General features: G+C 41.7%; 2 protein-coding genes and 1 pseudogene across 4 annotated transcripts; 2 read left to right on the top strand and 1 right to left on the bottom strand.

The window, feature by feature from the left end:
• Nucleotides 1-7,164: 7,164 nt before the first annotated feature.
• Nucleotides 7,165-58,087, top strand: STOX1 (storkhead box 1). Of its 3 annotated transcripts, none has more exons than XM_065894512.1 (4): nucleotides 7,165-7,486; nucleotides 51,105-51,257; nucleotides 53,038-55,396; nucleotides 57,940-58,087. In XM_065894512.1, exons 1-4 carry the CDS (start codon nucleotides 7,177-7,179, stop codon nucleotides 58,085-58,087), a joined length of 2,970 nt encoding a protein of 989 aa, XP_065750584.1. In that variant the 5' UTR covers nucleotides 7,165-7,176. The 3 variants fall into 3 exon arrangements, with proteins under 3 accessions (XP_065750584.1, XP_065750585.1, XP_065750586.1); XM_065894513.1 differs by having other exon boundaries at nucleotides 7,177-7,486; nucleotides 53,038-53,234; nucleotides 57,940-57,960; XM_065894514.1 differs by lacking the exon at nucleotides 53,038-55,396 and having other exon boundaries at nucleotides 7,177-7,486; nucleotides 57,940-57,986.
• Nucleotides 58,088-64,156: 6,069 nt separating this feature from the next.
• On the bottom strand, nucleotides 64,157-64,622 carry LOC136136521 (deoxyuridine 5'-triphosphate nucleotidohydrolase, mitochondrial-like; annotated as a pseudogene).
• A 1,121-nt stretch (nucleotides 64,623-65,743) lies between these two features.
• Nucleotides 65,744-98,314, top strand: DDX50 (DExD-box helicase 50). Its single transcript, XM_065894935.1, has 15 exons — nucleotides 65,744-65,950; nucleotides 69,388-69,684; nucleotides 72,237-72,312; nucleotides 72,800-72,978; nucleotides 75,096-75,213; nucleotides 75,318-75,503; nucleotides 75,997-76,142; nucleotides 79,952-80,101; nucleotides 89,153-89,314; nucleotides 90,741-90,860; nucleotides 91,618-91,691; nucleotides 91,915-92,074; nucleotides 93,767-93,901; nucleotides 94,998-95,042; nucleotides 97,833-98,314. The coding sequence occupies exons 1-15, from the start codon at nucleotides 65,861-65,863 to the stop codon at nucleotides 98,118-98,120; spliced, it is 2,226 nt and encodes a 741-aa protein (XP_065751007.1). The 5' UTR covers nucleotides 65,744-65,860; the 3' UTR covers nucleotides 98,121-98,314.
• Nucleotides 98,315-104,586: the final 6,272 nt, after the last annotated feature.

Raw genomic sequence — 104,586 nt, 5'->3', positions numbered from 1 at the left:
TATCTAGAAATAACTTTTGTTAACATAATCATAATTATTCCAGTTTTCTTCTCCCCAAACAAAAATGGGATTATGGGGTATTTTATTTTATATTACTTATTTATTTATTTTAAAATTTTATTTGTTTATTTTATTTTTGGCCTCATTGGGTCTTCGTTGCTGTGCAAGGGCTTTCTCTAGTTGCGTTGAGCGGGGGCTACTCTTTGTTGCTGTGCACGGGCTTCTCATTGCGGTGGCTTCTCTTGTTGTGGAGCACGGGCTCTAGGCGCACGGTCTTCAGTAGTTGTGGCACACGGGCTCAGTAGTTGTGGCTCATGGGCTCAGTAGTTGTGGCACACGGGCTTAGTTGTTCCACGACATGTGGGATCTTCCCGGACCAGGGCTCAAACCCGTGTCCCCTACACCGATAGGTGGATACTTAACCACTGCGCCACCAGGGAAGCCCTAAGGGGTGTTTTAAATGCTTTATGGATATTAATTCCTTTAACGACGTAGGGTGGGGCAGAGTGATGGGAAGTTTGTACTGGCTGCTTGACCAAACTATATAGTCAGCTTCTTACGAGACCTCTTTTTAAATTTTTATTTATTTGTATTATTTTTATTTATTTATTTTTATTGAGGTATAGTTGATTGACGATATTGTGTTAGTTTCAGGTGTACAGCGTAGTGATTCAGTTATATATATATTCTTTTCCATTATATGTTGTTACAAGACATTGAATAAGTTCCCTGTCCTATACAGTAGGTTTTTGTTTTTATTTTCTGAACCCTCTTTTTGACTAGGCCTCCACATTGGGCCTCATACTATCTTCTGCCTGCCCTGCCCAAGAATACTGCTAAATCAGTTTAGTGCATATCCTTAACCCTTGATAACTGATCTGCATCCCCCCACCCTTGATGTATAAATCCTTGAGGTGACTTTAGCAAGGACCCCCTTAGGTCAGTTTAGCAAGAATCCCCCTATCCTTGATGTCTCCTATCAGTAATTTTCTATCCACTGACTTCCTCACTCTGTTCTTGGCAAAAATCCCCGGCTTCTTTGCTGTCTTTGCTTTACAGCTATCTTTGCTGTCTAGACTTTGCAATAGTCTTGAACAAAATCATCGTTACCATTTTAACAAGTGTCAGAATTATTTTTAAAAAATTTTTATTGGAGTACAGCTGGTTTGCAATGTTGTGTTAGTTTCTGCTGTACAGAATAATTTTTTTATCACTTCTCACATCAGAATCATAGGGTTTCTTTTTTTTTTTTTTTTTACATCTTTATTGGGGTATAATTGCTTTACAATGTTGTGCTAGTTTCTGCTGTATAACAAAGTGAATCAGCTATACATATACATATATCCCCATATCTCCTTCCACTTGCATCTCCCTCCCACCTTCCCTATCCCACCCCTCTAGGTGGTCACAAAGCACCGAGCTGATCTCCCTATGCTATGCAGCTGCTTCCCACTAGCTATCTATTTTACATCTGGTAGTGTATATATGTCCATTACGCTCTCTCACTTTGTCCCAGCTTACCCTTCCCCCTCCGCGTGTCCTCAAGTCCATTCTCTACATCTGCGTATTTATTCCTGTCCTGCCCCTAGGTTCATCAGAACCGTTTCTAGTATTCTTAGCCTCTTAGTGTTCCAAGCTAAGGACTTTTTTTCTTCAATGTTTATTTTCTTTTTTGGCCCCTTACCATTGAGAAGATAAAGAAGTGAAATGTTTAAAGGCAAATCAGAATTAGCTTTGGGGATGTCTGGCTCTCAGCCTCTGATTTTGCATCTCTTAGGACCTCACTGGGCTCAATGATTACTGAAACTGCATTAGGGTTCCTACTGTTGGGAGTGAAGGTGGAGCTGTAGAATCATGAAGCTGGAAGGGACCCTAAGAAATCCTTCAGGTCAGCCAAGTATTTTTACTCCCATTTTACAGATTAAGATACTGTGGTCCAGAGTCTCGTCTAAGTTAAGCAGCTAGAATAAAGAAGGTAATGTTTTTTCTTTAAAAAGAAATGGCATTGTGACTTCCTTGGTGGTCCAGTGGTTAAGATTCCGTGCTCCCATTGCAGGTGGCACGGGTTTGATCCCTGATCCCTGGTCAGGGGACTAAGATCCCGCATGTCATGCGGCACGGCCAAAAGAAAAATAAAGTATGCTGCTGCTGATTTTAAAGAAAAAAAGAAAGAAAGAAAAAAGGAGTGGCATTAAATGTCCTTCACTTTTAAGAAGTGGCATTAAATGCTCCCACCTCCTTTTCTCTGTCCCTTGAGTCAACACAGTTGCTTAGGAAAGCCTCACATTTCTCTTTGATAAACAAAAACAAAAGTCTCTACAGTTTTTTTTTCCCCCCTGATAAAGGGAAGAAATGTGCTGTAGAAGCAGATATGGTCATAATAAAGAGAACCCAGATATAAAACGCTTTCTAAATCAGCCTTAAGTGTCAAGGCTTGATTTTCTGAGTTAAGGGGAAAGAACTTCAACCTGATGAATGTTGGTGTGGAAAAAATTTGGAGGTGGTTAATTCTGAGTATAACATGAGTCTGTAAACAGACTCCAGAGAAACCACTGAACTTCAGATACCTGGGTAGCTGAGGCCTGGGTGTGCCTGTTCCTTGAGGCTTTGCCCTGGGCATTGACTGTTGGACACCAAGGTCTTCCTGTGATTCACCCTCAAACCAAAAATGCTTTTGTGAATGGTGACACCAGGCTAGCAAGAAAGTAAGAAAAACAGGGTTATCGTGGATCAAGCACTAGTTAAATTAGATTTGATTCAGGTGGAACAAATCTATGGCCCAGGTACTGGGCTACATGCTGGGTCGCAGAGATGAATCGGACAGAAGCCTGGCGCTTAAGGAATCTCAGGTTGCCTATGAGACAGGGAACTAAATATTACAGCCTTTAACACACATGTGTTATAAGAGGGTTAATGAGGTGCTCCAATAACAGATTTAATCTTCCTGGATGTGTCACAAGTTTTACAAGCTGGCCTTTGTAGTATACCACCTGATGGAAAGGAGAAAGGCCTTCCGGGCAGAGGGAATAGGGTAAGCAAAGATGTGGGAGCATGTTTGGGAAGGTGTGTAATTTTGAGTAGCTGGAGCGTAAGATCCTTGGTGTGGATTGCAGGAGGAGGGAAAGCATGGAAATGGAGATGAGGCTGGAAAGACGGGCTGGAGAAAGTGTGTGAAGAGCGTTGAATGCTCGCTCTCCTTAGGACAGACACCAGGCAGACGCGAGCATCAAACGATCCAGTTCATCTTCTCTAACAATTATAGTGTAGCCAGAGTGAATTTGTTCCCCTTCAGGTCCAGTTTTCTAAACCAAATAAAATCAAACTCCAAGTTCCATTTGCCAGAGTTGGCCATGTCTTGGCATGTTTTGGGAAGTCCACTCCTTGGAATTGTCAAAAAAAACTTGGGGGTTTACATGATACCCAGAAAATGGGGAAAACGGGGGCCTGATCTTTTTCCTGGGGTGCTCATTATAGTTACCTTGGTACCTGCCGCCACACGGTACTGATGTCAAGGGCTGCTCCCCCACTTCCACTGACCACCGAGTTCCAAAGCTGTGTTGGCTCCGAGAGGCTCCTGCAATGGTCCTGACTGCCTTGCCTCAGACACCCTTTCACTGTGGTTCTCAAGGCTGATGCCTTGGAGTTTACTCTCCACAAGTATCAAGTGTCCCTCCATTCGGGGTGCTCTTGGGAAAGGCATCTCCCAGTAGCGTCACTCTCTCAATTCAGTCAAAGGCAGTAGCTTCCCTTTCCCTTCTCTCTAGGACAAGCCATCTTAATCTTCCTCAGTGGTCTTGAAGCCCAAAGCTCTTTACCAATCCTGTGTCCTCTCCCATGAAAGGCCACTGTATTTTTGAAGTCAACAGCAAATTGGATGAGCTAAATAAATCTTCACAAAAAGTGATAATGGGAGAAGCAATGCATGTGCCCTTAATGGTGACTTTGGAGACAGTCTTCTCTAAGGTGGGATTGTCTGAGCAGGAATTTCAGGTCTGATAAGGTGGCCAAGAGAGAGATCATCTGGAAATAGGAGAGGGGAAAAGTGAAGTCAGTTGTTGGCAATTATTTACTCTGGAAGGAATAAATTGGACAGTTGTTATCGTATTTCTCAAAATGACCAGAGCTAATCTCTTAATGTTCTGATATACGTTTTTGAGAGCATTTTTTGAACAAGTATTTGCACATGGTAAACATAGTAGAAGATAAGCCTCCCTTTTACCCTGTCCCCTGTTTCTTTCTCTGGAGGTAACCACTGTTATCACCAGCTTCTTATGTACGCTTCCAGAGATCTTCCAGCCACACATGAATATATGTGCCCTTTTTCCTTTTTCTTTCTTCTCTTTCTCTTTCTTTCCTCCTTTCTTTCATTTTTCTTTCTTCCTTTCTTAGTTTCTTAATTTCTTTCTTTTCTTTTTTTAAAAATCATACTAGACCTATTTAGTTTTCTTTTTTACTTAAAATATATATATGGGATATTGTCTTGTATCAGCATGTAAAGTTTTGTCTTATCCTTAATGACTGCATAGAATGCCATTTGGATTTGTATATAATGTTAGAATTACTTTGTCCTTTCTCAGGCATAGAGTCCACTGGGGGGCAAAAATCCTTCCATCTTGAGACTTTCTAGTTTTTAGTTTGACTATTCTGTGCCTCTTTAAGTGGACAATGATAACAAATCCATCTTCTAAAATGTTTGTGTCTGGTCTGCAGAGACCCCAAAGATGGAAGGCCCTTGAGAAGTTCCAGTTTCTCTAGTTTTGCCATGTAATACAGGCCATTCAGTTTGGAGGCCTACAGTTTTCCTCTTAACCTTGAAGACATGTTCCATTTTGTAGGAGTTTGGAAATATTTGGATGGTAGCTGATCCTTTGGGAAAACAAGTGACTATGTAGTTGACTGTAGTTTAAAAGTTTCCCCCTCACATTCTTTCTCCCTTCTTTTGTTAATTGGACTAGCTTAAATAAAATGATAGGACAAATTTCACACATCTGAACAAAAGTTTCCACAGTTTAAGGCAGCTCTACCTCATAATTTCAGGCCATGAAACCTCATAGCTGGGTCTACCTGCCAGTAGCCTTGCAGCTACAGGCCTTGCTAGTAAGGGCCTGATTGTCTCTGTTTATTTCCAGTTCAAATTCTTGGGACAGAGACTCAAGCTCAGGACAACTTTTCACAGCAGACCACAGGTCCAATGAGTCAGGGCGATGGTCTCCTGCTTCCCCTTCTAGCCAGCTGTGTGGGGAAGGAGACACTGGGATCTCTGCTTCACCACCAGCAGCTTTGTCCTCATGGGCAAGCTGCCTAAACTGTCTGTTTTTTGTGGAAGATGGGCCTCAATATTGCCCCTTTCAGAGGGTTAATTTTGAGGATAAAGTTAGATCACACATGTAAAACTGAGTACAGTTCTAGGCACAGAGCAAGCTGAGAGTAAATGGGAATTATCGCTATCATTATTATGGAAAAGACACTGTCGTAGATGCTAGAGATACAGAGATAAAAGTCATAATTCCCCAGGCTGGGGAACACAGGAAAGTCATCTTTATCATGACGGAGAGGGGAAGCTTGGCCCTCCCTGTGTAGGCTATACAGACATAGACATTTAGTTCATTTGGGCTCTCTGCTGTATTAACCCATCCATCCATCCAGCCACCCATCCATCCATCTACCCATCCATCCATCCATCTACCCATCCATCCATCCATCCATCCATCCAGAGTCAGACTTTCGATGTGAGATGGTTGTCTCAGGTTCGCATGCTAATTTGAACTGAAAATTGTGTCAGACTTATTTGTCATAGGGAACCCTGACTTGGTGGTTGTCTGACTCCATTTCTTACTGTGTGACTGGGAAATACTTCTTAATCCAACCTATCTTCGGTTACCTCATCCGTTAAAAAAAAAAAAAGAGAGATACTAATAGAAGCTAACACAGAGTTGTGAAATTAAGGCCCCCAGCATACAGTGTTCAATAAATGTTAGCAATGGTTATTAACATCACTTATCATTTACCGTGATAAGTGACTCACTAGGGGCAGAGAGCAGATTATCTCGAATTATTGTAGTTATTATTGATGATTGATAAGCTGAGGGAGTGGGAATCTGGAACGACTCCCAAGTCTCATCAAGTCCCTCTACTCCCTCTTATAGTACTGATTGTACTGAAAATGTCCTTCCTCTTCTTTTCCAGAGAAGCCCTCACCCAGTGCAACAATAAGGGTTCCAGCCTTTCTGTCCCTCAGCTTCTGAATTGTACCTCATGCTCCGAGGTGGTCGCTAGAGTCTGCTGTGACAGATCACAAGTCCCTCTCCCTTCACTCCTCGGGATTCTTTTCGGAATCCCCATCCCAACCCAGGCCTGAATCCCAGGGATCTCACCACTGCGCCTCGCCAGCCACTGGGGCTGGCACCTCTGGATCACTTTCCGTCCCTTACACTTTAACTCTGTTGGATAACCCAGGAGCGAGACCAGACCCCAGAACCTCAGAAGGTCATGAAAAAGGTCCTTAGAATTGAGTCCCAACTCCTCATTTTACAAGACAGTAAACTGAGGCCAGAGAGGGAAAGAAACTTATGCAAACTGATGAGCAGACGGAGACTCAAATCTGGGTCTCCTGCTCCCGACCCGAGCGAGTCTGCCCCTCGTGGCCTCTCTCCCTGGGGGCGATCCCAAAGCCAGGGCGACGGCGGCCATCCTGGTCCTCCCGGCTCTGAGGAACCCTGGCCGTACCGTTCGCGCCGCAGTTGGAGGCGGCTCGGCTCCCCGGTGACTGCAGGGCTACCCTAAGGCTTGGAAAAGCCCCAGTGAGCGTCCATCGGGGGAAGAGGAGCTCCGGACTGCCTGGGAGCAGAGAAGTGAAGGGAGTCGCCCGGGGTGGGAGTTCGGGGACTGGGCGGGCAGAGACCTGGCTGGGGTGTGGAGAATGACCTGGGAACTTGGCGCCTGGAAACCACTATTGGGCTCCTGCGGGGGGGGAGAGCGGTGGGCGTCCCAGCCTGCGAGTCCCGCCCCACCCCCGGCCTGGCGCGTACATCGGCCCCGCCCCCTGGAGTCCCGTTCTCCCGGCAGCCGGCGCTGAGCGCAGTAAGCTGAACCCTCCCGCCGGCCGCAGCCACCGGTACAGCGCGGTTGCCGAGCCCGGCGATGCGTTAGGCTACTGGGCCTGGCCGCCGAGGCAGCATGGCCCGGCCCGTGCAACTGACGCCGGGCTCCTTGGCGCTCGTGCTCTGCAGGCTGGAGGCGCAGGAGGCGGCGGGGGGCGCGGAGGAGCCGGGCGGGCGTGCGGTGTTTCGCGCCTTCTGCCGCGCCAACACACGCTGCTTCTGGAACTCGCGGCTGGCGCGCGCCGCCTCGCGGCTGGCCTTTCAGGGCTGGTTGCGGCGCGGGGTGCTGCTGGTGCACGCGCCTCCGGCCAGCCTGCAGGTGCTGCGCGACGCCTGGTGCCGTCGGGCGCTGCGCCCTCCGCGCGGCTTCCGCATCCGGGCGGTGGGTGAGTGTGGGGCTCAGAGGGGAGGGCGCTCCGCGCTAGCTGCGGGACCGAGCCCCAGCCACCGGGTTGCGTGCGCCCGAGGCTCAACGCTGAGGATCGGGAGGTGGCGGTGGAGGCCGAGAGGTTGGGAGGACAGACTGAGTGGCTGGAGGAGGGCCGTTCTCCTAAGACATTCCCTCTTCTGGCACACAGGAGCTTCGGCCTCTAAGATATGCCTGGGCGCTGCCCTGAGCCGACTCCAGTGTGACTCCATTCCTCAACTCTTTCAGCCAGTGGAGTGCACAGGTTCCTGGTCGAAGGAACTTTCTACTTGCAAAAGTGATGCTCTAGGCAGAGAGGTTTTGGGCCCGGGGAGCCAGAGTTGCGGTCAGGAGACAGGGGCCTCAGTCTCGGCTCCATGGGGGTGCTTAGGAAGGGTGCACCAGGGGCTGGCCAGATTTTACCGATTGTGAGCTGGCTTTTTAAAATAATTAATTAATTTTTGGCTGCGTTGGGTCTTCAGCCTGCGTGCAGGCTTTCTCTAGTTGTGGCGAGTGGGGGCCACGCTTCGTTGCGGTGCCCGGGTTTCCCATTGCGGTGGCTTCTCTTGTTGCAGAGCACAGGCTCTAGGCTCGCAGGGTTCAGTAGTTGTGGCTCACGGGCTTAGTTCCTCAGCAGCAGGTGGGATCTTCCCAGACCAGCCCGAACCCATGTCCCCTGCATTGGCAGGCAGATTCTCAACCACTGCACCACCAGGGAAGTCCATTTGTTTGTTTGTTTCAAATGACAGACTGGGAGCGGACTACAGGCTGTGGTTTTCATGCCCTGCTGTACTGGATGCTGTGGTGGTCTTGGATCAGGGCCTAGCGGAAGGGGTTGGGGTTGTTAACTGCTAGGGAAAAAGAAATAACAAATGGCGCTGTGGACACATCCCATCCCATTACCTAGATAGAGAGAGTTCCTCCTTTCCAGTCTTTTCAGAGAGCCCGTTTGTTAGGAGACAGCAGCTTTTTGCTTGGATAAAATAGCTTCTCATTTGAGAACTTAAACCACTGCACCGCCCAGTGGTCTCTGTTACCTACTGAACTCAGGTGGGTGTCAGCTCCTTGTCACAGGCTGGTTCTGTCTGCATTTAGTGGGGTTGTGAGGACCATTTGATGGTGTGCTGTTGACAAGTCACCAGTTGTTCCAGCCCAAAATTTTGACTCCTACCAAGCAACCCCTCTCTGTCTCAGCCCATAAATCATCCTAGGAGAGGGGGGAGGAGAAGAAGCAGCAAATAAAAAACATTTGTTTTAGTCCCCAGGTGTAAAGCAGCAGGGTAGCATGAGGCACTTGATGTTGTGTATCATCTAGTCAGAGATGACGTCTCCACATCCCAGGCCAGTGAGGTTACACCTTGCCCTCTCACCTCCATGCATCCAGTTCTGTGTGGTACCTCTACCCCTGACCCCCACCTTTCTTCCCTTAAGCACAAAAAAGAGCTCAGTTGCAAAGCCACATACACACATTTCACTTCCTTTTATTTGCAGGAGTGAGTGAAGAAAATAGGTTTCTGGCTGACAGCGGTGAGCCAAGTAGCCAAGCCAAAATTCTTAAAGGGGAAGGGGTCTTTCAGACAGACTGGATGAAAAACTCTTTTCACTTCTGTGGCCTCGGGTTTTTCTGGTTTGAATTAGTGGTTGCATTCTCTGGTTCCCCCACCCCCTTTCAAAGGGTGAGCATAGAGTACATTGCAGAGAGGGAGTGGGTGGGGTTGGGGTCTGGACCTGAGGGTGAAATAGAGAGGGCCTGTGCTAAGCCAGAGGCAGCCGTGATGCCGCCACCTGGGGTTCAGCCAGCAGTGGTGAATGCTGGTTCCTGGGTTGGCCCTGTGTTCTGCCATCTGAAAGATGCAGTGGACAAAGTGAATGTATTATCGAGTACTCTGATTCTCCACCCACTAGGTAGTGCTGCCTCATTGCACAATTCAGGATGTGACGGGCACTAGTCTGTGGAGTGTACAGTACAGTGGTCTGTACACTGGGTCATCTCCCCTGATGTGGGGCTCTTGGCAGGAATGATTTTGAGGTTTTTAACAGAGTCGTGATAAGAATTTGGACATTTAGCTGTAATTTGTACAAAACCAGCTCTTAGGACATTTTGAGGAGCAAAACGGGGAAAGATCTTATTTGATGCTAGTCGGTGGATGCACATGGGGAGGGAGGTTTGTTTTGAATAGAGTTGCTAATTACTACTCTCACTTGGGGGTCCTTGGGTCAGATCAAAGGAGAGGAGGCATCAAGGCAGCTCTTGGGCCATCTTAAGAGTCCCAGAAGGTGGCAGGAGGAGCTGACTTCTCCCAAAGAAACTGGAAGTTTCAGTCTGCTTGCTTTCCCAAATCTGGCATCATTGGCTTCCAGAGGCTAAAATGGGCTTCCAGGAAGGCAAGGAAGAGCAGCTGAGAACTATTGCAGGTTCTCATTCCACTCTTGCTGTTACTTTGTGGGAAAGAGCAAAATTCTAGAAAAAGACAAAAGAATCAATTTGGTCAGACCAGTTTGGTCTGTTTGCTATAGATTTTGTTGTTGTTTTGTTTTTTAAGGCTCACATACTCCTACATAAGAGCATTTGGGCATAGGGAGTGTTGCTTATCAGCTCAGAGAAAATGCAGGGAGGGGAGGTGGGGTGGTCATCAGCTTTATAAACCCACTGTGCTCCACGGGTCCTTTTCCTGGGCTTCTGGACCTGGGGCTCATGGAGGCCTCATAAGATATGAGGAAGGAGCGCTGTGGCCAAGCAGACAGGAGCATCCGGAGCCCCAGGGACAGACCTGAATTTAAGGTCTGCAGGACTTCATGTTTTCTCCATGTTTTGTGTCTCTTCTTTCCCTCTTCACTTTCTCTACCTCAGCTTTACTCTGATGAGAAAAATAGTTTCCAGGCTGACAGCATTTCCCTAAAAAGGGGACAAAGGATCTTTAGCAGGATAACCAGGAGCTAACTCTTCTTTTGTGCTCTAGTCCTCAAGTGTTTTCTGTTTCTCTTTTTTTTTTTTAATTAGCAAATGATCTTAACAAATGAAAGGGTTGAGCTCTGGAAGCTGGAGGGAGTCCTCTGCTTCCCAGGCTGAGCCACTGCAGGTGGTACGGGTGGGGGACACCTGTGTTTGTTTGGGTGAATCAGTTCTTGCTAGAGGACCATACCCACTGGGGAGTTGAAAGGTTAATGATGGCCTCCTGGGGTAAGGGAGGGATGGCTACTTGGCCAAAGTAGTTTGTTCCTCGAAATTTATAGCTGAGGTATCCCCACTCTTTTAGATGAAAGGCTCAATGTGGCCTTTCATCCTTTTTCATTGAAATAAGATAAAAATGCCCGTGGGGAGTTCCCTGATGGCCTAGTGGTTAGGATTCTGGGCTTTCACTGCCGTGGCCTGGGTTCAGTCCCGGGTCGAGGAACGGAGATCCTGCAAGCCGTATAGCGGGGCCAAAAAAAAACAGGAAAAAGCCTGTGGCTTCTTCAAAATACTTGCTTCATTAATGTATTCATATGCTAGGTACTGTTCTAGTTTTTTTTCTATGTTTTAATGTATCTTTCAATTAGAGTTGCACGTGTTCTCGGAGAAAACGGAGTCGGCCTGTTTATTTCATATTCAGTTCAAGAGGGGATAGTTGAGGGGCTTCCCTGGCCGTCCAGTCGTTAAGAGTCCGTGCTCTCACTGCATGGGGCACGGGTTTGATCCCTGGTCAGGGAACTAAGATCCCACATGCCACATGGTGCTGCAAAAAAAACCCCAAAAAACAAGTGCCCAGGAAGAGTAGAGGCCAATCACTCTTTTATACTAGGCATAAATTTCAGAATCTATTTTGGGATCTTGTTTGGGAGAAGAACAGCTCAAGGGTACCTGGTGCCTGATGGTACAAGAGTTGGGCAAAGGACTTATCCTTATCTGATTTGGGGAGTGTCCAAGGGGAGTGTGTAGAGATGCTGAGAAGAGGGGACGGTCCAATTCCTATTCTTGTTTCTGAAGTCCTATCATGAATTGGCAGTGGGCATTCTGTTGGATTTAGTAGCTAATGGAATTTTTAAAGTGAAATTTGCATTTATTGAAATGCACAAATCATAAGTGTAGCATTTTATGCATTTTTCAAGTAATATACATGAGTGTAACCCAAGTTTCCAGCAGGATTTAGCACATTACCATTACCCTAGAAAGTTCCCTCTTGCCCCTTCCCAGTCAGCTCTTCCCCCACCCTCAGAAGTAACCACTATTCTGATTTTTTAAACCGTAAATTAATTTTGCTTGTTCAAGAGCTTCAAGTAAATGGAATCATATACTATGTACTCTTTTGTGTGAGAATTCTTTCACTCAGCGTCCTGTTTCTGAGATTCATCTCTGTTGCATTACTAATTTGTTCCTTTTTATTGCTGAGTAGAATCCCATTTTATTAATATACCACCGTTTATTCATTTACCCCTAGATGAACTCCTGGGATGTTTCCAGTATGGCTCTTATGAAAAAACTTTTATGAATGTTTGTGTACACATTTTTTAAGCTTTTATTTCTTTTGGGTCCTTACTTAGGAGAGGAATTGCTGACTCATTGAGTAGGTTATGTTTAGTTTTAGGACACCTTTTTCCAAAGTGGTTGTACCATTTTACACTCCTACCCATGAAATGAGACCTTTTGGTTGCTCCACATCTTTGTCAACACTTGATGTTGTCAGTCTTTCTAATTTTGGCTATTCCGGGGGTATATAGTGGTATCTTGTAGTTTTAATTTGCATGTCCCAAAGATTTTCTTCTGTGTTTTCTTCTAGAAGTTTTATAGTTTTATGGTTCTGTATTTACATCTATGATCCATTCGAGTTATTTGTGTGAATGGTATGAATTGTAGTTTGAAGGTTTTGGGTTTTTTTTTTTTGTCATATGGGTGTCCAATTGTTCATGACAATTTGTTGAAAAGACTAGCCTTTCTCATTGAATTCCCTTTGTAATTTTGTTGAAAATCAGTTTACTATATATGTGAGGGTCTATTTCCATTCATCTTGAGTCTATCCTTTCACCCAATACCGTACTTACTGTAGTTTTTAGTAAGACTTGAAATCAGATATTGTGAGTCCTCCAACTTTGTTCTTCCTCCAAATTGTTTTGGCTACTCTAGGTTCTTTTTTTTTCCACATAAATTTTGGAATCAGCTTGTCAATTTCTAAAAAAAAAAACAGCTGAGATTTTAATTGGGATTGTATTGAAACAATAGATCAATTTGAAGTTAGATGAGAAATTCATCCTGGTTTTCCCCAAACTGCCCTGGTTTTAGAAATGATATTCTTGCATCTTGAGAACCCCCTCCATCCCAGGCAGACTGGGATGATTGTTCACCCTTATTTAGGGAGAATTGACATCTTAACAATTCATGAACATGGAATAACTCTGCTTGAGTGTTCTTAATTTCTCTTGGCAATGGTTTGTACTTTAAGTGTACAGGTCTTGAATATATTTTTAAATTTATGTTCCTAAGAATGTTTTTGGATGCTATTATATATAGAATTACTTTAAAATAAACTTTTTATTTTGGAATTATTCTATTCTATGCCACAAGGCATGTGAGATCTTAGTTTCCTGACCAGGGATCCAACCTGTGCCCCCTGCATTGGGAGCACAGAGTCTTAACCACTGGACTGCAAGGGAAGTCCCTGGAGTAATTTTATATTTACAGAAAAATTGCAAACATAGTACAGAGTTTTATATTCATCACCCAGTTTCCCATAATGTTTTTTACCTTACCTTTTAATTCACGTATAAAATTAACCATTTTAAGGTATACAATTCATTGGGTTTTAGTATATTCAGAATGTTGTGCAATCATCCCCATTATCTAATTCCAGAACGTTTTCATTACCCCCAAAAGAAACACTGTACCCACTAGCAATTTCTCCCCATTCACCCCTCGCCTGAGCCCCTGCCAGCCACGAATCTACCTTCTGTCTTTTTTTTTTTTTTTTTTTTTTTTGTGGAAAGCGGGCCTCCCACCGCTGTGGCCTCCCCCACTGCGGAGCACAGGCTCCAGACGCGCAGGCTCAGCGGCCATGGCTCACGGGCCCAGCAGCTCCACGGCATGTGGGATCCTCCCGGACCGGGGCACGAACCCATGTCCCCTGCATCGGCAGATGGACTCCCAACCACTGCGCCACCAGCGAAGCCCTACCTTCTGTCTTTATGAGTTTGCCTATTCTGGACATTTCATGTAAATGGAATCACACGTAAATGTGGTCTTTTGTATCTGGTATATTTCACTTAGCATAATGTTTTCAAGGTTCATTTGTGTTGTATCGTATGTACTTCATTCATTTTTATGGCTGAATAATATTAATTGTATGAATATAGCATGTTTTGCTTATCTGTTCATCCGTGGATGGCTATTTGGGTTGGTTTCACTTTTTGGCCACTATAAATAATGCTGCTATGAACATATGCTGCAAGTCTGTGTGTGGACATATATTTTTATTCTTGGGTAGATCCCATTTGGTTATTTTTTAATAATTTGTTTCTCTGATGAGATTTCCAATTTGTTCATTACAAGTATGTTTTCTTTTTAAAATCTTTCAGCATAGTTATACCAGCTTCTATAAAAATCCTTGTCATTCTAATATCTCAGTCATCTCAGGGTCAGTCTCATTGGCTGCCTTTTCTTTTGAATGGTTTGCATTTTCCTGTTTCTGTGTTGTTTAGTGCTGTGGATTGTATCTCTGACATTATGGGTGATATGTTTTACAGACTCTGGATTGTTATGTTCCTCTGTAGAGTTTGATTTTTCTGTTTATCAGGCACTTAATGTGGCTGGGCTCAAATCTCTGAACTCTGTTTCCCCTGTAGTAAATGGCAGCTAAAATCTCTTAAAGTAGGCTGGTTATGCCCTCTGCATGCATAGTTCATAGTTCAGCCATAGAGTCAGACTGAGTTTATACGCAGACTTTGCGGTTCCATCTCCTTGGCTCGGTCCTTTCCAGCATCACTTTCTGGCTGTTGTAGCTGCTCCAAAGTGGCCTTAGATTCTTTAAGCCGGTAAGACTGGTTTTTGGGTTTCTACCAAAGTTTTAGCCTCCTGGCCTGGCTCCTGATGGAGCCTGCCTTTAGGCGAAGAGCTATAAAAAGAAATGGAAAACTTATCCATTGCCATTTCCTTCCAAGAGGACCACCCCTCCGGTTTATGCCTGATTTTGTTTGCTTTTCAGTACCTTCAGGGAAAAGCTTTTCTATTTTGTCCAAAGGTTATGGTTATTTTCAAGAGGGTTAGTCTAGTAGCATCTTGTCCACCGTTATTAGAAACAAAACCTCATTAATGAATGTTTTTAGGTCCTGTCTTTTCCTCTTTTAAAATGTCATGACCCTGGGACTTCCCTGGTGGTGCAGTGGTTAAGAATCTGCCAGCCAGTGCAGGGGACACGGGTTCAATCCCTGGTCCGGGAAGATCCCACATGCTGTGGAGCAACTAAGCCCATGCGCCATCACTACTGAGCCTGCGCTCTAGAGCCCGCGAGCCACAACTGCTGAGCCCATGTGCCACAACTACTGAAGCCCGCACGCCTAGAGCCTGTGCTCCGCAACAAAAGAAGCCACCGCAGTGAGAAGCCCGTGCACCATAACTAAGAGTAGCCCCTGCTCGCCACAACTAAAGAAAGCCTGTGCACAGCAGTGAAGACCCAATGCGGCCAAAAATAAATAATAAAAAGTTAAAAAAAAAATGTCATGACCATAAAGAAACTAATGGTGATGACAAGATCGTTTAGCCAGTCACTAAAACAAATGCCTCTGTTCCATCTCTTCCTTCTCCCAGACAGACCTTGGTATTTTTCCAAGTCTTTTCTAGCTTGATTATCCCTTTTCTCCGGTTTGGTGGTAAGTGGAATAACTCTGCCCATTTTGCAGACAAGAAATGGAGTCAAAGCTGTAATGTGGGTGGTGTTGCTTGGGTTTCTTGTCTTCCTCTCTGTTCACCACCAGTTCTCCCAGGGTTCCTGTGGAAGCTCTGGTATTTTTCACCAGCCAGAGCTCCAGCACTCACTCTCTCCCTGAGGCTATCAGATTCCCACCAGGACTTTGGTCTACTCCACGGTCTGGGAAATGGCAGAAACAGCTGCTCTGACCATGCCCCTGCTCTCACCTCCCTCCTCTTACCCAGGATCTTTCCAGCCCGGTTTTTCTGGCTTTGTTCTGCCAGATGTTGCCTTTTACCTTATTCTGCACAGGGGCAGCTGAAGGATTCAGTCTAAAAGAGCCAAAGGGCTCACAACAGGGTGTCTTGTAGGCATATTCTTGTTATCAAGCTGGATGATCTGTATGTAGCATCTGGGTAGTTAGTGTCCTTGGCTTCATGTTTTGATTTGGCAGCTGGTGCACGAGAGACGACACCTCTAGTTGCTGCCATGTAGCGTTGAGGTCCAGCGGGATGAAAAGTGCCATCAACCTGAAAATCAGCTTGGAGTCCTCTTCCCTCTCCCTCATCCCCAGCCAGTAGGTCACCAAGTTCTACGAGGCTGAACTCTTCAGTTTCTCTCAAACTTACCCCTCTCTCTCCATTTCCACTGCTAGGCCTTTGTCCAACCAAGATCTCACCATTTCCTACCTGAATTATGGCTCCAGCTTCCTCCCTTTTTGTGGTGCCACCTCCTGTCTTGCCCTGTATACTCCGGTTCATTCACCATCCTACAGGGAGACAGACTCACAGCATCTAAAATGCAGATCTGATTCTGCTCTTCATCTGCTGGAATCCCTTCTGCTTCTCCCCTTATCTTTTCAGGAAAAGTCCAGAGCCTTTAACATGCACTGCAGGGCTTTCTAATCCAGGTCCAGCTTGAGCTTCCCCTTTATCCCCACCTTCTGAGACGTGCCTGTCTTCCTATATCAGTTAGGGATCAATCAGAGAAACAGAACCAGTGTGAGATATGTATTAAGAGATTTATTACAAGGAATTGGCTTTGCATGATTGTGAGGTCTGGCAAGGCAAGTCCCAAATCTGTAGGTCTGGCCATCAGGAGGGGCAGGCTGGAACTCACAGGTACAAGCCAAGGCCGCTGGGCATATGTGGAGTTTCTTCTTTCGGGGAGCCTCAGTTCTGCTCTTAAGCCCTTTCAACTGATGGAAGCCTAGATTATGTAGAATAATCTCTCTTATTTAGGTTAATTGATTATAACCTTTAATCACATCTATAAAGTAGCTTCACAGCAAAGCCTGGGTTAGCATTTGATTGAATAACGGGAGCTGTAGCTTAGCCAGGCTGACATATAAGACTGACCATCACACTTCCCTTCAGCCAGACCTGGGTGCTGTGTTCTGAACAAACTGGGCTCTCACATAGGCTGTCTTTGCATGCTGTTCCCTCTACTGGGTGCCTGAGATGGGTGCTCTTCGGTTTCTCCCATGTCTGCCATGAGTAGAGTCTCCAGCACTGGGTATATTTACATGTCTGTTGCTCTCCAAGGAAAAGCAAACTATTGAGTCATTCTTGAGTTTCAGACACTTCCGTTCTTACCTCTGCTGCTGGCTGAGGGATGAATGCCCAGAAAGTTTGATGGTCAGCTCCAGACAGTTTGTTTTAAAACACGGTCATCTTCCTTCTTTCATTGTACCATGCACTGAGCCTCTTAAATACCCCTGTGGATCTCACATGGATCACTACTGAAGAACACCAGCACAGAATCATCTTCAACTGCAGACAGCAAAACTGAGACTTGAAGAGTCACTGCAAGCTGTAGTTTAAAGTTTCCTGATCACGCAAAGCCACTTTGGTTAGTAGAGAAAACTCAGGTTCAAATTCCTGCCCTGCCACTTACTAGCTCTGGGACCTTGAGCTAAATACTTACCCCTCTCTGCTCTATTGTCTTCATAGGTACAAATCAGGATCTAATAGCTGCTTTGCAGGTTATTTTGAAGATAAGGTACCTGAGGCATTCAGCCTGCGCCTTGTCCAGAGTCAAAGTCAGGAAGGCAACAAATACATGGGAATCTTTAGCACGGAGGGAGAAGAAAATGTGTCTCTGGGTTCTCATTCTCTCGATAGCCTATCTCCGCTGGGACCTGTGCTGTTTATTGCTGGTCTGGTACATGTTTATGTTCAAGATCTCTGTCCTTTTGTCGTGTGCTTCCTGTCCTATGTAAGACCCTTGGTGCCAGTCAGGTCCACAGCCCTTTGAGCCTTACCTCAGATCCAAAGGGTGCCTAGTGCTGTAGAGAGAGCCCTGAACTGGGATTCCGATGCCTGAGTTTGGAACTAACCCTGCTGCTAAGTTTCAGGGAGGCTTCAGGTCAGTCACCTCATTTTTCAGGGCCACTGGGTCTTCAGCTGTGAACAGTCCACTGCTCATTTTGGCTTTGTTGACTGGCTCAGGTTTCCCAACCTCTGGCTGGGCACTAACGTCACCTGTGTCAGGAGACCCAGGGAAGAACAGGCAAAACCTCACATTGAAGTTGCTTAAGATAGTTTCCACAATCAGGGAAGTTGCACCTTCCCCTTATCCCTTCCCAGACATCTTGATTCTTTAATAGCATCCCGCTTTGCGAAGCATCTGAAGTCGCGAGGCTGTTGGAGCGCTCCATGCTGGGCCTCCGTGCTCGCACAGTCATTTGTTAGGTATGCGTTGAGCCTTTACTGTGTGCCTGGCCCTGTGCACACACGATTCAGAGGGACAAAAGGCTCATGCCCTGACCTCAAGGAGCTCATAGACTAGGAGTCAGATGGACAAGTAAGTGATACAGAATCATATGGAGCGATAGAAGGACAGCTGACCAAGAGTCCCATGCATGTGTGCACGCGTGCATATGTGTCCAGGAGAAGGTGATGCCTGAACTAAGATGGAAAGAATAAGTAGATGTTAGCTTGATGAGAAGCACATTTTTTTTTTTTTTTGCGGTACGCGGGCCTCTCACTGTTGTGGCCTCTCCCCTTGCGGAGCACAGGCTCCGGACATGCAGGCTCAGCGGCCATGGCTCACGGGCCCAGCTGCTCTGCGGCATGTGGGATCTTCCCGGACCGGGGCACGAACCCGTGTCCCCTGCATCGGCAGGCGTACTCTCAACCACTGCGCCACCAGGGAAGCCCAAGAAGCACATTCTAAGAAGAGGTGGGGAGAGGGCATGTGTCCCTGGGCATGGCGCACATGAGGAACCACAAGCAGCCGAGCACAGCCAGAGCATGGAATGGGAGGTAGGCAGTGGCATGAAGGGCCTGGAGAGGGGCTGGCCTGTGACAGGCCTTGACTGCTATACTGAGGAATAGGAATGTGGATTTAAGCCTGAGGCCGCTGAAGAGTATCAAGCAGTAGAGTACATGTATGTGTGTGTGTGATTACTTTCATAATCCTATTTAATATGATACAACGTAGATGTTTCCCAGCCTTATGTGTGTATCATCTTCCGTAGAGATTGTTGCCTGCACTGGCGGTGCCTTTGACGGGGTTACATAACCCCTGTGGTCCACTGCAGTTTATGCTGTTGGTGCTCATTAAGTGGTTACTCTGTCATCTGAGTAAGGCCATAGAAAGAGCCCAAAGGCCATGCAGGACACCCAAGATCTAACCCTCTGTCACTAACCTGATGAATAACCAGCTTCTCATCCAGTCCTCTTGGGGCCTCAGTTGCCTTGTCTGTTGGCAAGCCTTCTACCTGCCCTTCTACTTCACAGCATTGGCATCAGGCTCAAATGAGATACTATCGTGAAAACACTTTGTAAAGTACAAAGTACAAGCACCAAGCTATGTTTCCATTTATTTCTTATCTTTCATCAATGTTTTCAGTGTACAAGTCTCTCACATCCTTAGTTAAATTTTTTCCTAAGGATTTTATTCTTTTGATACTATTGCAAATGGAATTATTTTCTTACTATAATAATATAAAATTATTATTTTCTTTCTTCTCAGATAGTTCCTTGTTAGTAAATAGAAAGGCAACTAATTTTTGTATGTCGATTTTATATCCTGCACTTCGTTGATTCATTTTAACAGTTTTCATTTCATTTTAACAGTTTTTTTGTGGGATTTTTAGAGTTTCCTTCATATTTGATCATGTCATCTGCAAATAGATAATTTTACTTCTTCCTTTCCAATTTGGCTGACTTTTATTTCTTTTTCTTGCCTAATTGCTCTGGCAAGGAGTTCCAGGACTATGTTGAATAGAAGTGGTGAGAGTGGGCATCCTTGTCTTGTTTCTGATCTTAGAGGAAAAGCTTTCGGTTTTTTCCTATTGATTATGATATGAGCTGTGGGCTTCTCTTATATGGCCTTTATTATGTTAACTAAGACTAAGATAATGTTCATGGAATGGAGGACTTAATATTTTTTAAATGTCCATGCCACCCAAAGTGATCTACAGATTCAGTGTGTTCCCTATCAAGGTCTCAATGACAACCCTGAATAGCCAAGACAATCTTGAGAAAGAAGAACAAACTGGAGGTATCATGCTCCCCAATTTCAAACTATATTACAAAGTTACAGTAATCAAAATGGTATAGTACTGGCACAAAAACAGACACATAGATCAATGGAGCAGAATAGAGAGCCCAGGAATATGCTTATATGATCAATTAATCTGTGACAGAGGAGGCAAGAATATACAATGGGGAAAAGACAGTCTCTTCAATAAATGATGTTGAGAAAACTGGACAGCTACAGGCATGAGAATCAAACTAGACTACTTTCTCACACCATTTACAAAAATAAACTTGAGGGATTTCCCTGGTGGTCCAGTGGTTAAGACTCTGTGCTTTCACTGCAGGCGGCATGGGTTTGATCCCTGGTCTAGGAGCTAAGCTCCCACATGACGTGTGGTACAGCTAAAAAAAAGAAAGAAAGAAAGAAAGAAAAAGAAATGACAAAAATAAACTCAAAATGGGTTAAAGACTTAAATGTAAGACCTGAAACCATAAAACTCCTAGAAGAAAACATAGGCAGTACACTCTGATATCAGTCAAAGAGCATTATTTTTTTGAATATGTCTCCTTAGGCAAGGGAAACAAACTACATCAAACTACTAAGCTTTTACACAGCAAAGGAAACTATCAACAAAATAAAGAGGCAGCCTACTGAATGGGAGAATATACTTGCAAATGATATATCTGATGAAGGGTAATATCCAAAATATACAAAGAACTCATACAACTCAACATCAAAAAAAACCAACTCAATTAAAAAATGGACAAAGGACCTTAATAGACATTTTTCCAAAGACATACAGATGGCCAACAGACATATTCAAAGATGTTCAACATCACTAATCATCAAGGAAATGCAACCAAAACCACAGTGAGATATCACCTCACACCTGTCAGAATGGCTATTATCAAAAAGACAACAATGGGAATTCCCTGGTGGTCTGGTGGTTGGGACTCAGTGCTTTCACTGCTGGGGCCCGGGTTCGATCTCTGTCTGGTTGGGGAACTAAGATCCCACATGCCACGCGGTGTGGCCAAATTAAAAAAAGACAACAAAAAACAAGTGCTGAGGAGGATATGAAGAAAAGGGAACCTGGGCACTGTTGGTGAGAACATAAATTGATACAGCTACTATGAAAAACAATAGGGAGGTTCCTCAAAAAATTAAAAGTAGAACAACCGTACCCTCCAGCAATTCCACTTCTGGGTATTTATTCGAAGAAAACAAAGCACTAATTAAAAAAACACTAATGTTCATTGCAGCAGCATTTACAATAGCCAAGATATGGAAGCAAACCAAGTGTCCATCAATAAATGAATAAATGAATGAATAAAGAAGATTTTGTGTGTGTGTGTGTGTGTGTATACCCACACACACATATACACAATGGAATTTTACTCAGCCATAAAAAAGAATGAAATCTTGCCATTTGTGACAATATGGGTGGACCTAGGAGATATTATGCTAAGTGAAATAAGTCAGACAGAGAAAGACAAATACCGTATGATTTCACTTACATGTGGAATCTAAAAAACAAAAAAATTGGGAATTCCCTGGCGGTCCAGTGGTTAGTACTCTGTGCTTTCACTGCCGAGGGCACGAGTTCAATCCCTGGTCGGGGAACTAACATCCCACAAACTGTGCTGCATGGCAAAACAAAACAAAACAAAACAAAAAATTAACAAGTGTCACAAAATAGAAGTAGACTCATAGATACAGAAAACAAACAGATTGTTGCTAGAGGGCAGGGGGTTTGGGGGAATGAATGAAATAAGTGAGGGAGATTGAGGTACAAATTTCCAGTTACAAAATAAATGAGTCACAGGGATGAAATGTACAGCATAAGGAACATAGTCAATAATATTGTAATAACTTTTTTTTCTTAAAGGGAACTTTATTATTTATTTATTTATGGCTGCGTTGGGTCTTCGTTGCTACACGGGCTTTCTTTAGCTGCAGCGAGCGGGGGCTACTCTTCATTGCAGTGAGTGGGATTCTAATTGCTGTGGATTCTCTTGTTGCGGAGCACGGGCTCTAGGCACACGGGCTTCAGTAGTTATGGCACGAGGGCTCAGTAGTTGTGGCTCGTGGGCTCTAGAGCACAGGCACAGTAGTTGTGGCACATGGGCTTAGTTGCTCTGTGGCATGTGGGATCTTCCTGGACGAGGGCTCGAACCCGTGTCCCCTGCATTGGCAGGCGGATTCTTAACCACTGTGCCAATAGGGAAGCCCTAATATTGTAATAACTTTGGTGACAGATGGTAACTAGACTTTGGTGCTGATCATTCTGTAATGTACAGAAATATTGAATCACTATGGTGTGCACCTGGAACTAACACAGTGTTGTAGGTCAATTATACTTCAATAAAAATATAAATAAATTGGGATTTCCCTGGGGCTTCTACGGCAGGGGGTGCAGATTTGATCCCTGGTTGGGGAACTAAGATCCCACATGCCACGTGGCACGGCCAAAAAATTAAAAAAAATTTTTTTTAATAAATAAAATCTAAAAACTTAAAAGAATCTCAACAGCATTTTTTTTGTTGTTGGTTTTTTTTTGTGGTACGCGGGCCTCTCACTGTTGTGGCCTCTCCCGTTTCGGAGCACAGGTTCCGGACGCGCAGGCTCAGCAGCCATGGCTCACAGGGTCCAGCCACTCTGCGGCATGTGGGATCTTCCCAGACCGGGGCACGAACCCGTGTCCCCTGCATCGGCAGGCGGACTCGCAACCACTGTGCCACCAGGGAAGCCTGAGTTTACCTTTCTTGAGTTCACGGGTTTCCTGGATCAGAGGGCATTCAGTGGCCCCCTGGAGGTTCAGCTAAATTATGCTAGTCAGACTTTAAGCTTTTACAATGCAGAGAACTCTTTAGATCAGCTAAGTTTTTACAGATGAGGAAACAGAAACTGCTTGCCCAAGATCATTTGCAATATTAAGCTTGTTACATGATAACTGACTTCAAAAATTTATCTGTTGGGGAAAAAATGTGCAAAATGATCCCCTTCTTGTTGATATAAGGTACCTACCTTTCTAAGGCTCTGCACCATTTCTTTAACAGTTAATTAAGGATAGGAATTCCCTTGTGAGATTCTTTAAAAATCACAACAGCTCTTGTCCCCCCCCAAGTCTAAGACCATCAGTTTTAACTATTCATTTGATGGAAGGGTCTAGCTATACAGAATTTTCCATGGCTGATTAGTCTTGCATAAGTGCAGTTACTTATAAATTATATTTATTTATTTAAAATTATTTATTTATTGGCTGTGTTGGGTCTTTGTTGCTGTGTGAGGGCTTTCTCTAGTTGTGGAAAGTTGGGGCTACTCTTAGTTGTGGTGCACAGGCTTCTCATTGCAGTGGCTTCTCTTGTTGCGGAGCACGAGCTCTAGGTACTTGGGCTTAAGTAGTTGCAGCACACGGGCTCAGTAGTTGTGGCTCGCGGGCTCTAGAGCGCAGGCTCAGTAGTTGTGGCGCACGGGCTTAGTTGCTCTGCGGCATGTGGGATCTTCCAGGTACAGGGCTCGAACCCGTGTCCCCTGCATTGGCAGGCAGATTCTTAACCATTGCACCACCCGGGAAGCCCTATAAATTATATTTAAAAAATGAAATATTTGCCTTCTTTTCTGGGGATTTAGTGAGGTATAATTTACATACAGAAAAATGAATGTTTTTAGGTATACAGGTCTGAGTTTTGACAAATATAAACAGTTTGTAATCGCCACCACAATTAAGATATAGAATATTTCCATCACCACCCAGATTCCCCAATGACCCTTTGGAATCAATCCCATCTTTCTACCCCTGACCGTTGGCAACTGCTGATCTGATTTCTGTCTCTATAGTTTTGCCTTTTCTGGAATGTTACAAATGAATCATACAGTGTGTAGCCTTTGTGTCTGGCTTCTTGCACTTTGGATAATGCTTTTGAGATTCATCAGTGTGTGTATCGTTAATTCGTCCCTTTTTGTTGCTGAGTAGTATTCCATCACATAGATGTTCCACATGTTCATCCATTCACCTAGGTGATGGACATTTAGGTTTGCTTACAGATTTTAGTGATTATGAATAAAGCTGCAATAAACATTTGCTAACAGGTCTTGGTGTGGCTGTATGTTTTCATTTTTCTTGGGTAAGTACCTAGGCATGGGATTAGAGGGCTATTTTCCTAAGTGACTGTACCATTTTTTATTCTCAACAGCAACATATGAGTATTCCGTTTCAGCTTTGATATTGTATTTGATTTGGTTTGATTATTTTTGGCTATTCTAATAGGTGGATAGTGGTATTTCACTGTGTTTTTACTTTGTATTTCCCTAATGTATCTTTTCATGTGCTTATTTGCCATTTGTATCTTCGATGAAGTGTGTGTTAAAATCTTTTGCCCACTTAACAAAAAAAAGTTTGTTTTTTTCCCTTATTGAATTGTAGGAGTTCTTCATACATTTTGGATATGCCTTTTATCAGATATGTGTTTCGCAAATGTTTTCTCCCAGTCTGTGGCTTGTCTTATTATTATTTCTTTTTACCAGAGTCTTGGGAAGAACAGAAATTTTTAATAAAATCCTATTTATCAATTTTTAAAAATTGTGTTTGTTGTGACCTAAGAAATCTTCACCTAACTGAAATCACAAATATTTTTGTCCTATGTTTTCTTTTAGAAATTTTATACTTTTAGGTTTATATTTAGATCTATGGTTGCATATCATGTAAATTTTTGTTTACAGTGTGAGTTATGGGTCAAGGCTTATCTTTTTTTTTGCATATGTGTGTCCAGTTTTTCAAGAATCATTTATTGAAAAGGCTGTCCTTTCTCCATTGAATAACCTTGGCCCTTTGTCACATATCAGTTGACCACGTGTGTTGATCTATTTCTGGACTGTATTCTGTTCTTTTGATCTATAGGCTTATCCTTTCACTAATGCTACACTGTCTTGATTACTGTAGCTATGTAGTAAACTTGAAATCAGGTATTGTCAGACTTCCAACTTTGTTTCTTTTTGTTTTGGCTATTTTAGGTCCTTCCCCTTTTCCATATAAATTTTAGACTCATCTTGTCAATTTCTACAAAAAAAAAAATCCTCCTAGGATTTTTATTAGGATCGTGTTAAATCTATGGATCAATTTGAGGAGAATTCACATCTTAACAATACTGGGTCTTCTGCTGTATGGACACAGTATATCTCTTTATTAAATCTTCTTTGTGCCTGACTGTTACAAATGTCAATTTTGACCTTTGACTTATGGAGTCTTTGAAAGCCTTCTGTGAAACCAAATGGCTTCTAGATACCAAGGAGTAAGCAGTGCAGGTGCATGAGGTTCTGGAAACCCCAGAAGACCCATTTAAATTCTTGAGAGGCACAGAGGCACTGAGGATCAAAAAGGGACAAATCCCTTGGGAAGAATTAGAAAATTCATATCAACTGAGAGGAAAATTTTTTTTTTTTGCGGTACGCGGGCCTCTCACTGTTGTGGCCTCTCCCGTTGCGGGGCACAGGCTCCGGACGCGCAGGCTCAGCGGCCATGGCTCACAGGCCCAGCCACTCCACGGCATGTGGGATCTTCCCGGACCGGGGCATGAACCCGTGTCCCCGGCATCGGCAGGCGGACTCTCAACCACTGCGCCACCAGGGAAGCCCGAGGAAAAATATTTTGAAAGGCAACAAAAGATGACCCCAGTTTAACAGTTAAGAGCATTAGCAGATACATGTTTGTTGTGGTGGCTTGGGTTGTTGGGGAGTTTGTTGTGTCAGGTCTGGGGTGGGTTTGGGGATTGGAGGGTAGACATATTCTCAAGTCTTCTTTTCCTCTGCCTGTATCCTCCCTGGAATTGATCAAGACCTTTCCTTTAGTTGTTTATTAAGGACCATGCTAGGCCAGCTCTGACCTGGGTGCCAGGCAGGGCACAGTGAAGGGTGATGAGTCTCCTTGCCCCAGGAGCATAGGCTGAGCAGCATTTCCTGCACTGGAAAAGATATCTGTCATTTTTCTTTTTTTCTTTTCTTTTTTTTCTTTTTTTGAGATTTTATTTTGTTTTATCTATTCCTTGGTGGCGCAGTGGTTAAGACTTCATGCTCCCAATGCAGGGGGCCCGGGTTCAATCCCTGGTCAGGGAAATAGATCCCACATGCATGCCGCAACTAAGAGTTTGCATGCCACAACTAAGGAGCCCGCGAGCCACAACTAAGGAGCCCATCTGCTGCAACTAAAGACCCAGTGCAACCAAATTAAAAAAAAAAAAAAAGTTTAAAAACAACATTTTTGGCTGTGCAGCATGCAGGATCTGAGTTCCCTGACCAGTGATGAAACCTGCACCCCCTGCCTTTGAAGCGCAGAGTCTTAACCACTGGACCACCAGGGAAGTCCCGTCTGTCATTTTTCTACTCATATCTCCTGCAGGGCAGAGGCAAGGAGCCTGCCCCTAGTCCCTACTAATCGAGCATAACTGAAAGGTGCTAATTCCAGCCAGACTTCAGCCAGGTCAGGCGCAACCCAGCTTTACTGCCCCTTTCACCTAAGACCAAATAAAAGGATCAGACTGAAGAGAACCAGGGAACTCAGGGCATGTCCCCACCTTGTTTTTGGGTGTGTGAGGCCTGTCCCATCTGATTGGGCTGTACACAGAAACAGAAAGCTAATTAGGGTGGAAGCTTAGCAGGATGAGGTAGGTATGTTTGTCCCTAGAATTTGTTTCATGATTGTTTTTTCATCCCTCTTCTCCAGATTTTGATTCCTACTGGAGTACAGGTTGAAAAAAAATTACCAGCAAGCAGAAGTTTTGATGTTTGTTTGTTTGTTTGTTTGTTTTTGCGGTACGCTGACCTCTCACTGCTGTGGCCTCTCCCATTGCGGAGCACAGGCTCCGGACGCACAGGCTCAGCAGCCGTGGCTCACGGGCCTAGCTGCTCCGCGGCATGTGGGATCTTTCCGGACTGGGGCACGAACCCGTGTCCCCTGCATCGGCAGGCAGACTCTCAACCACCACGCCACCAGGGAAGCCCATTTGCTTTATTTTGTATGTTTGTTTTTTTATTTGTCACAGCCTTCGCCAGAATCTGTTTCTCTTAAACTTTCCGTCATCTGACTCTCCACAATGCTAAGAAAAGAGAATAAAGAAATGGTGTGCCCTTTCAGTGGTAATTGTGTGTCACATAAAATGGTCCATCTCTGGAGAGCAATAGCATTTGGTGATGGTGCTTTTCAGAAATCCCAGGGCTGTGTTTTGTCCTTAAAACTGAGCTTAATTGTCTAGCCCTGCGGTTGCCCATAGTTACATTAACTGGTTGAAAGCCCTGGTAATAAAAAGAACTTTTTTTTTTTAGTATTCTGTTATAACTGAATCAAAGCGCTGTAGAGATTAGCGGTTACTTGTGCCTTTATAAAGAAAGTTGAAAACAGCCTTTTTAGAAGGAAGCCTGGTTCTCGAACCCAGGGCACTTCATAGATGGTGCCTTCTGTTTCTGGTCTTACCCTTTCATCCCACACAGTGGATTAGGGCATTATTTTAGGGCACTGTTTTCCAAAGTGTGGCATGTATAGCACTGGTGGTGGTAACAGAATTTGATTTAGACATTTAAACATTAAGCAATTTTTTTAATGAACTAAGGCATACCTTCTACTTAACAAATGGCGCCGATTTTCTACTTAAAGTAGGAACATAAAGTTTCCCCAGTAATTATAGTAATACAGTTGATTTGGAGATAAATATATATGTGGATAGGTCCCAAATCTCAAAGGGGACCCAAATGATTTATCTTTAGGAAACAGTGGACACTAGGGCTTCTAAGACACTTAACTTTTCTTTTTTAAAATTAATTTTTAGCTGTTTTGGGTCTTCGTTGCTGCGCGTGGGCTTTCTCTAGCTGTGGCGAGTGGGGGCCACTCTTCATTGCCTTGTGGTGGCTTCTGTTGTTGCAGAGCATGGGCTCTAGGCGTGCAGGCTTCAGTAGTTGTGGCACACGAGCTCAGTAGTTGCGGCACGCGGGCTTAGTTGCTCCGCGGCATGTGGAATCCTCCCGGACCAGGGATCGACCCTGCGTCCCCTGCATTGGCAGGCGGATTCTTAACCACTGCACCACCAGGGAGGTCCCAACACTAACTTTTCAACTTCACTAAACTGTAGGGAAACCCCTTGTGGGTTTTGTGTTGCAAAAGTTCCCTTGGAGTTCAATTCTGTGCTACACACTCATTTTAAAGTTGACACTTTATCAGTAGCTGAGACTCCATGACATCTTGTTTATTTATACTTAAGACTTTTATGTTGTTTTTCCAGTTACACAGGTTGGAGGCATAGAGAATGAGGGGAAAGCAGGAAGGGTGAGAGGTGTTTTTTTCCTTCTGACACCTACTAATTCTCGGATTCTCTGCAGATGCCAACTGGGTGTTGTGCAATTAGCTCTGGGTAGTTACTGTCAGATTCCACAGGTTTCAGTGTTCAGTCCCACAAGACTGTCCCCACTTCAGATGCCAGTTGAAAGTATTAGGTCCCCAGGTTACCAGCATTTCTGTCCAACTTGGCTACAAAGTCAGGAGTTCCTACCAGCACCCTCCCCAGGTTCAATAATTTGCTAGAACAACTTAGAACTCAGGAAAGTGCTTTACTTACTGTTACCAGTTTATTATAAAGGACACAACTCAGGAACAGCCAAATGGAAGAGTTCCATAGGAGGTATAGGAGAGGGGTTCAGAGCTTCATGCCCTCTAGAGCACCCACCCAGAAGCTCTCTTAACTCTGTGGTGTAGGAGTTTTTATAGAGGTTTCATTACATAGATATGATTTGTTAAACTATTGGCCATTGGTGATCAATGCAGTCTCCAGCTCTTTACCCACCCCCAGAGGTTGGGGAGGGGGGCTGAAAGTTCCAGGCTTCTAATCAGGGCATGGTCTTCCTGTCAGCCAGCCTCCATCCTGAGGCTATCTAGGGGCCTGCCAATTACCTTTATCACTCAGGAAGTTCCACAGGTTTTAGGAGCTCTGTGCCAGGAACTGGGGACAAAGGCCAAATATCTTTCTGTGATATGATAAGGGGGAACAGGTTTCCACCCGAAGTCAGACGCAACTCCATCCTTGCAAAAAGGATGGAAGAGGGAGCCTCAACATTCTAGGACCTTTGACTGCGCCGTTAGTAAACTTAATTATGTGGGTCTTAACTCACTTTCTAATATAATTGTCTTCCAACTGTGGCAGTAAAAAGTCATTAAATTTTAAAATCTTTTGATTAGAGCATTGTTGGTTTTTTAATATCCATCTTTAATAATTTTATCCAGAATGCACACGTGGTATTCTGGGTCAAATACAGATTATTCTTTCATCACTTTAAATATGTTATCACACTGCTTTCTGGCCTATATTGTTTCTGGTAAGAAGTCAACTGTTAATCTATTTGGGGCTCTCTTGTATGTGATGGATTTTTTTTTTCTCGTTGCTTTCATGATTTTGTTTTTGTCTTTGGCTTTCAGTGTTTTCTTTCTGATGTGTCTATGTGTAGAATTATCCTACTTGAAGTTCTTTGAGCTTCTTGGATGTATAGATTATTTCTCGGCAAATTTGGGAAGATTTTACTACTATTCAAATATATTTTTTTTTGCCCCTTTCTTTTTCTCCTGTCCTTCTGGCATTCCTCCTTACACATAGACTGATGCCTTTAAAGGGGTCTTACATTTCTCTGAGGCTCTGTTCATTTTTCTTCATTTTGTTTTCTGTTTTAGGAATGTTTATGTAATCTCTATTGACCTAACCTCAGGTTCACTGATTCTTCTGCCAGTTCAAATCTACTATTGAGCTCCTCTAATGAATTTAAAATTTTGATTATTGCACTTTTAAAATTAATTAATTAATTTTTGGCTGCGTTGGGTCTTTGTTGCTGCGTGTGGGCTTTCTCTAGTTGTAGCGAGCAGGGGCTACTCTTTGTTGCTGTGCGCGGGCTTATTGCGGTGGCTTCTCTTGCTGCGGAGCATGGGCTCTAGGCGCATAGGCTTTGGTAGTTGCGGCACGAGGGCTCAGTAGTTGTGGCTCGCGGGCTCTAGTAGTTGCAGCACGTGGGCTTCAGTAGTTGTGGCTCATGGGCTCAAGAGCGCAGGCTCTGTAGTTGTGGCGCATGAGCTTAGTTCCTCCGCAACATGTGGGATCTTCCCTGACCAGGGCTCGAACTCGTGTCCCCTGCATTGGCAGGTGGATTCTTAACCACTGCACCACCAGGGAAGTCCCAATTATTGTACTTTTAAACTCCAGGATTTTCATTTAGTTTTTAGTTTCTCTTTATCAATCGTCTCTATTCAGCAAGACATTGTCTTCATACTTTATTTCTTTAAGCATGGTTTCCTTTAGTTCTTAGAACATATAATGGCTACTTTGACATCTTTAATTTGATCTCTGGTGGCTTTCATAGGCAGTTTCTGTTTCTACTTTTTCCTTGCATATGGGTCATGGGTTCCTGATTCTTGGCATGTCTTGTGATGTTGAAAATTGGACCTTTTAGGTAATATAGCAACTCAGGATACAGATTCCTCTTTCCCCTGTCCTGGACTTGTGTTTGCTTTTGTGACTTGACTAGGCTATATTAGCGATGTCTATTTCCCCTGCAGCATGAAGACTTTGATATTGCTTCTCAGAGTGCAGCCTTGGTCATGCACATAGTCACCCTGGGATGACAGTGGTTTTAGCAGGGCTCTGTTTGTCTTTTGTCCTGATCTCTTAGTTGTCTGCTTCAGTTGGTATTACACCACTCTTTTTTTTGGCTGTGCCATGTGGCATGTGGGATATTAGTTCCCTAACTAGGGATCAAACCGATACCCCCTGCAGTGCCAGTGTGGAGTCTTTTTTTTTTTTTAACATCATCTATTTATTTATTTATTTATTTATTTATGGCTGCACTGGATCTTCATTGCTGCACATGGGCTTTCTCTAGTTGTGGCGAGCGGGGGCTACTCTTCATTGCGGTGCACGGGCTTTTCATTGTGGTGGCTTCTCTTGCTGCAGAGCATGGGCTCTAGGTGCGTAGGCTTCAGTAGTTGTGGCCCGCAGGTTCAGTATTTGTGGCTCGCGGGCTCTAGAGCACAGGCTCAGTAGCTGTGGTGCATGGGCTTAGTTGTTCCGAGGCATGTGGGATCTTCCCGGCCCAGGGCTCGAACCCGTGTCCCCTGCATTGGCAGGTGGATTCTTAACCACTGCGCCACCAGGGAAGCCTTAGCTCATTATTATTGTTTTTTTTTATGTGTTTTTTTTTTAAATTTATCTATTTTTGGCTGTGTTGGGTCTTCGTTGCTGCACGTGGGCTTTCTCTAGTTGCGGCGATCGGGGGCTACTCTTTGTTGCGGTGCGCGGGTTTCTCATTGCGGTGGCTTCTCTTGTCACGGAGCACAGGCTCTAGGCATGTGGGCTTCAGTAGTTGTGGCACGTGGGCTCCGTAGTCGTGGCTCGTGGGCTCTAGAGCGCAGGCTCAGTAGTTGTGGTGCACGAGGTTAGTTGCTCCACGGCATGTGGTATCTTCCCGGCCCAGGGCTCGAACCCGTGTCCCCTGCATTGGCAGGTGAATTCTTAATCACTGCGCCACCAGGGAAGCCCCCTAGTTCATTATTCTTAAGAGGAAATGTCTTTAGGAGTGCCTTTAGGCTTGAACTTTCCTACACACTTTTCAAATAAGGTCCATTCCTTTGGGAAGTGCTTTGAAACTTTTTCTTATGGACTGCCTCTCCCCCCTGGACAATATGACCCACTGCTCTGGGTGCTGGGCACAAGGAGAAGAGCAGCTTGCTTTCCCAGGGTGGAACCTATGCCCTGTGAGTGAGCTGGGGTGAAGGTGTTTGGAGTCCCAGAATTCTTGGGCTGCTGTTCCTGGGATAGAGTCAGGACTGGGTGGGTACAGACTGGGTAGAGGAAGGGAACCCGAAATCTCTCAGCCACACTCACCAGGAATTTAAATTTAGCCTCTTTGGCTTGGAGTTGGAGGGGATGGAAAATGCTGGCAGCTTACCCCTTCCAGCGAGATGTAGTAAACCTTGACTGGGAGCTGAGGAGAGGGAGCCTTGACTTCTTGGCTGTATTTGCCTGAAGTGGGACTTTCATCAAACTGAGCTGGAGTGGGGGAGGGAGAAGGTGGTGGTCCAATTGCCACAGACTCTCAATTCTCTTACCAGGTTTTACTAGGTTTTCTTGAATGAATGTTTCCTTGTTTGGTGCATGCCCTTAGAAGAATTTCCAGAGACTTTGAGTAGTGTTTTATGGTTTCCACCAGCTTTGTTTTGCTAGGCAGTGGTCCATGGAGTTCTAAACACTGACATCCCCAAGTGGAACCAGGTTAATTATTACTTATATAGCAACTACATCAGTCCTGGGGCAGCTCTATGAGAAGCAGTTGGAAAAACCTCCCACACAAGTGGCTGCACATTCCATAGGTGTGGGAGTGAGAAAAATTGATTTTCCCTGCTTATACAAAGAAGTTAATTGCCCCTCCTTTCCTTTCTGAAAGGAGAAAAACCTTTGCTATTTGGAGACTGGATGGAAAGCACTCTGGGTTCTCTAACTTTTTGCAATGTAAACACATCTTTCCAGCAGTCAGATAAGCTCCAGTTTTTTGACTGGAGATGTCTCCAAGGTCCTGGGCCTCATTTTCCCTTGAAATATAAACACATACCTCCAGAGTTGGGTGAATCTGTGGAGTTCACTGTCTGTATAGTTGCAAATTAATTTTGTAAGACTTGCTCTTAGCCCAGCATCCCAAGTTTTCAGAAAATTTATTTAAAAAAACCCAACTCTGCAGAAACACAAAACTATTTTCTCTCTACCCCACGTTTCCACCTCTTGTGTTTCTCCATAGTTGGCTACTGGTAAATTGTCCCATAAAATGCCACTCCATTGGTCATTTTGTTTTAATCTGACCAGTGGGAGCTAGGACTAAATCCATTGGGTTTGTCTCATATAACTTTATTTTTGATTGTGTTGGGTCTTCGTTGCTGCACGCGGGCTTTCTCTAGTTGCAGTGAGCGGGGGCTATTCTTCATTGCAGTGCGCGGGCTTCTCATCGCGGTGGCTTCTCTTGTTGCAGAGCACAGGCTCTAGGTGCACAGGCTTCAGTAGTTGTGGCTCGTGGGCTCTAGAGCGCAGGCTCAGTAGTTGTGGCGCACAGGCTTAGTTGCTCCGCGGCACCTGGGATCTTCCCAGATCAGGGCTCGAACCCGTGTCTCTTGCATTGGCAGGCGGATTCTTAACCACTGCACCACCGGGGAAGTCCCTGGGTTTGTCTTAAACAGCACTTACCCAGCAGGACTCCCAAAGGCAGAATGAGGTCAGTCCCATTGTATTGGTCTTAGTCTCAGCCTCCAAGGCTCCTCCTGGTTTTAGTCAGTTGAATGCATCTCATTTACCATAAAGGTCTACCTTAGAATGTGTGGTGGCTTCCTCAGGTTCCTGTACTAATGTTCCCTACCTGGCCCGAGGCAGACCCCCAGGTAGAGCTGTATATATTAATGCTTTGCACAGACTTTGCCATGACCTGCAAGAAAGAAATCTGTGGCAAATTCTATCATTCATATAACTGGCCCCAGTGAGTTGCAGCTGCCCTGAATGCCTTTGAGGCTGAGGCAGGGTCATGAATCACATCAGCTAAAGTGAGGATAAATTTCATACCAGTTTTCTAATGGAACAACTCACATTGTAGGTAAGCTTCCCACGGAGTACATGTCTGAGGGCTACTTGGTCTACCTGCGGTATTTCCTTAAAGAGCATCTTTTTTTTTTTTTTTTTTTTTTTTTGACCACGTGGCATGTGGGATCTTAGTTCCGCCAACAGGGATCAAAACCACGCCCCCCTGCATTGGAAACGAGGAGTCTTAACCACTGGACCTCCAGGGAAGTCCCTGGGGTATTTCCTTAAACCCTTGAAAGTTTCTGATAACCATCTCCAAATGTAAGTCAGTGTTTTTACCAGAGGTAAGTTAATGCCTGCATTGCATGCATACAGCCCCAGAGGGCACACATGGCACCCCTGGAAGCAAAGAGTTTACAATTATTAGGGCCCCCAAGTGAGACTATACATCAGTTAGGCTGCACAAGTGGGCAGGATGCCTACCTCCGACCTCCCTCCAGTGGGTAAGTTTGGGCACTCTGCACTTCAGCCCAAATAATTCAGGTCAGTTCAGTTTTCAGTGCAGTTTCAAGCAGTCTTGCTTGCCCCTGCCACCAGTTCATCTGTCCCTGCGGTGCAGGTGACATCTGGAGGCGTTCTTCATGTAAGCACAGGAGCCGGGCCCGTCCCCTCCTGTCTGGTCAGTGTCAGGCAGCAGTCAGCTGGAATTTGGGAGTGTTCATAGCAGCAAGGAGGGTGGGTAGGAAAGGGGGCGCAGGGCAGCTGCTTGCGAGAGCAGCGAGGGGTGGCCTCCTTCTGGGAGGAGAGCTCCAGGAGCAGATTCTGAAAAACAGAGGTTGGTAATCCCTGCCCACCCCCGCATCCCGCCCCCCCCCCCGCCCCGGGTCTAAAGTTTTCCCTTCCCTTGCTTTTTTTTTTCCCCTTCCATTGTTACAAAATCAGTGTGTCTCATTACTGTAATTTCACAGGTTTCTTCCATCCTCCTCCTCTCACCCAGACCTTTCCTCCAGGAGGGTGGGTGCAAGAGAGACAGAAAGCCTCCTCACAGAACGTTTTCACACAATTCAAACAGACTTAATTATTAAATCTAAATCTACTAAGACCCTTTTCAGGCAAGCTGATCTGGAGTTATTGTTAGGGGACAGAGAGGAAGATACATTATGTCCAGAAGAATGGTCGGGGCAGAGTTTTGAATTAAAACATTTTTTTGAAATCGATCTATATGGCCCCTGCCCTTAGAGAGAGGATCAGCCCTCCCTGGTGAACCCTGAATTGAAGAGTCAAGCTGCCTTACTGAGGTGTAAGTTGAAAGGTGAGTCAGACAAACAGCTGATTGGTAGTGACCTCTGCCCGAACCAGAAAAGGCACAAATCACCCTGACAGCAAAAATCAGAAAGACCGAACCCAAAAAGCCAACAGCAGTGAGAGCTTCCCAAGGGGGTGGATGGGCCCCGCTTCTTGTGATTTGACCTTCCTCGTCTTGCAGCTTCCCTAGGAGTCCCACCAGGAAAGTCAGGCTTTCCTGATTGGCAGCGACCTCTTCAGAGGACAGGCCTTTCCATAGGCTTTTGCTATGCAGACAGGTCCACCAGCATTCATGGTCCATTTCCACAGCTCACAGCCCCAAAAGAGGGTGTCTTTCAACAGTTTCAGAGTCCGTTTCAGTTGTGCTCACGGAGCAGGGAGACCACACTTGTTTTCAGCTTAGCAGAGCTTGAAACCACAACAGGCTTCATTCAGTGAGCCTGGCCCAGGCAATTGAGGGAAACCTTGTGAATCCATGATTCCCCCTGACCCCCTCCCCAAACCAGCAGCTTTTCCTTGCTTGGGGCGGCAGAGGGAATAGCTGCCCCTTTCTTGTACAAAGCTAAAACGCTGCTTGGCTAGCAGGGCTTTTCTTGCAAGGACTTTTTTTTAAAGCTCCTTTCACCTGTCAGTCACAGAGTTGACCCACAACTTCATGATACACAAATGGGTGATCTGATTTCCTCAAGAGCTCATGAGCAAGCTTAAAAGCCACTTTTCAAAAAGGCATGTATCTAGGAACCATCAAGTGTACCTTAATCTGGAAACTGTCTCCCTTTGCCTACTCTCTTGGCCATACTACCTTTCCTAAAGCAAACGTCGTAGCCAAACTCCAGTACAGCGACTTGTTCTGTCTGCCATACCTAGAGTCCATTAAGCTTTCAGACCTCCAATTTGATGGTAAGAAGCCAGCAGTTTTCTCCTCATTGCCAGAACCTCTGGGTTAAGAGGCATCTGTTTCAGCTACAGGTGGCAAAAAAACAAGGGAATTCCATTACCACTTCTTTTTGCATCTTTCTCTGATTGAGAGGAGGTGATCCCTCTCAAGCACTTATGACAAGCATGTAACATCCAGATCAATTTCTGCCATACATTCAGATGCAGCAGCACAGAAACCAATGCAAAGCCATGTTTAAACTCTTTTTTTCCCCGCTGCCAAGTTTTGCACAAACTCCTAGCCGTTAAAGTCAGCATTTACAGGGATAAAAGTCACAGCTGCAGGGAGAAGCTGTTTCCTCACAGCTAGTGGGGAATGCGGAAGGGAGGCAAACTGCAGGCTGCAGGGTGGCATTTTATTTATTTATTTGGCTGCATGGGGTCTTAGTTACGGCACGCAGGCTCTTCGTTGCGGTGCGCGGGCTTCTCTCTAGCGCGTGGGCTCTCTAGTTGGCGCACGGGCTTAGTTGCTCTGTGGCATGTGGGATCTTAGTTCCCCGACCAGGGCTCGAACCCACGTCCCCTGCATTGGAAGGCAGATTCTTAACCACTGGACCACCAGGGAAGTCCCGGGGTGGCATTTTAGAACAGCGCCCTCCTTTTGCCCCCCTGACCTATGTGAGAAGGCTCCAGGACTTTTCTGCTCACTCACCGAGGTTTCACTCTGTATTCCTCAGTATCTCCTTTCATCCCGTGTCCCCTCCCCACATGGCTACATGGTGCTGGTATCCAATAGAGCTCTCAGTATTCCAGTCCCCCATCCACTCCCATTTCCCCCTTTGTGAAGGGACTCATGTAGTGCCTTCTGAAACAGGAAGATCAGCTGGGGTAGAAAAGGAGCTAAGGATCAGAGGGGAGCAGAGAAGTGTCTTCAGGATAGCAATCCAGATTCTGTCCCTGCGGTCCTGGGCAGCTTAGCTGTGTGGTCCTCCTAGACTTGCTCTGGCTGTGGAGCTAATTACCTCCCTCCTCTCCCCTGTGGGAGAGAGCAGCCTAAGCTTCTCTTGTCCCACCTAGAGTCCACCTTTAAGAATTTCAGGGTCCAGTCAGAGGAGAGAGCAAAATCCCAAAGTGCCATTAGGCTGCTGTGTTTCAAGCCTATCTCCTAACACCCAGCTAACAAACTTCCTAATCCTTTCAACAGACCTGCCTCTGGTTCCCATGGATCTTCTTCACATCCTGCTAACCAGCCTCAGGGCTCTCATCTGTCTCTCCCAGTAAACCATGAGACACACAGAATCCCATCATCCTTGCTACCAGAATTGTTGGGCCTTTACTATTCATCTTTATTAATTTCATTCTCAATGCACATAGATATTTTAGATCAGACAGGTTAGTTATTATTTATGCAATAATTTAAAAATAATAATATTATGTAAGTAATTATAACTGCATCAGTACCTCTTGCCCCAGTGCTTACCTGGGCGATGCGATGAAAGCCAGATGGGAAAATCTCCAGCAGGGGTGTCAGACACTCCATAGGTGAGGGGTGGAGAAAAGTGAATTTTCTTTGCTTATGTGCAGGAGAAAGAGGCACCTGCTTCCTTCTCTCCCAGAAAGAGGGAGAAAAACCTTTGTTGCATGGAGACAGGATGGAAGGATCCTGGGTTCTTCCTCTAACCTTCTAGAATATAAATACATATCTGCAGGAGCCAGAACAACCCTGGTGGCTCCAGTTTTTATGACTTAGAGCTGACTCCAAGGTCTTGGGCCTCATTTTCGCTTGAAATGTAAACACACCATCCGAGTTAGGTAAATCTCTCTAGAGTCATCTCACTATACAGTTGTAAGTTAACCTTGCTGAGGATCCCAAGTTTTCAGCATCCTTTATCCAGAAAACCCCAACTCTTCAAAGTCAGAGATTTAGCTTCTCTTGCTAACAGTTTGCTCCACTGGACCACGTTGGGAGCAGGGCGGAGGTACCACTCCCAAGACCCAGCGGTTTGTGCTGCCCCAGGTAAATCCATAAGAACTGGCTTTGCTCTCCTGCCATGTGAGCTTCAGCACCATGCCTTGGGCTGCCAGGCTAAAGCGTGAGGCGGCAGCGAGAAAAGGAGGAGGCAGCTTGAGCGAGAGGGTCGTTGAGTGAACAGGCGTTGAGGAAACCTTCCACATGTGGGTACTGGGAGTACTTTGTGTGCAGTGCTGGGGGAGAGGATATTTCTTGAGTAAACAGAGAACGTCAGTGTTAGATTCCTAAAAAGGAAGATGAGGGGGCTGGGGAAGCAATAAGCTAGGAAGCAAGTGTATTTAAAAGGTATATTGATAAAAGCCACTTCCTCTGGAGAGAGGAGGGGGGAAGAATCTGTTCCTTCCCGAGGCTGGGGAGGGAGGGGCCGGCCTGATGCCAGGAGCTACAAATACCATCCCCCAGGACCCCTCCCTCTCCCAGGGGCCCAGGGGGACCCGGGCTCGAGGTGGCATGTGCTACTGCTGGTAACGGGCTGAGCGCTGGCTGCCTCCTGTCCCCTCCTACCCTCAGTCTCCTCCCCCTCTGATCAGAAAGACCAAAGGGTCCAGAGGTCCTGAAAGTTGCCAGGAGCCTCCTGATTGCGGTCTTTGCTGGAGTGAGGTTCTGGATCCCTGGCCAATGGTTTGCTGAGGGGTGGGGCTTCCGGGGCTGGGGGCTGGGCACACACACACACACAAATAAATAAATAAAATAAAAAATAAAAGATATGGTGGAGCCCCTTTTCTGGGCTGAAACCCAAGAGAGCGAGGAAGAGGGAACATGTCCATTTGTTCTGCTTGGGGTTAGGGGGCCATGTCTGTATGGAAGGCAAAGCGGGGGTCAGGTAACTTCTGCAGATGGACCCTAGCGGCTTCTGCCTGGACAGCCTCACCACACGATGTGCACAAGGCCACACTCTTTTTCCCAGAACATAATCTGAGAAACCGTCTGGCTGCCTTGGGTCAAAGGTGCAGTAATGGATGGCTTAGTGAGAAGTAGGTGGTCAGCTCCTAGAAACAGTGACCAGATGACCCTCACATGTAAAGATCATAGTGATCAAGACCTACGGCCTCTTTTAAGATTTCTCAGGGTGGTGACCTTTACGTTTCATTCCTAAGGCCATGACCTTGTAGAAATATGCTAAAGTCCAGTCACATCTGCCCCGATGTAAGATGAAGCTTTCTGTGCTGAAGAAAAGGAACTTCACAATCTTAAAATCAAAAAGTTTATGTCTTTTAAAGTTTCTAACAGCCTAGAAGTGCTTCTTAGTAAAATACATTTATGTGAGTTGTATCCCCGGAGTGGCTTTTATCTTTTAAAAGTTAATATTTCAGGGGTCCAAAAGGTAGTCTGTAGTCAACTTGAAAGCAGGCGGAGCATAGCAGACAGTCTGGGAGAAGTGAAAGAGTGTTGATGCAGAAACTCAATGATGCTTTCCAGATTTGGTGGGAGAGAGGGTGGCTGACCCAGGCAGAGCAGCCTGCTGGGGGGCCTGGCGAAGCACCTGTGGACACTGATAAGCTTCTCTGGATTCTGGGCAGATCCTGTTCATTTATCTGAGTCACCCAACCCTCACCTCCTTCAGTAGGAGAGGAGCAGGTAAGGCTGTGATGTTTGTGATGCTTTTTTGTAAAGTGTGTGTGTGGGGTAAGAGGTAGCATTGTGTGTGTTTATCTCATGTTGCAAAGTAGAGCCCTGTCCCAGCTCCCTTCACACCACAGAACCCAGTCCTCTTTGGAGCGGGAGGCCTCTGCTGGGCTTAACCCACCACCACGCAGACCCAGCCGCAGAGACCTGGGACCTGGGTGGGTCCAGGCACTTTCAGGACCGAAGACAACTTTCTTCAGCAAATGACAGGGATTACTCACCCCTCAAATATAAGTGGGGGTTATTCATTATTTGCCTCTTTAAATCTTGAGTTAATCTTACATTGATGTTAACGGTGATATTGACTTACTGGCTCTTTTTCACAAGACTTCCTTTCAGGAGAGATTGAAAGGCATCCCGTTCCTAGGGCTGTGACTGTAGATACCCATTTTGAGATCGAGCTGTAACAGCTGTGACAGTTCTTATCTTCCTCTCTGTGATTTCTACATGCAATAAGGATATCCTTTCTCATCTAGAGGAGAGTGCCACTGTAACCTTTTTAGTACAGATTTCCCCAGTTAAAAATTAGCAAAACTAGCTAAAGCTTCTGCATCTCTTTCTTCTCATGGCATGTCCCCGACTTGACGTGATAAGGGAAAAGCAGCAGGGGCCCTGACACCTTTTCTGTAAATATCCATCAGTGTGACATTCTAGCTTCACAGCAGTTAAGCTGTTGACATAAAAGCATCCGGCTGGTATAAAATCCAGAAGTTTAATCAGGCCCTCGGCAAGACAAACATTTTGCACACAGCAGAAAATATGAGGAGGAGATGAATGTCTCTCTCAATACTTGACTAAGTCTATTGGTTAGACATGTGTTGCAGATTATAGAAAACCCTCTAGAAATGGCATGAACAAATACGGGGTAGATTTGCATCATCACAAGAAGTTTGGAGGTAGGCAGCCCCCGGGGGCCAGCACAGTCGCTCAGCAAGGCTGTCAGACACCAGGGCTCTTTCTTTCTTTCTGCTTTGACTTCCTTAGTGGGTGGTCTTTTGACATTGTGCTTGTCACCTCATGGTCACAAGGTGGCTGCAATCTCTTCAGGATCCAGGCTGGAAGAAAGAGTCAAGAATGAAAAGGGAAAATATGAGGGAAGGGCCTTTTCTTCGTGAGGCCTCTTCTGGCACTGGTAGCTGGCTGCCTGTATCTCGTTGACCACCATGAAGATGTCACATGCCCACTAGTTTTAAGTGAGGCTGGGAAATTAAGTAATATGCTTTCCTGCCTCTGCACTAGAGGAAGGCAAAGAAAAAGATGACTGGGAAGGTGGGTTGAATGTGCCAACGTACAATTTCTGCCACAAGGGGTCACAGTAAAGTACTACTGAATGGAAGAAAACAGGGCTAGCAGTAGGCCTTACCTACATAAATTGTTTTCTCCCAGGTTGGGAGTAGGTCATGGTCAGGACTGGTGTCCGACCAAATAGGCTATGGAAGTTGGGAAAAGAAGAGTCAGGATTGGCTAAGAAATCCATCCATGTGCAGAACTAGCGCCCTACAAGAAGCCCTCCACGTACTAATAATGATGGAACGAGGGACGATCAAGTTTAATATCCCTAATTTGGGAAGAGATGTTAAAGAGTGCTAATATCGGTAGGACTGATGTGTGTCAAATATTATTCCAGGTACTTATGGATGTTTTCCCACAGTAACGTTTGAACCAAATACTGTTGTTCATGTTGAACAGTCACTAATTAATACTCGAAGAGGGCACACAGTAAGTGGAAGTGGAGGATTTGAGCCCAGGCCTGCCCGACCAATTCCAGGACTCTCTTTCTTATCCCATGCGGCCTTAGGTACCCCGAGGCCCCACAGGGACAAGTCTGGTTCATCTTCCTTATGATGGTGGTGCCCAGGCATCCACGAACTTCTGAGTGGGACCAGGAATACTGAGTCCCAGTCCTACCAATTATAACCCTCATAGTGGGTTATGATTGCCTCCAACCACTGCTCTTCCTCTAGAACAGGAGCCCCCCTGAGGGCGAGGACTGTGTCATGTTCACTGTCGTATCCCAACCTAACTGGCATAGAGTAGGTGCTCAATAAATATTTGCTGGATAAGCAATGATTGAAGAACTGTGCTATTACAATATCTGTATTATGAGTGCCTGATGCTACACTGTGGTAGCCACTCGTTAAATTTTTCTTAAGTGGTCCATGTAGGAAGGAGACTGTATCTCCAACTGACAGGTTTAGAGAACAATTCATGGGAGAGTCAGTCAGCATTGAGCCTGTCTTTGTGACAGGAGTTTGAAACACTGAGGCTCGGGGAAGAGTGCTTTAGGTGGAGGAAGTGGGGACAAGGTCGTAGAGATGGGAAAGTACAGACTATTCAGGGAGAGGCCAACCTGAATGGAGAGAAGTCACAGCTGAAGGGTAATAGTAGGTATGGGAGAAAAGGGATTGTTGCCAAATATGATTGGGAAACATTGGGTTAAGTAAGCTAGGTTTTCTGTTACAATTCTCAGAGCCTTTAACAATGCTCCTGTGACTCCAAGCCTCATTTCTCAAACATTTGGCCTTTGGGGCCCTTTTCTTGCAGAGCATTTCATGGAATGAATTTTCCACAGAATGCATTTTGGGAAATGTTGATCTAGTTCAGCTCCACATTTATAGACAAGGAAACTGAGACCCGGAGAAGAGAGGTGGCTTATTCAGAGCCACAGAGCAGAACTTGGATTAGAACCCAGATCAGATCACTTGACCTCCAGTATAGTGCTCATTTGTAATGTGAAGACTATGTGTTTATAAAGGACAGCTTCTTCCTTACAGGGAACTTTTATTTATCTGTTATTCAGACAACAACCTTGGTGCTAAAATTTCCCCCAGTTTTGTACAGTGGTATTTTATATTCATCACCTTGATGCTGAGCAGAGATGAGAGCTGCTGTCATTGCCTGTGCAGCCTCCAGAATTTTGGGAAGAAGGTTTGTCTTAAATCAGCCCCATGTTTGCCTGGAGGGCAAAGAAAAGATGCTTTTTCTGTACAGCCATTTTTAAGGGGATACAGGGACTGCAGAAGTTTACAACTTGTGCTTCTCTCCTCAGCCTTTTCTTGTCCCCAGCCTGCTGTGGTAGGCAGAATGGGCCCCCAAAGATGTCCACATCCTAATCCCTGGAACATATGAATATGTTACCTAATATGGCAAAAGGGACTTTGCAGATGTAATTAGGTTATGGACTTTAGGGAGATTATCCTGGATTATGTGGGTAGACCCAGTCTAATCACATGAGCCCTTAAAAGCAGAGAACTTTCTCTGGGTGGAAGCAGAAGCAAAGCAACAGAAGAGCAAGTCAGAGAGAAATGAAGTATGAAAAAGACTCCATGCTGTCTTGAAGATGAAGGGGGCAACATGACAAGAAATGCCGGTGGCTTTAAGTTGCTGAGAGAGGCGCCATCAAAGGAACAGGGACCCCGGTCCTCAGTCCTACAACCACAAGGAACTGAATTCTGCCAAAAACATGAATAAGCATGGAAGCAGATTCTCCCCTCCAATCATAGCCTAGGCCCTGAGTCCCGGAGCAGAGGAACCAGTGGAGCCCATCAGACTTCTGACTTCTAGGCTGTGAGATAATAAATTTGTGTTGTTTTAAGCTGCTTGTTTATTTTGACAGCCTTAGGAAACTAACACACCTGAGTAAAGTCATTAACATATCCAAAGTGGAAGCTGTGAAGGGAATAGAGGTTAGGAAGGGGCACCACTGGGCTGAGGGCTTTGGGGCTGTGTGTGAATTAGTTTTTAGCATTTTTTAAAAAGATCAGTTGATTTGAGTCATTCACAGCCTTCCCTCCCAGCCAGGCATCCCTGTATCTCTATGGGGAAAGGCTGCTGGAGGCTCAGAGGGCTCCCTGACAGGGCCAACTACGTGTCTTTTCAAGCATATCTGTGCGCTGTGACAACCAGATTCTGAGGTCTCCTTCATAAATGGCCCAAGACCTTTGCAACTCAACTGCTGGCCAATATTAGTGGATATATCACTTGAAATAAAGGGGCCTCTCATTTACTAATCCTGACAGGTTGAAGTGCTGTTATTAAAGATAGCACTAAGGGCTCCTGCTGGTGAGCAGCCCAGGCTTCTCTGGGAAGCCTGTAGCTTTTCAACAGAGGGCATTTCCCAGAAGGGGAGCCGTTTGTCTGGGGCTCCAAAATAAACATCACCATGCCGGAGAAGGAATTTCAGCTTCCATGGTAGATAACCCGACTACCCTTAGATCTACAGCCAGTTTCTGAGTCTTGGTACTCTTTTGTTTCTAAACGTGGAGGAAGGTGTTTGCATTCTTTTATTTTAGTAAAATAAAAGGGAGACATGGAGAGGGGCTCGGCTTTGCTGGCCTGAAACCTTTCTTCTTTTTGTTCCCATTTTGTTTGATTTTCTGAACCTATTTAAGGTTTTAACACAACAGATCTAATTATTTAAAGTCATGGAAATTTTTGCACAGCGTCTAATCTCGGATGAGACACATTGTTACAGAGTACTTTTCATTTTTTAAAAGCTCAGGATTGATTTTAATGTTAAAGAAATTTGGAAATTCTGTACTGGATAAAAGTACAGTTTAAAATCAGGGAAGCTTCTTGGATTACTTAGGACAAAACATCCTTTTTTATCAAACTTGACTGTATCTGCAGGCTGTTTTATTCATGCTCTATTGTCATCTCTAAAGCACGTAGAAGATGCTTTTCCCACAGTGTGATTCAATACAGGCGCCCAAAAAGATGCTCTCGGATTTCATGTGTCTGGGTAATTAGCTGAGTTTGAGCGGCTCAGTTAAACCGTTTGAAGGTCAATAATGCATGAATTTCTGGCAGACTGCCTAGAAGAGCCCATAAACACACTTGTATAAGGACTAAACATGTTTATTTTGTGTTTTAAATATGAAATAACGTTAGGATTAGTTTTGCCTAGAATTTAATTTTATGGCAGATTCATGTTTTAGTGTGACACAGAATAGTTCTGATGTGAATCCTTTCCAAATTTCCAAAGAAATATTTCCTCTCTTTTGCATATTTGCTAGCACAGTTTCTTATGGACCTTAAAATCAAATTCAAGCACCCCAAATTAAAATGTCAGAGTTTAGATTCCATGAGGAGGCCCTCTTGGAATTTGTTTAGGTGCCTTAATTAAAAGCATAAGATAAATGTAAATACTGCATGGTAGTTAATTTTTTCCCCCTAAAGATAAAGTGTTTATGGAAAACTAATTTTGTCCCTAAAATTTAACTACAGCATTCAGATATCAAAATAAACACATTCAATTTTGATAAAGATGCTTTTACTTCAGAGATTTTTTTCAGTGAACAAAGCAAATGCAGGTTTGGGACCAGCAGCTTGTATCTTGATTTTGGTTCTGCCTTTCTCACTTGGAAAGTGCAATGTTTAGGCTTGTTTTAACTTTAGTAAAACTTCCAACTGATTATCTGTAACTGGCAGATTTAGGAGTCCTGTGTTCCTGGTTGAAGAGTTCTCCAGTACCATAGCTCCTGGGGAGGGTTTGCTTGTTCTACTCCAGCTGCCTTATCTGGGTCTGGTGAAAGGCAATCTTGCTGTGTCCATATTTGTCATGAATGTACCTCTTGCTATTTTTACACTGGGGCATGAGTATTCATGCCTCATGAATTGTCCAGGAAATAGCTCTTTCAGCCACTTCTCTTTGCTGTTAGAAAACAGCCAGGTTAGGGTATTCTAGAGGCCTTCAACCTGAGGCATATGGTGGAGGCCTTTGTGTCCTGACATAAAGAAACCACCTCCTTTTCCTCAGAATTTTGATGAGGTTTTTCATTGCAGTGGATTATTGCTGAGCTATTGTCACCAGCTCCGGGAACAAGCCACACTCCCAGGGTTCTGCTCCTAATGGCCAGGGGCTTTCTAGACCACTGTCATTAGGGACCAGGGAGCAGGAATTGATTGCCTGGGGTTATATGAATTTATGTCCATCACACAGGAAGCTGATTCTAGTCACAGTTTTAGGATCCCAAGCCATGAGGAGCCTGCTCCAGACTTTACTGGATGTCATCTGCTTATGATAGTGGAGAGCTCCATATTTTCATTTTATCTACATGCTACGTACATTTAATTTGCCTTGCATTTTTTTTCTTCCCTAAAAAAGTGGACTCTTAAAGAATAATTGTTTTCAAACTCATATAATGTGCCTCATTATTATAACTTGGAATTTAAAAAAAATTTATATACCAACTAAATCCTTTGGGAATACAATAAGGTAGCAATAAAAATGTCCTTTGCAGAAAAGGTAGCATTAAATGTAGCAGGTGCTAATCTGTATGGTTCTACTTTGTTGGGGTTTTTTTTGTGAAACCAGCCTTTTGGCTAAACACTTCTCCCATTTCCGTAGCACCCAAGAGTACAAGACTGTGTGAACTGAGAGAACATTGTTGTGAACTGTTTACTCTGGCCCACCATGCTCCAGCTCAAGGGTCAGAGGTCCACAGCAGGCCTGGACTTAAGGGTGTCTTCAGTTCCTCTGAGGTAGTTGAGGATAAAGCCAAAGGTCTGGCCTTCTCTTATTGTGAAATCTAATTACATTTATAAGAGGGGTCTTCTGCACAGGAAGTTAATTTTTGGTGGAAAACTCTGTAAGAGTCATTGCATTCCAGAAACCCAAGTGCAAGAGTAAGTGAAGCAAACTATGACTGCAGCTGGAAAATGATTCCTGCATCTGTCACCAATGTTCCTGTGTCAGGGTTCACTCTGCTTTCCTGCACAAAAAACTCTTGATGATTTATGCACCTGAAGACGTATCTTAGCAACGGCTGTGAAGGGGAAATGTACTGAGAAACTTTCTCTAGCCTTTGTCTAGAGGGAGCTCCAAAGCAGAGGTTACATGCTATTTAACATGTTCTCTACAAGGCAGTTGACATATAATTGTATTAGTTTTAAAAAGAAAAAGGCAGGGACTTCCCTGGTGGCGCAGTGGTTAAGAATCCACCTGCCAGTGCAGGGGACACGGGTTTGAACCCTGGTCCAAGAAGATCCCACATGCCGCAGAGCAGCTAAGCCCGTGCGCCACAGCTACTGAGCCTGCTACTAAGCTTAAGGATTGAACTAGAAAATGGGCTGTTTTAGGTCTGACCCAGAGGCATAGTGGAGACCCCTTACTGGACCCTAGTACATACAGCTTCCTTGTTTCCTTTGCACAGAAATGGGCAGCCACTGGCAGGGGGCACAGCAGGGACATCAGACATGTACTGACTTTCTAGCCACTCATCTCTTTATTTTAATGTCTCTGGTCCTCCCCCCTGCACTACACGCCAATCTCAAAGTTCAAAGTTCAAAGTGACTGGGTTTAGGCCACAGATGCAGTGAGGCTTGAGTGTGTATTGTGTGGTTGAGCAACTCCTTTTTAGGTTTTGCTCTCTACTTCTCCAGTACTCTAGCCTTTATCTTTCTAGGAGAGAAGAACTTTTCCCTCCTTTTTGAATTAAGGACTTCTAAGTCCATATGAAGTGGGGCAGGTAATCAATTTAAGATCACATACAAGAAAAGTCACTTAGACTGTCTTGGAAGATGGGGAAGAGAGTTATATAAGTTTGTTATAGATGAAGCACATAGAGTTATGTTTAAGAAGCATAAAAATATGTGAAATTGTACTTTAATTCTGTATTTTGTCAGGTTGAGGAGGGAGATGAAAGAGAAGAAAATAAATCTCAGATGTGGAGGGTAAAAAGAAAAGCAAAGGGAATGAAGATAGGGAGAAAGGCTTATTACCCTTAGCTCAGAGGTGGAGTTTCTAGGAGGATTTTGAGTTTTAGGTCAGTTAACGTTCCTCTTGGACATTAAGTTTCATAGCATCATCTCTTATCACCGCCCTTTGAAATGCTGATTGATTAGTCATTCATGCTAGTTTCTCAGAATGCCGTAGGTATCTTAGCATCACCCAGTGGGACAGCAGCAAGCAGGCCAAGAGGAGATCCTTCCCTTGGCTGACAAAGCAGACAGCAATTCTGCCCTGTGTTGTGACCGTCCAAGGTCAAAAATGCCCCAGCCTGCCAAATAGAGCAGCTTAGGTAAACAAGGGAACAGACCAATGTGATCTTTAACAGCAAACTGCTTATCACGTGCCTGATGGCAGTCCTTTATCTTTCATGAAGATACACGAAGTACTCTGAGCCACTTACCATCTTTGGCTACAACCCTTTACCCCTGGCCAGTCCTGTCACTTTCCTTCCTCTTTAACAACCAGTGCAATGTATTGGTTTCCTCACTGTCACTGGAGAGTCAAATGCAGGGTATAGCCAAGTTTTCTAAATTCTTTGGCTTGCCTCTGGCCACAGTTGACTCCCATGCAGCCCCAGGACCATATTTATTGTTCAGTGGTTAGCTACTTTAACACTGCTGTCATTAACACCCTAACGTCTCCAAAGAGCGGTCCTCAGACCTGCAGCATGAACATCAACTGGGAGGTTGTTAGAAATGGAGGATCATAGGCTCATTTTCAGATCTTCTGAGTCAGATTCTACACACTACCACAATCGCCCGATGATTCTCACATGCACATTAAAGTTTTAGCCCTGTTGGCCTCCCTGACTCCCATCTTTTCGATTCCAGATTGCTTCATCTGCCAGAAACCACACTTAAGTGACCTTGAGACTCAGGGCTCCTTCATAATCCTTGTGTTCATTTTAAAATTTCCTAGGGTACTCTGAGAATGACCCCTCAAACTCCCTTTCTCCTCTTCACCTCCTCATTCCCATTTTTTCTCCTCCCATTGCTATTTTCTTTCTCCCTAACTTTACAGAGATCAGATGACTTTGCTGTGCTAATATTTTTTTCCTTCTATGCCTCAATATATTTCTGGTCTTCTGCCACCCTCTATTTTCTCAAGTTTCAGATGAAGTAATATCCTTCTCATTTCTAACAATAGTTCTTTCACCATTGCCTTTTATTTATTTTTTAATTAATTTTTGGCTGAGTTGGGTCTTTGTTGCTGCACTCGGGCTTTCTCTAGTTGCGGCGAGTGGAGCAGGAGCTACTCTTTGTTGCAGTGCACAGGCATCTCATTGCGGTGGCTTCTCTTTTTTATTTTATTTTATTTTATTTTTTTTTTTTTGCGGTGGCTTCTCTTGTTGCGGAGCACGGGCTCTAGGCACGCGGGCTCAGTAGTTGTGGCGCACGGGCTTAGTTGCTCCGCAGCATGTGGGATCTTCCTGGCCCAGGGCTCGAACCCGTGTCCCCTGCGTTGGCAGGCAGATCCTTAACCAGTGCGCCACCAGGAAAGTCCCTACCTGTTCCTTTTATACACTTTCCTTTTCCCTTCCTTTAGGATCTTGCTGTCTTACTGGTCTTCTTTCTCACAGAATTATTTCCATCATCTCCACTAAACCCTTCCTTTTTGTATCCAAATATGCAAACATGTTCTTTTAAGAAAATCACAGCATACACATTTCACATTCACTTGATCCTACTTTTTTTCTGGTTTGTGTTCTGTTTCTCCTCTTTCACAATCAGATTTTTCCAACAAATGGTCTAGAACCATGGTTTACAGTTGGGGCAATTTTGACCCCCAGCCCCTTCCTTTCAGGGACATTTGGCAGTATCTGGAGACATTTTTGGTTGCTGCAGCTGTGGGAGGTGTTCCTGGCATCTGGAGGCCAAGGATGCTACTGAACATCGTGCAGTGCATAAGACAGCCCTCACAACAAATAATTCTCTGGCTATGGTGACCAACCATCCTGGTTTGCCTTCAGCTTTCTGGTTATAGCACTGAAAATCCTGTGTCCCAGGAAACCCCTCATTCCTGGGCATACTGGGATGGTTGGTCACCCTGTATCTGGCCCCAAATGTCCAAAGTGCCAAGGATGACAAACGCTGCTCTAGAAGGAAGACCCATTAACTTCACTTTCTTCTCACCAACTCCCTTCCCTTCACTCTTGTTTTTTTTTTTTTTTTTTGACTGCACACCATGTGGCTTGTTCCCCAACCAGGGATTGAACCCGCACCCTCGGCAGTGAAAGCACAGAGTCCTAACCACTGGACTGCCAGGGAATTCCCCAATCTGATATTTAATTTCTGTTCCTTTCCATGAAAACAGTTCTCTTGAAAGTCACCAATGGTCACCTTGTTCCAATCAAGTAATCCAATTGCCTCTTCTCCTCCCCTCAACCTTTTTGATCTCTTTCAAGCATTTGACACTGTAAATTTGCTCTTCATTTTTAAAAATATTTTTTATTATTTATTTGGCTGCGCTGGCTCCTAGTTGTGGCACGTGGGATCTTCGCTGCAGCGTGTGGGGTCTTTAGTTGTAGCATGCAAACTCTTTGCTGAGACATGCATGTGGGATCTAGTTCCCTGACCAGGGATCGAACCTGGGGCCCCTGCATTGGGACCACAGAGTCTTAACCACTGGACCACCAGGGAAATCCCTGCTATTCATTTTGAAGTCTTTTCCTCATAATCTTGCTTCTCTCCCTCCTACCCTCATCATCGTGCCTTCTCTCTTTTGTGTGTTCCTATTTCTACTACATCTTAAATGTAGGTAGTCTCTCAGTTAAGTGTTCCTTGGCTCTCTTCTTTACTCTTCTAATAAAAGAAGTAATTTCACTCCTTATCTTTTTTTATTTTTTGCCTGTGCTATGCAGCTTGTGATATTAGTTCTCCGACCAGGGATTGAACCTGGACCCTCGGCAGTGAGAGCACGGAGTCGTAACCACTGGACTACCATGGAATTACCTAATTTCACTCCTTATCTTCAGCTCTCATCTTTATTGGTTGATTCCCAAATCACTTTCCTGAGTCCTAGTCCTTCATTTCCAATTAATTGAGGGGTTCCCTTGGATACCCAGCAGAATCTAAAACTCAACCTGATTAATGGCAGGTTAAGAAGAACAATTTTATATGTTGGCAAAGAGGAAAGATAATACAGTCTGTCTTCTATTTCCAGTCTTATCTTCTATTTTGATCTGATATAATCCTTAAACTCTACCCAATCAGGATAACTCTCTCCATGCTCTTATATATCTTGTGATTCCCTCCTTCCATGATTTTGTTCCATGTATTCTTAAACGTAGTTTTTTTTGTTTGTTTTTTTGTTTTGTTTTGTGGTACGCGGGCCTCTCACCGCTGCGGCCTCTCCCGCTGTGGAGCACAGGCTCCAGACGCGCAGGCTCAGCGGCCATGGCTCACGGGCCCAGCCACTCCGCGGCATGCAGGATCCTCCCGGACCGGGGCACGAACCCGCGTCCCCTGCATCGGCAGGCGGACTCCCAACCACTGCACCACCAGGGAAGCCCCTGTTCCATGTATTCTTGAAAACTGTAAATCACTTCTGCCTTTTCCTTCTTCAGAACTTCCTAATCATTTCAATCAGGAAAGTGTGGAATGACAAAAATACTGGATTAGGAGTCAGAAGATCTATTTCTGTCACTTTACTTTCTTTTAGGATTGGGACAATTACTTGAACTTTCTATGGCTATATATATTTTAAATAAAGAAATAATAATCCTATCTGTGCCTATCTCAGGTAGCTAATATGAAAAAATGCTTTGAAAGATGTGAATTGCCATATAAGCATTGTCTGACTTGAACTCCAATAGCACTTTGAGCCTTTCATATAGAAACTTATTATCTCTTGCTTATAAAGTAGTGACAGTTAGACTTCTTAAAAGTAGAGATCATAAACTAAGCCTTTTTCTTCTGTAGTTTCTATCACTGTGCATATAATGTTAACAGATTGAGTAAAGACTGATGAAAGAAAAGCAATTCCACCTGATATTCAGTCTTTATTCTTGATTCACTAATTCCAAATATTTTATACTATATCAAATTTATCACCTTTTTTTTTTTTTTTTTTTCAAATCTCCAATTTAGGTGATGTCTTTCCAGTGCAAATGAATCCAATAGCTCAATCTCAGTTTATACCTTTGGCTGAAGTTCTTTGCTGTGCTGTATCTGATATGAATGCCGCTCAGATTGTAGTAACACAGGAATCACTATTGGAACATTTGGTGAAACATTACCCAGGTAGCGTAACAAGTTTTTATCTATTAGTTCATTGTATGTGTTTGGTTTCTATTTATAAATCATCTTAAACACATAAACTGGGCAATATCTAATTCTTTTTCTATTATAGAACCTTGTATTAGAGCCCCGGTGGAAAAAGGTCTGCATCAGCAAGTTTATGAGTATTTCTTTTATTTTCCAGATGAACTTTTTCAAAAATAATTGTTATGGTAATTATTAAGTCAGACTGTGTAGAAAAGAGTGCAAAGGAAAAAAATGAAGATTCAATTTCTCCCCTGCCTCCTTTTTTTTTTGACCGTTCCCCTCGGCATGTGGGATCTTAGCTCCCCAACAAGGGATTAAACCCGTGCCCCCTGCAGTGGAAGCGTGTGTGCGAGTCTTAACCACTGGACCACCAGGGAAGTCCCTGCCTCCTATTCTTTATTTCCTTTTTTTTTTTTTTTTTTTTGCGGTACGCGGGCCTCTCACTGTTGTGGCCTCTCCTGTTGCGGAGCACAGGCTCCAGACACGCAGGCTCAGCGGCCATGGCTCACGGGCCCAACCGCTCCGTGGCATGTGGGATCCTCCCAGACCGGGGCACGAACCCGTGTCCCCTGCATCGGCAGGCGGACTCTCAACCACTGCGCCACCAGGGAAGCCCGTGCCTCCTATTCTTTTTTTTTTTTTTTCATCTTTATTGGAGTATAATTGCTTTACAATGGTGTGTTATTTTCTGCCTTATAACAAAGTGAATCAGTTATACATATACATATGTTCCCATATCTCTTCCCTCTTGCATCTCCCTCCCTCCCACCCTCCCTATCCCACCCCTCCAGGCGGTCACAAAGCACCGAGCTGATCTCCCTGCGGTGCCTCCTATTCTTAAATTGCTACTTCCCAGATGTGACATCTTCTGTCATTTATAGTTTCTCATGGACACTTTCATAAGTTGTATTTGAATATATGTATCCTTTTAAAATAAGTTGGATCATTCTCTCTGCACCTTTCCTTTTTTTAACTTAAAGACGTGTTTTTGAGATCTTTCCATATAAGCATATATCGATCTATCTCATTCTTTTCATAGGTGCATGATATCCCAGTGCATGAATGAAGAAGAGTATTTTTTTATTTTTCCCATTATAAGATATGCTTATTGTAGAGAAATCCAGAAAATATAGAAAAGTAATCACTTATAGTACCACTACTCAAAGGAAACCAATATTAACATATTGATGTATTTTCTTTGTGTTACACATTTTTAACATTGTTTTCATAATATGAATATAATTTTTAACTCTGCTATTCAGAAAGGGAATTTCTTTTAAAATTGTTACCTTCTCAGTTTGAAAAACCACCATAATCCAGATGTTAGGTAGTTTGCCCTCACCCAAGCACAGACTGATTTTCATTTTCTCTTTAGATTCTTACTGAGGTTTAAGCTATGAGACTGGTTTTCAAAAACTTCCATGTTTGCTCTCAAGAAGGCTTTCCTTAGTCACAATTTAAATTTATAATGAGGTTGTATAACTTGGTGTTTGTGTTTGAGTGAACAGATTTTTTTCTTTGCTTAACCGGTAACCTAGCCGTATGTCTTTGTGTAGACGAAATTATATTTCTGTTACTCAGTTGAATTATGATTATTGTTAATGCTTCTTTGACATTTTAATTATACATATTAATTGTGTTACAGTTAGCTCTGGGTTCATCAAGCAAATGTGTGGTCATTTCTGAGTTACTGATTTCACTCATTAAAATGTTTCTCATTCAGAACGTATCAGTGTAAAGTGCTTATTTGTTTTAGGCATTGCAATTCCATCTCAAGATATTCTCTATACCACTCTGGGAACTCTCATTAAAGAAAGGAAGATTTATCACACTGGAGAAGGATACTTCATAGTTACTCCTCAGACTTACTTCATTACAAATACAACCCCCCAAGAGAATAAGAGAGTCCTATCAGATGAAAGTCCCCGGATGCCAACTTCCATTACATACCTGGTGAACGTGGAAAGCTGTGCAGACCTAGCCAAAGAAAATGCGGCCCCCATATCCCATTGTCATTCTTGCCAGTGTTTCCATGATATGTGCACTCAGTATGTACAGGAACCACCAGCTGCTGCAGAAGTGACTAGAAAATGCCGGAAAGGTCTTGGGGAATCCAAACCTTTGGTACAGAATCGAACAGTTTCAGTGTCTGAGGAGAATCACGTCTGTGACAGCGCCAAACCTTTACCATTCACAAAAGACAGAGAAAAAGCCAAGAAATTTGGCTTTAGCCTCTTCTGGCGCAGTATATCCAGAAAGGAGAAGTCCAGAACAGAGCACAGCAGTTTCTCTGCCCAGTTCCCACCAGAAGAATGGCCCGTCCGAGATGAAGATAACTTGGACAATATCCCTCGAGACATTGAACATGAGATAATCAAACGAATTAATCCCATTTTAACTGTTGACAACTTAATCAAACATACTGTCATAATGCAAAAATACGAAGAACAGAAAAAATATAATAGCCAGGGCACTTCCACTTATATGCTGACACTCAGGCATAAGTATCCTTCAAAAGTGGGAGTTAAGAAAAGTCAGGGCCGGTCTGTAAAGCCTCGAAGGCGGGGCCATTCCCATAGAGATAGAGACAAAGCCAGGAGTCAGGGAAGTGGGCCTCAGCCAGGAAGCATTAGGCTGGAGAAACACCCCAAGCTCCCTGCTACACAGCCCACCCCCGGAATTGAAAGCCCAAATGAAGTAGAACTTCAGAAACCACTTGGTGAGAATCCATCAGTGCTAGGTTCCCATTTGATTTACAAAAAGCGAATCAGTAATCCTTTCCAGGGTTTCTCTCACCGAAGGAGCCCAATAACCAAAGAGCACAACATGCAGAAGATCGGTGATCTGAAACCCAGTCAGATTGGACCAAAGGGAAAGCCTTTCCAAAGGGCAAGGTCTTTGGATTCCTCAAGAGTCTTTGAGAGTGAAGCCAAACAGTCATACGGTGAACAATGTAATGATAAACTGAGAGCAGAATCCATTTATGTGAATCACTCTACTGTCAAACCTATCAGTGATGACTTTAGAGATTACCTCTTCAATTACTCTCAATGTGGTGTTTTGCAAAATGATAGTAAATGCTGTTCCTTTAGGGAAAGCACGTTGAGATGTGATGTGTATGGTGGAGAAAATGAGGCAATCCCTGAAGTCTCGAGGAAAAGCTACTCTCATTTTGACACATTAGAAGAGACAAAAGAAACACAGCATGTCCTGCCATCACAAGGTTCCTCTTCTTTAGACCAAGCATCCTCTGCTCGTAGATCAGTTGATGAAACAATACACCAGTTCCAAAATCTTGGTCTTTTGGATTACCCAGTTGGTGCAAACCATTTGAGACAACCTGAGAGACAAGACAGAGACTCAGAGGAAACTCTGATGAGAAAGGCGTTTATCCAGGAAGCAGAGACTGTGAGTCTAGAAAATGAAGGACTTTCTGATGACGACCAGGCCTTGTATCAGAATGAAGCAGATGATGAGGATGGGGCCTGCAGTTCATTGTATCTAGATGAGGATGACTTTTCTGAGAATGACGACTTAATTCAAATGCTGCCTGGCCACATTCAAGTTTCCTTTCCAGGGGGAAACAAGTGGAATCACTTAGGAAAACGAAAGGTGACCGAAAGGTCTCTGACTGAGTACAATAGCAACATACAGAGGTTTGAGCCTCTGGTGCTTAAAGGAAATGAACATTACAAGCCCACTGGGTTGCTTACTAATCCCGGTGAAGGCCAAAAACCTAATCTGTCTGCTGAAAACTGTGTCCTCAATTTAGGGATCCAGTCTGGTTTTGACTATGAAAAGCAACCCAGCGTAGCTAAATGTGTACAGGCCTCAGCACCTGCTGATGGAAGTATATTTGATTACTACAACACAAGGAAAAGTGCTTCGGAGGCTGAAACCCTACAAGACCCTGTTGGTGACACAGGAAAGAAACCAGCCACCTGGAGTCAGAGTGCTCAGGATCAGGAAATGAGAAAACAGTTCACACACAAGTTAGAACTGTTCAACACTTCGCATATGCCAGTGTTGGCTCAGGACGTCCAACCTGAACATAGTCACTTGGAAGGAACAGAAAATCAGAGCATGGCAGGAGATAGTGGAATAGATTCTCCACGGTAAGTGCACATAGAAGTGATTGGCCACTATCCCACGGGAATTATTAAAATCAAGGGCATATTGAGTTACCTTGTGGCAGCCCCCTGAATAAATTTTTTATAATGATACAAGTCTACCAGCCTTTACTGAATAAATTGTATGAAGTTACAATGAAATCTCTTATATAATAGGATAGAGTTCATTTTTAATGTGAACCAAGATTTGACTGTTCCACTACTACTAAATCTTGAATTATTTCTAAAAATAGGAAGGGACTACCGTAAACCAAGCACTTCCTGAACTGAAGGTTGGAAAGTTTTCACTTATATTCCTGGTTCTACACAGGTTGAGATAGAGATGTGGCTACTTTCCACTAATATTTTCCATGCCAGTTTGTTTAAATAACATTGTTCAGCATATAAAAGTAATTTGGTCATAATAGAACATTTAAAGTACTGAAAAGTAGTTTTTTAAAAACATCTATAATCACCCTACCATCTAGATATTTTTAAAAATCTTTTTATATTTGGTGTATTTATACTTTGGTCTGAACATATTGAATCTATATATTTTGTCTGTTGAGCTCATACTGTAGTTACTATTTTGCATGTTGCTTTTTTCAATAGAATATAATGAACATTCCCCCATGTTATTAAATAGTTTTCTAAAAAGTCATCTTAAAATTTGGCATATATCTTCATTAGTTTTTTTATTATATAAAATTATTGTGTACCTCTTTTTTAAACAGTAATATAGAAATGTAAAAAGTAAAACTGGTAGTCTCCATTCCCTAGCCTTTTCCATTCCTATTCCGTAGAGGTGACCTAAATATTGTTAACAGTTTGGCGTATATTCTTTCAGACATTTTCCCTTGCATTTATAAATATAATTATTTTCTAACAACAGAGCATACAGAGCTGTGGCTTTCTTTTAATTTATCATGGATATCCTGCAATCAGTACATATATATCCTGCTTTTTGGGGGGCACTGCACTGTGCAGCTTGCAGGATCTTTGTTCCCCGACCAGGGAATGAACCTGGGTCCTCAGCGTGAAAGCTCAAGAGTCCTAACCACTGGACCATCAGGGAATTCCCTTCAGCTCATTGGTTTTTTTTTGTTTTTTTTTTTTTGCTGTGCCACGCAGCATGCATGTGGGATCTTAGTTCCCTGACCAGGGATCGAACCTGTGCCCCCTGCAGTGGAAGCATGGAGTCTTAACCACTGGACCGCCAGGGAAGTCCCTCATTTTTTGAAATGGCTGCTTAGTATTCCATTATGTGGACCCTATTATTTACATAACCATTATTTTCCTTCCTTTGACATTTAGATTATTCCCAGTTTTTTTGCTATAATAAATCAATCTGCAGTGAATTGTTATTACTAAATGTTTGTGGACATTCCTAATTATTTATAACTTAGGCTAAATTCCTGGAAGTTTGCATTTTTTTATTGGGGAACAAGATTTTTTTGCCTGAAACAATAGTTTAATTCATATTAAGTCATTGAAGTATCAAAACATGTTGTCTTTGAGGTAAACAACAGTATAAACCAATAAGCCATGGGTTCCCTTTTTTTCCTCTCTGGCAAAAACAAAAATAAAACCAAAAAGAAACCCAAAACAGATAAGAGAAATTGACATGAATTGAGAATTTAAATTTGAGAAATCTTGAGAAATTTAATTTTTAAAAATTGCTTATAATATGGTTTTCTTGAAAGATTTATAACTATAATCATTAAAGACATTTATAGGAAAAGGGAGGGGAGATAACATTTGGACATCAACTATGTGCCGTAATTGGATTAGGATTAGGGAGACAGAGATGAACAAGATGTTGTTGCTACCTATAGGAAGCTTACAATTTAGCTTAGTTTAGTTGAGGAGACCAACAAACAATAAACAAATTGAACTCAACAACAAAGCATAAACACTTAATTCCACATCTCTTTGGCAGTTATGAAGAGTGATGGGCTGTGTGGGAAAGATTTATGGAGGACACATTTTTGAGACATCTCTTGATGTAATGGACAGGTGAGGGAGAGGAGGCAAGGTGGGAGAAGGGGAATGTCAAAAACAAAATGCCCAACCAGTAATGTGAGTTGGCTGAAGCAAGGCAGATGTGTTGGATAAGGGACTAACATCGCTTACAGCTCCTAGGAAAGGAACGCTAGTCAATATGAAAAATATTACAGTTGGCTTTTCCTTTCCATATGCTTACTCAAAAAAGAAACAAATTATACAAGAAGATATTGGTCATTTTAGTTGTATAGAAGAGTTTTTCATGGAGCTTATTGTTTCTGCCTAGAATATACTTGATACTGGATCGAGAACAGATGTTCAGAGAATATGAACTTCTTAGAAAGCAGCTGTCAAATAATTGAGTTGCCATTGGGAATCCTTTAAAATGTAAAGAGCACTTTAGATTTTTAAAGGTTAACTTATTTGATAAGTTAGTTCCTGTTAGTAAATGTACTCCTTCAAAGTAACAAATGAAGGTATTTTGCCTTGGTTAGAAATCCAGGCCCTTTTGAAGGCAATAATTCTGTTATTTTTAATATCTTTAGGACACAGAGTCTGGCATCTAATAACTCAGTCATTTTGGATGGACTAAAAAGAAGACAGAATTTTCTGCAGAATTTTGGAGGCACAAAGAGCAGTCAAACACCCACGTCCAATTCCTTACTACAACTAACTCCAGTCATAAATGTTTAATTCTTTTTTTAAGATTTTTTTTTCAATGTGGACCATTTTTAAAGTGTTTTATTGAATTTGTTACAACATTGCTTCTGTTGCATGTTTTGGTTTTTTGGCCTTGAGGCATGTGGGATCTTAGCTCCCTGAACAGAGATCTAACCCATGCCCCCTGCATTGTAAGGTGAAGTCTTAACCACTGGACCTCCAGGGAAGTCCCATAAATGTTTAATTCTTATTTTTCTTTTGGAAACTTTTTTTTTTGTAAAAATGTACAGCATTAATATAGAATGTTTTAATCAACTGAGTTTGTAAGAATTCTCTAAGGCCAAGCATATATGTTATTAACCTCATTACATATTTTGTTGTAGTTACTGGTTTTTTTCCTTTTTTGACATTGGCTTTTTTAAAGCTTATTTTACTATAAATTTATTGGGAATATATAGATTGTTTACAATAAAAAACATGGAATCATTGGTCTTCTTCCAATTAAATGTAATTTAACTTGAATCATCAGACAGACAATTCATTAGTTTCTCAAATACATAGGAAGCTAACTTACTACCTAGTAGTGAATTTTTGTACCCACATCAATACCAAGTTCTTACCGTAAGTGGATCTCACCAGATTTCAACACAGAACCCCAGAAAATAGTGTGTTAGGGTTGCATAGATACGTTGTTTGCAACTTAAGTCTTTTATAATCAGAAAGAATTTATATAGATGTGTTGGGTGCAACAAGAATTCCTTCTATCCAGTCATTGCTGCCAAGGATATCCTTTGTGAACAGCTGGAACATGAACAAATGTCTCCACACTATGATTGACTGACAATGTCCAAAATACCCATGGCAGTAGACATATGGCTCAACTGTTTGGTTCCTCCCCACGTTTGAGGCTCTCTCTGTAAAATGGCTTTGAGAAGTCAGAATGTTCTCAGATGGTGGAGATAGAAGGGAAGCAGAATGGTTGCAGGACGGCTGTGAGTGAAAGGGAGGTTTTGAATTAGAGATTTAGAGGGAAGATGCAAGATGGCTGATAGACAATTTTTCTACATTTGATCCACTTCTGTTCGCGATAAGACCTCCGTAGCCTTGCCAGTATTTTTTCTGGCAGGACTTTTCAGACCAAGTAGTGGAATGGTCAGTTCTCTTGGGTTTGGGGAACATGGAACAGTCACGAGTGGTTTCAGCATGTCGGGTAGATGCTAATGCTGATTTCTGGTTGAGGGGATGTTTCTACTAAGAGGTTTCTAAGGATTATCAAAGCCTTAGAGCTCAAGGATGATTGAATAGAGAGAGAGTGCCTCTTTCCAGCTCTCACCATCCAGATAACAGTGAAGGCCAGAATGAAGCTCAGCAGTGTGGAGAGCTGACTCCAGGCCCTGTGGGAGTGCAGAGGAGGGGAGATCAGATGCGCTGCTCTGTTTCATTGTGCTTGCACCACTCATTTCTGACTGTTGGTTTTCAGTGGCTCTGACCAACCTACCGTGGCATTCCAAGATTACCTGTGGTTACAGGGGGCAAAGTACCAAGAAGGGTAATCTGGATAGAAAAGCCTTGTGGGGGAGGCATTGGTTTAGGGGGGTGTCTTACAGCTTGGAATCAGTATCAGTGAGTGGAAGTTAGGAGAGAGAAATTTCAGCTCAATATGAAGAACTTCTTATTAGACAAAACTATCTGAAGATGAAATAGGCGGCTTTGTAAACAGATGAACTTCCTGCTGTTTAGGACATTCAAGCAGAGGCTTGGTGATCCCTTGACCGGTGTGTTGCAGAGGTATTTCCAGTACTTTTCTTAAAAGGATGACTGAGCTAGATGATTTTGAAGATTGCTCCCAACTGTAAGGTTCTGTGCTTATAAAACTCAGTGAAGGTTATATGTCAAATATATCCAATTAAAAAAAAGGAAAGAAAAAAGATTCATTGAGGATCCTGTGAAGTACTGAACTCACTCAAGATTCCCAAGTTGCTTCCAGTTCTTCATTTCTGCACCTATCCCTACCAATCCTTGGAAAAATGAGTACCAGCAACTCTTCTATCTTTGATCTTGGACCTGGACAATTTTCTTAATAGAGTAAGGAATCCAAAGTCTTTTGTGACTCTATCCACCTCAAGGGACCAATGAAATCCATCTAATCTTGCCACCAGGTGCATTATGACACTCTCTAAATGTATTAAATGAAGCCTATTATGAAACCAATAAACCTCCCTTCTACAAAACACAACATATGACCACAGGTATTAAAGATGAGCGTGCATGTTATTAAATTGTTGTTTGGGAGATTATTCTCTACAATGGGTGACTTGAATTTTTTCCCACTATTTTTGTGTGTGGAAATTTTACTTATTCTCTTTCCCATTGCAGTCTGTTTGCTAAGAGAAAACTGTTCTCTTGAAACAGCATGGTGACCTGAGCTTCAGAGTCAGATAAGTTTAAATCCCAATTCCAATCCTTGGTAGCTGTGTGATGGAGAAAGTTACCAAACTTCTCTATTCATTTTTTTCATCTGTGAAGGATATCTACTTTATAGGATTGTTGTAAGATTTGAGGATAATCTATTGAAAGTGTCCAATGCAGGAGGCACCTATTATTGTTACAAACATATGTGTGTATATTTTTATATATTGATTCACAAAACTTGTCTAATACATGGCCTACTATACAGGTAACCTGTTTTTGCCAGGTTGTCTGGAATTCCTCCATTTAGAGAGTCCTTTAGGTTAAGATTATAGAAAAGTATTGTTAATCAAAATCCAGATATGCCTGGGGGAGGTATTATGCTTTTGGCTAACAAGTTTTCAGTTCATACCTCATGCTATAAATAGGATAAAGTATGCAAAGCATGGGCTGATTGTGGCTACTCATATAATGTGAGATCATGTTCATCCTCTTTCATCTGGGATCTCAGACCCCTAGGAATCCTTAGAATAGCTGGCTTCTGCAAACTATTTTCAATATTTCAAAAATCCTAATGGAAATTGTACATTCCCTTTGCTTAACTCCTTGCTACTAAAACATCAGTTTCTTTGCCAATGACTGAAATTACACCTGCTCAGTAATGCAACCCTATCACATGCTGGTGTGACATTGTTAAGCTTCATCTGTATCTTATTCATATATTAGAAGAATGATCATTAATCAATTATTATTATTATTATTTATTTATTTATTTTTTTTGCGGTACGTGGGCCTCTCACTGTTGTGGCCTCTCCCGTTGCAGAGCACAGGCTCTGGACGCGCAGGCTCAATGGCCATGGCTCACGGGCCCAGCCGCTCCGCGGCACGTGGGATCCTCCCAGACCGGGGCACGAACCCGTGTCCCCTGCATCGGCAGGCGGACTCTCATCCACTGCGCCACCAGGGAAGCCCAATCAATTATTATTAAATGCAATTTAGCAGACAGAATGTTTCAAAGTGTCAGAGCCATGAGGAAAAAACAGAAGAAAGAGCCGTAGCAGTGAAAAAATGTGGGATCAACTGTATTTTGAGAACCCATCCTACAGCTACCTGAGAAGGCTTTTAAGGAATGGGGAAGACAGACTAGTGCCCAAAGGGAGTGTGGAAGAGAGACATGAGAGTCACGAAACAAGAATGGTGAGGGGATATATCAAAAACAAACTCATGACTATCTTTCTGGCCTCTACAGATCTTTCTCAGTTGAAATCTTAGACACATGTTCCGTTTTTAGCAGTTGAGCAGGTCCTATTTCTTGGGGAATGGTGCCCTCTTCTGGAGTAACTGATGTGACTGTTCCCTTCCACCACTTGATTGAAAAGCATCTACAAAGTAATTGATTAGAAAAACAGACCTCCTCCATTTAAAAAGCTTTCCCAAATAATTTGAATTAGGAGCTAGATACATACATCAGTATACATATGCTAAATATGTTCAAAGCTGTCTCCTCGCCAACACTGTCAAAACCTGGAGCTAAAAGTAGAAATATAAGTACCTCTGTACATCATCTCTGCTGTACTGTTATATCAGGGGATCCCCCCAGTTTCCCTGAACTATCAGTAGGGAAGGCATTTTTGCCCCCTACTTTACTAACAAAAACACAGGTTTTTGAGTTTAGTTGGCCAAGGTCATGTGGCTAGCAATGGCAGAAACATCGTTCCTGGTCTCTCTTTCATTTTCTTCTTACTTCTTAGTACTCTCCTCACTCTCTGCCCCCAGTATCTCTTGATCGATTTATAGCTGACCCTTAAACTATTTCCATCTCATAACATGATGGTTATGTTATTTAAAAATGATGGTTCAATTCCTCTTGTCACATAAGATTGACATGCAGATGCAAAATGATGGTTCTTTTTACCTTCTACTCTCTATGGAATAAAAATTAAAATCTAGCCCTCTAGGTTTGAGAATGACCAGAGAGAGGCAAGTTTATAAAAAGTCATCTTAAAAAAAAAAAGTCATCTTGTTTTTATAGGGTTTAATGAGCCAAAGTGAAAGGCAAGGGAAATCTTTATAGAATGTTGCAACAGACCATCAGATGAGGCACCCCAACTGTCAAATTTTGAGAAAGAAATTATATCAGTGGCTCTGGCAAGATATTTGGAAAACAAAGATGTTCTAATAAGATTACATTTTGAGTTACTTGTACATTTTAATTATTCATGCTACCCCTTCAGGTTCCTCCCATAAATTTTTAAAAGTAAATTCATTTATTTATTATTTTTGGCTGCGTTTGGTCTTCGTTGCTGCACATGGGCTTTCTCTAGTTGCATCGAACAGGGGCTACTCTTCGTTGCGGTGCGCGGGCTTCTCATTGCGGAGCATGGCCTTTAGGCACACAGGCTTCAGTAGTTGTGGCTCACAGGCTCTAGTTGTGGCGCATGGGCTTAGTTGCTCCGAGGCATGTGGGGTCTTCCCAGACCAGGACTCAAACCCATGTCCCCTGCATTGGCAGGTGGATTCTTAACCACTGCGCCACCAGGGAAGGCCACCCCCCCAATCAATTTCATCATCAGTATAAATCTCTTGAGACTTATAGGGACCAAATATGAAAAAAAGAATTATTCCTTCATTCCCAAGTTTTCTAGTTGATGCCCACTGAGAACACATATGTAGTGGTACCCCAATTTTTTCAGCTAAGCCACAGTTTGGTCAAGTTACTTATGACTAGGTTTAATTTACACACAGTTGCCCTTTCCACCTAACATAGACAGCAGCCAGTTTTGTTTACATGAGTTTGGTGCTCAGAAAGGTAGGGTTTTTAGAGTGTCCCAAATCACAGAAGGTCATTTAAAAAACACTAGTATACTTATTAGTCTCTTGCCTAGAGCGTCTCCAACAGTCTAGTCCTTTCCTTTTTCAGACCTGCTGTATGACCTTTGACATAAAAATGAATGCCAAAAATAGTCTTGAGGAGCTAAAACTTTAGTGTTTGATTTTCAACCACAACATACTAACATCTATTCCTATTATTATCCCAATTTTATACCTGTGAGATTCTTAGCCACACCCACTCCTGCTTCCATGCACATCATACCCTGTTTTAGGGCTACAAAGACTTCACAGTGGTAGAATTGAGAGTGGGTGTGAGAGAGTGGGACAAAAAGGTTTTAGAAGAGACCAATCTAGAGATGCATAGCTATTCCCATAATCTAGGGAGAGAGATGCATTTTTTTCACCATCAACACCTGAACACTCCATTTGTTCACAGTATTGAATCCATAAGGTAACGTTTAGACAAACATATAGCCCCTGACTTCAGGCCAATCCACACTTAATGCAGGAGGCCTGTAGCAATCACAGATTTATCATTTGTGGTTTCAGCTATTTAGGACCAATCCCCAAACTCCAGGACTTGTAGCAATCTGAAATTTTGCTAAGACATAAGTTTGATGCTCAGGTTACAAGGCTGGTGTGCTAGACATTGTCAAGTGGTTTGTGAAGTGCCCCTGCTTCTACATTGCAATTTGCTTTCTTGTTCTCGAGAGTAGGTTGAAGAGATCATGAAGAGTTAAAAGGAAATGGCTCTGAAATGAAAGCCAATCAGCTAGCACCTTTTTTTGTTTTCACTTTAAGCAAAGTCTTTATTTTCAAGGAAAAAGTATATTTTCTCATTTTCTGTTCTTGGCATAAATTTTAATTATTTCCAGTGGAACCAAAACCTCCTGAACCCCTTTCAGTGTTATCTAAAACTTGAACTTCCTCTATTTCTGGGTAAAATATCCGTTCACAAATGAGCCGTGCAATTCAATCACCCTTTTCGACATCGAACTTTTCTTTGCCAAAATTAAACAGTACAACACCAACATTTCCTCTATAATCTTCATCTATGACACCAGCTCCTACATCTATGAAGTGTTTTGCAGCCAAGCCAGAACGTGGAGCTACTCTCCCGTAGCACCCATTAGGAAGAGCTATCTGAATGTCTGTTTTCACAAGAGCTTTCTCCATAGGTGGTACTGTGTAATCACAGGCACTGTATAGGTCATAGCCCGCGGCGCGCTCGTACCCCTTGGTCGGAGCGGCGCCGCATGCTGCCCTCCTCCGCAGGCCGGGCCCATTTGCTGGGGGAGATGACTTGTGCCTCTTGAGAGCAGGGCATGGCAGGGCAGAATGGGAGCACAAAGGGAGCAGGCGGAACAAGAGACAGCAGGATGAGCGCAGCGCACCCCAGCTAGCACCACTGATGTAAGAAAAGAAAGGTACATTCTCAGGAGTTAGTCCTTTGTATTATCAAAAGGTTTCCAGTTTTGTTCAAGGCTGTAATTCAGGGCCAGTTAATTCCCATAACTAATATCCTTTTATCCACTGCAAATACATAATCTGTCAAAGACATTTAGGCTTGTTTTTTCTCTAGGTTTCTCCAGGTTTTCCTAACATCATTCATTCTATGTTTCATAGGAGCATCTTCCCCCCAAACGCTTTGATAAGCCCAAAGCTTTAAGGTTGGTGTGGCAGGGAAAGCATTGATCTCGGATTCAGGAGTTGAGTTTTCTAGTCCTGTGTGCCACGAACTGTGTGACTTCAAACAAGTAAATCCCTCTTTTAGGGGGTTAGTTTCCTCTAACGTCAAATGGGTGGGAAGGCCCTAAACTAAACTAAGGACCAACTTCATGACTAAAACCTAAGACTTGAGGGAAGGCTGTCCGGGCCTAGTCTTCACCTCAAGCCCATCTAGCCCACTCCAGACCCCAAGACACCCTTTCCCACCAACTCAGGGCCGCTGGCCTCGGGCGAAGCTGTTAGACGTTAACGCCTCACCCCGCAACCGGCGGGGCCGCGGCCCGCAGCTTCCGGCGTCGAAAGGCGACGCGGCGCGTGGCGCTCCCATCGCCCCGCCCGCTCCCCCCCGCCCTCCACGGGCAGGTTCTCCTGCCAGACCGCCACACGCGCGGCCGCTGTCTGCCGCCGTGGCGGGGCTTCCTAGCCCCAGCAGTGAATGCTGGGAAACCCCGAAGCATCTCCGCTGTGGCAAAGAGAAATGTTCGGAGTGGGGGAGGGGGAGAGGGAGAAAACAAATCCGAACATTTTATGCTAATCAGTTCGCGCCTCCTTTATGGAGATTGGTCAGGGTTTTACTCTAGAAGCCAATCATTTCAGAAGAAGGGTGAGCCAATCGAGACTCCTCGCATTCATTGGCTGGGAGACTGAGTCGCAAGGAGAGAGTTTAAACGGAGAGTATCCGGGATTATTTTCCTCCGCCGTGCGGTGCGTGTCCCGGAAGTGACGTAGGCCCTGGCCGGGAGGCTGCCCTGCCCCCGCTTTCTTTCACCCTGTCGCTACCCGTAGGTAGTTGTGGCCGCAGTGCCCAGAGGGAGGCGGCGGCAGCAGTGGCGGCGAATGATGCCTGGGAAACTCCTCTGGGGGGACATTATGGAGCTGGAGGCACCTTTGGAGGAGACCGAGAGCCAGAGGAAGGAGAGGCAAAAGGTGCGCTGAGGATGGGCCGCGCCTCCTTTTGGGCTGCGCCGATTTGGGCGGGGAGGGGAGTCTACCTGATGGCCTGTCACAACCGGGCCGGAGCATCCGAGGGCCTCTCCTCGCGCCACCCTCGTCCCTGGGAGGTCGCTCCGGGACCGCTACTACCTCCACACCCCTAACCTGGAGAAGGGCAGCACTGGGCTTGGGCCCGGCCTCTCGTGGTCCCCGTCCTTCCTGTCGGAGCCTACGAGATGGGCAGACTCAAGTTCTCATCGCGGAATCTGTTCTTTCTGTCCTTTTCTTAAGCAGCGAGGCCTGTCATTTGGTTCTCGTTGGCCGTATTAGAAGATGATTAAGAAAAACGATTGCCTTGAATATGTGTAACTTCTCCGTCATTCTGTCTTGTATGCGAGAATCTTGGGGAAAGCGATCTTAGATTTACAGACCTCGATAACGGGTCAGTAGAGGATTGAGGAAAAGTGTCACAGCCAAAATTGCCAGGATTTGGCTGTGATGGAGATCGCGTGGGTTGTATTAGTAATAGCCTTTTATGTTAGTATTTTCATTCAATTCACAAATGTTTATGGAGCCTAATTTATGCCAGACTCTTTGCTGGGCACCAGGAAGGTCCTTGCCCTCAAGGAACCTGTTAGAAGAGTTGTAGAGACTTCCTGCCCCATCCCTCAAAAGAAGAAAGAGAGAGAAAAGAAAACAGAGCTTGGAGGGTAAGGAAGCAGTGTTTGAAGGCTGACATTTGACAAAAGAATGAAAATATTCTCTGTAGTCCCAGAGAGCAGAACCTACCCTTCTGACCTTATCACCAAGGTAAACTTGCCATTCTAGCCAAGCAGTTATTATTTTTTATTGTGGTAAAATACACATACTATAAAATTTACCATTTTAACCATTTTAAAGTATACATTTTTGTAGCATTAAGTACACTCACATTGGTCTGCAGACATCATATTCATTCAACTCCAGAACTTTTCATTCTCCCAGACTGAAGCTCTGTGCCCATTAAACACCAACTCCTCGGTTGCCCTCTCTCCCCAGCCCCTGGCAACTACCATTCTCCTTTCTGTCTCTATGAATTTGACTGCTGAAGATAACTCATGTAAGTGGAATCACCAAGCAGTTATTTTAATTTTTGCTCATTCTAAAATACTTGTCCCTCCTTCTGCATCCATATCCTATCCATCTGTCAAGGTTTAGTTTATGTCTTTTATAACCACTCCAGTGTACACATACAGTAATCTCATTCCCCCTTGAAGTCTTGTTCGAGTGCTATCTTTATCATTTGATTGGCATTTATTATGCCCTTCCTTGTAAAGTTAGCTCATTCTTCCTGAGTATATCTTTCCCAAGTATTTCCCAAAGATCCTTGAGGGAAATGACCATATCTTTGTCCATGCTTACATTTCACTATATCCTTGTGAATTAGTGGCTTTCACGTTGTAGTTTCTCCAGAGGTACTTGTTGATTTTCCTTTAATTATGAAAGATAACTAAAGATTTGGAAACAGATTGGAGTACCAACTAATAGAAATAGACATTCAAATAGTGGTCTGGCATCCAGATGAAGGTAACTGGTTTTGGATGTGTTAAGATATGGAGCTGGGCCTTAGGTTCTCAGAACTGGAGTGCAGGTTAGGAAAGAAGCCTGGAAGTGTATGTTGAAGCCATGAAAATGGTATGAAAGTGTACATAGAGAACAGAGACTTAAAGAGCATCCACAGAAGGAGAAGGGAGAGGAGACATTGAAGAAGACAGAGGTAACAGGGTAAGGAGGGAATGTAGTGTGTTGTGGAAACCAAGAAGATGGAGAGTGTCGAGCACTGTGGATCTGATGTGGAACAATGTATTTCATCACCTTGGGTATTGCTGGGCTTGAACCTAGAGGTCTCATTTTATCTTGCTTCATCTCCCTGAAGTGCAGGCCCAGGAGCAATTCAAACCCTGAGGCTTGCTCTATAAATAATCTTGTTTTTCTATAGAAGAATCTATTGGTTTGGGGAGATGTGGGATAGTTCAGTTAACTAAAGATCAAATGATGTAACATATAACTCTATAACTTATATTAATGTAAAACTCTAATGTTTACAAAGCATTTTCAAATATTCAGTTTTCATAGCAACTCTTATTTCATGAATGAGAAAATTGTATGTGAAAGTATTCTATAGAAACTGTGTAAATCATGGTGAAAATTTTGGTGCTGGTTGTTTTTACCAAGACTAGTCACTACCATCTAATTTATTTTGAACATTTCCATCTAATTTATTTTGAACATTTGACCAAGTAATTTTGAAGTGCTAAATTTCCAAATCATTTCTTGCTGTCTGCAAATATTAAAACAAAAGTTGGCATTTCAAAACTAAAGTTGCACCCCCTCCCCCCCTTTTTAAGTTCTATTAACTAAATTTGTAAAACTTTAAAAAATTTTCTGGGATTACTAATATAGTTATCCTTCCATAGGAGTATAACAATTGGGCTTTTCTTTAACCTGTTTTTCAAAGTTCAGGGAGGAAGCATGATGTGAAAAGAGCATGGGTTTTCAGGTCAAACAGGGCTTGATTTCTAGCACTTTCACTTGCAAGAAATCCCATATGTGGGTCTTGGGCAAGTTACTTATCTCTAAGAACTTGTTTCCTCGTCTGTAAAACAGCAAAGGTGATACAGGTTCGCTATCCCTTATCCAAAATCCTTGGGGCTAGATACGTTGTTGAATTCAAAATTCTGGGGTTTTTAAAAGGGTAACACCGTAGTAGGGTTTGGGGCCCCGAACCTATAATCAAACACCTTAATATTAAATGTGAATATTCATACTAAGTGGAATAAATAAAGATTACAGATAGTCTCACATCAGTTGAAGACAAATTTTGCCACAAAATGAGTTCAGGTCAGGTAAGGTTTTGTCTCCAAATAAATTACAAAAAAACTTTCGGTTTTCAGAGCTTTATGGATATTGGAATTTCGGATAAGGGATTATGGACCTGTACTTCCCTTATAGGGTTGTTATGAAGATTTAAACAAGATAAGCTGAAAACATATTACACAATGCTGGGTAGGTACTCAGTAAATATTAATTTTTTTCTTGGAGATATTAGAAGTTTTTGCTTGTTTTTTAATTTATAAATCTTGAGTTCTCATTCTTTTACTGAAAAGAAGCTATTTCAGTTTCCCTTAAATGTTATAATGGGATTAAAGAGGGACTAGAGGCCAGGTCTTAAGAGTGCAAGATTTGGGCTGAGAAAGAAAGAAATAGGTAAAGCTTAGGCTTGGCATTAGCAACCAGTCTGGATTTCTACCAGGTACCTTTTCAAGATTACTGTAGATTGAGCTTTGCTGGTTGGGGGAGTCATACTCTAACTCCTCTAGAGTCTTAAAAGCAAAGCAAACCTTGTGACCCTCTTGTCACCCTCTTGTCACTGCTTCTTTGTTTTTCCACAGAGTGATAGAAGGAAGTCAAGGCACCATTATGACTCAGATGAGAAATCAGAAACAAGAGAAAATGGTGTTGCAGATGACCTGGATGCTCCCAAACCCAAAAAAACTAAAATGAAAGAGAAACTAAATGGTGACACTGAGGAAGGATGTAATAGACTTTCAGATGAATTTTCTAAATCTCGTAAGTCAAGAAGAAAAGATCTGTCAAATGGAGATATTGATGAATATGAAAAAAAATCAAAGCGAGTGTCATCCTTAGATAGTTCTACTCATAAATCAAGTGAAAATAAACTAGAAGAGGTATGGATACTTTTTGTTTTGCATTTGACATTATCCTTGAAATACAGGATAGTTTGATTCTTTAAGACTAATTAGAATTGATTCTACAGTGTTTCCTGCTTACTGTCCAATACTCTCAGTTGGACTGGGGAGTCTATACAGCTGAAACCTGAGCCTTTTCCCCTTTGTCTCTTGTTTCTTTCATTATATTGCCTTTTTCTTGGTGAAGAGATTGGTGCGGGGGGGACTTGGTCAAGTTTAAACCTTTCCTGTACATTTGGGTTCCTAAATAGATTTTCCAAATTGCTTATTGATGGTCACCTACTTGCATTTCTTACGGTTATTTCAGCCCTCATCATTACTCATGAATTAAGTTCTGACTTTCTGAAACGGGGTACATAAAGGCCTCTTGACTTTGTATATTTTGCCTTCTGTTTCTTGTGCTTCTGTAACAATAGCAACTTCCAGTGATTTTTAGGTCTTACTGTAACTCAATCTTAAAGCTGTTTGCTTTTTTAAAACAAATGAAACATATGAAAATGATCTGAAGAAATTTGTTCTCCTGGATATTAATTTTTGGGGAGGTATAGAAAACATGCTTAGTATAGAATCTTCATTCCTGGACTCATTACTTTTGCCAGTATCTGTTAGAGTAGGTATATTCTTCCACAGAATTTACTCAATTTGTTCTTGCACTTTTTTTTTTTTTTTTTTTCCGGTACGCGGGCCTCTCACTGTTGTGGCCTGTCCTGTTGCAGAGCACAGGCTCCGGACGCGCAGGCTCAGTGGCCATGGCTCACGGGCCTAGCTGCTCCGCGACATGTGGGATCTTCCCGGACCGGGGCACGAACCCGTGTCCCCTGCATCGGCAGGCGGACTTTCAACCACTGCGCCACCAGGGAAGCCCTGTTTTTGCACTTTTCCTCTAGCAGAGTTCATAGGTTTATCTGGGCATTACAAATTGTCATTAAATTACTCAGCTCTTAAACAAAAAAGAACTTTAATATTCTTAATAACTTTTGGTATTTAATAATCTTTACATTTAAAAAATCTGATAGTTGCTGTTAATTTAAATACATTTGAGCTTAATTTAATGTGTAATCTTTGGGGAGCTTTGAGAAAAAATGTTGAATCCTTGCTTTACAATACGGTGTTTTTTTATTTGTGAGTTTGCTATTTGTCAGGAAGCATACATGTTAGAGAGTTGTTCTAAATAAGGCCCTACAAATCTGTATTGCTGAGCAGCAGTGTACTTCTTGCTCTGTTGGGATTTTGCCTGCTATAGTGCTCTGTATTGTAATAAACTTAACTGTTTATTATTTTGTTTAGATTATGTAAGGGTTCAGGAGTTCTGCTTCTAGGAATTTATCCTCCTAAGGAGATTATCACGAGGTGTACAGAGATGTATGAATCAGTATCTTATCACAGTGATGTTGGTAATAGCGAAAAATTTAAACATCCTAAATGTCTGATGGTAGGCAATTGGTTTGATAAAATATGCTATACCTATGTAATAGAATGCATTGATCTTAAAGGGCATAGATATGTTAGAAAGGTATTCAGTCTAATTAAATGAAAAAAATGATTACAAAGTAGTATATACATATGATTTTATTTCATTTAAAAATGTGTATGTGCGTAGAGGAGTGTGTGTTTCAAATGTGTCTTTAGCTGATTGGATTGTAGATAATTTTACAATTTCTTTCTTTTAATATGGTTTACAATTTCTTTCTTTTAATATGGTTTCTAAAATTTCTGCAATGAAAATGTGTACTTTTCTAATCAAATTTTTTTCTTTTAATCTTAAAAAGATAACATTGAGGTTTGCTTAAATGGATTAAATTTGAATTTGATGTTATGTCTTTTATCTGGTCTTAGTTTGAAACTTGTTATGGTGTGTGGTTTTGGAACTACCTTCTTTAAACAACCAGTAATAAAGTTTTTAAGTAGATGTATTGTCTTTGTTCTATATATGCATTGACTAGTACACAAAGTTTTCAATAGATGTTAAATGACAATGTCATGCTAACCTCTATATATGTTTGAGAAATTTTCAAGCTTACAGGAACTTTTCCTTGTATTAATGACATAAAAAATGCTTTTTAGATTCATAGAACAACTTATTTAACTTTTAGTTTTAGAAACAATTTACTTTCCTCATTGCTTAGCTTCTTTTGGGGCGGTTTTATAGGCTTGTGTTAATCTTTGTAATTAATATTATCTATATCTGTGAATATGATTTAGATTATTGAATACCTCTTTCATAATACCTTCAGTCAGGTGGAATTATATTTTGATCTGTGTAGTAAATGTATTTCTAAAGAGTTTTTTGTGTGAATTAATCATTTTTAAATGTATTATGGGAAAGTATATTAAGCTTGTTATTTAAAGAGATAGTTTTGAAATTAAAAGAATTTATCTTGTAAGTTAATCTATACAGTTTTTGCAAATACTAACTAAAGTTGGTTTGTTAGTTCATTTAGTAGAGCTAAAAGCAGTAAATGAGTGAAAGATTCTAAATACCTGGTAGGATATGAACTATATCAGTTAGGTCTTTGATTTCATTTTGACAGACCCTAACACGTGAACAGAAAGAAGGAGCCTTCTCCAATTTCCCTATTTCTGAAGAGACTATAAAGCTTCTGAAAGGTACAATGAATTTTTTTAAAAATTTATTTTATTTATTTATTTTTGTCTGCGTTGGGTCTTCATTGCTACACTCCGGCTTTCTCTAGTGCAGTGAGCGGGCTTCTCATTGCGGTGGCTTCTCTTGTTGCGGAGCACAGGTTCTAGGTGCGCAGGACTCAGTAGTTGTGGCTCACGGGCTCTAGAGCTCAGGCTCAGTAGCTGTGGCTCATGGGCTTAGTTGCTCCGCGGCATGTGGGGTCTTCCTGGACCAGGGCTCGAACCCGTGTCCCCTGCATTGGCAGGCAGATTCATAACCACTGTGCCACCAGGGAAGTCCCTCAGACCAATTTTTAAATAATTCCTCTTTGGGGTAGGAATAACTGTAAATGTTGTTAGGTGATGTATCTTTAGGCACATGTTGATGAATCAGGAATGTTATTTTCAAATAAATGTAGTTTTTCCTATTGCTGGTCTTAAGTAAATATTTCAATGAAATCTCATTTTACAGGTCGAGGGGTAACATATCTCTTTCCTATTCAAGTTAAGACTTTTGGTCCTGTATATGAAGGAAAAGATTTAATTGCTCAAGCGCGGACAGGAACAGGAAAGACATTCTCTTTTGCCATCCCCTTGATTGAAAGACTCCAAAGAAATCAAGAGACAATTAAAAAAAGCCGCTCACCAAAGGTAACCATTATAGGGAGTAAAAGGTTTAAACATTAATGGAAAGAGAAAGAAAGAGTATACTGGTCTTGGGAATGCCCTGGTGGTCCAGTGGTTAGGACTCGACGCTTTCACTGCCGTGGCCCGGGTTCAATCTCCAAGCAGGGATTGAATCTGGGAACTAAGATCCTGCAAGCTGCACAGCGTGACCAAAAAAAACAAACAGACAAACCACAATATACTGGTCTTAAGTTCAAGTACCCCAAAGATAGAAAAGTTAGTCAGTCCTGGGGCATAAAGTAAAAATTTGGGTCCTAAAGCAAAAATTTGATCTTTAAGATAAATCTCAAGTAAAACTAAAGTGAGTTATTACGTATGAATGTAATGTGTATGGATCCATAGATGTCTTTGATAACTGTATATTATGAAGCCAGCATATCTGATTTTAGGAGTATTTACAGTTATATATTTAGTGACCTTTTTCTTCTCTTTTTTCAGTTCTAACCTTTGCTTTTAAACAGTAATTTTGCTGAAGTGGTATTTATTTATTTGGTCATTCAGTAAATAATATTTATTTTACTGATTGACTTTAAGAGTATTGTAGAAATGATACTGCTACTCCCTGTGTTGTTGGAGTACTGGAGATCTGTCTTAATTTATCAGTAGTAAAGAACAGAGAGGACCTAGTGAAATTTTAGCCTAAAATTTGACCCTTTTAGAACCTATGTTCACTTTCAGGTTCATAAACGTGAAGAAGAAAAGAATCAGTATTGGGACTTCCCTGGCAGTCCAGTGGTTAAGACTCCACACTTCCACTGCAGCGGGCACGGGTTCCATCCCTGGTTGTGGAACTAAGATCCTGCATGCCGCGCAGCGCGGCCAAGAAAAAGAATCAGTATCAAAATTTGAACAGATATGTGGCTAAAAGTAATTTGTTCTTTGAGACTCCTAAATATTATTGCAGTGTGAAAGTAAATTCACATATATGAATGTAATTAAATAATAGTGGTCTTGGAACAGGACAAATCTTTTTTTAGAGAATTCTGTTTCTTAGGTGAAATTAGGAAGTCTGAAAGTAATAGAAATAGGACACAGTCCCAACACTGCATTTAAAAAGCTTTTATGCTAGAAGGACATTACTGGAGATTCCAGCTCCACCACTTCTAGCTACTTGATCTTGGGCAAGACTCAACTTCTCTAAGACTCATGCTCCTCATTTGTAAAACTGGGAAAATAATGCCACCTCATTGGGTTTTTGTGAGGATCAAATTAAATAATTCGTGTAAAGCACTATTGTTGTTTGCAGAATTATGATCGGCATTGTACATAGAAAGTTTATGGCTACTTTTTGTTAAATCTGCACTTTCTAAATATCAAAAAAAGAGAAATAGAGGTAAATCAATTTTTGTATAACCTGTTTGAAACATGAGTTTTATTTGCTTAATAAGGGGCTTTGCCCCTTTTTCAGTAAGTCTCTTGGGATCCTGTGTAGAAGAAGCTGCTCTCATTAAACACCAAACAGTTAAGTCCATTCTCTGGTACTAGCTACAGATTCAGTTTCATATTCTACTTAACAAATAAATTGAAATATTTCTTTTTAAAAAATGGCACATATTGGGCATTCATTCATTCCCTCATTAAACAAATATTTTTTGAGTATCTATTCTGTGCCAGGGACTGTTTGAAGTTCAGGGAATATATTGAATAGTATGACATAAATAACAGTACTGACATCAATAATAAATAGTACTGACGTAAATCCCTGTCTTCATGGAGCTTACATTTTAGTGGGTGAGACAATGAGCAAATCAGTAGAATATAAATATTTTATATGGTGTAAGTGCTAAGGAGAAACAGTTAAGCACAGTTGGGAGGATATGAAAAGAGGGTTAGGAACCTCACTGAGAAAGTGACTTTTGAAAGGGGACCTTAAGGAAGTAAGGGAGGATATAATAAACATAAGCTGTTCTTTTTTTTTTTTTTTTCATAAGCTGTTCTTGTTATTTGTGCTCTGTCTTTAAATACTATGACATTAATGATGAGATTCCTAGTTTTAAATGCACCTTAAAAAATAGTCTTCTCAGTTTGAACTTCGAGGTCTACAGAAACTTACCTCTTTGTTTTTTAAACCTTTTGCTCAGGTACTTGTTTTGGCTCCTACAAGGGAACTGGCAAACCAAGTAGCCAAAGACTTCAAAGATATAACTAGGAAACTCAGTGTGGCGTGTTTTTATGGTGGAACATCATATCAAAGCCAAAGTGAGTGAACATGTCTGATGGTAGCACAAAGATCTATTTGCTACTCAAATCTAAAATCTACATTTGAATTTTTACATATTATTGATATTTCTCTCCTCTCACAGTTAATCATATTCGAAATGGTATTGACATCTTGGTTGGGACCCCTGGTCGTATCAAAGATCATCTGCAGAGCGGCCGATTAGATCTTTCTAAACTGCGCCATGTTGTGCTTGATGAAGTGGATCAAATGTTAGATTTAGGTTTTGCTGAACAAGTTGAAGATATTATCCATGAATCCTACAAAACTGGTATATCCTAATTCAAAATAAGCACATTAGCAATTCTTTTCTTATCTAAAAGCTTATGAATTTTTTACTTTATGATTTTTAATACATCGTCCCCAGTGTTCTAACAAAACTAAAGGTATTTGGTATCTGTTTTCTTCCTGAACAAGAAAGTACAATAGCATACTTTAACCATTTTCTTAGCTTTCTTTGCTTTCTTCCATGTATTATTTTATAGTAAGTAGTTTTACTAACTCATTTTACTGATTTCTTTGCTCATTGTTATTTCTTAAATTCTCATCTTCCTTCTAGGTTCAGTTTCTTCATATTGATATTTTCCCTCAGTTTTGAAAGTAGAAAGTTTTGATAATTGCAGTAAAGTTTATATGTTCAAAATTCAGCCCAAGTTTTGAATTTTTCATTATTTCTTTGAAGTTGGGGGGATTTTTAAGAGCTGACTACATTGTGGGATATTAAGAAATTAAGAAAGCATTTGAATTCTTTTTGTTTATTTAAGATTCTGAAGACAATCCTCAGACTTTACTTTTTTCTGCAACTTGCCCACAGTGGGTATACAAAGTTGCAAAAAAATACATGAAATCCAGATATGAACAGGTTGACCTTGTTGGGAAAATGACTCAAAAGGCTGCAACTACTGTGGAAGTAAGTAGCTTTCCAGTGTGATAGATTTTAGCTTTTAGTTGATATTTTGAAATTTGTTGAAGTTAAACTTATGTTTTGGGTACCAGTTCAGGCCAAATATCTCTTTTTTGCCCGTAGTCAATAAGATACCTATGTATTTCTATAGTTTGAGACTCAGGAGCAGAGTAAAATAAATAGGGGGAGAAAGTTTGTGAACAGGCAAGTCCTAACAGGAGATATACAGGCATCCATAGAGACAGACTTAAAGTATGTAGAATGTGAAAAACGAAGTAATTCATCACAATTTGCTGGTGTTGGGGCAATTTGTTAAAGCTTAGGTGGAAAAAAGATCCTCATTTCATACTGTATACCAAAAATATTCCCGAAGATTTAAAAAAATTAAGCCATAAAATAATTTACAGCAGATTGTAGGTCAACAGTTATTTGATTTGAGGAAAGGGTAGGCTTTTCTAAACATAAAGACAGAAGACAGAAGAAAGCACCATAAAGGAAAAGGTTTATAATTTTGACTCCATGAAAATTTAAACCTATAGTTTTTTTTAAAAAAAAGAATTAAAGGTAATATTTGCATTATTTTGACAGGTATGTACCATATATGTCACTTTTACATTTGACAGATGTACATATATGTGTATGTAAATAAAAATAGTCCAGGTGAACAAGAGTATAATCTATAAATACAATGTAATGGTTAAAAAGAATGAATTTGACTCATAAAAACCAGATTATAAAATGATAATTACTGAATCATACTATTTTAAAAAATACACAAATAATCCTAAATGGATTCTTTAGGTATTTATGTACAAAGTTAGGTGGGAAGGATAAACATCAAACTAATAATAATGTTTACTTCTGGGAAAGAGGACTTTTATAGTATGGGATGGCCAAAGGAAGCTTTTTGTTTATTTTGTAATGGCTGAAAGTTTTACATTAAGAGCATAAAATGTATCAGTGAAGAAAAGTTTATTAATGGGACTTCCTTGGTACTCCAGTGGGTAAGACTGTGCACTCCCAATGCAGGGGGCTTGGGTTCGACCCCTGGTTGGGGAATTAGATCCCGCATGCATGCAGCAACTGAGAGCCCGCATGCCGCAACGAAGATCCCGCATGCTGCAACTAAGACCTAGTGCAGCCAAAAAATTAAAAAAAGAAAAGAGAAAAGTTTATTAAGGACACTTTCAAACATGTACAAAAGTTGAATAGTACAAAGTATCTGATGTACCCATCACCAGGCTTTAACACTGATCTTTTCTATACCCCCATACATTCTTTAATCCTTACATTTGAAGCAGTCCAGTCATCATTTCATTTTTGTATAATTATATATTTTTTTAAAAGAATAAGGGCTCTTTAAAAACAAACAAACAAAAAACCACAAAGTTACCATCATAGTAAAAAAACCCAATTTTTTAATATCTTTAAATATCTAGTGTTCACATTACCCTAGTTGTCTTTTTTTTGTAAATAGGTTGTTTGAATATGGATTCAAGTAAGATCCTTATATTGCTACCAATCTATATGTCTTAAGTCTTTTTTTATCCATGTGTTGAATGTTTATTCACCATCTTTTTTTTTAATTGAAATATAGTTGACGTACACTATTTTGTTAGTTTCAGGTGTACTGCATAGTGATTTGATATTTGCATATATTGTGAAACGATCACCACAATAAATCTAATAACCATCTGTTCCCATACAAAGTTGTTGCAATATTTTTTTTTTTTTTTTTTTTTTTTTTTGCGGTACGTGGGCCTCTCACCGTTGTGGCCTCTCCCGTTGCGGAGCACAGGCTCTGGACGCGCAGGCTCAGCGGCCACGGCTCACGGGCCCAGCTGCTCCGTGGCATGTGGGATCTTCCCGGACTGGGGCATGAACCCGTGTCCCCTGCATTCGCAGGTGGACTCTCAACCACTGCGCCACCAGGGAAGCCCCTGCTGCAATATTTTTGACCGTATTCCTTATGCTGTATATTGCATCCCCGTGGCTAGAACTTTGTATCTGTTAATCCCCTTTACCTGTTTTGGGTCCCCATCTCCCCTGCCCGCACTTTGGCAACCACCATTTTGTGCTCTGTATCTGTGTGTCTGTTTTCATTTTGTTTTGTTTTGTTTTTTAGGATTCCACATATAAGTGAGATCATACAGTATTTGTCTCTCTGTCTGACTTACTTTCTAGATTCATCCATGTAGTCGAAAATGGCAAGGTTTCATTTTCTTATTGATGGCTGAGTAATATTCCATTTTATGTATACTCCACATCTTCTTTATCCATTCCTCTGTTAAATCCTTTAAAATACAGGTCCCTGTGTCCCTTTTTTTCTTTGCAATTTTTTATTGAAAAGAACCGATCATTTGTCTTACAAGTTTCCCATAGTCTCAGTTTTGCTGATTTGCAGCCCTGTGGTGTTAGTTAACATGTCCCTCTGCTTTCATTTTCCTGTGAGTTGATGGTAGATTGTGGGGCTTGATCAGATTCAGGATCTTTTTTATTTTTATTTTTGAGAGGTAGGGAGGAAGAAGCAAGACTTTGACATACCTGGTACAAATGATTCTTAGTTTCTTCTTTGTGCTTATCTCTTTTTTCCCTGTGTTATGTAATTAATTGTTTTAAACAATGTTATTGAGATTAATATGTTAAAATGCACAGACTTAAAATGTTACAGTGTATTTTTTCCCCAACATTTTATCATGAAGGTTTCAAACAGGCTGAAAAGTTGAGAGAATTTTACAGTGAACACGCATATACCCACCAGCTAGATTCTGCCATTAATATTTTGCTATATTTGCTTTATTGCATATCTACTCATCCCTATATCCATCTTATTTTTTTATTTATTTCAAATTGCAGAAATCAGTATAATTCCTCATAAGTATTTTAGTTTGCATATCTTTAGCTAGATTTCAATATTTACAATTTTTTTATTGAAGTAAAGTTCACATAACTAAAATTAACCACTTTGAAGTGTATCATTCAGTGTCATTTAGTACATTCACAGTGTTATACAACCATTGCTTCTATCTACTTCAAAACGCTTCGTTACCCGAAAAGGAAATCCTGTAACTATTAAGCATTTACTCCCTATTCCCCCCTTCTCCTAGCCCCTGGCAACCATCAATCTGCTTTCTGTCTCGATGGATTTACCTCTTCTCGTTATTTCATATAAATGTAATCATTACAACATGTGGCTTTTTTGTGTCGGGCTTCTTTTGTGTAGCATAATGTTTTCAAGGTTCGTCCACCTAATATTTACAATTTTTGAGATAAGATTTACATACAATAGAATGCAAAATTTTAAGTGTACATTTGCTTCGTTTTGACAAATTCATACACCTGTGTAACCCAAACCCCTATCAAAACAAAGAATATTACCATGATCCCAGAAAGTTCACCCGTGCCCCTGCCCAGTCCCCGTTCAGGAGCAAGTACTGTTCTGCTTTTTTTGCATCATAGATTATAGATTAGTTTTGCCTGGTTTAGAGCTTCAGACAAATGGAATCATATTGTGTATACTCTTTTTCTGTAAGCCTTCATTCACCCAGCATATGTTTTGAGATTCATCCATATTGTCGCATGGATCAGTAGTTGGTTCCTTTAATCACTGAACGGTATTCCACTGTATAAGTACACTACAATTTGCTTATCCTTTCACCTACTGATTGCTATTTTCAAATGGGGTTGGGGAGAATCGTTGTCTTATTGTCTTCCAGGAAGGCCAATTCTTGAACAAATAGAAAAAGCAATGTACAAGAGAAATCTTTTTCAATAATTTTAATGAAGCAGATATTTGATATTTTCTTTCTTCAAAGCATCTGGCCATCCAGTGCCATTGGTCTCAGAGGCCAGCAGTTATTGGAGATGTCCTTCAAGTCTACAGTGGGTCTGAAGGGAGGGCTATTATCTTCTGTGAGACCAAAAAGAATGTAACTGAAATGGCCATGAATCCACACATAAAACAGGTAAGTCTTTTTTCATGCTTTCTCTAATTGAGATTATAGGTATGAATCACTGAGCAAAAAAAAAATCATGGGGCTTCCCTGGTGGCGCAGTGGTTGAGAGTCCGCCTGCTGATGCAGGGGACACGTGTTTGTGCCCCGGTCTGGGAAGATCCCACATGCCGTGGAGCGGCTGGGCCCGTGAGCCATGGCCACTGAGCCTGTGCATCCAGAGCCTGTGCTCTGCAACGGGAAAGGCCACAACAGTGAGAGGCCCGCGTACTGCAAAAAAAAAAAAAAAAAAAAAAAAAAAAAAAAATCATGTCCTTTGTGGACTAGGTTTGATAGTCATTCTTGGAATTGAGTCTCATTCAGAAAGAATTTATAGCCAGCCTCTCATGATCTGTTAAATCAGGATAGAATTCTATCCGTTTTCACCAGAAGTTTTCTTAAAACTTTGCAAATGTGATCTTGAAAATACAAAGAGTGAAACAAAATGAGTTTCTGTGGGTAATATTTTAGAGTTGTGTATAAGAAGAATCGCAAATATCTATTGAATGAATGGATCAGAACACTAAATCCATGTGTTTTTTGCTGTTAACTTTTTATAGTAGAAAATTTCAAACTTATACAAGACATACACAGAAGTTGACAGTGCAATGATGTGTTCTTTTTCCAGCTGCAACAATTATCTTATTTCATCCAAATGCCCACTCATTTCTTGCTTCTGAAATTATTCTGAAGCAAACCTTAGATAACATGTTATTATGCCCATAAATATTTGGGTACGTATCTCTAATGGAAAAGCATTATTATTGTTTTTTTTTAATTTATTCTTTTGGCTGCACCATGTGGCATGTGGGATCTTGGTTCCCCAACCAGGGTTCGAACCCGTGCCCCCCTGTAGTGAAAGCGCGGGGTCTTAACCACTGGACTGCCAGGGAAGGCCAGGAAAGGGTTATTTTTTTAAAAACTCACAATACGGGCTTCCCTGGTGGCGCAATGGTTGGGAACCTGCCTGCTAGTGCAGGGTACAAGGGTTCAAGCCCTGGTTCGGGAAGATCCCACATGCCGTGGAGCAACTAAGCCCGTGCGCCACAGCTGCTGAGCCTGCGCTCTAGGGTCCGCGAGCCACAGCTGCTGGGCCTGCGTGCCACAGCTACTGAGGCCCGTGCATCTAGAGCCAATGCTCCACAACAGGAGAGTCCACTGCAGTGAGAGGCCCGCACACCGCAGCAAAGAGTAGCCCCGCTTGCCGCAACTAGAGAAAGCCCGCGCACAGTAACGAAGACCCAATGCAACCAAAAGTGAATAATAAATAAATTTAAAAAACAAACAAAAACACTCACAGTACTGTTATGACATCTAAAAAATTAATAGTAATTAAAATCTTCAAATATAAATTAGTCTTTAGATTCTCAATTGCCTCATACATGCTCTGTTTTCTGTAGTTTGTTATTTGGAACCTGGATCCAAATAAGAGTCTTTTTTTTTTTTATTAATTAATTTTTTTTGACTGTGTTGGGTCTTCGTTGCTGTGTGCAGTCTTTAGTTGGGGCGAGCGGGGGCTACTCTTCATTGCGGTGTGCAGGCTTCTCATTGTGGTGGCTTCTCTTATTGTGGAGCACAGACTCTAGGCGTGTGGTCTTCAGTAGCTGTGGCGTGCGGGCTCAGTAGCTGTGGCACACGGGTCAGTAGTTGTGGCTTGCGGGCTCTAGAGCGCAGTCTCGGTAGTTGTGGCGCACGGGCTTAGTTGCTCCGTGGCACGTGGGATCTTCCCGGATCAGGGCTCGAACTTGTGTCCCCTGTATTGGCAGGTGGATTCTTAATCACTGAGCCACCAGGGAAGCCCCAAATAAGAGTCTTGTGTTGTGTGATTTCATTAAGTCTCTTCAATATATGGATTCTTCCATCTGTTTTTTTCTTGTAGTTCTTTTTATTATTGTTTAAGAAACCAAGTTTTCATAATCTAGAGTATTGCTTCCCTGTGATATCATTTAACATGCTCTTCTGTTTTCTGTATTTCCTATAAATTCAGGTTTGTTTGTTTGTGGCAAAATTATTTCATAGGCAGTGGTGCACTTCCATCAGGAGGTATATAATGTGTAGTTCTTTCTCTTTTTGTGATGTTAACATTCATTGATAATAACACCCTTGGTCCCTGTGTCAATGTCTCTCCAGTTTTTTGTTGTTGTCGTCTGTCACTTGTTATCTAGAAGATTCCCAAGGAAGGGCTCATGGAAACAATATTCACTATTGATAATAGCTTGTTTGTAACTTTATACCTTAAAAATAATTTTGGATGGATATAACATTCTTGGTTCACATTTTCTTTCCTTCAGTATATTAAATATGTTTTTCCATTGGAATAAAGCATACTGTAATAAAAAGTCTGATGCCAATCTGATTTTTTTTTTCACCTTATAAGTGATTTGGTTTTTTGCCTGAATACAAAAGCTTTTTTCCTTTTTCTTTAAAAATCAGTAGTTTTACTAGAATATATTTTGGTGTTGTTCTTCTGAGTACACAGTGTACACAACTTGTAGTTTCAAATATATGTATTTTTTAATTTCAGCAAAATTTTCTTGAATCCTAATTTATTGATATTTGGTTTGTCTGATTGCTTTGGCTTTTTTCTTTAGGGACTCTTGTTACATGTATGTTGGCTCTTTTTTCCTCTATCCTTTGTCTCTTTATCTCAAATCTTTTTTATCTTTTTCTTTATTTCAGTTTTCAAAATTTTCAAAATTAAGGTATCATCTGTTGTGTTTAATCAGTCTTGTATTTCTTCCAATATATTCTTCATTTATGAAAAGTCTTTGTCCTTTGTTTCTACTTCTTTTTTTTTTTTTAAATAAATTTATTTATTTATTTTTGGCTGCTTTGGGTCTTCGTTGCTAAGTGCGGGCTTTCTCTAGTTGTGGTGAGCAGGGGGTACTCTTCATTGCGGTGTGCAGATTGCAGTGTCTTCTCTTGTTGCAGAGCACGGGCTCTAGGCGCGCGGGCTTCAGTTGTTGTGGCTCGCGGACTCTAGAGCGCAGGCTCAGTAGTTATGGCGCACGGGCTTAGTTGCTCCGCGGCACGTGGAATCTTCCCGGACCAGGGCTCGAACCTGTGTCCCCTGCGTTGGCAGGCGGACCCCCAACCACTGCGCCACCAGGGAAGCCCTGCCTCTCTTATTTTTGATCGTGTTTAAGGTACAGTCTACAAATTATGTCTCAATAAAGCTGTTAGAAAAAATAAAGGTCTCCCTCTTTCTGAGCTCTGGTTGATTTTTCCCCTCACTTTTATCTGGGTCATCTCTTTCCTTTGTTTCTGGGATCCCTGGCATCCTCAGTTTGGGTTCTAGGTCCAATAATTTCTCCTCAATGTGGGGGCACTTTGTCCTGGCAAGGGATCATTGGTTTGTTAGTTTTGAAGGTTCATGTGGGCCCAGGATGTTCTAGCCTCTTTCACACCTTACCTCTGTCTCACAGTTACCCTTGAATGTGCAGAAATTCTCCCAGTTTCAGCTGACTTTCTCAAATTGGCCCATTATACTTTCCAGGGAGTATCTGTTCTTAGGACTAGCAAGTTCCCCCCTCCCCTTCACCCCTAATACATACAGGTTTTGTCCCTACCTGCTCATATTTTGGAAACCATGAAAATATCTTGTCACTAAGTTTTGTCATAGATCTTTGTGGATTTTTTATTTTGTCATCCTAGTTGCCCTGTTTTATTTATTTATTTTTATTTTTGGCTGGGTTGGGTCTTTGTTACTGCTGCGCGTGGGCTTTCTCTAGTTGGGGCGAGTGGGGGCTACTCTTCATTGAGGTGTGCAGGCTTCTCATTGCAGTGGCTTCTCGTTGCAGACCACAGGCTCTAGGCGCACGGGCTTCCGTAGTTGTGTCATGTGGGCTCAATAGTTGTGGCTTGTGGGCTCTAGAGTGCAGGCTCAGTAGTTGTGGCTCACAGGCTTACTTGCTCTGTGGCATGTGGGATCTTCCCAGACCAGAGCTCCAACCGTGTCCCCTGCCTTGGCAGGCAGATTCTTAACAACTGCGCCACCAGGGAAGTCCTGCCCTGTTTGTTTTTATGTGAGAACTGGAGATTCAAAGACAGTGCAGCCACCATCTTCTCCAGTATCATTTTAACTAATTGTGTAACTTTAGCTTTGTATCCAGTAAAAACAGAGAGTCTAAATAGTGAAAGAATGTTGAAGAGTAGTTAATTTACCTTTACTTTCTTTGCTTTAGAACACTCAGCAGCAGCTGTCTTGCAGAGGTATTGTTTTTTTCTTTTGTTTGTTTTTATAAATTTATTTATTCATTTATTTAATTTTTAGCTACATTGGGCCTTCACTGCTGCACGCGGGTTTTCTCTAGTTGCTGAGAGCGGGGGCTACTCTTCGTTGCGGTGCGCGGGCTTCTCATTGCAGTGGCTTCTCTCGTTGTGGAGCACAGGATCTAGGCGCGTGGGCTTCAGTAGTTGTGGCACACGGGCTTCAGTAGTTGTGGCTCGTGGGCTCTAGAGCACAGGCTGAGTAGTTGTGGTGCAGGGGCTTAGTTGCTCCACAGCATGTGGGATCTTCCTGGACCAGGGCTCGAACCTGTGTCCCTCGCATTGGCAGGTGGATTCTTAACCACTTCACCACCAAGGAAGTCCCTTACTTGTACTTTAAATATTGGCATTCCTCACAGTTCTAACCTCTGTAATTGTTTCTTCTCACTTAACATATTTTTTCTGAGCATAGTGATTAGTTGCAGTTTGGAGTCTGACAGATCAAGATTTTTTTTGCTTTTAACTTTTTTTTTTTTTTATATTTATCTATTTATTTGGCTGCACTAGGTCTTACTTGTGGCACGCAGGATCTTTTTTAGTTGTAGCATGTGAACTCTTAGTTGCAGCATGCAGGATCTAGTTCCCCGACCAGGGATCGAACACGAGCCCCCTGCATTGGGAGTGCGGAGTCTTAGCCGCTGGACCTGGGGAGTTCCCAGATCTGGATTTAAATCCCAGTTGTGTTACTTACTAGCTGTATAACCTTGGGCAAATAACTTCCTATTTCAGTGCCCATGTTTCCTTTTTAAAAAGTGGTATTAGGGACTTCCCTGGTGGTCCAGTGGTAAAGAATTCGCCTTCCAGTGCAGGGGACACAGGTTCCATCCCTGGTCAGGGAACTAAGATCACACATGCTGTGGGGCAGCTAAGCCCGCGTGCCTCAATTACTGAGCTCGCATGCCTCAACGAGCCCGCACACCGCAAACTACAGAGCCCACGCGCTCTGGAACCCACGCACCACAGCTAGAGAAGAGAAAAACCTGCATGCCACAACTAGAGAGAAGCCCGTGTGCCGCAACGAAAGATCCCGCCTGCTGTAACTAAGACCTGACATAGCCATAAATAAATAAATAAATAAATTAATTAATTAATAATCTTTTTTAAAAAGTGTTATTAAAATTTTTTTCATACTTTTAAGACTTAAATAAATTATCATTTAAAGTATTTAGTATAGTGCTTTTATAATAAGCAGTCAATAAGTGTAGAAATATAGAAGTACAGAGATGTGTATAGATAAATATATCTATCTAATCACTCCTGTGGTTCCAGTCATTGTGTATATGCTGATGATGTCCAAATCTTTTTCCAGGTTAGCTCTGTCTCCAGAATCTAGACTTGTGTTTATCATACTGGCCACAGACACCCCAACCCACTGTCTACCTAAAATTGAGTTTATTCTTTTATATGCTTATACCCACTGTCTCCAGCATTCCCTGTTGTTGAATGATACCCATAGTTCAAGCCAGAAATCTACATATCACCCTTGAGTTCTCTTCCTTCCTTTTGCCATCCAGGTAACTACAAAGTATTTTAAGATTCTATTTCCTATGGTTTAAAATGGTCCATTTCTTCCCTACTTCTGTTGCAGAAGCTCAAAATCTGGGAGTCATATATATGGTTCTTTCCCTTATACCTCATTTCCACTCCCTTCACCAAGTCCTCCCAATTTCATATACTAGTATTTATTTTTTTCTTTTTTCTTTTTTTGGCTGTGTTGGGTCTTTGTTGCTGTGCACAGGCTTTCTCTAGTTACGGCGAGCAGGGGCTACTCTTTGTGGTGGTGTGCGGGCTTCTCATTGCGGTGGCTTCTCTTGTTGTGGAGCATGGGCTCTAGGCACGCAGGCTTCAGTAGTTGCGGCACATGGGCTCAATAATTGTGACGCATGGGCTCTAGGGCACGTGGGCTTCAGTAGTTGTGCACGGGCTTAGTTGCTCTGCAGCATGTGGGATCTTCCTGGACCAGGGATCGAACCTGTGTCCCCTGCATTGACAGGTGGATTCTTAACCTCTGCGCCACCAGGGAAGTCCCTGCTAATAGTTCTTGAATTCATTTACTGCCTAGCCCCTACTTATCTTTCCAGCCTCATCTTATCACACTTTCCCCTTATTTCTGCACTCTCACCATACCTATTTTTACTGTCACCACAGGGCTCTTGAACTTGTAGTCTGTCTTGCCTAGCAGCTCCCATCCTTCAGATATCAGTCCAGAGTACTTTTCTGTAAATTCTTCTTGCCCCAAACTAGGTCAGGTTATCCTCTTCTAAACGCCCTTTGCCTCTTAGACCCATGCATCTTGAGTTACACTTGTTGGCTAAATTTATTTGTGTGCCTAATTACTTGATTAATGTCCATTTCCTCGACCAGAGTATCAAGACGATGAGGACAGAGAAAGTTTTAATTTTTGTTTGCCATTTTATCCCTAGTACCTGATGTGTAGATTACCACATATTTGTTAAATGAATAAATGGTCATTGCCACTGCCTTGATGAGGCCACTGATATCTCTCCTGAATTTCTACAACAGTCTGCTATCTGAGTCTCCCTAGCTTTTGCCTTGCCCTTGTCTAATATATTCTATACATGGTAGCCAGAATATTCCTTCTAGAATACAAATATGTTCATGAAAATTTTCTGCTTACAATCATTCAATTGTTCCATATTGTCCTCAGGATAAAATTCATACTCCTTTTCAGTCTCATCTCTCACCACTTCTCCTTTTAACTCTGTGCTTCAGCAATACTCAAATATTTGTAGTTTGCCAGAAACATTAATTATGTGTGATATTTCTTCTTTCTGGAACTCCCTAACCTCCTTTTTTTTTTTTTTTTTTTTTTTAACCTGACTACTAGTTCCTTATTCTCTGTCAGGTCTCAGCTTCAGTGCTGCCTTCCCTTCAAACTAGATTGAGTTAGGTTCCCCTCTTAGGTATTTCTATAGCACCCTGCACCTTCTTATAGCACATATCATACTGTATTGAAAATACTTGTCAACTTGTCTGTCCCAGGGTCGTTTCTTTATGATTGTTCCAGAACCTGGCATAGTACCTGGAGCATAGCAAGTGCTCAGTGAATTCACTCGTGAATGCATTATGCTTAGATGCTGCAGTTTAGGTACTGTTGGAGTTAAATAATTGTTACAAACTTTTAATAGTGGCTAAGAATACTAGGAAATTTATTTGGAATACTAGGAAATTATTTGCAGCATACATGGAAGATCAACCCAGTATAAATTGGTTCAGCTTCACTGAAAATTACAGAAATGTAAATTAGAACAACATTGGGAAATCATTTTTGCCTATTAGGTTTACAAGGATTATAATGATTCATAATATACAGGTGGGCGGTATATATATATATATATATGTGGGGTAAGATGAAATAAACACTCATAGAATGTTGAAGAGTAAATGGGCATAATTTCTTCTTTTTAAATTGAAGTATAGTTGATTTACAATATTGTGTTAATTCCTGCTGTACAGCAAAGTGACTCAGTTATACATGTATATACGTTCTTTTTTATATTCTTTTCCATTTTGGTTTATCCCAGGACATTGAATATAGTTACCTGTGCTATACAGTAGGACCTTTTTGTCCATCCATTCTATATGAGATAGTTTGCATCTACTAACCCCAACCTCCCATCCCTCCCCCACCCCCCTTTCCCCTTGGCCACCCCAAGTCTGTTCTTTATGTCTGTGAGTCTGGTTTTTGTTTGTTTATTTACAGCTTCTTTTTATAATACAGTTTTAATTTAATAGTAATAGCTATTAAAATGTTAAATGTTCATAATTTTTGACCCAGAAATTCAACTTCTAGATAGGTAACCTACTGAAATATACTAAGGGGTCTGCAGTTGTAAGTACAAGGTTATTCGTTGTAGCATTGTTTCTGAAGATGAAAATTTGGATCCTACCCAAATCAGTAGGGTACTGCTAAAATAAATGATACTGGGAATTCCCTGGCGGTCCAATGGTTAGGACTTGGCACTTTCACTGCCAGGGCCCAGGTTCAATCCCTGGTCAGGGAACTAAGATCCTGCAAGCTGTGTGGCATGGCCAAAAAAAAGATACTGCAGCCATATGAAGAAATCATGTATAGTTTAAAAAAATTAAGTAGATATATATCTATAGATGTAGAAGAATGGCTAAGATATAAAAAATTTATAAGGCAGGTTGTAAAACAGTACATATATAGTAAAACCCCATTTTTATAGGTGAATACATAAAATTATATGCTAGGATTTGTGAGGGGTCTGTGTGTGTGTATGTATTTAAAAAATAATATGCGGGGCTTCCCTGGCGCAGTGGTTGAGAGTCCGCCTGCTGATGCAGGGGACACAGGTTCGTGCCCCGGTCCGGGAAGATCCCACATGCCACGGAGCGGCTAGGCCCGTGAGCCATGGCCGCTGAGCCTGCGTGTCTGGCGCCTGTGCTCCGCAACGGGAGAGGCCACAACAGTGAGAGGCCCGCGTACCGCAAAAAAAAAAAAAAAAAAAATATGCGGAGGAATATTCACCAAACTGTTAGCAGTTAATTATTAGGAGGCTGATATTAAGGGAAGCTTTTGCATTTTATGTTAAATGCTTTTCTGTAACATTTGAGTTTTTAAAAACAATACGCATGTATTTTTATAATTATCAGAAGGTAAGATTTAAAAACAACAGCAACAGAAAAGAGCACAGACTGTATGGTGTTTGGTGCTATGAATTGCAAATATGTGCTATACACTTATTTCTCCTTTTTTTTTTTTTCATATAGAATGCCCAGTGTTTACATGGCGATATTGCACAGTCACAAAGAGAAATTACACTGAAAGGCTTCAGAGAGGGTAGTTTTAAAGTTTTGGTGGCAACCAATGTGGCTGCCCGTGGTTTGGACATTCCTGAGGTTGACCTGGTGATTCAGAGTTCACCTCCACAGGTAGGAAATAAGATTTCCCCACCCCAGTTTTATTGAAAAATAATTGACATACATCACTGTATAAGTTTAAGCTGTACAACATGATGGTTTGATTTACATATGTTGTGAATTGATTGCCACAATAGCTTTAGCTAACATCCATCTTCTCATGTAGGTATAAAAGAAGAAAAGAAAAAACAAGTGTTCTCTCTTTGTGAGGAGAACTCTTGTGCTTTACTCTCTTCACAACTTTCCTATACTATGTCATATAGCAGTGTTAGCTGTAGTCATCATGTTGTACATTACACCCATAGTACCTATTGTTTAACTGGAAGTTTGTATCTTTTGACCACCTTCCTTCATTTCTCCCTCCCCCCATCCTCTGCTTTTGGTAGCCACAAGTCTGATCTCTGTTTCTATGAGTTTAGTTTTTTGTTTGTTGTTATTGGGTTTTTTTTTTTAGATTCCATATATAAGTGAGATCATACAGTATTTGTCTTTCTCTGATTTATTTCACTTAGCATAATGCCTTCAAGGTCTAGCCATGTAGTCACAAATGGTAAGATTTCCTCTTTTTTATGGCTGAATAATATTCCATATGTGTATGGTATATATATACATATATATACCATAACTTTTTTATTCATTCATCTGTTGATGGACACTTAAGTTGTTTCCATGTCTTGACTATTGTAAATAATGCTGCTGTGAACATGGGGGTGCAGATATCTTTTTGAATTAAGTGTTTTTATTTCTTTGGATATATACGCAGAAGTGGAATTGCTGGATCCTGTGGTAGTTCTATTTTTAATTTTTTGAGGATCCTCCATACTGTTTTCCATAGTGACTGTACCAATTTACAATCCCACCAACAGTGCACAAAGTTATCTTTTCTCCACTTCCACAGCAGCATTTGTTATCTTTTGTCTTCTTGATGATGACCATTCTAATAGGAATACGGTGATACCTCATTGTGTTTTTAATTTTCAAGGAAATGAGATTTGATTTGGAGAAAATAAGAACAGCTATATAAATTGCTGTTTTATTTTTAAGACATTGCTTATATATGAAAAATATGTTATCTTTTCTTGCTCTTAGCCATTTTTTGTTAGTGTGATGTTAAATTGATTAGAATCTGGTGCCTTTGCAAATGATTAACCTCTTTATTTGGATTTGAGGCATGGAATCATGCAAGGGAATTATAAAAAGTTGCCATGTAAAGAACCCTGGGATGGAGTGGATAAAAAGTTTTTAAATCCTATACACTTTATTGCAGATGGGATGTTTCAACATCCCCCTTTGGGATATTGAAAAGAGCAACAGGATTGAAATAAAAATGTTATTATTGATAGTAGTAGTTTTGTTATTTTTCTTATTATTATTTGGATGCTGGAATGAGTGTTTAATTTGCTAGATTTTTAAGAAGAGTTACCTCTTTTAATTTTAGGATGTTGAATCCTATATTCATCGCTCTGGGCGCACAGGTAGAGCTGGCCGGACAGGGATTTGCATATGTTTTTATCAACCAAGAGAAAGAGGTCAATTAAGATATGTGGAACAAAAAGCAGTAAGTAGAGTTAAATTATTTCAGGCTTATTATCTGAATGGTGCCGTAGAAAAGAGATCTTTTTGTATTTGTTCTCACAATTAGATCGTTATAACGTTTCTCAGTTTAAGCTGTATTTGGATGTGAAGCATGTGGAGAGCTAAATTTATATTAGCTGCAAGACTTTGTTTTAATACAGCTTTTATTGTGAAGACAGAAGAGCTGACTTTCTCATTTTTCCCTTGAACTTCTCCCTTGATACTAAAATCAGAAGTGCATTGTGATTTCAGTACCTCTTACTCCAGTATTGTAAATGGATGAATGTGACATTGTCTTGGTGTAATAGTTAAGATTATGTCGAGTAATGGTACACTAACCAGTTTCTATAAGAAATTGCACATTTTTTGTGGTCTGGAGTTTTTGTGGTATTTCACATTTTTCCTATTTTTATGATGGGTGTTTTCATACACTATTTCATATACTTTGTAAAATGAGGATAATAAGAAAAAAGTTGATTGATATAAACAGCATCCTTTTCTTTTCTTTAAATCAGCTTTATTTTGCAACTGAAATTCCATGATTGTAACTAAGAGACAATTCAAAAACATTTTTTTTCTCTTTCTAGAATTTGTAATCGATGATTTATTAGAAAATCTTTTGATCTGCTAGAGCTTGGAAATCTTTAAGTCCAAGTAATGGAAATTCAACAAACTAGATTAATTTAGGAATTAATTGTAAAGACTTCCATTTTTCTTTACTGTAATTCTTTCATTTTCAGGGAATTACTTTTAAACGTGTAGGTGTTCCTTCTACAATGGATTTAGTTAAATCTAAAAGCATGGATGCCATCAGGTATGCTTTCTGACCTTGCTGAATGATTTTTTTTCTTTTGTATTAGGCTATACATCTTTAAGCTCTCCTAGTTCACATATCAGAAAATTTAATCACCAGTTTTACCAGCAGACATTTAATTATATTAAAATACGAAAACGTTTCTCTCTTTTCCCATTCATTCTCTTATCTTTAATTTTTCCCCTTTGTCTTGACCAAGAAATTTACTATTTTTAAACCATAGGTCTCTGGCTTGCGTTTCTTATGCTGCTGTTGATTTTTTCCGACCATCAGCTCAGAGACTGATAGAAGAGAAAGGGGCAGTGGATGCACTGGCTGCAGCATTAGCCCACATCTCTGGCGCATCAAGTTTTGAACCACGTTCTTTGATCACCTCCGATAAGGTAGAAGTCTGTGAGAAAATTGCATGTGGTTGAGAAGGATTAAAATTGAACCATAGATATCTCTCCATCTGGAGGGAAATATAGGACATCTTCACTTTGCACAGTACTTTGTTAACCGAAACTTGCATACCAGAACCTAGTCCTCATTTTGTTTGCCATGGAGCCATGCAAATCGAGAAGTAGACTCTGCAGCTAACACAACACCATTGCAAAGTAAGGATTGCTTGTATATGTGGAGGGTGTCTGTGTGTGTGTGTGTGTGTGTGTGTGTGTGCGTGCGTGTATGTGTGTTTAAAAAACACCATCTGATCTGTCCCCCTGCCAGTTCAGTATCAGATGTCAAAACAAACCATACCCAGAGCCATATATTCCCATTATAAAGGTATATTTTACTCTCTATAATTAGTAAGTAATCTGTGGGATGATACTTTAGCACTGACTGAGCAAATACCCTATCCCTAATAACCCACCAGATACTTCTCAAGAAAACATTTAAACCATACTTCTTAAGCAAATATGAAGATAGACTTTTAAAGCTAAGAAGTATGTCAGAGGTAATTTATTCCCAACTTTTATCTAATAAAGTATCCCTCTTTGGCATATGGGTCACCTATCCTCTGATTAAATATCTTAGCAACAGGGTGTTAGTGGTTTGATATTTCTTTTATGGTAAATATCATATAAAAATCCAGTCTTAACCATGAATGTCCTGTAGGGTCTTCCCTTGCTACCTCTCTGGCCACACCTCCTATCACTCTCCCCTTGCTTGTTTTCACTACCCTAACCTACTTGCTGATACTCAAACATAAACTTAATCCTACAAAAGGCCTTTACACTTATTTGTGCTGTTTTGAAGGTTCTTTCGTTTTAATAACCTTGGCTCTCTCCTTCACTTCATTCAGGTTTCTACTCAGATACCACTGTGTCAGAGAAGTCTTTCCTCATCACACTCTAAAATAGCTTACCCCTCCCTTTACTCTCTATTTTCATTTTCTTCCCCTGCTTTATTTTTTTTTATGATTCTTATTACTATCTGACATTATATATATTTCCTTATTTGTTTACTGTCTCCTCTCCCACCATTATCCAATGCCGCCATGCCAACCCCCTGCCACACACACACTAGAATGTAACCTCCATGAGACAAAGGACTATTTACTGCTGAATCTCTAGCACATAGAGCATCTCTGGCACATACATAGGGGGCACTCAAATATTTGTTGGGTGACTGCCTCCCTATATCTTCTTCATGTTGATCCTTTTGTTGTCCAGTGAAGTTCTACAGAACAAGTAATTTTTGCTTATGTAATAGTCCTTCAGAAGTTTAAAGAGGTTTATGTCCTCTTGTTTTTCCACTCAAAGCTAACTTTGATTCCTTCAGCATTTCCTTAATTGTTCACTACCTTATCTTTTCTGGGATGCTCTAGTTTGTTTAATTTCCTCTTAAAGAACAATGGTTAGAATTAAATGTAGTCTTTACAGCAATGTATAGAAGAATGGTACTTTCAATGATCTATAAACATTAGTCTTCTATTAATATAGTTTCAAAGAAGTTGTTTTCTCAGCAGTCATGTTATACTATTGGCTCATAAGAAGTACATGGTTAAGTCAAAAAGGGCTGTCAAGTTAGAATGTCATTGTCCTGCTGCTGCTGCTTTTTTCCGAAACATAATGTGACTTTTATTCCTTAAGGGGTTTGTGACCATGACTCTGGAAAGCCCAGAAGAAATACAGGATGTTAGCTGTGCTTGGAAAGAACTTAACAGAAAGCTGAGTAGTAATGCTGTGTCCCAAATTACCAGAATGTGCCTCCTAAAAGGAAATACGGTAGGCTTTTCTAGACAACTGCCGTACGATTATAAAGACTAGCAGATTCTTTTTTTTTTTTTGAAGCCTAATGGGATGTTCTCCATGTGTTTAGTATGTTTCCACTTGTAAATTTGGGGAGTTATTTAAGTAACCCATTCCTCCAGAAAGCTGAAAGTCATTCTGCTTAATTTGACTAATATCCGAGTTTTCTAAGTTTCTGCCTTTGTATACATATTACATGTGGTTGTGTGTGTTTATTTTCTAAGGTTAAGTAACTTATAATTGCAACAGCTAAACAGCTCTATTTTTTAGAAAATACACAATATTGGTTTTTAAGTGGCCTGCTATTGATTGATAATGAGGATAATAAAGTGAATTAAGTATTTTCATAGAATTATGAAATAGCAAAGTTAAGACCATCTGTAATATAAGTGACTGATTTCTTCTAATGGTTTTGAGAAAAGATGTTACATTTATTCATCTCACTTGACAACATAGGTTCATTCTAGTCTATAATTTATTAGCCCATTTATTGGAAATAGTTATCTTTCTCAAATTTAATACTACTTACCTTGAAAAAAGATCAGTGGCAAGTATGAGACAAATATGCACATGCAGAAAAATTGTAGAGGGGAAGGAAAATATACCAAGGTCCTTAGGGCAAAGCTATACTTGAATATTAAATTAACTTGCAACTTATCAGCAACCAAAACCAAAGAGGAAGCATCTTAGGTTACTTCATTCTCGGAATCTGATAAACATTTCAGCACTTTACGAGAGAAAGTTTCTGGCACTACATTTTTAAAGGAGTTTATTAGATGGGTCATTTTACAAGGGACATGGAACATTATAGTGTCTACAAAAACTTTTCTAGAGAATACTCTAGATTCTCAGTAGTAGTCAGTTCTTATTAGATACTGGTTTACTCTTAGATTTAGGAAGTACAATTAGCAGCCATTCTGTGTCATGCATTATTATATATTAGCTGGTTTAGTCCTATAGGCAATCATGGGACAAGCTTAATCTTTTTTTAGCTAATACAAGATTACAAGCAGATATTTTAAAAAATCACCTCATATGCATCTAAATAAAAATTTTTTCATTTTGCTTTTAGGGTGTTTGCTTTGATGTTCCCACAACTGAGTCAGAAAGGTTACAGGTATTTAAAATTTTTTTAAAAATAAATTATTTATTTTATTTTTGGCTGCCTTGGGTCTTCATTGCTGCACATGGGCTTTCTCTAGTTGCAGCGAGCGGGGGCTGCACTTTGTTGCAGTGCGTGGGCTTCTCATTGCAGTGGCTTCTCTTGTTGCAGAGCACGGGCTCGAGGGTGCGTGGGCTTTGGTAGTTGTGGCTCGCGGGCTTAGTTGCTCCACAGCATGTGGGATCTTCCCGGACAAGGGCTCGAACCGTGTCCCTTGCGTTGGCAGGCGGATTCTTAACCAGTGCGCCACCAGGGAAGCCTGGTATTTAAAAACTTTTGTCTGTTAAATAGTTAAGTATGTTTCTCTAAAAGATATGGATTAAAAATAACATAGTCATAATATCATTATGACATTGATTTAGGCTAAATGCCTAAATCATTTAATAATTCCTTAATAAAATAATAATAAATAATAAATATCCAGTCTGTATCATAACTTAAAACATTTAAAAATTATGAATAATTTCAAACGTGAAAAAATAGAATTGCATACTGAATCCTCATGTACCCAGCACCCACCTTCCACAGTTATCAACTCATGGCCAATTGTGTTTCATGTCTACTTCCATCCACTTCCCCACTCTCTCCTGTATTCTTTTGAAACAAATTCTAGGAAGTCTGTCATTTCAACCATAAATATTTCTATATACCTAAAATATTAAAAACACTTTCCAAAAACACAATCGTAATACCATAACTAAATTCCCCAAAATAATAATTCCTCAATATTATCCAATTTTCTGTTTAAATTTTCCCTTTGTCTCCTACATATTTTTAAATATAAGGTCCATAAGGTTCATACATTGTAATTTTATGTTTGTCTCGTTTACTTTATAGGTTCTCCTTCCTTTCTCTCTTTCTTTAAAAAAATTTTCCTTGTATTTTATCTGTTGAAGAAAGAGATTGTCCACTAGATTCCTACACTGTGGAATTTGTCTATTACATCCCGGTACATATTTATATACATATTTTGAAACAAGAATGGGATTATTTGGTTTTTAAAGTCTTTTTACAAATTCAGAATATATTGTAAACACATTTCTTTGTCAACTGTACAGTTACTTGTTTTTATTGGCTCCCTGGCATTTGGCCACCTGGGTGGCCAACTTAATCAATGTCCTATTTTATGACATTTAGATTATTTCTAATACTAATATTCTGTTATAAACAGGTCAGCCTTAAATGTTGGCATTTAGGGTCAGCCTTAAATGTTGGCATAGCTAACTCTTTATGCATTGTCATGTTTGTCTCTTTAAGATGAACTTTTTAAGATGTCTGCTTGGCCGAAAGGTGTGTGTATTTTTAGGGCTTTGGTCATATATTGCCACCAGTGGTGTATGTGGCTCTTTGTCTCTGCTCACTCTTACCTGTAAGGTATTTTAATATTAACTTGCCTTGGCAACTCATGATCACAATGAAAAACAGTTAATGTAGCAGGATATGACATACCGATGCTCTTATGAGCTACAATGATTTTTTTTTTTTTTTTTTTTGCGTGGGCCTCTCACCGTTGCGGCCTCTCCCTCTGCGGAGCACAAGCTCCAGACGCTCAGGCTCAGCAGCCGTGGACCACAGGCCCAGCCGCTCTGAGGCATGTGGGATCCTCCCAGACCGGGGCATGAACCCACATCCCCTGCATTGGCAGGCGGACTCCCAACCACTACACCACCAGGGAAGCCCCTGCAATGATTTTTATATCTTGAGTTGTTTACCCCAATACCAAATTGTTTCCAATGGCTACATTTTTTAGTCCCTGGCTGGTGTTGACAGATTTTTAATCTCAGCTCACACTCCTTGCTTCTGTCAATGTATCTGCTGAAAGCAATGTACTACTTATTAATGACTTATTCGTTTTGTGCTGAGAAACTGGTGCTCTCTTTTAGAATGTATAAACTGAGTAGGAATTTAGAGTCCCAAAATCAGCCTGAAAATTTCTCCTGAGACTAAAACTTAACTTTTAGAAACTTTTTTTTTGGTCGGGGGGGGGGCCACTGGGGAGGGGAACCAAGCTTTGTATTGTTATGTTAAATTTGAGATTTAAATTTTAACAGGATCGATTTTTTTCATTTTTAATGAAATTTATTTTCTTTCTAATTTTACAAGCAGTACATGTTTATCGCACACAACTAGAAACACATGGAAGAATAAAGTAAAAAATAACAAGCGCTCATAATCCTCACCCCCCAGAGATAACCACTGTTAGCATTTTGAAGAATTTCCTCCCATTGTCTGCATTTTTTAAAAAATTGAAGTATAATTGACCTACAAAACTGTGTTAGTACCAGGTATACAATATAGTGATTCAATATTTCTATATATTACAAAATGATCGCTGTGATAAGTCTAGTTACTGTCACCGTTCAAAGATAATACAATGTAATTGACTGTGTTCCCCATGCTGTACATCTCATCCTTGTGATTCATTTATTTTGTAACTGGAAGTTTGTACCTCTTGATCTCTCTTACGTGTTTCACTTACCCCCCACCTCCCTCTCCTCTGGCAGCCACGTGTTTGTTCTCTGTATCTGAGTCTGTTTCTGTTTTGTTTGTTCATAAAACTTAGAAACTTTAGTGAATGAGCTTTGAATATGTTTTTGTTTTCTGGTCTTCAGTTTTGTTCTAGATACTTTGAACTTAATGGCTAGATGGCCTTTAGCTAATGGATATGAAAAGAGTCTCATATTCACGTGTTTGCTTATGGTTTCTATTTTGCATTTATATTAATCCTGTAAATTATCCCAACAGGCAGAATGGCATGATTCAGACTGGGTACTCTCAGTGCCAGCCAAGTTGCCTGAAATTGAAGAATATTATGATGGAAGCACATCTTCTAATTCCAGACAGAGGAGTGGCTGGTCAAGTGGCCGTTCAGGCCGGTCGGGCCGGTCAGGTGGTCGATCTGGTGGCCGGTCAGGTAGACAGAGTCGACAGGGGAGTCGGTCAGGAAGTCGACAAGATGGTAGAAGACGAAGTGGGAACAGAAATCGGTCAAGAAGTGGGGGCCGCAAACGGAGTTTTGACTGGGATAGTTAATCTACCAGTGTGAGCTTGCCTATTTCTGCCTAATCATGTACATTATCCACCAAAAATTAGGTCATCATAGTTGAGGTCTGTGTCTGCTTTTGGCAAAGAAGTTGGTTGTATTTTTTTAAAAAGTATTTCACAAGAATGGTTGTAAACAAATCTACTTATCCAGTTATACCTTTGAATAAAAAAACCTCCTTTTATTGTCTCTTTTCACTGTGCATTAAGGATTTTCTCAATGTAATCTTTTAAAATTTCTTCTAAAATGTGGCAGTTAAGTCAATTTTAAGGTTACTTGCATTCTGCAAAATGTGGTGTGTCTGTATTCAGATCACTTCTTCCATAGGATATACGGTAGAAAATAAGAAATCCCTTCTACATTAAAGGGCTGTATAGATTGGTGACATGATTGGTTAGATGTAACATTTTAAATTTTAGATAAAGTTAATTAAAAGGTGTGCAAGCAGTGCATACTCAATAATTTATTCAACAGGTATTGGTTGAATGTCTTCTATGTGCCCATCACTATCCTAGTCCCTAGGGACATAGTAGTGAATAAGGCATGGTTACTATCTTCAAGGAACTTACAGTCTAAAGAAGCAATTATGGTTGAGATTAACACCTAATATTTAGGATGAAAGTAGGTATGGAATGCTAAGGATCTAGTTGGGGTGCACCTCACCAACCTTAGGAGTCAGGCTTTTAGAAGAAGTGATACCCAAAAGGAGATGTAAAGCAGAAGTATAAGTTGATCTAGCCAGTTTAGAAGGGAGAGAGGGTTTGCAGTCAGAACAGTACAAGCACACCTTGCTTTATTCCATTTCGCAGATACTGTATATTTTACAAATGGAAGATTTGTGGCAATCCTGTGTTGAACAAGTCTATTGGTCCCATTTTTCTGACAGCATTATTTTTTAATTAAGGTATGTGCATTGTTCTTTTAGAGATAATGCTATTATACACTTAATAGACTCTGGTATTGTGTAAACATAACTTTTATATGCACTGGGAAACCAGAAAATTTGTGTGACTCACTTTATTGCAGTATTTGCTTTATTGTGGTGGTCTGGAACTGAACCTGTAATATTTCCAAGGGATGCCTGTATATGCAGAGGCCCAGAGGCAAAGAATAGCACTGTAAGTCTGAGGATCTCCAAATAGTTCAGTATGGCATGCATGTGATAGAGGACAGGAATAAGAGAAGGAATTAGGGACCAGACTTTAAAGGTCCTATGTGCATTTTTAAGGGGTTGAAATGTTTTCTTGAAGGCAATGGGGAATCATTTAAGAATTTACAGTAAGGAGTAACATGATGAGATTTGTGTTTTAGAAAGATTACTGAGGAGGTTGGATTGCAGAAGGGCCAGACTGGAGACTAGTAGCCCTCTTAAGATGCTGTCAGGGTAATCCAAGGTAGAGGTGATGGTGGTCTGCACTAATGATAGGTAACATATTTTGAGTAGTGAGAACTGAGGCACTTGAGAAGTTGTTGCTTGTGTAGACTCACACAGCTGGATAATATATAGTGGAGTGAGGATTTGAACCAAGTGTAGCTTCTGAACCAGTGCTCTTAACCACTGTGCTAGATAGTGGCAATGGACTTTGAGGAACATGGATAGATTTCAGAGATTTTTAGGAAATGGAATTGTTAGGACTTAGTGCTTTGAATTGGAAGATAAGAGAGGCAGAAGAATAAAACCTAGGCTTTGTCACTGAGATAGGTACTAGAACAAAGCAAGAAGAGTTATGTGGGGAGAGAGTGGGAATATGATTAGTTCAGGATTAGATGTATTTTAATATTGAGTAGTCCATGAGATATAGCAGAGGAGATAAACAGTAGGCAGTTGGATTTATAGGTCTGAAGCAGGAGAGAGATCTGTTCTAAAGATTTGGAAATAATAACCAAAAAATGGTAATTGTAGTTAAGTTAGTAGATGAGATGATCCAGGGAAAGTATAGTAAGGTAAGAGGGCTGAAAAGAACCCAGAGGCACACCAACATACTTAACTGCATAGCAGAGGAAAGGGGATCCCACTGAGAAGGGATGACAACAAGAGGGCATAAAGCCCAGAAGTACAAGGCTTTCAAAGGAACCGGAAGACAAGTCTGAAATGGCCCTTGGATTTGGCAAAAAGACATTGACATGGGGAGCAACCATATATATATATATTTTTAATTTATTTATTTATCTTTGGCTGTATTAGGTCTTCGTTTCTGTGCGAGGGCTTTCTCTAGTTGTGGCGAGCGGGGGCCACTCTTCATCACCGTGCGTGGGCCTCTCACTATCGCGGCCTCTCTTGTTGCGGAGCACAAGCTCCAGAGGCGCAGGCTCAGTAGTTGTGGCTCATGGGCCCAGTTGCTCCGCGGTATGTGGGATCTTCCCAGACCAGGGCTCGAACCCGTGTCCCCTGCATTGGCAGGCAGACTCTCAATCACTGCGCCACCAGGGAAACCCCGGGAGCAACCATATTAATAGAGTATTGAGAGTAGAAGCTATTTAACTGTGGCTTAAGCAGGAAATGGGAGATAAAGCAGTAGGGACAACAAACATGAACACGTCTTCCAGAAATTTGGCTGTGAATTCAAGGGAAGAATAAGCTAAAGCTGGACGTAGAAGAAAGGATATGAAATTGCAGTGAGAATTTTGTGTTGGTGGGGTGGAGAGATGAGGGAAATCGGAGCATCGTGAAATACTAATATGGGAGGGAGCCAGAAAGGAGGCAGGAGGAGACAGAATGAATGTATGATGGAGCAAAATCCCTATGAGGACCCAGACGGATGAGCTCAAGCACACTCTGGAGATTTTAGCCTTAGATGGTAGAAGCACATCTCTAACATTTTGTCAGAGGAAAGTATGATTATCATGTAGGTGTTTGCAGGTATTAAGGTAAAAAGTTGAGGGAGTGCCTGCCTGATGTCTTCTGTTTTTTTTTTCCCTGTGGTATTTTTGCATGGTCATCCACTGAAGGTGAAGAGGGAAGTAGTACGCTAGGAGATTTGAGGAAAGTGGAGAAATGCTCAGGTATTGACTACAGAACATGATGAAGAACTCCTCAGGCAAACTAGGGGTCACAGCTGAGGTGAGAGACTGAATTTGTAGTGGCATTAGTCAGAGTGATTATGTGATTTCCTATGACAACACTCAGCATCGAGTTGTAGGAGTGGAGATGGGAGACGATTGAGGATTGGGGTTTTGCTCTGTAAGATGAAAGGATGACAAGGTGAAGATGTTAAGGACTCAGCAAAAGTGATTAGAGTAATGGTCCAAGGAGTCTAGACTGCTTAGGGATTGAAGTGGAGATGGGGTTGATAGCAGGGAGGACGTAGAAGGGGCATGGGAGTGAAGGTCAGTGAGGGTTGACTGAATTTGAGATTTCAAGAGTGGAGCAGCTGAGAAGACAATTGCGGAGTATGGTGGTAGGCCTGTTGGGGGCAAAGGTTATTTCAGTTGAGGTGGTCAAAGAACTGAGAAGCCAGTGTTATGTGGATGGTTTTCATGGACAGTGAAATCCTCTCGAATGAAGACAAACAAGGACTGAGGAGGGAGAGGAAGACTAACCCAGGTGCCAAAATACCAGGAAGTGGTGGAGGTTGGTAAATTACCTGAATTAGCAGGGGGGAAAGGTGAGATTACCACAGATTTTCAAAGGGACCAGGGCGTTTATGTGAAAGTCAAGGAGTAATAATTAGGAAGCTTTGAGGAAGAGAGGAGGACACCAGTGTACATTGAATGTGAGGGAATAAGCAACATATGTATGAGAAAGCTATATGGGAGTATTTTCCAGTAAGAGCCAGATTTTAGTTAAACCAAGGAGGGAAGAAGGACTCTCAGTGCTGGATTGAGAAAGGGGGAAGTTTTGATTATAGGCAGTGGGATTCCAGATAGCTATGACTGGGAGGAGGGGATCTCAGTTGCCTCTGCATCTGAGTAAGTGTGAGTTCTGTATTTATACCCAAGATGGAATAGGGGCTCCATTCCTACTGAGGTGCTTGGTTCATCAGCCCCTACTGCAGGTGCTGTGTACCTACGAGGTGCCAGGCACTATGTTTGGGATATAAAAGTGAATAAGGAGTTCTCAGTCTCTGCCCTTGAGAGCTCAGAATCTAGTGAAATAGATGGACACATAAACCTAGGTCCATGGCAGTGACTAAATGTGATGATTTGAGAGCTCTGAACAAGGAAGCCTAGCTCAGCCCAGGAATGCGGGTGGGAGTTCAGAGAAAGCTTTTGGGCCATGATGACTGAACGTGAATTAAGTGAGGTAAAAGAGACGGAAGTGGGAACGTGCATCCAGGCAAAGGCACAGAATAGCTAATAAAACACAGCCTATGTATAGCGAACTGTAAGTAGCTCTCGTTGCCAGGATCTTAACTATGAGGAAAGCAGTGGTGAGAACACGACAAGTGTCATATCTTGTTGTGTGTGTGTGTTTTTTTTTAAGTGTCATATCTTGGAAGGCTTCATAGGCCTTCTTTTGGACAGCCACTGAAGGGTTTCAGGGAGGAGAGTGAAAAAGATAAGCATGTATGCAAATGCCAGCAAGGGGGAGGATGGATTTAAGGGGTCCTCCTGCTAAAGGCTGGCTTCCCTATTAGCAAGGAAAGGGGGACAGATCCTAAGAAGATAAAATACCTTTCCATGTCTCCTGAAAGAAGGAGGGGGCAGGGCATATTCCTCACCAAATTCTCAGCTTTGGGCTGCATTCAGCCACTTCTATTTACTCTGCTCCTTCTTCACAGAGCCCAGCAACTTCATGGCTCCACCTTTTGGCTATTCAGAGCCTTCTGTTTAGTACTCTGTACCCTAATGTTGTGGTCCCTTAATATCTACTTGAACTTGAATCTATTACCCTGATCTTCAGCTTTTGAATTTGTAAATAACATGTTTTATTCCCTTCAGCATTATAAATCTGAATAATAAGTTCACATTTAGGTGTGAATGTCTGAGAGCCTTCTCTCACATTATTTTTGTTTTGTATAATTTGGGAGTAGTGCTTAATAGTCATTTTTAAAAAACTATATTCCTTTTCTTTTTAACAATTTTTAAATTATTTATTTATTTTTGGCTGCGTTGGGTCTTTGTTGCTGAGCGCGGGCTTTCTCTAGTTATGGCGAGCAAGGGCTACTCTTCGTTGGGGTGTGCGGGCTTCTCATTGCAGTGGCTTCTCGTTGCGGAGCACGGGCTCTAGGCGCGCAGGCTTCAGTAGTTGTGGCTCACGGGCTCTAGAGCGCAGGCTCAGTAATTGTGGCGCATGGGCTTAGTTGCTCCGCGGCATGTCGGATCTTCCAGGACCAGGGATCGAACCCATGTCCCCTGCATTGGCAGGCGGATTCTTAACCACTGCGCCACTGGGGAAGTCCCCAAACTATACTCCTTTTAAAAAATATTATAATAGTAATATATGTCCATTGTTGAAAATTTGAAAAAATAGAGAAGCAAATGGAAGAAAATTAAAACCACCTATAATACGTCTCTCAGAGATAATTACTGCTAACATTTTGTGGTATAGACTTTTGAATTCACTGTGTGTGTATACAAACTTTTTGAAATAGAAATTCTCCCAATTTTATGAAAACATTACATCATCTACATCAGAGGAAACTGGTCTGGCAGAATCAATATTCAAGAAGTACTTCCCGTTTCCTATCAAATGGATATAAGACCCATATATTCTACTTGTTACTGAATTTTGTACTGATGATTAGATTAAATACAGTAATTTGGCCACCTTTGAGCCAGAAAGGGCCTTTCGCATGTTTCCTCTTGGAATTTTAGCCTTGTGCCTATGTGCAGGTATGTTACAAAGGAATTTATATACTTTATAAGCCTTGACAAAAAAGTAGCATTTTGGGCTTACTCTGTTGCTGAATATCTGTTGGTAATAAAAATGTCCCCGGGGCTTCCCTGGTGGCGCAGTGGTTGAGAATCGGTCTGCCTATGCAGGGGACACGGGTTCGTGCCCCGGTACGGGAGGATACCACATGCTGTGGAGCGGCATGTGAGCCACGGCCACTGAGCCTGCGCGTCCGGAGCCTGTGCTCCTTAACAGGAGAGGCCACAACAGTGAGAGGCCCGCGTACCCAAAAAAAAAAAAAAAAAAAAAAAGTGCAGCAAAAACGAATCTTATGAAATGCAGAAATAGAACTTCCAGCATTTTCCTTTGTCATAAAATGATTACATTTTGAATTGTCTTTCTAAAAAGCCTTGACGTACCTATGAGGTTTTTTTTCCCCATGGTTTTATTTTATTTTTTTATTGAAGTATAGTTGATTTACAGTGTTGTGTTAGTTTAGGTTAGTGATTCAGTTATACATCTCTATGTATTTTTTTTTCAGATTATTTTCTCTTATAGGTTATGACAAAGTATTGAGTATTGTTCCCCCTATGAGTTTTAATAGCTCTTATTTATTGTGCTCTGAGTGCCAGGCAATGCTAAACCTTTTTCATTCATTATCTTACTTAATTTTGTCAACT

Source organism: Phocoena phocoena, chromosome 16, assembly GCF_963924675.1.
Source record: "Phocoena phocoena chromosome 16, mPhoPho1.1, whole genome shotgun sequence".
Classification (NCBI taxonomy): domain Eukaryota; kingdom Metazoa; phylum Chordata; class Mammalia; order Artiodactyla; family Phocoenidae; genus Phocoena; species Phocoena phocoena.
Note: the sequence above shows the minus strand (reverse complement) of the source record. Positions and strands in the feature narration are given on the sequence as shown.

Bases quoted from the DNA above. Each gene is read 5' to 3' on its own strand.
- STOX1 (XM_065894512.1), top strand. From the start codon at position 7,177: ATGGCCCGGCCCGTGCAACTGACGCCGGGCTCCTTGGCGCTCGTGCTC. The intron at 7,487-51,104 runs GTGAGTGTGGGG...TCTCCAATTTAG, and splicing joins CTTCCGCATCCGGGCGGTGG to GTGATGTCTTTCCAGTGCAA. The intron at 51,258-53,037 runs GTAGCGTAACAA...TATTTGTTTTAG, and splicing joins TTTGGTGAAACATTACCCAG to GCATTGCAATTCCATCTCAA.
- DDX50 (XM_065894935.1), top strand. From the start codon at position 65,861: ATGATGCCTGGGAAACTCCTCTGGGGGGACATTATGGAGCTGGAGGCA. The intron at 69,685-72,236 runs GTATGGATACTT...TCATTTTGACAG, and splicing joins GTGAAAATAAACTAGAAGAG to ACCCTAACACGTGAACAGAA. The intron at 95,043-97,832 runs GTATTTAAAATT...TTATCCCAACAG, and splicing joins CTGAGTCAGAAAGGTTACAG to GCAGAATGGCATGATTCAGA.